Source organism: Thalassophryne amazonica, chromosome 3 (assembly GCF_902500255.1).
Source record: "Thalassophryne amazonica chromosome 3, fThaAma1.1, whole genome shotgun sequence".
Classification (NCBI taxonomy): Eukaryota; Metazoa; Chordata; class Actinopteri; order Batrachoidiformes; family Batrachoididae; genus Thalassophryne; species Thalassophryne amazonica.
This window is the reverse complement of record NC_047105.1, coordinates 42,336,022-42,457,917: the sequence shown is the minus strand read 5'-3', so window position 1 is coordinate 42,457,917 and position 121,896 is coordinate 42,336,022. Positions and strand designations below refer to the sequence as shown.

General features: G+C 41.2%; 1 long non-coding RNA gene across 1 annotated transcript; it reads right to left on the bottom strand.

Annotated features, from left to right (window-relative positions):
• Nucleotides 1–3,083: 3,083 nt before the first annotated feature.
• LOC117506596 lies at nt 3,084–115,864 on the bottom strand. The gene is made up of 2 exons (XR_004559511.1): nt 115,686–115,864; nt 3,084–3,471 (listed from the first exon to the last, which is right to left on the bottom strand). It is a non-coding gene; the product is annotated as an uncharacterized LOC117506596 (long non-coding RNA).
• Between the last annotated feature and the right edge of the window lie 6,032 nt (nt 115,865–121,896).

Genomic DNA, 121,896 nt, shown 5'->3' with positions numbered 1-121,896 from the left:
TTTAAGAGAACTTCCAAGCTGAGCTTTTCAAATTAAGAGCAAATCTACAGAAAAGCAACTTTTCCTTTTTATATAATTTTCAACGCTCTTAAATTTTTACTTTTTTCTAAATTCACAAAGACTTTAATTTGACTCTAACAACTTTTTTTAAAAGCTACCAGTCAGCATTTTCAACAAACACCTTCTACCTCTGGGTTCCTGCAAGCTGACAACGGAGCTGAAACCAGCAGTTAACCGTCAGCAAAGCCAGCCGATTCAAGCCTTGGGATCATTCAGGGAGCTCACGCTGCCCGGAGCATGGACATCCATGACGGACAGATCGGACCGTCCAAACAACTCTTCAACAGCAGCTAAGTGACCCAGTCGACAGTTTCAGAAAAAGGGTTTGTGTCTATGGATACAAAGTGGCTAATTTTAATCCTTTGGTCCCTTTTTAAACATATTCATGCTTGTTTAATATTTTTCTTCATAATTGGCTTCAAAATTCATAACTAAATTCCAATCAGATTTATTACTTAAAGTTTTAAACTTTATCTCTTTCTTCCAATGTCTCATGAGTGAGCAAGAAAATTGTTTCCATGAATGAACTTATTTTTCATCACTTTCCATAAATGCCAGTAAAATGTTCATTTGTGTATAAACTGTAAATAAATTGTAAATATTTCTGCTGTGGCTTATTTTGTGTACAGAAGGAAACTCTTGGTCAACTGCATCGCAGAATTCAGACTTCAGATCAGAGTGATTAAATTAAATCGAGACGGATTAATTCATTTGAGACTAATAAATTAATGTTTAAATTATAGTACCTATGCTATAAAAATAATAGATGGTGCCCGAGTAATAATTAAATCATAAGTATTAAACCCTAAATTAATTATTTGGTGACCCATTATATTGGGCCTAGTCCAATCTAATTCAATATGGGAGTTCAATTACTTATTCACTATAAACTGCTACATATTAATGGTTCCCTGTTTGTGGGCGATTCAGTAATAAATTATTTTATTCAATAAATGTTACATGTTATGGTTCCCCGTTGCGAGGCCTGAATATCTGTAAAGCAAAGTGTCTCCAATAAATAAATAAATGATACATCTAATGGTGCTCCCATTTGGAGGCATAAAGATATAAATAAAAAAAACCATTACATCCATTATGGTGATGGTACAGTTTATGTGCCAGGAAGGGAAATTCATCAAGTTGAGACTGTGACTTGTTTCTGCAAACGTGTCCATAAAAATCATAGGTAGATATGCTTTGCAAACTTAATACACATTACTACACTGGATGACGCTGAAATTGCGGATGGCCCGTTGGCTGTTCCAGCAATATCAATTACTTTGTGTCTGCTGCAACCCGCATGGAATGTCTCAAACCAAAACCTACTTCCATCTATATATGGTACTCTGGAACCACCCCTAATTCCAAACAGTCCAACTGTCAGCCCCACTGAGGTTCTTATTCTGGGTCTCATTAACATAAGATCACTTTCCTCAAAATCATTGTAGATTAATGATCTAATTATGGTTCATCACTTGGATAGGATTGGGTTATGTGAAACCTGGCTTAAACCTACAGCTATCCTCCCCTTAAATGAGGCCTGCCCACCGGCATACACATTTAGTCACGTCCGTCATATTGCCAAGCAAGGCAGGGGTGTTGCTCTTATTTATAAATCTAGGTTTAGTTTATTAGCTGTTGGGGGTCACAAATATAACTGGTTTGAACATCTAATTCTCCGCTTTACCCATGATGCTACATATTGCCAAGGTCCGAAGAATAAAAATCAGCCATATTACTTTGTCACTGTATAGGCCTCCTGGCCCATACCCTCAATTCTGAGATGAATTTGGTGTGTTCATCTGTAACTTGTCAACTAGTGCAGAAAACATTTCTGATTATTGGTGACTTTAACATTCAGATAAGTAAGCCTTCTGATCCCCTCTGCAAATCATTTATGCAAATTGTGGATACATTAGGATTTCAGCAATGCATTTAGGACTCGACACACATTAGTGGAAATACCCTGGATTTGGTTCTCGCACATGCATTTGCTGTCACAAATATTGACATCATGCTTCTTGAGTGGTCTCTGATCACTCAATTATTAGGTTTACAGTTTTGCTGCCGTGTTTAGTGGAACAACAACCTTATTTACCACTGCGGCAACGCATCAACTCCTCAACTACAACTGAACTTGAAGCTAGGCTGCCTGATATCTTAGCTTCACATCTGGAAAATGCCCAATCAGTATGTCCCCAAGTGTATGTCTGCTGTAACAAAAGTTTTTTGTTTTGTTTTTTTTCAAATTATTCAGCTCTTCTCAAAAACAAATGTAAATACAGGTCAAATACCAAGTACTCAGAGTGAATGCATGTCCATGCTAGTGTATGGTTATGCAATATTAATATATAAATAAAATGGGAGGAACAAAATTTCCAAATGTTAACATGTGGCTGCTTTGCTATCTTTGTATCTTTTGTATAATTACAGCCCTGTTATTGAAATAAGCTAATCTAACCAGAAGCTGAAGTTGAGTCAAATCAGACTCCATATCTAAAAGATACTAGCTTGTTATCTGTTCTGCATCACTGACACCGATCACGCTACAACAGCATCATGGGACTTCTTCTGCTGCCTGCAAAACAATTATCTTCAAACACAGGAGCTCCATCAGGAGAAATTTTAATTACCAGACTGGCAGAGTCTCATTTCAGCATGACGAGTTCCAATGATAAAACAGTCTCCAAGCAGAACAAATTCTGTCAGAATGGAGTGTGTTCCACTGTCAGTTTAAGTGTGCCAGTAAAGTTAATTGTTTTACTGACCATGGCATTTTTATATCTACCTCAAGTACTGAGGTGATGCTGATGTGAGCATAATTATTCAAAGGTGGTGTCACTGACTTTTGAGCTGGATGTGACTGAGTTTATAAGTGTAACCCAGAGGTTCTCCGACAATAAAATTTAGCGTACTTGTACATGAAGTTGTCATTCGTGTTACACACCTATAAATGTGTTGTTCTGTTGTCTAACTTGTGCATATAAATGCTTTTTATTGCAAATACCTTCATCTGGATCATTCCTGGTTGAAGCCTCCAGAAGGGCCACGCTGGCAGAAAATGAAACATGCTTCTTGTGCTCTGAATGTTGGAGGTTTATAAAACGTCCTTTCTTATCGGCCTTTCTCTTTTTGTTCTGCATCTCCTTCTCATATACCGCCCATCTCTTCAACTGCTGTGTACGGCGCTTCTGAGCTGCCCGCAGCCTCTCCAGACTGGGCACCTTGTCCAGCTGCTGCAGCTCCTGCATTAATTCCAGGTGGTTGGCCATGGCACCAGTCGGCGGGGAGGTCAACAGAGATGGCGGAGGAGTAAAACTGAGGAAGATGGGAATCTAGCAAGGACTGCACCTCCTACCATGGCCTCCTCCCAACATTTTTGTTGTCATCCTGTCAGCAGGAGTAAACTTCCTGTGAGGACAGAGAGGGAGAAACTTACCGACTGTTCATAAACATATCAGCCAAACACCTTTATAAGCTGTAAGCTTAATAAATAAACTAGTAAGTCAAATGTGGAAGCAGTTTTATGCAGCATCAGTAAATCTTTCACTTCAAATCAGTCGCACTTTAAAATGCACTGACTTTTTAAAATGAACACGAGTGCCATGTACGACTGCAACGTGTACACTGATAAACAATCACAGGGCAGTGAGCAGAAGCTCAGTCTATTATGTAAGCAAGTACATTTGTGCAAGATCATTGGAGATGCAAATGAATCCCAAAACGGAAATAGTTGACAATATTTATTACAGGTTAGGATGCAACAATCATGGTCAGACAGATTGGGACAGAACAGAATTTGAAAAAATGTTCAGAAATAAATGCAAATAAACCAATTTGTATAATCACAATATTCTTTGTTGATGTTTATTAACATTGGTCAAACACATTTTCACATCCTGAAATAAAAAAATACAATTTTTCAGAAAGGAATCCATATTTTCTGGAATATACGAGGTCTATTAGAAAAGTATCCGACCTTATTATTTTTTTCAAAAACCATATGGATTTGAATCACGTGTGATTACATCAGACATGCTAGAACCCTCGTGGGCATGCAAGAGTTTTTTCACGCCTGTCGGTTACGTCATTCGCCTGTGGACAGTCTTTGAGTGAGGAGTGGCCCACCCTCTCGTCGTTTTTTTCATTGTTTAGGAATGGCTCAGAGACTGCTGCTTTGTTTGATAAAAATTTTTTCAAAAACTGTAAGGCACAACTGAGTGGACACCATTCGATAAATTCAGCTGGTTATCCTTGACAATTTTAACGGCTGATGAGAGATTTTGGTCTGTTAGTGTCGCTTTAAGGACGGCCCATGGCGCCTGACAGCGAGCTGTGATCCGAGGCGGCGGCGTCTCGCTGTTTCAAGCTGAAAACTTCCACATTTCAGGCTCTGATCATTCAGGTCGTCGTCAGAGAACAGAGAAGTTTCAGAAGAGGTCGGCATGAGGAGTTTATGCGGACATTCCACTGTTAAAGGATTTTTAATGAAAGAACGTGCAGGCAGATTCGCATGTCGGGCCGGACCTGACCGCGGGGGTCGCGACAGGAAAAACACCTAAATTGGAAACCTTAACGGACAAGTTGGAACATGCCCAGCTGTTAAACAATTTCTCAGATACTCACTTGTTGAAAGCCATCAAAAGCCACATGAATTTTACAAATGGTTTTCAACATGGAGGTGTTTTTCCTGTCGCGGCGCAGACGGATTTGCGGCGGCGTCACGGAACCGACTTGGCGAATTTGCCCGCACGTTCTTTCATTACAAAATCTCAACTTTTTTGAAACGTGGTGCACGCATCTATTTAAAAATGAGCAAATATTTGCACAAAAACAATAAAGTCTATCAGTTTGAACATTAAATATTTTGTCTTGTGGTGTATTCAATTGAATATAGGTTGAAGAGGACTTGCAAATCTTTATATTCTGTTTTAATTTACATTTTATACAACATCCCAACTTCATTGGAATTGGGGTTGTATTTGTATATGTGGATTACTTGGGATGATGGATGGGATGGATGGATGGATGGATGGATGGATGGATGGATGGATGGATGGATGGATGGATGGATGATGAGATTTATTGTCATTGTCATTACACGAGTGCAACAACGAGATTACGTCCGCACTCAAATTACCACAGACAAGATACAGCAATTAATCCATAATTATTACTTGTTACCATAATAATGGCACATATCATAATTAAGACAACACATATACATATGACATTGTTTATGTGCTCTAAATTGAAACAGTCCGTTTTCCGAATTGAGGCAATGTGAGTGTGGGGGAGCAGCAGCAACATGTAGTCGCGCCGCCGCCATCTTGGGGGGGGATGGGGGGCCGACAGCAGCTAAAACTGTGCAGCACCCCGGAGGGGGAAGGGAGTGGTGTGAGCGGGGCCGGGATGGGTGTGGGATGAGGACAGGAGGCGGTAAGCGGAAGGTGGGAGTATGCTTTCGGTCTCTGTCCATGTGTGAATCAAATGAGTCAGTTTCTGTCTGTGTGCTGGAGTTGGAGAAGAAGAAAGCAGCCGAATGTTCACCAAGGCCATAGAAATTCTTCTGGAGGAAAACAACGGGGCATTTTGTCCTTCAGAGGCTGATAAGCCTGCCATGTTTATGGTTGAGCAGTGAAAAACACCTTTACAGCTCACTTGAACAACCAGATCCAATTATGAATATCCCCTGGTCTCCAACATCTTCCTTTGCACGGCATGCATTTGCTCCGAAATGTTATCCAATTTGCGACTGAGTTCAAGGGTTAACGCGGTCTGAGAATGGATCGCTTTGCCAAACTCATTAATCATGACAAGTGAGGGAGTCAAGAACATAGCACGCAGGGTAGGTTCCATCTGGGCACGCAGGGTCCCCAGGCCCTGATTTCCTTGTTGAAAAAATGGTGTCAATAGCATTCAGAGACCAGCTGATAAATTCCATGCTTAATTCAATATACGTAGCTTGAAGAATTCACAGTCTGGTGAAGTAGGGGACTTGAAAGTTGGAGCAGAGGTAGAGGAGAGAGGAGGAGATGCGACCGCCCTCGCCGGAGACCCGCACCGAGATACGACGAAAATTACATGTCAATACACCTTCAGAAATTATTTACTGCGAAAAATGGTAACATGTATACTCAACAAAAAAATAAACGCAACACTTTTGGTTTTGCTCCCATTTGTATGAGATGAACTCAAAGATCTAAAACTTTTTCCACATACACAATATCACCATTTCCCTCAAATATTGTTCACAAACCAGTCTAAATCTGTGATAGTGAGCACTTCTCCTTTGCTGAGATAATCCATCCCACCTCACAGGTGTGCCATATCAAGATGCTGATTAGACACCATGATTAGTGCACAGGTGTGCCTTAGACTGCCCACAATAAAAGGCCACTCTGAAAGGTGCAGTTTTGTTTTATTGGGGGGGGATACCAGTCAGTATCTGGTGTGACCATCATTTGCCTCATGCAGTGCAACACATCTCCTTCGCATCATCCGTGAAGAGAACACCTCTCCAATGTGCCAAACGCCAGTGAATGTGAGCATTTGCCCACTCAAGTCGGTTACGACAACGAACTGGAGTCAGGTCGAGACCCCGATGAGGACGACGAGCATGCAGATGAGCTTCCCTGGGATGGTTTCTGACAGTTTGTGCAGAAATTCTTTGGTTATGCAAACCGATTGTTTCAGCAGCTGTCCGAGTGGCTGGTCTCAGACGATCTTGGAGGTGAACATGCTGGATGTGGAGGTTCTGGGCTGGTGTGGTTACACATGGTCTGCGGTTGTGAGGCTGGTTGGATGTACTGCCAAATTCTCTGAAACGACTTTGGAGACGGCTTATGGTAGAGACATGAACATTCAATACACGAGCAACAGCTCTGGTTGACATTCCTGCTGTCAGCATGCCAATTGCACGCTCCCTCAAATCTTGCGACATCTGTGGCATTGTGCTGTGTGATAAAACTGCACCTTTCAGAGTGGCCTTTTATGTGGCAGTCTAAGGCACACCTGTGCACTAATCATGGTGTCTAATCAGCATCTTGGTATGGCACACCTGTGAGGTGGGATGGATTATCTCAGCAAAGGAGAAGTGCTCACTATCACAGATTTAGACTGGTTTGTGAACAATATTTGAGAGAAATGGTGATATTGTGTATGTGGAAAAAGATTTAGATCTTTGAGTTCATCTCATACAAAATGGGAGCAAAACCAAAAGTGTTGCGTTTATATTTTTGTTGAGTGTACAATACTTATTTTACCTGGTGTATAACTTGTACCTTTTTTCTATATTACCAACTGCTCGATTTGCAATTTTTGTGAAATGCTGTCATATGCGTTTATTATTTGCACTTATTTTTCTATTCTTAGAGCTTAATTTGTTTAGTACTTTGAATCTGGGGATACATTATTATTATTATTAACGAATGCTGATTTTTTTTTTTTAGACATATCAGCTGCACCAAACTTTAAATGGGAGGACCTCCAAACTAGTAAAAAAGCCATGACTGACACTCTAGATTATACAGTACGTGATGGTTACTGGCACATTTTATTGGATTTACAGTAAATCAATCAATCAATCAATTTTTTTATATAGCGCCAAATCACAACAAACAGTTGCCCCAAGGCGCTTTATATTGTAAGGCAAGGCCATACAATAATTATGTAAAACCCCAACGGTCAAAACGACCCCCCCTGTGAGCAAGCACTCCCTTTTAACAGGAAGAAACCTCCAGCAGAACCAGGCTCAGGGAGGGGCAGTCTTCTGCTGGGACTGGTTGGGGCTGAGGGAGAGAACCAGGAAAAAGACATGCTGGGGAGGGGAGCAAAGATCGATCATTAATGATTAAATGCAGAGTGGTGCATACAGAGCAAAAAGAGAAAGAAACAGTGCATCATGGGAACCCCCCAGCAGTCTACATCTATAGCAGCATAACTAAGGGATGGTTCAGGGTCACCTGATCCAGCCCTAACTATAAGCTTTAGCAAAAAGGAAAGTTTTAAGCCTAATCTTAAAAGTAGAGAGGGTGTCTGTCTCCCTGATCTGAATCGGGAGCTGGTTCCACAGGAGAGGAGCCTGAAAGCTGAAGGCTCTGCCTCCCATTCTACTCTTACAACCCTAGGAACTACAAGTAAGCCTGCAGTCTGAGAGCGAAGCGCTCTATTGGGGTGATATGGTACTACGAGGTCCCTAAGATAAGATGGGACCTGATTATTCAAACCTTATAAGTAAGAAGGAAGAATTTTAAATTCTATTCTAGAATTAACAGGAAGCCAATGAAGAGAGGCCAATATGGGGTGAGATATGCTCTCTCATTCTAGTCCCCGTCAGTACTCTAGCTGCAGCATTTTGAATTAACTGAAGGCTTTTTAGAGAACTTTTAGGACAAACCTGATAATAATGAATTACAATAGTCCAGCCTAGAGGAAATAAATGCATGAATTAGTTTTTCAGCATCACTCTGAGACAAGACCTTTCTGATTTTAGAGATATTGCGTAAATGCAAAAAGCAGTCCTACATATTTGGTTTAATATGCGCTTTGAATGACATAACCTGATTCAAAAATGACTCCAAGATTTCTCACAGTATTACTAGAGGTCAGGGTAATGCCATCCAGAGTTAAGGATCTGGTTAGACACCATGTTTCTAAGATTTGTGGGGCCAAGTACAATAACTTCAGTTTATCTGAGTTTAAAAGCAGGAAATTAGAGGTCATCCATGTCTTTATGTCTGTAAGACAATCCTGCAGTTAGCTAATTGGTGTGTGTCCTCTTGGCTTCATGGATAGATAAGCTGGGTATCATCTGCGTAACAATGAAAATTTAAGCAATACCGTCTAATAATACTGCCTAAGGGAAGCATGTATAAAGTGAATAAAATTGGTCCTAGCACAGAACCTTGTGGAACTCCATAATTAACTTTAGTCTGTGAAGAAGATTCCCCATTTACATGAACAAATTGTAATCTATTAGACAAATATGATTCAAACCACCGCAGCGCAGTGCCTTTAATACCTATGGCATGCTCTAATCTCTGTAATAAAAGTTTATGGTCAACAGTATCAAAAGCAGCACTGAGGTCTAACAGAACAAGCACAGAGATGAGTCCACTGTCCGAGGCCATAAGAAGATCATTTGTAACCTTCACTATGCTGTTTCTGTACTATGATGAATTCTAAAACCTGACTGAAACTCTTCAAATAGACCATTCCTCTGCAGATGATCAGTTAGCTGTTTTACAACTACCCTTTCAAGAATTTTTGAGAGAAAAGGAAGGTTGGAGATTGGCCTATAATTAGCTAAGATAGCTGGGTCAAGTGATGGCTTTTTAAGTAATGGTTTAATTACTGCCACCTTAAAAGCCTGTGGTACATAGCCAACTAACAAAGATAGATTGATCATATTTAAGATCGAAGCATTAAATAATGGTAGGGGCTTCCTTGAGCAGCCTGGTAGGAATGGGGTCTAATAAACATGTTGATGGTTTGGATGAAGTAACTAATGAAAATAACTCAGACAGAACAATCGGAGAGAAAGAGTCTAACCAAATACCGGCATCACTGAAGCAGCCAAAGATAACGATACGTCTTTGGGATGGTATGAGTAATTTTTTCTCTAATAGTTAAAATTTTGTTAGCAAAGAAAGTCATGAAGTCATTACTAGTTAAAGTTAATGGAATACTCAGCTCAATAGAGCTCTGACTCTTTGTCAGCCTGGCTACAGTGCTGAAAAGAAACCTGGGGTTGTTCTTATTTTCTTCAATTAGTGATGAGTAGAAAGATGTCCTAGCTTACGGAGGGCTTTTTTATAGAGCAACAGACTCTTTTTCCAGGCTAAGTGAAGATCTTCTAAATTAGTGAGACGCCATTTCCTCTCCAACTTACGGGTTATCTGCTTTAAGCTACGAGTTTGTGAGTTATACCACAGAGTCAGGACACTTCTGATTTAAAGCTCTCTTTTTCAGAGGAGCTACAGCATCCAAAGTTGTCTTCAATGAGGATGTAAAACTATTGACGAGATACTCTATCTCCCTTACAGAGTTTAGGTAGCTACTCTGCACTGTGTTGGTATATGCATTAGAGAACATAAAGAAGGAATCATATCCGTAAACCTAGTTACAGCGCTTTCTGAAAGACTTCTAGTGTAATGAAACTTATTCCCCACTGCTGGGTAGTCCATCAGAGTAAATGTAAATGTTATTAAGAAATGATCAGACAGAAGGGAGTTTTCAGGGAATACTGTTAATTCTTCTATTTCCATACCATAAGTCAGAACAAGATCTAACATATGATTAAAGTGGTGGGTGGACTCATTTACTTTTTGAGCAAAGCCAATAGAGTCTAATAATAGATTAAATGCAGTGTTGAGGCTGTCATTCTCAGCATCTGTGTGGATGTTAAAATCGCCCCTATAATTATCTTATCTGAGCTAAGCACTAAGTCAGACAAAAGGTCTGAAAATTCACAGAGAAACTCACAGTAACGACCAGGTGGACGATAGATAATAACAAATAAAACTGGTTTTTGGGACTTCCAATTTGGATGGACAAGACTAAGAGACAAGCTTTCAAATGAATTAAAGCTCTGTCTGGGTTTTTGATTAATTAATAAGCTGGAATGGAGATTGCTGCTAATCCTCCGCCCCGGCCCGTGCTACGAGCATTCTGACAGTTAGTGTGACTCGGGGGTGTTGACTCATTTAAACTAACATATTCATCCTGCTGTAACCAGGTTTCTGTAAGGAAGAATAAATCAATATGTTGATCAATTATTATATCATTTACTAACAGGGACTTAGAAGAGAGAGACCTAATGTTTAACAGACCACATTTAACTGTTTTAGTCTGTGGTGCAGTTGAAGGTGCTATATTATTTTTTCTTTTTGAATTTTATGCTTAAATAGATTTTTGCTGGTTATTGGTAGTCTGGGAGCAGGCACCGTCTCTACGGGGATGGGGTAATGAGGGGATGGCAGGGGGAGAGAAGCTGCAGAGAGGTGTGTAAGACTACAACTCTGCTTCCTGGTCCCAACCCTGGATAGTCACGGTTTGGAGGATTTAAGAAAATTGGCCAGATTTCTAGAAATGAGAGCTGCTCCATCCAAAGTGGGATGGATGCCGTCTCTCCTAACAAGACCAGGTTTTCCCCAGAAGCTTTGCCAATTATCTATGAAGTCCACCTCATTTTTTGGACACCACTCAGACAGACAGCAATTCAAGGAGAACATGCGGCTAAACATGTCACTCCCGGTCCGATTGGGGAGGGGCCCAGAGAAAACTACAGAGTCCGACATTGTTTTTGCAAAGTTACACACCGATTTAATGTTAATTTTAGTGACCTCCGATTGGCGTAACCGGGTGTCATTAAATGTGTAAATATCATGTTGATATTAATCATTAAGAAATACAAACAGTATGGTACTGCATGGTAAATCTGTATGGACGAGGCCATTCTCAAAAGCTGAGTGATCATGCAAGGAGACTAGTGAGGGAAGCCAAAAGATAACTGGACTACTCCGAAGGAATCATCGGTATCTGTGGCTGTGATCGACATGTATACCTGGAACTGCATCAGTAAGGGCATCTGGAATAAAACATGTTCCAAATTAACATGTGGATCCATGCAGGATCCACCATGGTGACTTTTGGCAGAACAATGAGTAGCCAAAAGAATTGCACTTTAAATGATTTGGTGCCACTAAGGAGGCTGGAATGCGATCGCTGGCCAGTGCAGCGCATCTGGATGGCTGTATTGTCTAGCCAGAACAGCTGACCACTGCAACTCAGCTGGAGGACATATTCAACAACACAAACAACACTACACGCAATGCACATATGTAGGGGGGCTCTCATGCTCTTGTCAGTTCCAGCTGACAGAGGCTCAGTGCACGATGTTTTAAATTAAAAACACAGAGAACAGGGCAATTAAATACATACTACAATAGCTGGTGTCCACACCAGCCACTGTTGTTAGGATCTGTGGGCTCGCGAGTCACAGCTGGCGAACACATACCGTTCCATGAAGGATTTGACCTGACAACACTCCACCATGAGGCACATGCATGGGCATGCTGTCCTTACGTGGAAATGTATAAAAACACATGCTCACTGACACGAACTAACAGCAGGTAGGCCACTCCATTGCAATGGGCAGAAGTGACTGCGTCAGCGTGCACAACATTAGGCTGTCCCATCCATCCATCCATCCATTTTGTTCCGCTTATTCTACGTCGGGTCACGGGGGCAGCAGCTCAAGCAAAGCCCCCCAGACCTCCCGATCCACACACACCTCCCCCAGCTCCTCCGGGGGAACCCCGAGGTGTTCCCAAGCCAGCTGAGAGACGTAGTCCCTCCAGCGTGATCTGGGTCTTCCCCGGGGCCTCCTCCCGATAGGACGCGCCCGGAACACCTCTTCAGCGTGGCGTCCAGGGGGCATCCGGAAAAGATGCCCGAGCCACCTCAGCTGGCTCCTTTCGACGTAGAGGAGCAGCGGCTCGACTCCGAGCTCCTCCCGAGTGACAGAGCTCCTCACCCTATCTCTAAGGAAGTGCCCAGCCACCCTGCGAAGGAAACTCATCTCGGCCGCTTGTACTCGTGATATTGGCTGTCCCATGTAAAACAAACTGTTGATCATGTGTATACTCAGCTGGCGATCTGACGGTCACGTCACCCATGTCAGCTATGGTACACATGACATTGTGTCCTTCGGCGCGCCGCTCGCTGGATACACGACACCAGTAGATGTGGACATAAGAGTACACTGCTTCATTCATGTCATTTCACGACTGTATGTCTATGACCATGGGTCATATACAGAGGAACAGAAGGATCATACTTGTATTGTCTGCTCAATAAGAGGGATTCAATATTAGAAATTGCAGTGTGTGTGTGTGTGTGTGGGTGGTCAAGTGTGCACAAAACAGTCGCCACAGTATCCTACCATGTGTCCCTCCTGACAACAGGTGGAATGTGGGGTTGGTAAGGTTAGACCTTACTTGTCTGAAGCACCTTGAGGCAACTTTGTTGTGATCTGGCGCTATATAAATGAAAATAAATTGAAAATGTTTCACATTCGCCATTTCGTTTTTGTTTGCGGTTTTTCGGCCGGTTCCTGCTTCGTACAATCAACTTCGTGTTATGTGTGAAGGGGCAATAAGAAAAGGGCATTGTTGTTTTGTTTTTGTTTTCTTAATGGCACAAACATCATCAATATGACACCTTTCATGTTTAAGTGGAAAGAGTATAAACTGTGTGACCACAGGCTACAACCCCTGGCAAAAATTATGGAATCACCAGCCTCGGAGGATGTTCATTCAGTTGTTTAATTTTGTAGGAAAAAGCAGATCACAGACATGACACAAAACTAAAGTCATTTCAAATGGCAACTTTCTGGCTTTAAGAAACACTAAAAGAAATCAAGAAAAAAAGATTGTGGCAGTCAGTAACGGTTACTTTTTTAGACCAAGCAGAGGAAAAAAATATGGACTCACTCAATTCTGAGGAAAAAATTATGGTATCACCCTGTAAATTTTCATCCTAACACCTGCATCATATCAGATCTGCTCGTTAGTCTGCATCTAAAAAGGAGTGATCACACCTTGGAGAGCTGTTGCACCAAGTGGACTGACATGAATCATGGCGCCAACACGAGAGATGTCAATTGAAAGAAAGGAGAGGATTATCAAACTCTTAAAAGAGGGTAAATCAACACGCAATGTTGCAAAAGATGTTGGTTGTTCACAGTCAGCTGTGTCTAAACTCTGGACCAAATACAAACAACATGGGAAGGTTGTTAAAGGCAAACATACTGGTAGACCAAGGAAGACATCAAAGCGTCAAGACAGAAAATTTAAAGCAATATGTCTCAAAAATCCAAAAATGCACAACAAAACAAATGAGGAACGAATGGGAGGAAACTGGAGTCGTCTGTGACCGAACTGTAAGAAACCGCCTAAAGGAAATGGGATTTACATACAGAAAAGCTAAACAAAAGCCATCATTAACACCTAAACAGAAAACAACAAGGTTACAATGGGCTAAGGAAAAGCAATCGTGGACTGTGAATGACTGGATGAAAGTCATATTCAGTGATGAATCTCGAATCTGCATTGGGCAAGGTGATGATGCTGGAACTTTTGTTTGGTGCAGTTCCAATGAGATTTATAAAGATGACTGCCTGAAGAGAACATGTAAATTTCCACAGTCATTGATGATATGGGGCTGCATGTCAGGTAAAGGCACTGGGGAGATGGCTGTCATTACATCATCAATAAATGCACAAGTTTACGTTGATATTTTGGACAATTGAAAGGATGTTTGGGGATGATTAAATCATTTTTCAAGATGATAATGCATCTTGCCATAGAGCAAAAACTGTGAAAACATTCCTTGCAAAAAGACACATAGGGTCAATGTCAACGAGCAGAGCAAAAACTGTGAAAACATTCCTTGCAAAAAGACACATAGGGTCAATGTCATGGCATAGGGTCAATGTCAACAAGCAGATCTGATTTGATGCAGGTGTTAGTTTGGGGGATGAAAATTTACAGGGTGATTCCATAATTTATTCCTCAGAATTGAGTGATTCCATATTTTTTTCCTCTGCTTGGTCTAAAAAAGTAACCGTTACTGACTGTCACAATCTTTTTTTTCTTGATTTCTTATAGTGTTTCTTAAAGCCAGAAAGTTGCCATTTGAAATGACTTTAGCTTTGTGTCATGTCTGTGATCTGCTTTTTTTTCTACAAAATTAAACAACTGAATGAACATCATCCGAGGCCAGTGATTCCATAATTTTTGCCAGGGGTTGTAGTTAATTTGATCTAAAATAAGTGTGTACGGGGGTCTTTCCATTCATCTCACAAGTTGTTACAGGCATCTTTCAACAATTCTCCATCAAGGCTAACCACTTCCTGAACACTGCAGGTAGATACAAAGATGAGAACTGATGATTAGCAAAAACTACCAGCCGACTGAGGTGAAGGTTTTTTGTTTAATAACATGTGGCTCTTAACATGAAGTCTTTAAAAAAAAAATAATAATAGATAAAAAAATATATATAAACAAGCCCTGATTGTCAACATACTTGAGGGATATTTCACTTGGTAAAAGATGTAAAAAGCATCACAGCTTGACTGAATTTCTAATTATCTTCCAGTATCCTTTAATAGGGTTAAAGCACAAGCTTCAGTTAATAAGTCAGGTTGTCAGCTGAACACTTATAAATGTAGTCATGAATGATAAAACTCAAACCACTCAGTGTACAAACATTTTACAGGCAGACCGACAGCTGTCATACTTGGTCCCCAGGAGCAATTACCCTGTGGGTACAATAAAGTATATTTGATTTGATAGTCTCATGGCCATGTCCAGCCCTTTCCATTTACTTTAAATACATACAGACCGTAACTTTTCAAGAACAAACTACACTTTGTATAACTTCTGACAATAATCCTGAACAAGTTTTATGAATGAAACACATTCCAACTTACACTTTTACATGAATATTTCCTCGTGTTGTGGGTGTTGCAGCATTCCTCGTAATTTCGTAATACAATATACAATTAGCTCTGTCTGAAATCACTGTGCTACAGTGTGTTCCTCTGTACAAGTACACGAACTAACTGCAGAGAACATGGACAGGAAATAAGCAGTAAAATCACTTCCTATAGCAACACTCTGAGTTGATCCGGTGTGGGTGTCTGGTTTGTGTGAGTGAAAAAGTCATCTGCTGTGTTCCTTCTAATTATTTGAGCAGTGTAGATAGATTCTGCTCAAAATAATTAGAGAAACCCTGTGTTCTCCAAATTATTTTCAGCTGTGTGCGTATTAGGACTGGGCGATATGACTAAAATTCATATCGCGGTATAAACTGAATCCCTTCTCAGTAACGGTATAAATAGTGATATAAACTTAAGTGTAAAAGTTATAATGGAAGTATTTCTGAATGGGTTATACAGTCCCTTAGTAAAGCTAAATTGATAAAAATAAAAAACAAAAAAAAAACAACCAAATGACAAAAAGGGATACATTTATTGTGCAGATCTCAAAACTACAGCTACAATTTGCCAGAAGGTACATCTAAGATGCAAGCCTAGATTTGATGTTTCGGTGAAAGAATCAAATAAATTTATTTATTGTTGGGTCAGTGGCTGAAGTTTCATCTCTTGAATGCTAGATGGCACACCTGCTCTGAATACATGAACAGTTTTCAGGACAGAGGCATTTCTTCATTTCCAAAGCGCAACAAGAAACCCCCAAAAAATAAATTAAAAAATAAGTGCTTAATTTACTCATATTTGAAGTCAGTCTGGGTAACCCATCGTTCCCTGGCTGACTTTGTCTTTATGAACCTGGTTAAAAAAAAATCCTTGCATTATTTAATGTGGAGCTTTCTCAAATGTTTCATTCAGGTCGAGACGAGGCATCGCCTCCACCCGGAGCATCCACTGAACTAAATAAACAACAGCTTTGTGGTGTTCAGCGGACATATCCGCAAAAGCACTCCTGTTTAGCTGACTGCTAAGTGCAGAAGACACTGCTTGAAACACTCCTTGTCTCAGTGAAAGACACACCTCAGCTCAGAACACCCCCCTTTCCCTTCCTTTCACTCTGTCTGCAGAAAAGGAGCACAGACGTTTCACAGAGTTTTCGTGGATCGTAAAACCCACGTTAACGCAATTGGTTGGTGGAGTCAAAATCTGTACCCTAGGCCAATTGTAAAGCATTTCTATCGTGTACCGCCTATACTGCACAGTATTTATTTATTTATATATATCCTGACTAGTCTCCCACTTCCTGCCACTGAAAAACATCCCCCCAGCATGATGCTGCCACCATCATGCTTCACTGTAGGGGCGGTGACTGGTTTCCTCCAAACATGATGCCTGGCATTCACAGCAAAGAGTTCAATCTTTCTCATCAGTCCAGAGAATTTTGATTCTCACAGTCTGAGAGTCCTTCAGGTGCCTTTTTCACAAACTGCAGGTAGGCTGCTATGTGTCTTTTACAAAGGAGTGGCTTCCGTTTGGCCACTCTACCATACAGGCCTGATTGGTGGATTGCTGCACAGATGGCTGTCCTTCTGGAAGGTCCTCCTCTCTCCACAGAGGAATGCTGGAAATCTGAATGAGTGACCTTCAGGTTCTTGGTCACCTCCCTGACTAAGGCCCTTCTCCCCCAATCGCTCAGTTGGTACTTGATACATCCTTGTTATAGGTTGGTAATACAGTGGGGCAAAAAAGTATTTAGTCAGCCCCTGATTGTACAAGTTCTCCAACTTAGAAAGATGAGAGAGGTCTGTAATTTTCATCATAGGTATACTTCAACTGAGACAAAATGAGAAAAAAAAAATCCAGGAAATCATATTATAGGATTTTTAAAATAATTTATTTGTAAATTATGGTGGAAAATAAGTATCTGGTCAAAAAAAGAACAAAAACTCAATACTTTATAACATAACCTTTGTTGGCAATGACAGAGGTCAAACATTTCCTGTAAGTCTTCACCAGGTTTGCACACAATGTAGCTGGTATTTTGGCCCATTCTTCCATGCAGATCTCCTCTAGAGCAATGATGTTTTGGGGCTGTCGCTGGGCAACAGGGACTTTCAACTCCCTCCACAAATTTTCTATGGGGTTGACATCTGGAGACTGGCTAGGCCACTCCAGGACGTTGAAATGCTTTTTACGGAGCCACGCCTTCATTGCTCGAGCGGTGCATTTGAGATCATTATCATGCTGGAAAACCCAGCCACGTTGCATCTTCAATGCTCTCACTGATGGAAGGAGGTTTTGGCTTAAAATCTCACAATACATGGCCCTGTTCATTCTTTCCTTAACACGGATCAGTCGTCCTGTCCCCTTTGCAGAAAAACAGCCCCAAGCGTGATGTTTCCACCCCCATGCTTCACATGGTGTTCTTGGGATGCAACTCAGCATTCTTCTTCCTCCAAACATAACGAGTTGAGTTTTTACTAAAAAGTTCTATTTTGGTTTCATCTGACCACATGATACTCTCCCAATCCTCTTCTGGATCATCCATATGCTCTCTGGCAAATGTCAGAACAGCCTGGACACGTACTGGCTTAATCAGGGGACACGCCTGGCACAGCAGGATTTGAGTCCCTCTCAAAGTAGTGTGTTACTGATTGTAGCCTTTGTTACTTTGGTCCCAGCTCTCTGCAGGACATTCATCAGGTCCCTCCATGTAGTTCTGGGATTTCTGTTCACCGTTCTCATGATCATTTTGACCCCACGGGATGAGATCTTGCATGGAGCCCCAGATCGAGAGAGATTATCAATGGTCTTGTATGTCTTCCATTTTCTTACAATTGCTCCCACAGTTGATTTATTCACACTAACCTGCTTATCTATTGTAGATTCACTCGTCCCAGCCTGGTGCAGGTCTACAATTGTCTTCCTGGTGTCCTTCGACAGCTCTTTGGTCTTGGCCATGGTTGAGTTTGGAGTCTGTTTCAGGCTGTGGACAGGTGTCTTTTATACAGATAACGAGTTCAAACAGGTGCCATTAATGCAGGTAATGAGTGGAGGACAGAAGAGCTTCTTAAAGAAGAAGTTACAGGTCTGTGAGAGCCAGAAATCTTGCTTGTTTGTGGGTGACCAAATACTTATTTTCCACCATAATTTACAAATAAATTCTTTAAAAATCCTACAAAGTGATTTCCTGGATTTTTTTTCTAATTTTGTCTCTCATAGTTGAAGTGTACCTATGATGAAAATTACAGACCTCTCTCATCTTTCTAAGTAGGAGAACTTGCACAATCAGGGACTGACCAAATAGGGCCATAACTCTGGTAAAATGGGCCCAACTCGAACAATATGACGGTATGCATACAGTGGGGCAAAAAGATTGATTAAGAAGATGATTAAGAAAGCTATTGAATACATTTAATCAAAGAGAAAGAAGGATTTTATCCATGTTTGTGACCACTAAGACTGAGAGAAAGTGACTCCTGTCACAATCTTAACCCTCTGGTGCCGACACCGTCGTATACGATGGCTAAGACCAAGCTTTACTAAATTATAAATAACTTTTTAATGATATGAGATAGAAACTTACTTTTTTTTGCTGAAAAGTTAACTCCGTGGACGTTCGAGCCAGCCATCGGCCATCTTTGTACTCCTCATAAAAGCTGTGCGATGATGTGTACAATGTGAGTGAGGAATTGGTTCACCGTCACATGGTTTTCCAAAGTCCAATCGTAGGGCAGATTTACCTCATTTTCAGAAGTGATATGTTACTAATTGGCCCATTTGAATAGCCCACTGGGTGCTCCAATGAGTACATACTATTGGTCTCCATGCGCCCTGCGCCATTACGCACAGCGATCAGTGAAGCAGATGGACAGCCTCTGATGACAATCTCACGTGCTCAAACAAAGAGTGTGTAACTATCAGGATTGCTCCACTAGTTTACATGTGAATGTTACTGGATAACTCTGTTGCTTTCTCGACGTAAAGCACTGTTTACCATATCAATGGACAAGAAAACACATAGACCATTTTGTATATATTGTTCAAAATGTGCATTTGTGTTTATTGTTTGAACCTTTTTGGTGTACAGTCTTTCACACAAGACCTCAAATTACCTTTATAAAGTGTCAAAACAGTTGTTTATTATAGCTTGCTGTGTGTTTTGAATAAATGTGTGTGGAAAATTATTTTTCACTTTATTTTTTCCTTGCCTATTTTTGATTGAAAACCTTTATTACACTTATAAAACACTACTATGGCATATATATTCTGAAAGCACAGGTTGTCCTAAAAAAAAAGAGAAATAAAATTTGATTGCGGGATGTAGGGAGAGCTGTTAACAGCAATAATAAAACATTTATGCCAGGCGAATGAACTGTCCAAAAAATGCCCTTGGACCCCAGAGGGTTAAAGAGAGAGCTGTGATGTGGGCACCGGACCAGCCCCTATCTGCTTAACGGTGTTTCTTTACTGTGGACCATCGGCAATTGGATCTTTACTGACAGTCATATCGTCATGTACTTTGGAGGTTTTGAAAGGCATTAACGACTATGCTTACAGATACAGATTCGCATACAGATTCGTCTGGAACCAGAGCAGGAGCAATTCTACATGGTTCCTTGTGGAAACACAGGAGAAGAACTCAGCAGGATGCATCTCTCAGGATATTAGGGTAACTGGATGCAGGCAAATGACTTTCAGACAGGTAAAAATCTGTTCCAAACGTTGATGATTAAGGTGCGTTTACACATAAGTAAGACGCGTTACGAATGTCATTTTTCTGTCATTCGTGACACATTCCTGACATTCTTAATGTGACAACGCATCTGAATAGGTTTCTTAATAGTGCGTTTTGGTGCGTGATATTCTTGATATTCGTGGAGCATGTTTTTGCCTGTCAAAAAATCATCCACGAATGTCACACACCACCCTCATTTCGTCTCACGTCGTGGAGGTCGCAACTGAGCGTATTGATCCGTCTTGATGAGTATTGATCCTTAATAGAACATGACAATGTTCGTAGTGGGTCCTGTGATGGTTATTGGAGCCCAAACTGTCACGCGTTATTACGAAGTGACACGGAAACTGTCAAGTTTTGACACGACTTGTAACGCGGCGTCACATTTCACTGCGCGCCACGGCGAATCAGTTTTCTGTCACATGCGCACAATTAAACTCGGCTCCAAATGTAGTTCCACAGTTCCTGCAGAAGCTCCTCAGGATGCTCCTGCAGGTGTTCCACCTGCTGTTGTAACCGATGAGCGGGTGAACGAGTCTAAGCCAGAGGAACCAGAGGAGACTCGCGTGCAGCCAGACATCTCTGCACCTCCTCCAGTCCGGCGGAGGAAGAAGCGCGTGCACAATTAAACCCTGCTGTACCGCATTCAGTTTGATTGCTGACACCAGGTCGGCTAAAAGTCAAATTTCAGTGCTCTTCAGCGCGCTCCTGCAGGTGTTCCACCTGCTGCATGTGCCTGATGTTTGGGAAAATGCACGAGACGAGAGCCGCATGAAGCCACACATCTGGCGCTGTCCTCCTCCTCCTCTCTGCGCCACTCCATGGCACAGAGCCCAACTACGCATGCAGTCACAAAGTTCTTCTGAAAAACTGGAGCGATCTGAATTCGGTTGGATGAATATGTGTGTGTGTGGAGACAATTCACCTCGTTCACAACGTGACAGAACTTAACGATGCGCTGTTACGCGCAATAGCTCGCGATAGCGCGTAACAACGCGGAACATTATTCTTGACCATGCATAATGGTTCCTGATAATTCTCCGGCAACATGTGCCATTAATCGTAACGTGTGGTAACAGGTTGCAGCAGTTCCTGAGGACACCTGACGCCTCTGCCCCGAATCATCACATTCGTGATCAGCGGCCAAGAATGTGTACTTCGTGGCATTCGTGACTTGTCGTCGTTATGTGTAAACGCAGCATTACGGATCAAAATGGCTGTGATTCTGTCTTGTATTTTTGGATGCACTTTAGCTTATTTTACCTTTTATCAGCTAGATCAGGGCCCGCACAAGTAAAAAAATTGGAAGAAATTATTTAAAATCTTGTATATAAGTTTTTAAAAGATGGTGTTGACTAGAGTGAGATACAGTATGCCCTTTAAAAGTACAATATGACACTTTATCATGTAAAAATTTATACTGGATTATCATGGCCAGTTTTATATGGCACACCCCTATCTTTAAGCTTTGCACAAAACAGTGTTTTAGTGTACTTAACAACCCCCCTAACATTTGTTCAGCCTGGACAGCGAGTGGATTTTAAAGCCTTACTACCTGCTATTCAGTCGCAGTATATGTCTTCACAAGACAACAAAAGTTATTTTAACTGCGGTACACTACCTATTCTCTAGGGGTGTCGGAAAAAAAAAAAATCGATTCACGTCCGAATCGCGATTCTTATTTATTACGATTCTGAATCGATCCAAAATGTCCAAGATTCGATTTTTAAAAAGCAGTTTTTTAACATTTTCTTGCTTACTCGTCGCGTGTACTGTTTATCAGGCAACGGCTTCCGTACTACAGCGTCCCCGTGAGGGGAGGGTCCGGCGTGCTTCAAACATTCGTGATCTGCACCTTAGCATGGCGGACGAAGAGCTAATTCAGCCAGCACTATCTTTGCTGAAGGCAAATGTTTAGGCACATTTTGGATTTTATTATTTGCTGCGTAAGAAGGAGCTTGACATGACTTATGCAGTGTGCAAAATCTGCAAAATGAAAGTCAAGTACTTCGGAAACACTTTAAGTCCGCAAGCCCACATGCTACGCCATCACCCAGAGCTAAAAGAGGGTATCTACCGACTACTGACCAGCGCTTCGCTAAACTGCCAGCCAACTCTGAATGAGCAAAGCAGATGAGTAAATTTAAATGTAGAATCACTTGATTAACCTTGTAAAGCTGCATTTTCTTAAACATAAACATTTTTAAGTAATATAATTATTTCTCAGAGCTCTTTGAATCGAAAATCGATTCTGAATTGAATCGTCACCCCAAGAATCGGAATCGAATTGAATCGTGAGCTGTTGTACGATTCACATCCCTACTATTCTCTCTCTCAGCTGACAGAAACAGAGAAAGCAGACTGCTCACTTCTCAAAGAGCAGTGGCAATGTATATATACATTATTAACAGCAGATGCTTTCAAGGGCCACAATGCTTGACATTAAAAACCAGCAGAGGAGAAACATTGACAACCAAACAAAAACACTGTAAAACTGAGAACAGGGGCGGAATGGTTGCCAAAAACACCTGCACCATCTTGCTACTCCCTTAATCTGTAATAGAAACCAAACTTTATATCAAGATATGATAAATCATGTAAAAATCTATACCGGTATGTATGATGTAACACACACACAGTTCCATATGTAAATAACAATGACCATATTTACTTCCTGCAATCAATGAAAGTTTAAATTAATATCCAAGGAACAGTATTTTGGAGCTGGTGCAAGAAAAGACAAACCTGCGTAAAAGAAAAATCATTAGCGCAACTGCTAAGATGTATTAAAACACAAGTTACTAGGGTGCTCTTGTTTTACGATGCATTTACTACCTTAAAGTTTCTTGTGACTCACCATAAATGAGTTCAGACACAGTGTACCTGTCTGTCTCTTTTCACGGTCATGAGTGCAGTCGAGCAAATTAAAGTCACATAGAACGTGTGACAACCAGACGCCGTCCGCTGTTTACCTTAGTCTTTGATGCTTAACTGGATTAGTGCTGGCAATATAAAACACAGGAGCTTATGTTAATTCAATCAGTGCAGAAATAATAATGATGTTACACAAACATACAAAAGGTGCTGGCTGACACACAAAATATACAGATTATATATACAACCATGGCAATAATTATGGAATCACCAGCCTCTGAGGATGTTCATTCAGTTGTTTAATTTTGTAGAAAAAAAAAGAAGATCACAGACATGACACAAAACTAAAGCCATTTCAAATGGCAACTTTCTGGCTTTAAGAAACACTAAGAAATCAGGAAAAAAAAATTGTGGCAGTCAGTAACGGTTACTTTTTTAGACCAAGCAGAGGGAAAAAAATATGGACTCACTCAATTCTGAGGAATAAATAATGGAATCACCCTGTAAATTTTCATCCCCAAAACTAACACATGCATCAAATCAGATCTGCTCATTAGTCTGCATCTAAAAAGGAGTGATCACACCTTGGAGAGCTGTTGCACCAAGTGGACTGACATGAATCATGGCTCCAACACGAGAGATGTCAATTGAAACAAAGGAGAGGATTAGGATTAGGATTATTAGGTCTCTCTCTTCTAAGTCCCTGTTGGTAAATGATATAATAATTGATCAACATATTGATTTATTCTGCCTAACAGAAACCTGGTTACAGCAGGATGAATATGTTAGTTTAAATGAGTCAACACCCCCGAGTCACACTAACTGTCAGAATGCTCGTAGCACGGGCCGGGGTGGAGGATTAGCAGCAATCTTCCATTCCAGCTTATTAATTAATCCAAAACCCAGACAGAGCTTTAATTCATTTGAAAGCTTGTCTCTTAGTCTTGTCCATCCAAATTGGAAGTCCCAAAAACCAGTTTTATTTGTTATTATCTATCGTCCACCTGGTCGTTACTGTGAGTTTCTCTGTGAATTTTCAGACCTTTTGTCTGACTTAGTGCTTAGCTCAGATAAGATAATTATAGTGGGCGATTTTAACATCCACACAGATGCTGAGAATGACAGCCTCAACACTGCATTTAATCTATTATTAGACTCTATTGGCTTTGCTCAAAAAGTAAATGAGTCCACCCACCACTTTAATCATATCTTAGATCTTGTTCTGACTTATGGTATGGAAATAGAAGACTTAACAGTATTCCCTGATAACTCCCTTCTGTCTGATCATTTCTTAATAACATTTACATTTACTCTGATGGACTACCCAGCAGTGGGGAATAAGTTTCATTACACTAGAAGTCTTTCAGAAAGCGCTGTAACTAGGTTTAAGGATATGATTCCTTCTTTATGTTCTCTAATGCCATATACCAACACAGTGCAGAGTAGCTACCTAAACTCTGTAAGGGAGATAGAGTATCTCGTCAATAGTTTTACATCCTCATTGAAGACAACTTTGGATGCTGTAGCTCCTCTGAAAAAGAGAGCTTTAAATCAGAAGTGTCTGACTCCGTGGTATAACTCACAAACTCGTAGCTTAAAGCAGATAACCCGTAAGTTGGAGAGGAAATGGCGTCTCACTAATTTAGAAGATCTTCACTTAGCCTGGAAAAAGAGTCTGTTGCTCTATAAAAAAGCCCTTCGTAAAGCTAGGACATCTTTCTACTCATCACTAATTGAAGAAAATAAGAACAACCCCAGGTTTCTTTTCAGCACTGTAGCCAGGCTGACAAAGAGTCAGAGCTCTATTGAGCTGAGTATTCCATTAACTTTAACTAGTAATGACTTCATGACTTTCTTTGCTAACAAAATTTTAACTATTAGAGAAAAAATTACTCATAACCATCCCAAAGACGTATCGTTATCTTTGGCTGCTTTCAGTGATGCCGGTATTTGGTTAGACTCTTTCTCTCCGATTGTTCTGTCTGAGTTATTCTCATTAGTTACTTCATCCAAACCATCAACATGTTTATTAGACCCCATTCCTACCAGGCTGCTCAAGGAAGCCCTACCATTATTTAATGCTTCGATCTTAAATATGATCAATCTATCTTTGTTAGTTGGCTATGTACCACAGGCTTTTAAGGTGGCAGTAATTAAACCATTACTTAAAAAGCCATCACTTGACCCAGCTATCTTAGCTAATTATAGGCCAATCTCCAACCTTCCTTTTCTCTCAAAAATTCTTGAAAGGGTAGTTGTAAAACAGCTAACTGATCATCTGCAGAGGAATGGTCTATTTGAAGAGTTTCAGTCAGGTTTTAGAATTCATCATAGTACAGAAACAGCATTAGTGAAGGTTACAAATGATCTTCTTATGGCCTCGGACAGTGGACTCATCTCTGTGCTTGTTCTGTTAGATCTCAGTGCTGCTTTTGATACTGTTGACCATAAAATTTTATTACAGAGATTAGAGCATGCCATAGGTATTAAAGGCACTGCGCTGCGGTGGTTTGAATCATATTTGTCTAATAGATTACAATTTGTTCATGTAAATGGGGAATCTTCTTCACAGACTAAAGTTAATTATGGAGTTCCACAAGGTTCTGTGCTAGGACCAATTTTATTCACTTTATACATGCTTCCCTTAGGCAGTATTATTAGACGGTATTGCTTAAATTTTCATTGTTACGCAGATGATACCCAGCTTTATCTATCCATGAAGCCAGAGGACACACACCAATTAGCTAAACTGCAGGATTGTCTTACAGACATAAAGACATGGATGACCTCTAATTTCCTGCTTTTAAACTCAGATAAAACTGAAGTTATTGTACTTGGCCCCACAAATCTTAGAAACATGGTGTCTAACCAGATCCTTACTCTGGATGGCATTACCCTGACCTCTAGTAATACTGTGAGAAATCTTGGAGTCATTTTTGATCAGGATATGTCATTCAAAGTGCATATTAAACAAATATGTAGGACTGCTTTTTTGCATTTACGCAATATCTCTAAAATCAGAAAGGTCTTGTCTCAGAGTGATGCTGAAAAACTAATTCATGCATTTATTTCCTCTAGGCTGGACTATTGTAATTCATTATTATCAGGTTGTCCTAAAAGTTCCCTAAAAAGCCTTCAGTTAATTCAAAATGCTGCAGCTAGAGTACTGACGGGGACTAGAAGGAGAGAGCATATCTCACCCATATTGGCCTCTCTTCATTGGCTTCCTGTTAATTCTAGAATAGAATTTAAAATTCTTCTTCTTACTTATAAGGTTTTGAATAATCAGGTCCCATCTTATCTTAGGGACCTCGTAGTACCATATTACCCCAATAGAGCGCTTCGCTCTCAGACTGCAGGCTTACTTGTAGTTCCTAGGGTTTGTAAGAGTAGAATGGGAGGCAGAGCCTTCAGCTTTCAGGCTCCTCTCCTGTGGAACCAGCTCCCAATTCAGATCAGGGAGACAGACACCCTCTCTACTTTTAAGATTAGGCTTAAAACTTCCTTTTGCTAAAGCTTATAGTTAGGGCTGGATCAGGTGACCCTGAACCATCCCTTAGTTATGCTGCTATAGACGTAGACTGCTGGGGGGTTCCCATGATGCACTGTTTCTTTTTCTTTTTGCTCTGTATGCACCACTCTGCATTTAATCATTAGTGATCGATCTCTGCTCCCCTCCACAGCATGTCTTTTTCCTGGTTCTCTCCCTCAGCCCCAACCAGTCCCAGCAGAAGACTGCCCCTCCCTGAGCCTGGTTCTGCTGGAGGTTTCTTCCTGTTAAAAGGGAGTTTTTCCTTCCCACTGTAGCCAAGTGCTTGCTCACAGGGGGTCGTTTTGACCGTTGGGGTTTTACATAATTATTGTATGGCCTTGCCTTACAATATAAAGCGCCTTGGGGCAACTGTTTGTTGTGATTTGGCGCTATATAAAAAAAATTGATTGATTGATTGATTGATTATCAAACTCTTAAAAGAGGGTAAATCATCACGTAATGTTGCAAAAGATGTTGGTTGTTCACAGTCAGCTGTGTCTAAACTCTGGACCAAATACAAACAACATGGGAAGGTTGTTAAAGGCAAACATACTGGTAGACCAAGGAAGACATCAAAGCGTCAAGACAGAAAACTTAAAGCAATATGTCTCAAAAATCGAAAATGCACAACAAAACAAATGAGGAACAAATGGGAGGAAACTGGAGTCAACGTCTGTGACCGAACTGTAAGAAACCGCCTAAAGGAAATGGGATTTACATACAGAAAAGCTAAACGAAAGCTATCATTAACACCTAAACGAAAAAAAACAAGGTTACAATGGGCTAAGGAAAAGCAATCGTGGACTGTGGATGACTGGATGAAAGTCATATTCAGTGATGAATCTCGAATCTGCATTGGGCAAGGTGATGATGCTGGAACTTTTGTTTGGTGCAGTTCCAATGAGATTTATATAGATGACTGCCTGAAGAGAACATGTAAATTTCCACAGTCATTGATGATATGGGGCTGCATGTCAGGTAAAGGCACTGGGGAGATGGCTGTCATTACATCATCAATAAATGCACACGTTTACGTTGATATTTTGGACACTTTTCTTATCCCATCAATTGAAAGGATGTTTGGGGATGATGAAATCATTTTTCTAGATGATAATGCATCTTGCCATAGAGCAAAAACTGTGAAAACATTCCTTGCAAAACGACACATAGGGTCAATGTCATGGCCTGCAAATAGTCCGGATCTTAATTCAATTGAAAATCTTTGGTGGAAGTTGAAGAACATGGTCCATGACAAGACTCCAACCTGCAAAGCTGATCAGGCAACAGCAATAAGAGAAAGCTGGAGCCAGATTGATGAAGAGTACTGTTTGTCACTCATTAAGTCCATGCCTCAGAGACTGCAAGCTGTTATAAAAGCCAGAGGTGGTGCAACAAAATACTAGTGATGTGTTGGAGCGTTCTTTTGTTTTTATATACTCAACAAAAATATAAACGCAACACTTTTGGTTTTGCTCCCATTTTGTATGAGATGAACTCAAAGATCTAAAACTTTTTCCACATACACAATATCACCATTTCCCTCAAATATTGTTCACAAACCAGTCGAAATCTGTGATAGTGAGCACTTCTCCTTTGCTGAGATAATCCATCCCACCTCACAGGTGTGCCATATCAAGATGCTGATTAGACACCATGATTAGTGCACAGGTGTGCCTTAGACTGCCCGCAATAAAAGGCCACTCTGAAAGGTGCAGTTTTGTTTTATTGGGGGGGATACCAGTCAGTATCTGGTGTGACCACCATTTGCCTCATGCAGTGCAACACATCTCCTTCGCATCATCCGTGAAGAGAACATCTCTCCAACGTGCCGAATGCCAGCGAATGTGAGCATTTTCCCACTCAAGTCGGTTACGACGACAAACTGGAGTCAGGTCGAGACCCCGATGAGGATGACGAGCATGCAGATGAGCTTCCCTGAGACGGTTTCAGACAGTTTGTGCAGAAATTCTTTGGTTATGCAAACCGATTGTTCCAGCAGCTGTCCGAGTGGCTGGTCTCAGACGATCTTGGAGGTGAACATGCTGGATGTGGAGGTCCTGGGCTGGTGTGGTTACACGTGGTCTGCGGTTGTGAGGCTGGTTGGATGTACTGCCAAATTCTCTGAAATGACTTTGGAGACGGCTTATGGTAGAGACATGAACATTGAATACACAAGCAACAGCTCTAGTTGACATTCCTGCTGTCAGCATGCCAATTGCACACTCCCTCAAATCTTGCGACATCTGTGGCATTGTGCTGTGTGATAAAACTGCACCTTTCAGAGTGGCCTTTTATTGCGGGCAGTCTAAGGCACACCTGTGCACTAATCATGGTGTCTAATCAGTATCTTGATATGGCACACCTGTGAGGTGGGATGGATTATCTCAGCAAAGGAGAAGTGCTCACTATTACAGATTTAGACTGGTTTGTGAACAATATTTGAGAGAAATGGTGATATTGTGTATGTGGAAAAAGTTTTAGATCTTTGAGTTCATCTCATACAAAATGGGAGCAAAACCAAAAGTGTTGCGTTTATATTTTTGTTGAGTGTATATATATATATATATATATATATATATATATATATATATATATATATATATATATATATATATATATCATCACCACCCCCTCCACAGAGGGTGGTCCTCAAGCTTGGGCCATTTACCAGAGAACTGGGAGTTTGACGGTTCAGCGCAGTATCTTAGCTGTTCCTAGGACTACACTCTTCTGGAGAGAGACCTCTGATGTTGTTCCTGGAATCTGCTGGAGCCACTCTTCCAATCTGGGAGTTACAGCTCTTAGAGCTCCTATTTGATTGGGACCACTTTCGACTTTACCTTCCACCATCTGCTCCAGTTTCTCCTTCAGCCCTTGGTACTTCTCTATCTTCTCATGCTCCTTCTTTCTGATGTTGCCATCAGTTGGGATTTGCCACATCAACCACAGCTGCAGTTTTCTTTCCCTTGTCAACCACCACTATATCTGGTTGGTTGGCCAGCAGCTGCTTGTCTGTCTGGAATTAAATGATCCACAGGATCTTAGCCCTGTCGTTCTCAACCACCAGTGGTGGCATCTCCCATCGAGACTTGGGGAGGGGACATGTAATCCGTATGTGGCACAGATATTCCAGTACATAATTCCTGACACTTGGTTGTGTCTCTCAGGGTACGCTGTCCCAGCTTGCATCCTGCATCCTGCTACTATATGCTGGACTGTCTCTGGGGCACATTTGCACAACCTGCAACTTGGGCCCTGTCGCCTGTGGTAGCCTCCTGCCTCCACACCACATGAAAAATGTGGTGGTGGTGGACCCATAATGATCTTGACATTTACATTGACTTCTGTTTACTGCAGACTGTATAAAACAAACATATTTCATGCTTTGTGTGGTCAGCTTTATTTTATTTGTTATATATATATATATATATATATATATATATATATATATATATATATATATATGCTCCCAGACCACCAATAACCAGCAAAAATCTAAGCATAAAAATTCAAAAAGAAAAAATAATATAGCACCTTCAACTGCACCACAGACTAAAACAGTTAAATGTGGTCTGTTAAACATTAGGTCTCTCTCTTCTAAGTCCCTGTTAGTAAATGGTATAATAATTGATCAACATATTGATTTCTTCTGCCTTACAGAAACCTGGTTACAGCAGGATGAATATGTTAGTTTAAATGAGTCAACACCCCCGAGTCACACTAACTGTCAAAATGCTCGAAGCACGGGTCGAGGAGGAGGAGTAGCAGCAATCTTCCACTCCAGCTTATTAATTAATCAAAGAACCAGAGAAGAGCTTTAATTCATTTGAAAGCTTGACTCTTAGTCTTGTCCATCCAAATTGGAAGTCTCAAAAGCCAGTTTTATTTGTTATTATGTATCGTCCACTTGGTCGTTACTGTGAGTTTGTGATTTTTCAGACCATTTGTCTGACTTAGTGCTTAGCTCAGATAATTATACGAGGTCTGTTAGAAAAGTATCCGACCTTTTTATTTTTTTCAAAAACCATATGGATTTGAATCACGTGTGATTGCATCAGCCAAGCTTGAACCTTCGTGCGCATGCGTGAGTTTTTTCACGCCTGTCGGTTGCATTATTCGCCTGTGAGCAGGCTTTGTGTGAGCAATGGTCCACCCCTCTCGTCAGATTTTTATTGCGAATAAATGTCTGAACAATTTGGAGCTTTGCTGCATCAAATCTTTCCAGAAACTGTGAGAGACCTCCAGGTGGACACCATAAGGAAAATTCAGATGGCTTTCAGGGACGATTTTATGGGGATTACACAGATTAAGGAGTGCTCCAGCTGGTTTAAAGACCGCCCACAGCTGCTGAGAGCGCGCCGCGCTATGAGCGCCAATCGACAGGCTGAATCAACCAGATCATTTCCAACGTGAAGGCTTTGTTGATCCGGGACGTCGTCTGACTTACACAAAAATGGCAGGAGACGTGGACATCAGTACTTTTTCGGCACATTCCACTGTTACAGGAGTTTTTTTCATGGAAAGAGAAGCGGAGGGATGCACCACGGAGCCGTTCATGGCGCGGCACAAAACCACCTCCGTATTGGTCTCACAGGGTGGCTTTCAGATGGCTTTCAGACGGCTTTCGGTGGTTTTTCAGTCATGTGACTATCCGAGAAATTGTGGATGAGCCTGGACATGCCAGAACATGTCCTGTGAGGCTTCATCACGGTGCTTTGCGCCATGCGGCACCGCGATGTGCGGAATTCCCCCGCTCCTCTTTCCATGACAAAAACTCCTGTAACAGTGGAATGTGCCGTTCATTTCCAAACTGGACGCTGTGTTTTATCCGGGACGTCGTCTGACTAGCACAGGAATTGCGGAAGACGTGGACATCAGCACTTTTTCGGCACATTGAGACAGACATGCGGAGGAATTCCGCGCGTCGCGATGGAGCCGCATGGCGCAAAGCAACGCCGTGATGAAGCCTCACAGGACATGTTCTGGCATGTCCAGCTCATGCACAATTTCTTGGATAGTCACACAACTGAAAAGCCACCGAAAGCCGTCTGAAAGCCACCTGAAAGCCGTCCTGTGAGACCAACACGGAGGTGCTTTTGTCCGCGCCATTCGCGGCTCCGTGGCGCATCCCTCCGTTTCTCTTTCCATGAAAAAAACTCCTGTAACAGTGGAATGTGCCGAAAAAGTCTTGATGTCCACGTCTTCTGCCATTTTTGTGGAAGTCAGACGACGTCCCGGATCAACAAAGCCTTCACGTTGGAAATGATCTGGTTGTTTCAGCGGGGTTTCAGCCTGTCGATCGGCGCTCAGAGTGCGCCGCGCTCTCAGACACTGTGGGCGGTCTTTAAACCGGCTGGAGCACTCCTTAATCTGTGTAATCCCCATAAAATCATCCCTGAAAGCCATCTGAATTTTCCGAATGGTGTCCACCTGGAGGTCTTTCACAGTTTCTGGAAAATTTGATGCAGCAAAGCTCCAAATCGTTCAGACATTTATTCGCAATAAAAATCTGACGAGAGGGGTGGACCACTGCTCACACAAAGCCTGCTCACAGGCGAATGACGCAACCGACAGGCGTGAAAAAACTCACGCATGCACACGATGGTTCAAGCTTGGCTGATGAATCACACATGATTCAAATCCATATGTTTTTTTGCAAAAAATAAAAAGGTCGGATACTTTTCTAACAGACCTCGTATATATATATATATATATATATATATATATATTCCTACATTTAAGGCCTGCAGCATTTTCAAACAAAAAAAAGTTTGGGATAGGGCGTTTATTATTCTAAATGTAAGAATTAATTAGACATACGTCAAAAATTACTGGTCCGTGACCTCGCACCAGTGGATTTCTCTATCCCTGCCGATATCCTCACTGTAGATCCTGATGAGGTGGATCAGTGAGTCACTCACTCTTGGCATACACCTTGATGTCATCCATGTACAGGAGGTAGCTGATGGTTACTCTACTCCTGAATCGATATCCATAGCCGCTCTCTATGCCAACTTACCTGAGGGGGTTGAGGCCTATGCAGAACAGCAACAGGGACAGTGCATCACCTTGGTATATTCCGCACTTGATGGTGACTTGTGCGACTGACTGAGTTGGTCACCAGTTATGTCTTCACTAGTCAGTCAGTCACAACTCAGGGCCTCAGTTATGGACATCTTGTACATGTTAGGTATCCAGGACCTGTCTCTCATGATGCGCTTATGTACCTCTGTTAGTTGGCTAACATCTTTCTGGATTTGGGCTTCCAATCTTCTTTTCCATGGAGGACTCTCATTTTGGGCGGTATTCTTGATCTTATAAGCAAGTGTGCCAAGGATTACTGTAGTATTGGTGCATATGTGCTCATTGGTTTCTGGTTTCCTTGCTGTCATGGTTTAAAACCCTGCAGGGCACGTAAGGCCGCCCTGTTCAAGCCAGCACATGTCCAGGCCCATTAAAAGTTCACCAGTGACCATCTGGATGATCCAGAGGAGGCATGGGAGAAGGACATGTGGTCAGAGCCACGGGTGTGTCAATTCCACTCGCCATGTTTGGAGGATGAGAACAACCCCAAAAGTACTGTCCCAACCATGAAGCATTGGGGTGGAAACATCATTTTGGGAAGTGCTTTTCCGCAAAGGGGACAGGACAACTGCAGTGTATTAAAGGGAGGAAGGATGGGGCTGTGTATTGCGAGATTTTGGCAAACAACCTCCTTCCCTCAGTAAGAGCACTGAAGATGGGTCATGGCTGGGTCTTCCAGCATGACAATGACCCCAAACACACAGCCAGGGCAACTAAGAAGGGGCTCTGTAAGAAGCATTTCAAAGTCCTGGAGTGCCCTAGCCAGTCTCCAGACCTGAACGCAATAGAAAATCTTTGGAGGAAGCTGAAACCTGTAAGATCTGTATTGAGGAGTGGACCAAAATCCCCGCTGCCATGTGCAAACTTGGTCAAGAACTACAGGAAAGGTCTGACCTCTGTAATTGCAAACAAAGGTTTCCGTACCAAATATTAAGGTGTTTTTCTATTGTATCAAATACTTGATTTGCATTTTATTGCATGATATAATTATGTAAAAATGTGATTATGTGATTATCTGATTTTTTTTTTAATTCTGTTTCTCATAGTTGAAGTGCACCTATGATAAAAATTAGTCTTCATTGTTTGCATGTGGAAAACTTGAAAAATCGACAGTGTATCAAATACTTATTTGCCTCACTCTGTGTGTGTGTGTGTGTATATATATATGTATATATATATATACACACACACACACACACACACACACACACACACACACACACACACACACACACACACACACCAGCTCAAAACCAGAGTCACTGAATCAGTGAAGAAAATACATAACCAAAATCCATTAACTTTAACTAGTAATGACTTCATGACTTTCTTTGCTAACAAAATTTTAACTATTAGAGAAAAAATTACTCATAACCATCCCAAAGACGTATCGTTATCTTTGGCTGCTTTCAGTGATGCCGGTATTTGGTTAGACTCTTTCTCTCCGATTGTTCTGTCTGAGTTATTTTCATTAGTTACTTCATCCAAACCATCAACGTGTTTATTAGACCCCATTCCTACCAGGCTGCTCAAGGAAGCCCTACCATTATTTAATGCTTCGATCTTAAATATGATCAATCTATCTTTGTTAGTTGGCTATGTACCACAGGCTTTTAAGGTGGCATTAATTAAACCATTACTTAAAAAGCCATCACTTGACCCAGCTATCTTAGCTAATTATAGGCCAATCTCCAACCTTCCTTTTCTCTCAAAAATTCTTGAAAGGGTAGTTGTAAAACAGCTAACTGATCATCTGCAGAGGAATGGTCTATTTGAAGAGTTTCAGTCAGGTTTTAGAATTCATCATAGTACAGAAACAGCATTAGTGAAGGTTACAAATGATCTTCTTATGGCCTCGGACAGTGGACTCATCTCTGTGCTTGTTGTGTTAGACCTCAGTGCTGCTTTTGATACTGTTGACCATAAAGTTAATTATGGAGTTCCACAAGGTTCTGTGCTAGGACCAATTTTATTCACTTTATACATGCTTCCCTTAGGCAGTATTATTAGACGGTATTGCTTAAATTTTCATTGTTACGCAGATGATACCCAGGTTTATCTATCCATGAAGCCAGAGGACACACACCAATTAGCTAAACTGCAGGATTGTCTTACAGACATAAAGACATGGATGACCTCTAATTTCCTGCTTTTAAACTCAGATAAAACTGAAGTTATTGTACTTGGCCCCACAAATCTTAGAAACATGGTGTCTAACCAGATCCTTACTGTGGATGGCATTACCCTGACCTCTAGTAATACTGTGAGAAATCTTGGAGTCATTTTTGATCAGGATATGTCATTCAAAGCGCATATTAAACAAATATGTAGGACTGCTTTTTTGCATTTACACAATATCTCTAAAATCAGAAAGGTCTTCATGCATTTATTTCCTCTAGGCTGGACTATTGTAATTCATTATTATCAGGTTGTCCTAAAAGTTCCCTAAAAAGCCTTCAGTTAATTCAAAATGCTGCAGCTAGAGTACTGACGGGGACTAGAAGGAGAGAGCATATCTCACCCATATTGGCCTCTCTTCATTGGCTTCCTGTTAATTCTAGAATAGAATTTAAAATTCTTCTTCTTACTTATAAGGTTTTGAATAATCAGGTCCCATCTTATCTTAGGGACCTCGTAGTACCATATCACCCCAATAGAGCGCTTCGCTCTCAGACTGCAGGCTTACTTGTAGTTCCTAGGGTTTGTAAGAGTAGAATGGGAAGCAGAGCCTTCAGCTTTCAGGCTCCTCTCCTGTGGAACCAGCTCCCAATTCAGATCAGGGAGACAGACACCCTCTCTACTTTTAAGATTAGGCTTAAAACTTTCCTTTTTGCTAAAGCTTATAGTTAGGGCTGGATCAGGTGACCCTGAACCATCCCTTAGTTATGCTGCTATAGACGTAGACTGCTGGGGGGTTCCCATGATGCACTGTTTCTTTCTCTTTTTGCTCTGTATGCACCACTCTGCATTTAATCATTAGTGATCGATCTCTGCTCCCCTCCACAGCATGTCTTTTTCCTGGTTCTCTCCCTCAGCCCCAACCAGTCCCAGCAGAAGACTGCCCCTCCCTGAGCCTGGTTCTGCTGGAGGTTTCTTCCTGTTAAAAGGGAGTTTTTCCTTCCCACTGTAGCCAAGTGCTTGCTCACAGGGGGTCGTTTTGACCGTTGGGGTTTTACATAATTATTGTATGGCCTTGCCTTACAATATAAAGCGCCTTGGGGCAACTGTTTGTTGTGATTTGGCGCTATATAAAAAAATTGATTGATTGATTGATAAGAGTTTTAGAATTACTTTGCTCAATGTAATCCTGAATATCCCATTGATGGCAAATTTCACTTTTTATTTGTGAGATACTAGCAAGCCAAAATGAGGCAGGTGGTAGGGGGCTAAGAAAGCAGTGTTTGCCGGAAGCACAGCCGTGCAGGCTGGCGTGGCCCTGCCACAGCTCGTGGCTTGCAAGGCGCCACTGGGGCACAGCAGGCTCTGTCAGATGACACCTGGGTGAGATGGGGCATCTCTGTCTCGTGTCTGAGCTTTGGTGGACAATGTAGGACCAGGAAGGGCGTAAGTCCCTTTTTTCTTGTTTATAAATCAATAAAAATGACAAGGATCTATTGTAGGCGTTATATAAAACAAATAATTAATGTTTTTTTCATTCCTGCAATGGAAAGAATATTTCATGAGGTGGCATATTCTTACCACTGCACTGATGAACATTCAATTTTTGTATATTAGTGTTTCAGGATTATGAAGTCTGTGTTTTTCTAATAGAAACAGGCAAAAGTCTTTTGTAGTGCAAGCTACAGCTAAAAATTTACCATAATTGCAGGGCAGAGGGGGCTAAAGCTGAAATATAAATTTCTAAGGTGTGTTGTGGGCTGGATAATGTTATTGTGGAGTGGCTGTGGACTTGTAAATATGACTGGTATAAAGCAGAGTAGTTACAGTAAAAGAAGGAAGGAAGTCCTATGCAGACCCTGAGACCCGGTGGATATACTAATATTCTATAGCGGGAAGTGGATGATGACAGACAGGTTGTGTAACCAGAAATTGAGCCCAGGTCTAATATTGACTTAAGTCCTGGTCCCACCAAATAATGAAAGATGAATGAGTAGGGATGGGTATGGAGAACCAGTTCTTTTCGGGTATCGTTAAGAAATTATTCGATCCACCAACATCAATAGCCTTTTTGCTTAACGATTCCTTTATTGGTCCTTCAGAGTGGACGTTGTTTTTGAGGGTGTTTGCTGTGAAAATGATCATTTCTCTACATTGATTACAGACCCTGCAGCGGGTCTGTCATCAACCGTTTCTGCAGCACGGCTTTGCTTTGAACCTTGAACCAATGAAGCAATGCTTCAATTTGCTGCTTCGTTGGTTCTTTGTTTTATTTCGCTTTATCTTAATTTTTCCCCGCTAAAACCCTAAAGAAGATATGTCTGTGAGTAATATTTAACTTTTTATGTGAAACTGACCTATTATGGTCTTCTGAAACAGTTGATAGATGTATTTTATAACTTAAAAATGAGGCCGATGTAACGCATTAGCATGTCTATGGCGTTTTCAATTTTAAAGTTGGCATTAAGGTGTTCACATCTCAGCACAGAGTCAAATGTATTAAAATTTTAACTTTTTTTAATTTATTTTTTATTTATATCCATCTATCCATCCATCCATTTTCTTCTGCTTTATCTGGAGTCGGTCGCGGGGGCAGCAGCTCAAGCAAAGCCACCAAGACCTCCCGATCCACACACACCTCCCCCAGCTCCTCCGGGGGAACCCCGAGGCGTTCCAGACGTAGTCTCTCCAGCGTGTACTTGGACTTCCCTGGGGCCTCCTCCCGATGGGACGTGCCCGGAACACCTATATACATATATTAATAATAATAGTATCTACAGCAATAACATTAATAATAACTAATAATGCTAAAATACAATTTTAGAGAAAGAGACAAAAAGAACCTGATAAAACAAAACACAACAAAAGATAAAACCAACTAACAATGAACAGAAATAAAAAAATATAGAAATAAATAACTGTTTCCTGTGAACACCTAGTGACTCTTACACCTCCACTTCATCCCCGTTTTATTTAAGTTTAATGACAATTTGTTTTGGTCAAACCATATTTTCAATTTGTTAATTTCTTCAGTGATTTCCTCCAGTGATTTCCTCCAGAACTATCTGCCAAGCTAGAAAACTGCTGCATCCTAGTAAGCTTTGTGCTTAACGATTCTGTTATCGGTCCTTCAGAGTGGCCGTTGTTTTGGGGGGTGTTTGTCAGGAAAATGATCATTTCTCTACATTGATTACAGACCCTGCAGCGGGTCCGTAATCAACTTTTCTGCAGCGCGGCTTTGCTTTGAACCTTGAACCAATCGAAGCCGTGGTTCGCAGATTGAAGCAATGCTTCAATCTATTGCTTCGTTTATTTTTTTATTTCGCTTAATTTTCCCCCGCTAAAACCCTAAAGAGCATACGTCTGTGAGTATTATTTACCTTTTCTATGTTAAACCGACCTGTTATGGTCTTCTGAAACAGTTGATAGATGTATTTTATAACTTAAAAACAGGAGCGATGCTAACACGTTAGCATGTCTACGGCATTTTCAATGTTAAAAGTTAGCATTAAGCAGTTGCAGCTGTCAATCACGTTCGGGTGCATTTGTTTTCAAATTATATTTCTTAAATTTATTTTTTAATCTAATGATTATTATATACAATATATACTTATTATATACAATTTTAGAGAAAGAGACAAAAAGAACCTGAACAGAAACACAACAGAAAATATAAAACCAACTAACAATGAACATACATAAATAAATACATACAGAAAAAAATAAGTGTTTCCTGTGAACACCTAGTGACTCTTACACCTCCACTTCATCCCTGTCTTATTTAAGTTTAATGACAGTTTGTTTCGGTCAAACCATATTTTCAATGTGTTAATTTCTTCAGTGATTTCCTCCAGAACTGTCTGCCAAGCTAGAAAACTGCTGCGTCCTAGTAATTGCAGAATACTACTGGAATGAATCTGAAAAAGGAAAGTTGGGTTTTGTCTCGCCAAAATAGATGCTGCACTCACTGCAGTTTATTGTCTGGAATAGTCCCAGATTGCATTTCAGAGCTTCTAGAATTCAAACATTTTCATGCAGGTGGTACTGGGGAGTAATTTTGGGTTACAGTTTTTTTTTTTTTTTGTTTTTCACCACTTTCATCCCTGAATATGTCAATCGTAAGTCACTTTCGTGCGAATTAAAGTTACTAACTGGGACTCCTGTCTTGCTGCGAGAAAGAAACGAGAATCGTCCTCCATTCTGTTCACACAGCTCCAAACACTGCACGGCTCTCTGCCGAGTCAAGTTAGAACAATAGAATCCAATCGGAATTAATAACTTCGAAGCAAAACGCCGTGTAAATCAAATGACACCTCTTCCAAATGTTGTAATACAAACAAACTGCAATCGATCAAAACGTTTTTTTCCTCCCAAAATGAGACGTCTTGTGCTGACGTGCAGCAGCCAGCTGAGCTCAGCTCAGAGGTACGGAGTCACATTCATGCCAAAATGTCTGAAAGGAAATGGTTTTGACAAAACTACAGATTTTATTTATGTCCAGAGATCAAGAATCCAGTGACCAATTTAAAATGTTGTTGACATAGAAAACCCGTAAAGTTCTACTTTTAGTACACAGAAAATTCACAAGAGGTATCGATAAGGGAATCGATAAGGAATCGGATCGATAAGCAGAATCAATAATGGCATCGATATTGATAAAATCTTATCAGTACCCATCCCTAATAATGAGCCACATAGCATTTTTTTTTTGGTATGAGTCCTGTTATTCAATAATCGTGGGAGAATAGCGGCTCTGAGAGATTCTTAGAGGCAGAATATTCAGCTAATGAGGCTCATCTCTGAGCATGGCGCTAATTTCAAGAAGTTCAAAATTCAGCAACAACAGCATGGGGCAGTTTGTGTACGAGGTACTACGAGGACAAACAAGGATTTTAGAGGGATGTTTGTGGTGAGGATGAAGCTGTTAAAAGCCCATTATCCGAGCACCTGGCAGCTATGAGGACAGGACTGTCTATTTTTAACAAGCTCAGCCCTCTTGTGTAATACACTTGCGCAATACATCTTACTATAATTCAACCTGCTTTATGCACCGGACACTAGATATAAAATAATTATTTTGTAGCAGATTAATCATTTTCTGTCAGAGCTTGACAGTTGAAAACACCTCTGATCACTTCTGGAATCACAGAGGACTGTTTCATCTGGATTTTTTTTTCCCCCCTCTCTCTCATGCACTGAGGTGAATGTATTTGGAACAGCTTAAAAGGTAATTATTTGTAATGTTTTTATTGTAATAGCTTGGTAAAACAGTTGCATGTTCACTCCTTCTATATAAGCACCTGTAAAAGTATGTTTGATAGATTTAACATCTGGTTATGGATCAGTTGAGCTGCACTGTGTGTGCGCACTGATGCAATGACTCGCGCTGAAGACGAGCATTTACGCAGAACGCCAGTTCGCAAAGAGTTATTTTGCAGACAGTAACGGACAAACACAAAGTTCAAAGTTGGATCTCGGTGTCAAAATGACGGTGTTTAAAGCCAGTGAAGCCATGGACGAAATTAAGCCAGCGAGAAGGAGCGCAAAGGTGACTGTCCAGGAACGCAGAACACCAGCACGCAAAACAGCGTTTTTGCAGACATTAACAGACGAACACAATTTTAAAGCTGGATCATGGTGTCAAAATTACTGTATAAGTCGCAGAAGAAATAAAACCAGTGAGAGGAAGTGCAGAGTCGACTGTCCAGGAACCCGTGGTTCAGTTCTAGCTGGTCCTAGCATTTAATGACTCGAACACAGGTGATCAGCAGCCTGGCACATGGTGCACACCAGCTGGGCTTGTGCAGGAGCATGTTTTTTTTTGGACTGCGTTTAAAAAATGTGACATCATCTTGAATTAATGCTGTGAATTGTAAACCCACACTTTAAAAAGGGACCAAGTGTGGGAGGGCTGGAGGTTTTGGACCAAACACATGCCTAAACGTGTACCAACTTCGCGTTACATGGTGCTACATGGATCATATGTGGTTTGACGTGAATCATATGCAGCGACACGAGCCATTCAAGGCTGGGTGGAGCTCATTAGAGGCTGATAACTGGCACATGTGAGGTACTTAGAGGCCCATAGAGGCTTCTTCATAGCAAATACATGATAGATTTATATGTGGATCATTATTCAAATAATCACTGAAATTTCTGACAAATCCATATATGGCTCATTATTCATGGCTTTATTTGGGGGGACAAAGGCTTTAGAAATCACTCAATGAGAAAACGTGTGTTAAATAAGAGACTCCTTTTAAAATTGCATGGCAACCCCCTGAAGAGTCAAGTTGTGACATACCTCGTGATTCCCAGCCCTACATGACAATAATCATCTTTTTGTTCCAGGTCGCAAAAACTGCCAAAACTAGAAAGTATATTGGCCATGAGCCCTGCATCAGGTTTTAAAATGAATTATGTGCCGACCGCCTCGTAACATCCCTCATTAGCATTGTTCTACGCGGTGATGCAGAAGCTATTACAACGAAGTGTTGATTGAATTAACAAATTGACTTTGTGCTCTCTGACAGATGGGACAAAACATTAAGACAGCAGCCCGCATGCAGAGAAACATTGGAAGCCTTCTTTGAATTCACGCCATTGTCAAAAGCAGATGAAGTAAAGGGTATTTGCATTGTTTTTGGAAGTTCTTAAAGACTCGAAAGAAAAGGGGAACGTTCACATTTAGGTTACGTTAACGTGTCGTTGATATGACAGCAGGAGGGGAAGACACGTTGTTTGAAGATGTGCAAAATGCAATGAGCTGCACGAAACTGTAAGTCCTCTGGTGAATTTTACACCCCATCTCCAGGTCCAAGGCAGCAAATCACAGATTGACCTCAATCAGTTCTACAGCTGCAGATGAAAATGTTAGAGTGCAATCACATTTTTTACTGCTCGGTTTTATGGAAAAGGCAGAGCCTCCACATCATGCTTGGAAAAAGTAGGTTGGACAGTTAGACCACATTCTCGCCCACATCAGGCAGCTGCTCTTTGAGTAAACAGCATTCATGTCCGAGCAGCAACAATTATAGTTTTTTTTCTGCCACTCCTGTCTCTGTTTTTATTAATTTTGCTGTGTTGGTGCATTTCTCTCTGCCTACAAACGTATCAAAGAAAGCCGGCTTTGTGATTACACAATAACAAAATGCCGTGTACACGACTGACATATGAATAAAACTGAAGTTTCTCTCATCTCTGGAACGTGTCCTTCTCTGCCTTAAACAACTAGCGCAGCATCCTTCCTTTTCCATTCATCTTCCAGCCTCAAACCATAATTAACTTTCTTATAGAAGTCAGTCATTCTGCCGCTGAACCGCACGGCCATAACACTGATAAAACAAGATGGACTGAGAAATTGAAACACACAACTTTAAAAATGCTATGAAAGGGGAAAAAAATGTGCATTTTGAGATTCATCTCATGACACTAACTGCAAGGAGAAGCTGGAAAACACCTTGCACCATCACAGTCTCTTCACAGCTCAGAGCAAAGGTCCCTCAGGTTATCGTGACCAGTCCTCTTCCTTATTGACAATTCCAGTGCGACTCTATGCAACTTAATGTGTTTCTGCAGTAAGCAGTAGTGCTTGCAAGGATAGATTGAAACTCAAACTGAAGATGTTTCATTAAAATGACATGGTGTTAATGAGGTTCATGTTATGAAATGAATGCAGTTTGAGCACTGAGTAGGGTTGCTATCAGCGTTAATTCAATCTTGCATCTCTTCAAACCGTCGGGATTCATGTAATTCTGGGCCTGCCGTGGTGATCATCATTATGATGGGGGTTAGTAACACCGACGCACGGATGATGGCACTGCACAGCACGTAACAGGCCAAATTTGACCCAAACATCTACTAAAACGCTTCCTCAACTCGGGACGCAATATTAACTCTAACATTAAACTGAGAATGATAATAGGCCAGCACAGTCTCATTTGAACCCTGCGGGATTTGACCACTTATGGGGACATTTTGTACAATATATACACGGTATAACTTCACACACTGGTGTACTGTTTTGTTTTCGGCTGCAATCACCGAAGCAGTCGTGAAGTGTTTTTTGTTTGTTTTGTTTTTTTTTGGGGGGGGGGGGGGGGGTCACAGTAAAGGGAACATGAGGCAAATGGGAGACGTCGTGTCGGTAAGTGTTATCCTACACAGCTAACCAGAGTAGCTACGTTCTCTTGCCTGCAAAACTGCCTCGACGTTTGCGATCCGGGTCATAAACAAACCATAACACATATCCACTTTCCCACTGCATCATCATTTTTTTATTTGCATTTTCACTTTGTTTTTGTGTAATTTGTCCAAAAACTCATACAAAATGCTGTGTTTTTGTCCCCGGAAGTAGAGAAATTGAGTCATATTTTACCCCTTTAGCGCCCACCCTCAAGCGAGACTGTGCTCTCCAATTTAACAACATTGCAGGAGGATTACAATTTGAGATTCACAATCAAACTTGGCAGCTATTAGCTAATTACAGTATTAATGACCCACAACCATGTCTCAGAGGTTTCACTAAGAAAGTCAAAGTTGGAATGAACAAAAGTTACAGTTGCACACTTTCCTGCACTTCTGGGGACTAATTTGGGAGGGGATGTCCCCCTCCCCCCAGGTTGGGTTCGGTGGGCAAACCCTGACAAAGTTTTGAATTTCTATTGCCTTGTCCACACAAATGGAGCTTTTCCTGTACAATCTTTTTGTCCTTTTCAAAAAGTGTTCTGTAAACACACCACCGTTTCAAGATATATCTGCGTGCACACAAAGCCACTGAAAATGCTGTAGTGTGTGTATACCAGGCCTGTATGTGGGGCTGTAACACTACCGCAAAAAAATGGAGAAGACAAGCACAGAAGATGACCAAGAAGATGGCGAACACAAATGCTAAAGCAATAGCAAAAGCTGAGATGTTGGTGTGGACCAACGACGAACGCAAACTTCTGCGTGGAGTCCCACTAGTCTATAAATCGACTAAACTACAAGAGAATGTTGACAATAAGCTCAGCAGCTTCTGTAGCATAAACACAAGTCTGAAGTACACCGTTGTTGTTGTTACGTGACTATATCACAAACATTATATGTTCACTGTACACATGAAAAGGCAAAAGCGGTGTTCTGTCAAGATGCGTGGGTTTGTCGATTTATGCATCCCCACCACTGATCTCTATATAACACTCGATAGCTCACTCGGCAATATTTTTGAAGCAAACCGGCCGCCATATTACCACTCCCATGTTCCACTCTTGAACGCTCTTTTCTATTGATCTTTAATGAGGTGCACGCAACTTTCTTCTTTGTAATTTTGTTAAAAAATACCTTCATGTGCAGCTTCAACCTGCGCAAACTGCCAGATCAAAGGCTACGGACAAACATTTCATCTGTGAATATGACTGAAATGGGAAGTAATGAACAATAATTTGAAGAGTTCTCTCCCTTATTCCAGCATATAGGCAGAGATAATAATAATATGCTGATGATTCCACAAAACTTGTATAAACTTTGATTAAGGAATGATAATTTTTAGAATTGAGTATTTGTTGTTGTGTGTTGGGGGGGTTTGACTGGACATTTTGGTGTTCTTTTCTTTTCTTTGCTCTCCAGGTGGTATGCAAACTGGTTTTTGTCTGTGGATAAGGTGCTGGCAGAAGAGTCCTTCACCCTCATCAGCATGATTTGCAGCACCTGTGGATGATGCTCACGTGCAAACTTAAAGACTTTCAGCTGAAGCAGATAATGAGATGGCGTTCTGCATTTAAGCCATGAGTGATTCAAGCAGAATTGCTGGGAACTCGACCTTGTGACGTTCGTTTGTGAGACGCTGAGGACCGCGCCTGGGTATGACACATCGTGCCTGTGAAGGAGGACGGGTGAGGGACACATGCTGTCAGCACACATCAGAGGTGATTGATTGTCTGAATAAGTGTTAATAGTAATTTGGTATTTTGTTACGCAGTATATTTGAACATTGATGAGAATTGTGCAGCTCGCTTCTCACGGCCGTGGCGTGCGGACTGATGATCCTCCACCTGTTGTGAGAAGCTGCTCATTTACATAAAGCTTAAATTCAGACCTGAATGTGTTGCTGATAGTGTGTGCCTTTGAAGTATATTAGTTGTAGCTGTTGACTTACCTCACCTCTTCTATCCTTCACAGAGTTAGTTTGTCGTGTCCACCTGGGGGGTGTCTGGCGGTGAATGTGAGTCCAGAAGCGCCGGGCTTCGATCCCTTTGGGCGCTGGAGAGCGCGCCGTCCTTCACTCCGCCAGACAAACGCACTTTTACGTTGTACACTGAGTATTGCACAAGAGGGGGAAAATAAAGTTGTTTTGTTTTTTGGAACTGCTTTCTGGTCATTCAGCGCTGGGTTCAGTCAGACGCAGGTCCGCTCCTCAACCCGCGTCGGCCCATAACATTTGTCCCAGTGAGATAGGAGTAATTGAGAATAGAAGGGAAGAAAGTTTCAAAGTAATAAAAGAAAGAAAGAAAATAAATCAAATAGCTAATCATGGCAGGCATAGATTAGGAGGGATCAATCTTACATTATCTGAAGAACAAAAATAAGTAAATCAGAGAATCAGCTCAGTTATTACTCAAAATTGTTGACGTTATAATAAGTTGTCTACGTGCGGTCCGCATAAGTTGGGAGTGGTAAGATGGCCAGAACTTTGCTTCAGCAGATTGTACGGAGTGGGTGGGCCATTGACCTATCCAGTAATATATATAGATCAATGGGTGAGAATCTGGGTTAAGAGAACTGCATGTGCGCAGTTGCGCGGGGGGCTGGCTTCTCGACAGGAGTGACATATCATAGGGACACCGGCATTTTAAGATTTATCCAGAGTCATTTTCAAAAAGTGGCATTTTTGGTTCCGATGTGATATAAAACTTGTGACATCAAACCAAAGATCTTTGACAGTAAAGAGAAATGGGGTAACACACATGGGAGTTATGAAACAGTCTGAATGATTATTACTGTTTTGAATTTCTGTTTTGTTTCTTCAGCTTGGTAAAGACTTTGTAAAAACCTTGTAACTGTTAGAATGGCCTAAGCAGTGGGTCACCCCTCTGAGTCTGGTCTACCTGAGGTTTCTTCGTCAATATCATCAGAGGGCGTTTTTCCTCACCACTGTTGCCTGTGTGCTTGCTCTAGGGGTAGGCAAGGTTAGACCTTGCTTGTGTGAATCGCCTTGAGGCAGCTTTGCTGTGATTTGGAGCTATAGTAATTCAATAAACTGAAATTGATTTATGATTTTCATGCTTAAGATTGTATATATACTGAACAAAGTCTATGTGATGCCACTCATAGGCTTTCTATAGAGATCCGAAACACCCGATCTGAAGCCTGAACATGACGCTGTCTTTGAGTGTAAACCGCCTAAGCTAACGGTCTGACCTCAGTTCGTGTGTTTATTAAATCATATTTTTGGGGACTGCACGGCCTGCAGTGGGCATTAAAAGTAATGAGCCTCTGATTTTGCATTAACGGGGCTTAATGGATCAGGCTACCAACAGCTGCTAAAAGTGCTAACAACATTAGTATAAAACATTAAATTAGCGGTGCAGCCTATCCAATCCAGTATCAGTACTGGTTTCTGATACCAACGTAATTCAAGTATCGGAAAATACTGACATAACCTGCGGTGTTTTCCAATACCGGAGAGAACCCACGTCTGCAAAACGTCTCAACTGCTGCATGCTCTCTGCTGTTTACTGCTCAGTGTGAGGCGGTGAGAGGGGAGGGGAAGGTTTCTGAGCTGAAGCCAAGCTGTTTCTTCCACACACCGCAGCCGAGGGTTTTAAGCCACGGGTAGCGGCAAATTTCAGCTCTCGGGTTCAAATTGCCTGTGCTATCGAGGACAGATTTTCCGAAAAAATAACTAGAAAAGTGTGCTGAAAAAAATCAACCACTTTGGCATCCTGAGGCTGTGAAACACTACAAACAGCAGCTCAGAGCAGAGCACAAGAGTGGTGTTGAGCAGAGTTTGTTTCTGTGCGCTGAATGGGAAAAAAACTCCATCAGAATTCTTCAGTATTAATCCAAAGTCCCTCGTGTGAGCGCGCTGACGATACATTTAGAAATTTTGGTTTATTTTATAGTTTAAAGGCTTTGTGTTTCCAAAAAGTTTCAAGTTTGCTCTTTGCAGGAAAACAGCGAGTGAGGGAGAGAGCGTGCACGAGAGACAGAGAGTGTGCGTGAAAGACAGAGAGAGAGAGAGAGACAGAGAGAGAAAGTGAGCACAAGAGAGGGTGAGGTAGGGCTGTACAATATGACCTAAAATTCTTATCTTGGTATAAATTGAATCCCTTCACGGTATATATCGTGATATAAACCTAAGTGTAAAAATTATGTGTTTCTGAATGGGTCCCTTAGCAAAGGTAAATTGATCCAAATAAATAAATAAAAAGAAAATTTATCAAAATAAATAAATAAAAAGAAAAACAGATATAATGTAATTTTGAAAACATTTATTGTGCAGATCTCAAAATTACAGGTACAATTCTTTCACCAAAACATCAAATCGAAGCTTGCATCTTAGATGTACCTTATGACAAATTGCAGCTGAACTTTCAGGTCTCCTTTTTAAGAAAATCCTCCTCTAAACACTTAATCATAAAGCTGTATAACTGGGGACACAAAATGTCCTCATAAAATCAACAATAATGATAATAATATTAAAGCAAACAGAGTTCTGGTATCGGAATAGCCTCGGTATCGGCAGATATCCAAATTCAGGTATCAGGATGGGAAGTGAAAAAATGTGGATAGGTGTATCCCTACATTAAATATGTTGAGAGTTCCATTCAGTGCAAATACTGCACCAGGGAAGTCTTAGAATATCTGTTACGACATTTCACCACACAACAAGCCATATTATTCCAGGTGTTTGTTATAAAATACTCCAAATGGCACACAGCCCCCACAACAGCAAGCAGCTGCACCAAGTGGACTATGAGCGAAAGATGCTATCACTCAATGCAACCACGCCCCTATTTTACAGAACTTTATGGTTTAAAACATTTTAAACTATGAAGTTAGAAAAAAATGCCCCCCCCCCCCGTAAAGTTGCCATGGAAGAAGAAACTACCTACAGAGATGAAAAACTGTTTTTTGTACCAGGCTGTAAACTAAGATGAACTCCAGTGGGAATGTGCTGTTTTAGAGTCAGCCATCGAGGTTTACCGCTTGAGTGGAACACAAGCCAGCAGTGAGGCTGTGTGCTTTTAACAGGCTGCATTCATGTAAACGTGCAGGCTACATTTCCCCGTCCATGCTCCATAATGAGTAGGGGGGGGGGGGGGGGGTTAGAATGTGATTGCAGGAGATTCTACGTATATATACAAGCTCTACAAGATCTACGTTAACCAACGAGTAATATTTATGGAACTCCACCATAGCCCAAGATTCATATTCAAACATTTCATTAGCCCAAGTGGGAAACTTGACTCACAATCAAAGCACAAGACACAAAGCAACATATACTCAACAAAAATATAAACGCAACACTTTTGGTTTTGCTCCCATTGTGTATGAGATGAACTCAAAGATCTAAAACTTTTTCCACATACACAATATCACCATTTCCCTCAAATATTGTTCACAAACCAGTCTAAATCTGTGATAGTGAGCACTTCTCCTTTGCTGAGATAATCCATCCCACCTCACAGGTGTGCCATATCCAGATGCTGATTAGACACCATGATTAGTGCACAGGTGTGCCTTAGACTGCCCACAATAAAAGGCCACTCTGAAAGGTGCAGTTTTATCACACAGCACAATGCCACAGATGTCGCAAGATTTGAGGGAGCGTGCAATTGGCATGCTGACAGCAGGAATGTCAACCAGAGCTGTTGCTCGTGTATTGAATGTTCATGTCTCTACCATAAGCCGTCTCCAAAGGCGTTTCAGAGAATTTGGCAGTACATCCAACCAGCCTCACAATCGCAGACCACGTGTAACCACACCAGCCCAGGACCTCCACATCCAGCATGTTCACCTCCAAGATCGTCTGAGACCAGCCACTCGGACAGCTGCTAAAACAATCGGTTTGCATAACCAAAGAATTTCTGCACAAACTGTCAGAAACCGTCTCAGGGAAGCTCATCTGCATGCTCGTCGTCCTCATCGGGGTCTCGACCTGACTCCAGTTCGTCGTCGTAACCGACTTGAGTGGGCAAATGCTCACATTCGCTGGCGTTTGGCACGTTGGAGAGGTGTTCTCTTCACGGATGATGCAAAGGAGATGTGTTGCACTGCATGAGGCAAATGGTGGTCACACCAGATACTGACTGGTATCCCCCCCCATGAAACAAAACTGCACCTTTCAGAGTGGCCTTTTATTGTGGACAGTCTAAGGCACACCTGTGCACTAATCATGATGTCTAATTAGCATCTTGGTATGGCACACCTGTGAGGTGGGATGGATTATCTCAGCAAAGGAGAAGTGCTCACTATCACAGATTTAGACTGGTTTGTGAACAATATTTGAGGGAAATGGTGATATTGTGTATGTGGAAAATGTTTTAGATCTTTGAGTTCATCTCATACAAAATGGGAGCAAAACCAAAAGTGTTGCGTTTATATTTTTGTTGAGTGTATAATATGAGCACCGCACTCATAGAGCGCAAAATTCTGCCAAGACTAGTTTCAAATTCCACAAAATTTTGACCTTGAAAAAAATTTTCAAGATCAAAGTCCTGTTAGAAGCGATGCCTGTTAGATGGCAGATTAAATATACAAATTTAAAAGGATTACTGCACAAAAGGCAAAGGATATTTTAGTCATGGTATGAATTGATATTCCATTTACATGTTTTCGTTCTGCACAAAATAAAATAAATGAAAATCATAGCTTCTAAAAACTTCCCATTCACTCACTTGCATTCCATTTTGAATGCCTGACATTTTTAAAAATGTCTCCAGACTGCATTAGATAAGTTAAAAAAAAAAACACTGTTCCAACTGTAAATTTCTAAAAGCTACTCTGGATAAACCATGCAGTCGACCACAACATACAGTGTGCATGCACTGTCTGATTTTATATGTCTAAATGTATTGATTTGACAGTACCTTGAGGCAAGATGCTGTGCCGAACATCGATTCCAGCTGTGTAATGAGATCAGAGCTAATGTGGCATAAAAATCAGTGGTTGTGTGGTACTGCTGGTGAATTGGTACTTAACAGTCACCTCTTCTCCTCCCAGTACCTTACACATGGTTACAAGAACACACAATAACAGTGTTATCAGGCGTTGCATGGTACAGGCAGATGTCAGGATTAAAGTGTTGCACAGGCTCAGAAACACAGCTGAGTAGCAGAAACACATCTGGCAAAAGTGCACTTGAAAATTTTTCTGCACAAACATCAGAAATGCCTGAAGAATCCTGCAAACAGAAGAAAAAGTAGCCTAATATACATTCAAACATGCTGAATTGCTTTGAAGGCATTTTTTAAAAAGGCAAGAGCAAGTGTCTGTACTCCTCTCCGATTTTTAAATTTCCATAACCTTTTGCCTCCACTTCACAATTTACAGTGCATGTTAATCTATCATGATCTGCAGTAAGTACAGAGGCAAAAAGCTGACCTGCCACAGCATAAAGTTTATGGGAAAGAGTAGTGGAAGCTAGGCTTAGAAAAGAGGTGAAGAGGGTTTCATGCTGAGAAAGAGCGCTACAGATGCAATGTTTGCTCTAAGAGTGCTGATGGAGAAGTGTAGAGAATGCCAGAAGGAAATGCATTGTATGTTTGAGGATTTAGAGAAAGCTTATGACAGGGTGCCAAAAGAAGAGCTGTGGAAGATGAGGAAGTCTGGAGTGACCAAGATGTAAGAGGGGTGGTTGAGAGGTTTTGAACCTGACCTAGAAAAAGTAGGGCATGGTTCTTCATCTTTTGCATTCTGAGAAACCAATATTTCTCAACATTGCACCCAGTGAGTCAAAACGTCACACATTCTTGATAAATGTTGGTTTCTCAGAATGGAAAAAAAAAATTGAAAAAGTGTTTCTGGGTCAGGCTTAAAACTTCTCAATCGCCCCTCGTACGTGAGGGTGGGGCAGGATATGCACAAGGGTAGTGTAACAGCAGTGAGAGGTGCAGTAGGAATGACAACTGGATTCAAGATGGCAGTGGGATTACATCAAGGATCAGCTGTGAGTCCTTTCTTGTTTGTAGTGGTGATGGACATTGCAATGTGGAACTGTCAGAGAAACACCGATAAGAGGAGTTGACACATACAACTGTGATGGACTAAACATTTCTAAATTCCCATCCCGAACAAATTTTGTTTTTGTAATATCATGAGCTAAGTCCAAATAAATCCATTTTTAAACAGATGGATGTATTTCAAACATGGTTTTAAAGAAAAGAAAGTGAGCAGGAAGATATATTTATGAAGTCCTCCCTGTTTCATTAAATGCAAAAGGTAATCTTTGTAATATACTATTATTTTGTCAAAATTTTAAGAAGTTAAGAATAGTCAAAAGAGATGTTTAGTTGTTTTTGTTTTTTTTGCCACTCTTGGTTATAAGGTATTTCGTGTAAAGCTTTAATTATTTTTGTAGCATCTTTGTTTTATGATTTTATTGTTTGTTTGTTTTTTATCCTGCCAAAGATTTTTCTTGTGCATCACTGCATAATAGCTTAACTTTTCTTTCATTAAAGTTTCATGAAAATTTGCTCATTACTTTTCAGGATTGCTGCTATTTTCAACAAAACAACAAACAGGTGAAAACATCCTCGCCAGAGACAACAATGTCAGAAATGGTGCATGTTGTGTAGCAACAAGGAGGCATGTGCTGTGTCAGGAATTTTCACACAAACACACAATGGCAGCAGTGTCGAACACAATAGTCCGAGTGTGTGCGAGACAGTGTGGCTGCAGAATGGACTGACGTGTTATGTATCCGTGTTGGGAGAACGTACGTGTGCAGTGGGTGGCGATCACTGTCACCACAATCCCAGATGTGTCTCACTTCAGCCTGGTCCACCTCACACCCTGAGACCTCGTGTCCCAGGCCGCCGCATACTCCACCAAGTCCTGCTAATTCATTTAATCACCTACTAATGCCAGAAGCGGGCCAAGCTGATTAAAAAGCCCAATGAAACCATCAGCCTGATGGCAGGAGTCAACAGCTGTCGCACAACTGACAGTGCAGATACACCGACTGAATTCATACACAAAGTTTATATACAGTTCTGAGGACTTAATCAGTGGATTAACACAGGTTCAGGGTCATGAAGCATATGAGAGAAAAGTCCAACTATTAATTACAATTTTTAATGTAATAACTGAAACAGGATTGTTTTTTCCTTCCCAAGATGTGAAATACAAGTTCAAATGTAGCGATGTTGCTACTCTTTCAACATGCAGCAACTTTACACAGACTTTTGAAAATTATGAGCGGATTAGAGTGTGATAATTTACAGTCATTTATAACAGCAAAGCTCAATCCAATTTCATGTTTAAACTGCCTCGTGAAATGAAGTGGCATCTTCTCATTTCACGATTTAACTCGACCATACAGGCTGCTGCAAAGCGGAATTCACACACTGAGCCTTAAGAATATATTAAAGGCAACAGAGGAGCAATGAAATTGGTAACACGAGGCTGGGTCCAGTCCAGACAGTTTCATTCACTGGCCATGAAATCTATCCATGGTATCATCCATCATAACAGGCCCACATTTCTACTTAAGTGAAACCACTGCAGTGTTAAAATATCTTTTTTCGGGTGCTCCCGGTAGGCGTCGCTACAACAGATGAATAGAAACTTTGTCATTGCACATATATACGTAATTTGTCCTCTGCATTTAACCCATCCTAATAACAGTTAGACACAATCTAACCACTAGGAGCAGTGGGCTGCCACAGTCGGCGCCCGGGGACCAACACCAGATGCAGACGCTGCCTTGGTCAGGGGCAGAGAAAGGAGTAGACCCTAAATAAGCATGTTTTTGATTGTGGGAGGAAACTGGAGTGCCAGAGGAAACCCACATAGACACAGGGAGAACATGCAAACTCCACACAGAAAGGCCAGGAATCGATCCCACGACCTTCTTGCTGTGAGGTACCAGTGATAACCACTAAGTCACAGTGCTGCTCCAATCATTTCCATCTCACCCTGTCACACCAACCACCTGCATGTCCTCCTTCAGCACATCGATAAACCTCTTCTTTGTCCTCCTTCTTCTCCTCCTTCCTGGTGGCTCCATCCTCAGCATCCTTCTCCCTATATACTCTGGGTCCCTCCTCTGCACATGTCCAACCCATCTCAATCTCCCATCTCTGAATTATCCCCAAACCGTCTAACCTGCGCTGTCCCTCTGATATGTTCATTCTTAATCCTGTCAGTTCTTGTCACTCCCAACAAGAAACACAACATCTTCATCTCTGCCACCTCCAGCTCTGCCTCCTGTCTTTTTGTTAGTGCCACTGCCTCTGAACCGTACGACACAGCTGGTCTAACTACTGTCTTCTACTGTCTTGCACCACATCTGCGGTATTTTTCCAGTTGTCCAAAATTGTTTCCCCTCCATCCAGTGCCTCTCTCACCTGCTCACTGAATTTCACACAACAGTCGTCCTCCTTCAACTTCCACCTTCTGATCCTTTGGTGAGGTCTCACTCTCTTCTTCTTTTTCAATGTTAAAATATAATAAATTCAATAATGATTTCAACTTTTTCTCATTGAAAGCTAGTTAGTAACACCACCGGAGGCATACGCTCATGTAATCACCTTAGTCTCTATGTACTGGTATCGATCCATGTATGTAGGGCTACAGCTTTCAAGTATTTTTGGAATTGACCATTCTATTGATTATTTTGATTAATTAAGCAAATGGATAAAAAGTATGTTTTTAAATAGTGCCCTGGCACTATTGATGGCCATAAACAGTGACAGGGCTCTCCCTAAGCAATGGCACAATGTCACTGCTCCATAATGCAGATTTTCAAATTTAGGGTGTTCCCTCACGGTTTCCCCAGGTAATAGAGCCTGACTGATATATCGGCCAGCCGATATTATCGGCCGATATAAGCCCTTTTCAAAGTACTCACTATCGGCCGAAATTTTGCCGATAGAACGCCAATAATTTCTCATAAACAGAACAGTTACTGAAATAATGTTTGTGTCGGCAATGTAAAATGTCCTTGCACCGTTTGTCCAGTAGATGGAGCTCTGACTCCATTCAACTGAGAGCTGCTTACACCCCTGCTTAAATGTGTTCATCACCGGCCCCCCCATGGTTCGCTGTCACACTGCACTGATCACACACATGGTTTTCCAAAATCAAATCGTAGGGCAGATTTACCTCACGTGATATGGCAAAGATCGTTTTCAGGAGTGATATCTTACTAGTTGGCCATTTGAATAGCCCCCTAACTGCTCCAATTGCATTTTTTGAACTTGAAAATTCTTCTCTGTTATAAAGTTAAACAATATGAGGACAAAGCTTCAGCTTTTAGCTCATACCTTTTTTGTTTAGGGTCCAAAAAAGAACATTTGATTCATTTAAAAAAATAATAATAATAATATCGGCTGATTTATCGGCTATCGGCAAATCAGCCGATTTATCGATTATCTGCTTTTTTTTCATCCAAATATCGTTATCGGCATCGGCCTCAAAAAATCCATATCGGTCGGGCTCTACCAGGTAATTCTTTTTTTTTTTTTTAAACACTGTTTTGAGTGTTGGAGTTTTCCTGGACCGCAAGTGCAGGCAGTTGGCAAAATCCTCAGTCAGTGAGGGAGCTGCATGTGCGAGTGAACACAGCCTGTCTAAAACTGGGCTCTGGAGTGCAGCTTTTCCACAAAAGACCTGTTGATAAATTTGCTGTGCACCCTGTTGATGAAAACTCTGATGGAATCCAAATACAGGCATTTTATTTATTTATTTTTTGAATACTTAAACTTGATTCACTTAAAGTGCGCTTGTCCTGTACCTTCATCTGTGAGGTGGGGAGCAGCCAGTGGACAAACACAGCGGCGTGGGTTTTTTTTTTAAATACATTAACACTCTTCTTTAAATACACAATAAGTCTATTTCAGATGATCAGCGTGGAATTATTTTACTCAGTGTGCTGCTTTGGAAAGTTGTAGTTTCTACTGCTACACTGATTAGCTCCTTCCCTCTGGTTAAGCGCATGCTCATGTCTTCTCCGTTTTATGTGGGACCATTACAACACCAAATACAGGCCTAGGATATATACTAGTGTTTTTAGTGCCATGCTTAATGAACACTTTGGTGACAGGAATTTTAAATGAAGCCTTGAGGCAAATAATTTGCCTCAAGCATTTTTTATAATTAAATTATTTGAGTTACTCGAGTAATCGTTTCATCTATACATGTATATAGGGGTTTTGATCAAACTCTACAGATATTCAGGCTCCTCTCCTGTGGAACCAGCTCCCAATTCAGATCAGGGAGACAGACACCCTCTCTACTTTTAAGATTAGGCTTAAAACTTTCCTTTTTGCTAAAGCTTATAGTTAGGGCTGGATCAGGTGACCCTGAACCATCCCTTAGTTATGCTGCTATAGACGTAGACTGCTGGGGGGTTCCCATGATGCACTGTTTCTTTCTCTTTTTGCTCTGTATGCACCACTCTGCATTTAATCATTAGTGATCGATCTCTGCTCCCCTCCACAGCATGTCTTTTTCCTGGTGCTCTCCCTCAGCCCCAACCAGTCCCAGCAGAAGACTGCCCCTCCCTGAGCCTGGTTCTGCTGGAGGTTTCTTCCTGTTAAAAGGGAGTTTTTCCTTCCCACTGTAGCCAAGTGCTTGCTCACAGGGGGTCGTTTTGACCGTTGGGGTTTTACATAATTATTGTATGGCCTTGCCTTACAATATAAAGCGCCTTGGGGCAACTGTTTGTTGTGATTTGGCGCTATATAAAAAAATTGATTGATTGATTGATTGATAGTTTGGACCTATGAATATATTAATTTATTATTTGTTCGGATCAGTCAGCAATCAAGCTCACGGGTCAAAATGGCTGAGACAATATACATGACACTTGGATGCCGATTAGATACACAGGGGAAGCCGGGGCACAGCGGATCAGAAATGTTGTTTTGTGGCAGCATAAACACATTATGCATAGGTTGAGGTCATTCTATTGTGGATTTAATAGAGCAAGATATTGTTTATACGGCTGAGTTATTTATGTCTCCCCAAGTGTAATTTACAGGTGCTTAAAAACGATTTTAAAAATTTTGATTCACTGTGCCCCAGACACTAATTCACGGGCACAGTGAATCAACTTAGAATATAATGAAAAAACATGTAATTATAAAGATTTCTTCAAAATTATTAAATATATGCTAATGCATAAACAAACTATAATCCAGCAAACCAGCTATGTAATGTGTGAGTGTCTTATATAGTGATATAAGTCCTTTACAAACTATTATAAATACAATTGTCATAATTTCGGTTCAAACGTAAAAACAGTTGTTTATATAAATAAATTATACGAGGTCTGTGATAAAACTAACGTACCTTTTTATTTTTTTCAAAAACTATATGGATTTGAATCACGTGCGATTACATCAGACAACCTTGAACCCTCGTGGGCATGCGAGAGTTTTTTCACGCCTGTCGGTTACGTCATTCGCCTGTGGGCTGGCTTTGAGTGAGGAGTGGTCCACCCCTCCCATCGGAATCTCTTTGTCTGAGAACTTCCTGAGAGACTGATGCTTTGCTTGATCAAAATTTTTTCCAAAACTGTGAGGCACATCGAAGTGGACATCATTCGAGAAATTCAGCTGGTTTTCTGTGAAAATTTTAATGGCTGATGAGAGATTATGGACTGTTGCTGTCGCTTTCAGGACTGCCCACGGTGCGGGACGTCGCAACGCGCCCTGAGCCGCCGCTGTCTGCCTGTTTCGAGCTGAAAGCTTCCAAATTTAAGCCTCTGTTGACCCAGGATGTCGTGAGAGAACAGAGAACTTTCAGAAGAGGTCGGGATCAGCAGTTTATCTGGACATTCCACTGTTAAAGGAGATTTTATTAATGAAAGACGTGCGGACGCAGCCGGCGTGGTGCGGCGGCACAGGAAAAATAAAAAGGTCTGATACTTTTCTAACAGACCTCGTAGAAATAATTCATGGAAAAATAAATGTATAAGCTTCAACAAGTAATATTTGTCATCCACTTGATACTGGGGCTCAGTAAATCACTTACTAGACTGATTCACTGTGCCCCGATTCACTGTGCCCCGGGTGCATGTGATACACGAGTCATGTTATCAAATAGCTGATAATCTGGAGAAGACATAACACATGCTCATCAGTTGGACAGGGTAGTCTTCTAACTAATAATTTTTTGGGACACCTTTCCTCTGTTGTGAGAAATAAATACAAAGACACTGACATCCACAAAGACTACTTCTGATAGGAAAAAACTGACTAGGTTTACCCTTAATGTATCCAAAAACAAAACACAAATTTATAAGGGGGATATCTTTATGCATAAAAATGTGGTATAACTGCTACAAATATATATGTAGTTTTGCAGATATAGCTACTGATGCACTGTGCCCCGTGATTCACCGTGCCCCAGTTTCCCCATCACCATTTTTTTTAGAAGTGCTATTCTACAAGTACTCTAATTTAACATTACAGCATATTAGAATTTTTCATTGCATCCACATATTAGCTTTAAAAGTTGAATGTGCTGCATGTGATATGTAAATGTGGTAGAGCCCGACCGATATGGATTTTTTGAGGCCGATGCCGATAACGATAAAAAAATGCTGAAGAAAAAAATGCCGATAATCGATAAATCGGCTGATTTGCCGATAGCCGATAAATCAGCAAATATTATTATTATTTTTCTATTCAAACGGGCCAACTAGTAAGATGTCACTCCTGAAAATGATCTTTGCCATATCATGTGAGATAAATCTGCCCTAAGAATGGATTTTGGAAAACCATGTGACAGAGAACCCATTCTGATTGGACACTCACATTGCGCACATCATCACACATCTTATATGAGGAGTACCAAGATGGCCGACGGTGGATCAAAAGTCTGTGGAGTTAACTTTTTAGCAAAAAAAAAAAAAAAGTAAGTTTCTATCTCATATCATTAAAAAGTTATTTACAATTTAATAAAGCTTGGTCCCAGCCATCATATACGACGCCGTCGGCCTCAGAGGTTTAATGGCGAATGGCAGTAATTCCCAGAACCCTTCCGGACGACCAGTGAATCTGAAGGTTTCAACCTCTTAGCAGTAAACGAAAGCTTTTCATGCTAGAAATAACACAATGTGTGCTTAATAAAAAAGTGACCAACGCAATGAAGCACATTTGACACATTACTACATAAACTGAGTTAATCAAACTGACTTGAACTGAAATGGGATAAATGTGGGGTGAATGTAATCGCAAAGTTATTACAAACAACATCCTTATAAACGTACTTGTCAGCCGATCAGTGCAGTGTGACGGCCAACTATGGGGGCTGGCGATGAACACATTTAAGCAGGGGTGTAAGCAGCTCTTAGTTGAATGGAGTCAGAGCTCCATCTACTGGACAAAAGGTGCAAGGACATTTTACATTGGCGACACACACATTATTTCAGTAACTGTTCTGTTTATGAGAAATTATCGGCATTCTATCAGCAAAATTTCAGCCAATAGTGAGTACTTTGAAAAGGGCTTATATCGGCCGATAATATCGGCCGGCCGATATATCGGTCGGGCTCTAAAATGTGGACAAACCAGGCTGTACAGTGCGAGCGTTTTGCTTGCATATTGCGCCTAAAATTTGATTGTGCGAGGAAAAAAATAAAACGGGCGCACGTGTGCGAGAATGTATTTCAACCCTTTCGCATTTTGCTCCTAAAATAAATACAGTGGTCCCTCGCTAACGCGGTTCACCTTTCGCGGCCTATCGAGCCGTCCTGCCATCATTTGAACGTTCAAACTTGGATAAGACGGCTGATTAAAACGGTGGCCGTCTTGTTCAAAGCCGTCTAAAATGCGCAGTTTACCAGAGGAGCTGTGTGTGTGTGTGTGTGTGTGTGTGTGTGTGTGTGTGTGTGTGTGTGTGTGTGTGTGTGTGTGTGTGTGTGTGTGTGTGTGTGTGTGTGTGTAGTAGTGTGTGTGTGTAGTCTGCCTCCGTTCGCTGCAGACTGCGAACGGAGGCACGAGACGTTACATTCTGCTGAGAACCATCAGTGCACGTGACACAGCGAGTGCGGCGCAGAGAGAGGATTTTAACCCGAGAGAACATAAAAAAACAAAACAACAACAAAAAACTACTTTTCTTTACTTTTCTTTTCTCTGCTCTTTCTCTACCGGTGTTTTTCTGACAGCACCGTCCTGTTCACACCATGTGCGCGTCGTATACTGAATTTATGAGATCATGAGATAAACGGTCAAATATCCTTAAAAACATCCTTTAAAAAATGAGAATATATGAATGAACTGAGGAAAAATTACGCAAACACTGGATAAAAAATAAAACCCTGCTGCAGTGATGTTCAGAGGCACAGATCACAAAAAGCAGGTGAGAACTCTGAACTTTAACAGCTGCTATTTTCCAAAGGTATTTATTTGTTCAATCTTAAGCGATGAGGAGAAATAAATGACTTCATCACACTAAATGAACTGCAGTCAGAATAAAAATACAAGCTGCTGATTTTTGTTATTTTCCAAAGTTATTATAAGCTGCAGCTATATGTTTTATTAATTTCAAAGTGAGTTACCTCTTATTTTATTCTGATTTATTTATACAAAAAATATGGGGAGTCAAATCAGCCTGCATTGTTCTGTTCAATTTATATATCAGTTTTCCTGCACATGTCCAGGTATTTTTTCCTCTTTATAAGAGTTTGGTGTGTTGTGTGGGCCGCCAGAAGAGGAGGTACTGCTGGCCCACCACCAGAGGGCGCCCTGCCTGAAGTGCGGGCTTCAGGCACGAGAGGGCGCTGCCGCCACGGACACAGCCAGGGGTGACAGCTGTCACTCATTATCTCATGACAGCTGTCACCCATCTACACTTCATCATACTACTCCATAAAACCCGGACGTCATCTCCACCTCGTTGCCAAGATATCATCGACCTGTGAAGGTTAACTCTCAGCCGTTCTGTTCGGTACCAAACGCACTTGTATTTGTGCTCTGAGTGTTTGCAGGAGTTTCTGTAGCTACTTTCAGCTGGGTGCTGGGTTTTGTGGACTGTGTAGGAGTGACGCTCTTCACCCCTCACGCCAAAACAGATAAGTAGCTCTCAGGCTCTGCACAACTGTGTTACTGTGTTTGAAGTGGAGGTGGAATCTCCACCATTGTTGTTACTGGGTGTACACACACCCACATCTTATTGTTTCTGCTCCTCGCCAGCAGTACCAGATCCGACATTCGGAGACGGTGGCCACCTGGGGACTCGGGACTTGGCGGCTCCAGTATTTTCCAGGTTCGGTGGCGGAGGAAATCGTGTGGTTCCGGTTCTTCTCAGGACAGACGTCTTCTATCCTCGAGCCTGTCCACACGTCACCTTTGTGGATTGACTGTTTGCAAAATTCTGTATTCCTCTGTATTGTGGTTGTGCTCATTCACAACAGTAAAGTGTTCATATTCGACTCTTTCATTGTCCGTTCATTTACGCCCCCTGTTGTGGGTCCGTGTCACTACACTTTCCCAACAGGATATCTCGGCCACCGTGACATGGATCCGAGGGGCGTCACCCATCTGTTGAACAGCCAATGGAAGAGCAGGGTACACAGGCATCTGCAGGAGGCGTGATTGGTGAGTTGCAGCAAATCCTCACCGCCTTTACCGCTCGGTTGGATCTGATGACCGAGCAAAAAGTCATCCTTAATCGCAGGATGGAGGCTCTCACCGCACAGGTGGAAGTGCACGCTCAGGGCGCTGCTGCAGCTCCTCCTCCTGCCAACCCAGTGCAGAATATAGATGTTCCACTGGTCGTTCAACGACCCCCCCCCCCCCCCCCACCATCCCCTGAAGCATACATAAGTCCCCCAGAGCCGTACAGAGGTTGTGTGGAGATGTGCGCGGACTTTCTTATGCAGTGCTCGCTCTTTGCACAACGTCCCGTAATGTACGCGTCTGGCGCCAGTAAGGTGGCTTATGTAATTAACTTGCTTCGTGGTGAGGCACGTGCTTGGGCTACAGCACTTTGGGAGCAAAATTCACGGCTCCTTACCACTTATACTGGGTTTGTGAGGGAGTTCAGAACGGTTTTTGATAACCCTAACAGAGGAGAGACTGCTTCAACAGTGCTGCTGTCAATGAGACAGGGGCGCCGGAGCGCAGCCGAATATGCAGTCGACTTCCGCATCGCGGCTGCGAGGTCCGGCTGGAATAACGTTGCGCTCCGCGCCACCTTCATAAACGGACTGTCGTCGGTCCTGAAGGAGCACCTGGTGGCCAAGGAGGAACCGCGGGATTTGGATGGACTTATCGATCTAGTCATATGATTAGACAATAGATTAGAAGAACGCCGTCGGGAGCGAGACGAAGGACATGGCCGAGTACGCGCCGTCCCTCTCTCTTCCGGGTCCGAAAAGGTTCCGCCCTCCCCACGCTCCACAGCCTCGGCGCTCCGTGTGGCAACAGCTCCCCCTGCTGACGATGCTATGGACATGAGCAGGGCCAAATTAAGATCATCTAACAGACAGAGGAGGCTGGCCCATGGGGAGTGCTTTGTCTGCGGCTCGAGTGAGCATCTGCAGAGAGATTGCCCCAAGCGGTTAAAACACTAACGCCCGCCCTTAGAAACTGGGCTTAGGGTGGGCTAAGACATTCACGTGGGACACACACATATTTCCACACGACTCCCAGTTACAATCCTGAGCGGGGATTTAACCCTTCAAGCCCCAGCACTGGTGGACACGGGGTCAGAAGGGAATCTGCTAGACAGCAGATGGGCTAGGGAGGAAGGGCTCCCTCTGGTAGCGCTCCCTTCGCCATTGCAGGTGCAGGCACTAGATGGCACCCTTCTCCCTTTAATCACGCACAAGACACAACCTGTAACTCTGGTGGTGTCTGGAAATCATCGGGAGGAGATCGGGTTTTTGTGACTTCTTCTACCTCCCGAGTGATTTTGGGCTTCCCGTGGATGTTGAAACACAATCCCCGGATTGATTGGCTGTCTGGGGTGGTGGTTCAGTGGAGCGAAACCTGTCATCGGAAGTGTTTAGGTTCCTCGGTTCCTCCCGGTTTACAGACTAAAGAGGAGGTCAAAGTCCCTCCCAATCTGACGGCGGTGCCGGTTGAGTACCATGATCTTGCTGACGTCTTCAGCAAGGATCTGGCACTCACCCTTCCCCCGCACCGTCCGTACGATTGTGCCACTGATTTGATTCCAGGCGTGGAGTTCCCATCCAGCAGGCTGTACAACCTCTCACAACCTGAGCGCGAATCAATGGAGACCTACATCAGGGACTCATTAGCTGCCGGGCTGATCCGGAATTCCACCTCCCCGATGGGTGCAGGTTTCTTTTTTGTGGGCAAGAAAGATGGCGGACTCCGTCCATGCATTGATTACAGAGGGCTGAATGAAATCACGGTTTGCAATCGATACCCGTTGCCCTTGTTAGATTCCGTGTTCACCCCCCTGCATGGAGCTAAAATCTTTACAAAGTTGGATCTTAGGAATGCGTATCACCTGGTTCGGGTCCGGAAGGGAAACGAGTGGAAGATGGCATTTAACACCCCATTAGGTCATTCTGAGTACCTGGTCATGCCGTTCGGCCTCACTAACGCCCCCGCGACGTTCCAAGCTTTGGTTAATGACGTCTTGCGGGACTTCCTGCACCGATTCATCTTTGTATATCTGGACGATATACTCATCTTTTCTCCGGACCCTGAGACTCATGTCCAGCATGTACGTCAGGTCCTGCAGCGGTTGTTGGCGAACCGGCTGTTTGTGAAGGGCGAGAAGTGCGAGTTCCACCGCACTTCTTTGTCCTTCCTGGGGTTTATCATCTCCTCCAACTCCGTCACCGCTGATCCGGCCAAGGTTGCGGCGGTGAGAGATTGGCCCCAACCAACAAGTCGTAGGAAGCTGCAACAGTTCCTCGGCTTTGCAAATTTCTACAGGAGGTTCATTAAGGGCTACAGTCAGGTAGTTAGCCCCCTGACAGCCCTGACCTCCACAAAAGTCCCCTTAACCTGGTCGGATCGGTGCGAAGCCGCGTTCAAGGAGTTGAAACGACGGTTCTCGACTGCACCAGTTCTGGTGCAGCCCGACCCTAGCCGCCAGTTTGTGGTTGAAGTGGACGCCTCTGACTCAGGGATAGGAGCCGTGCTATCCCAGAGCGGAGAGACTGATAAGGTTCTTCACCCGTGTGCCTACTTTTCTCGCAGGTTGACCCCGGCTGAACAGAACTATGACGTTGGCAACCGAGAGCTCCTTGCGGTGAAAGAGGCTCTTGAGGAGTGGAGACACCTGTTGGAGGGAGCGTCTGTGCCGTTCACGATTTTCACTGACCATCGGAACCTGGAGTATATCAGGACCGCCAAGCGACTGAACCCCAGGCAAGCCCGCTGGTCACTGTTCTTCGGACGTTTTGACTTCCGGATCACCTATCGCCCCGGGACCAAGAACCAGAGATCGGATGCCTTGTCCCGGGTACATGAAGACGAAGTCAAAACTGAGCTGTCGGATCCACCGGAGCCCATCATTCCGGAGTCCACTGTCGTGGCCACCCTCATCTGGGACGTGGAGAAGACCATCCGGGAGGCCCTGGCACGGAGCACGGATCCCGGAACTGGGCCGAAGAACCGACTCTACGTCCCACCAGAGGCCAGAGCTGCAGTATTGGATTTCTGTCACGGTTCCAAGCTCTCCTGTCATCCAGGGGTGCAAAGGACCATGGCAGTTGTCTGGCAGCGCTTCTGGTGGGCATCTATGGAGGCCGACGTCCGGGAGTATATCCAGGCCTGCACCACCTGTGCCAGGGGCAAGGCAGACCACAAAAGGTCCCAAGGACTTCTCCAGCCGCTTCCTGTGCCTCATCGCCCCTGGTCCCATATCGGCCTGGATTTTGTCACGGGCCTCCCGCCGTCCCAGGGCAACACCACCATCCTCACGATAGTGGACCGATTCTCCAAGGCGGCCCACTTTGTGGCCCTCCCGAAGCTCCCAACGGCCCAGGAGACAGCAGACCTCCTGGTCCACCACGTCGTCCGTCTGCATGGGATACCAACTGACGTAGTCTCGGATCGTGGTCCCCAGTTTTCCTCTCAAGTCTGGAGGAGTTTCTGCAGAGAACTGGGGGCCACCGTGAGCCTCTCGTCCAGGTACCACCCACAGACGAACGGACAGGCAGAACGGGCCAACCAAGAGTTGGAACAGACCCTCCGCTGTGTGACATCCGCGCACCCGACGGCCTGGAGTAACCATTTGGCCTGGATCGAGTATGTACATAACAGCCAGGTGTCTTCTGCCACCGGCCTCTCCCCATTTGAGGTGTGTCTAGGGTACCAGCCCCCATTGTTTCCCGTGGTGGAGGGAGAGGTCGGTGTGCCCTCAGTCCAGGCCCACCTGCGGAGGTGCCGTCGGGTGTGGCACACTGCCCGTTCTGCCTTGTTAAAGGCCCGGACGAGGGCTAAGGCCCATGCAGACTGCCAGCGGTCGCCGGCCCCTGCATACCAGCCCGGTCAGGAGGTGTGGTTGTCAACGAAGGACATCTCCCTCCAGGTGGACTCCCCTAAGTTGAAGGACAGGTACATCGGACCATTCAAAATCCTCAAGATCCTCAGCCCTGCCGCAGTGAAGCGCAAACTCCCAGCTTCACTGCGGATCCATCCTGTTTTCCATGTGTCCAGACTGAAACCACACCACACCTCACCCCTCTGTGCTCCCGGTCCGGCACCGCCTCCTGCCCAGATCACTGACGGGGAGCCGGCTTGGACAGTGCGCCGGCTCCTGGACGTCCGTCGAATGGGCCGGGGGTTCCAGTATTTGGTGGACTGGGAGGGGTATGGACCCGAAGAACGCTCCTGAGTGAAGAGGAGCTTCATCCTGGACCCGGCCCTCCTGGCCGATTTCTACCGCCGACACCCAGATAAACCTGGTCGGGCGCCAGGAGGCGCCCGTTGAGGGGGGGGTCCTGTTGTGTGGGCCGCCAGAAGAGGAGGCACTGCTGGCCCACCACCAGAGGGCGCCCTGCCTGAAGTGCGGGCTTCAGGCACGAGAGGGCGCTGCCGCCACGGACACAGCCGGGGGTGACAGCTGTCACTCATTATCTCATGACAGCTGTCACCCATCTACACTTCATCATACTACTCCATAAAACCTGGACATCATCTCCACCTCGTTGCCGAGATATCATCGACCTGTGAAGGTAAACTCTCAGCCGTTCTGTTCGGTACCAAACGCACTTGTATTTGTGCTATGAGTGTTTGCAGGAGTTTCTGTAGCTAGTTTCAGCTGGGTGCTGGGTTTTGTGGACTGTGTAGGAGTGACGCTCTTCACCCCTCATGCCAAAATGGATAATTAGCTCTCAGGCTCTGCACAACTGTGTTACTGTGTTTGTAGTGGAGGTGGAATCTCCACCATTGTTGTTACTGGGTGTACACACACCCACATATTATTGGTTCTGCTCCTCGCCAGCAGTACCAGATCCGACATTCGGAGACGGTGGCCACCTGGGGACTCAGGACTTGGCGGCTCCAGTATTCTCCAGGTTCAGTGGCGGAGGAAATCGTGTGTTTCCGGTTCTTCTCAGGACAGACGTCTTCTATTCTCGAGCCTGCCCACACGTCACCTTTGTGGATTGACTGTTTGCAAAATTCTGTATTCCTCTGTATTGTGGTTGTGCTCATTCACAACAGTAAAGTATTCATATTCGACTCTTTCATTGTCCGTTCATTTACGCCCCCTGTTGTGGGTCCGTGTCACTACACTTTCCCAACATTGGTGTTTGCATTTGCGCCACAAAGTTTTAAAACACAATAAAATGTTCACACTTTTCTTTAAAGCAGTTCTGTAATTTCAGAAATGCCACAGAAACAACCACAAATCAGAAAAAGTTGGGACTATAAGTAAAATGAAGATAAAAATAAAAATGTTGCAGAGTTGTGTCTTGGTGGCTTCCCTCACTTGTCTCCTTCCAGCATGGACATTTAGTTTTTGAGAACTGCCTACCTGACAAAGATTTACTATAAAGTACCACACTGTTTGTATTTCTGAATGATTGATGTAAATTAAGTCTAAGAAACAGTCACTGATTTGGAAATGTTCATGTTTTCATCTCGACGTTTCTCTGAAAATGCTGCAAACCTTAATTTAGGAAATTCTGTATGATCCGACTAGTCGACTAATCGCAAAAATAATCATTGACTAGTCGACTATCTAAATAGTTGTTTGTGGCAGCCCTATTGAAAAAACATAGATCGACTCTGTCACGTAAAATTGTTTTGTTACAGTAAATTAATTGAGATCCTACCGGTATATTTTTCATTTATAAGTCGCACCGGAGTATAGGTCGCACCCCCGGCCAAAACATGTAAAAAAGTGCGACTTATAGTCCGGAAAATACGGTACTCTTGTATTTCCACTATACCTGACTTTAAAATAATGGCAGAAGTGATGGGTGACTGATACCTGGAAGCAACAGTGATATCTGCACAGTGATGTCTGCAAGAGCAGAGGTTGTAGTGATCCGGTGAATGTGAGGGAAATTTAAGAACAATTTAAATCCTTTTAATGGATCAGTACGAAGGGCAGGTAATCAAAATAGTATCTTAAAATAAAATACCACTATAAACAGCTATGTCAATTTTATTGCATAGCTCTATTCTGGATAGTGTTTTTACAACTGTAAAAAAACAAAAAACAAAAAGTGGTATTCTCTAATATCCCACTTAGTCTTTTACACACACAACATGCAGCATGTCACAAAATGGAGAAAACGTATCCCTTTGTGACACGCCATTGACTAGGTCCAAAACTTTATGGCAGACCCACAAAACATGTAATTCGCAGCATGTGTGCTTTGTTCCCTCTTGATAATGTCAAGCAGCTCGCACGTCTTGATAGTTCTGTTTTTGTTTGGTTCCCAACAGGATCCAACACTTGATGAAATTCCTCCAAACTTTTCCAAAGTGCTGTGCAAGCAAGAAACTATTTGACATTTATCCCAAGCTAATAACGGCTTAAAACAAGCAGCATACAAAATTAACTCTGTTCAATATATTTCACTTGGGGGTGGGGGAAACAAATACCAAATAAGAGTCCTATTTAAATTTAATGCTTGCTACCATTCAGGCTATGGACCAGAAACTATAAACACTGCTTTTAATTTAATGACCAGCACTAGCAGCTCTTAAACTTGTCTCGCTGCACACCCAAATTTTAGAGCTTCACTTTTACTCCTGAGTCATGATTGCAGTCAGGCCTCAGCCAGTGTTTAACCAACCCTACACAAAAGGTACATCACCATTAAAACAGAGAGCATCTGGTTTTGAGAGTTGCACTACGATGCGACCTCTGACTTGTATGATGACCTCAACAATTAACCGGAACACAACCCACATCCCTGTCCAACTGAAGGCGCTTAAGTCAAACTGGCACCATGCAGGTTTGTCTGCAGACACAGACCATTTGTAAATTACACCTTAAACAGAACCACAGCCAAAGTGAGTGTCACCAACTGGAAGTACTGCTGCAGGATTTGCTAAGTACCTCGCCTCAGTCAATTAAATACACCATTTTGTAATATTTTTATGCTGTTTTATACAGCCCCTGTCTTTCCTATTTTTAGTTCCTTTTAAATATATACATTAACATACACCATACTTTGCATGTGCTGTGCAATTGAAAATACACTGCATCATTAATCATGTTATTATTTAAGCATATAGGGTGTAAAATAAGTATTGAACAATCATAATTCTTTCAGAAAATATATTTCTAAAGGTGCTATTGATCTGAAATTTTCATCAGATATTGGTAATAATCCAAGTAATCCATGCATATGAAGAAATCAAACCATAAATGTCCATAAATTAAGTTATTTGTAATAATGTGAAATAACACCAGAAAAAAGAAGAAAGGGATGCGCAAAGACATAGAAAGCCATGACACCAGCTGAAATCTATCAGGAATTAGAAAGCAGCCTTGCTCCTTGTCAGTGCAAATTAATATCAGCTGGTTGAGTCCCAAATGTTGGTCTATAAAAAGGTGTGTCATTACCAAGGTGTCACACAAGAAACATCTCATGATGGGTAAAAGCAAAGAGCTCTCTTAAGATCTTCACAACCTTATTATTGCAAAATATACTGATGGCATTGGTTACAGAAGTATTTCTAAACTTCTGAATGTTCCAGTGAGAACTGTTGGAGCCATAATCTGGAATCGGAAAGAACATCATTTCAACATAACCCAGCTACGACCAGGTGCTCCTCAAAAGATTTATGACAGAGGACTGAAAAAAGAAGAAGAACTGTTGTCCAAGAGCCAAGGACCACTTCAGAAATACCTGGAATTAGCAGGTACAAAGTGTTTCAAAGAAAATAATAAACAATGCACTCAACCACCATGGCCTGTATGCACATTCAACATACAAGACACCACTGCTGAAGAAAAAGCATGTTAAACTTTGCTGCACAACATTTACTCACAGGTGTGTGCCCTTCCAATTCATGTCCAAACAACTGAATTTACCCCAGGTGGACTTCAATTAAGCTGTAGAAACATCTCAAGGATGACCAGTGGAAACAGGATGCACTTGAGCTCAATTTTGAGGTTCATGGCAAAGGCTGTGAATACTTACAGTGAGGAAAATAAGTATTTGAACACCCTGTGATTTTGCAAGTTCTCCCACTTAGAAATCATGGAGGGGTCTGAAATTTTCATCTTAGGTGCATGTCCACTGTGAGAGACGATCTAAAAAAAATAAAAAAAAATCCGGAAATCACAATGTATGATTTTTTTAATAATTTATTTGTATGTTACTGCTGAAAATAAGTATTTCAACACCTGGAAAATCAATGTTAATATTTGGTACAGTAGCCTTTGTTTGCAATTACAGAGTTCAAACGTTTCCTGTAGTTTTTCACCAGGTTTGCACACTGCAGCAGGGATTTTCCATACAGATCTTCTCCAAATCTTTCAGGTTTGGAGTTTCAGCTCCCTCCAAACATTTTCTATTGAGTTCAGGTCTGGAGACTGGCCAGGCCACTCCAGGACCTTGAAATGCTTCTTACAGAGCCCCTTCTTAGTTGCCCTGGCTGTGTGTTTGGCGTCATTGTCATGTTGAAGACCCAGCCATGACCCATCTTCAATGCTCTGACTGAGGGAAGGAGGTTGTTTGCCAAAATCTCGCAATACATGACCCCATCCATCCTCCCTTCAATACAGTGCAGTCGTCCTGTCCCCTTTGCAGAAGAGCACCCCCAGAGTATGATGTTTCCACCCCCATGCTTCGGGTTGTTCTCATCCTCTAAACATGGTAAGTGGAGTTGATTCCAAAAAGCTCTATTCTGGTCTCATCTGACCACATGACCTTCTCCCATGCCTCCTCTGGATCATCCAGATGGTCAATGGTGAACTTCAAACGGGCATGGACATGTGCTGGCTTGAGCAGGGGGACCTTGCTGCCCTGCAGGATTTTAAACCATGACAGCATCGTGTGTTACTAATGTAATCTTTGTGACTGTGGTCCCAGCTCTCTTCAGGTCACTGACCAGGTCCTCCTGTGTAGTTCTGAGCTTTCTCAGAATCATCCTTACCCCACAAAGTGAGATCTTGCATGGAATCCCAGACCAAGGGAGACTGACAGTTATCTTGTGTTTCTTCCACTTTCTAATAAATAATCATAACAGTTGTTGTCTTCTACCAAGCTGCTTGCCTGTTGTCCTGTAGTCCATCCCAGCCTTGTGCAGGTCTACAGTTTTGTCCCCGGTGTCCTTAGACAGCTCTTTGGTCTTGGCTATGGTGGACAGGTTGGAGTGTGATTGACTGAGTGTGTGAACAGGTGTCTTTAATACAGGTAACAAGTTCAAACAGGTGCAATTAATACAGGTAAAGAGTGCAGAATAAGAGGGCTTCTTAAAGAAAAATTAACAGGTCTGTGAGAGCCAGAATTCTTGCTGGTTGGTAGGGGGTCAAATACTTATTTGCAGCAGTAACATACAAATAAATTATTTTAAAAAATCATACATTGTGATTTCCGGATTTTTTTTTTTTTTAGATTATGTCTCTCACAGTGGACATGCACCTAAGATGAAAATTTCAGACCTCCCCATGATTTCTAAGTGGGAGAACTTGCAAAATCACAGAGTGTTCAAATCCTTATTTTCCTCACTGTATGTACATGTGATTCCTTATTATTTTTCATAAATTTGTAAAAACCTAAAAAATAAATAAATAAAACTTTTTCACATTATCATTATGGAGTATTGTGTGTAGAATTTTGAGGGAAAAAAAATTTCATCCATTTTGGAATAAGGCACATAACAAAAATGTGGAAAAAGTGGAGGGTATAAAAAGTTTTGCTCTGTCTGATTGGCTGCATAAAGGCACTAGAGACAGCAAAAGTGAAAAGTGAGAGATTTTCACTTTAAAGAGCTTGGAACAACCACACAAAAAGACAGAGTTCTTGGCAAAAAAAGCGCTATATGAACACGGGACTGTTCGATTGAGAAAAACTGTGCGAGGCTTACCACCAACACTGGCATCAATTTAACTGCGATCTGGTTTAGAGATTATATAATCACCCAGCCCTATGTCAGGATACATCGTGAGCCACATAACGTGAATAAGTGGATTTAATTGGTGCAAAGCAGGGGTATGGTTGCATAAATATAGGTGAAAGTGGACAAGCAGATACAATATGCAGTAATTAGGCAGGGGTCAAATTAGTACGTGCATGTGCTAGTTTGTCCACGTATTATTCGAGCAGTGCACATAATTTTATACTGCACTAGCACTGGTGCAAGTAACTTTATCCAAGTTTTATCAACTATAAGCACCAGTAGAATGAACCAATAAAGGAATAAATAAGAAAAAAAACTATTTCCACTGTGTCGTCTTCGTCTTCCCTGCGTTTTATGACTCTCACACACGGAGCAAGTTGCTGTGCTCTATTTGTTGTGGAAAGGTGACAAACGTCGCCAGCGGCGCTGTCCCTGGGTTCACAACATCCTCATGAGATGTTCCAAATTCGGGGAGTTTCAGTATTTGCTGCAGGAGCTAGGGCTGCCATGACTACGTCGACTATTAAACCGTCGACAACTAATTTATTAGTCGACGAGTCATTTATTTTATTTAAGTCTTTGTTTTTCTCTCGATTCATAGTTTTAGGCAGTGAGCCCTCCTGCTGTCATTTCGACGTTCAAATTTTGGGAAAGATGGCCGATTAAAACAGTAGCCGTCTTGTTCAAAGCCACCTAAAATGCAGTTTACCGACAGAGCTGTGTATGTGCGTGTGTGCACATGCGCGGAGTCAACTGGCTGCAGACTGCGAGCGAGGGAGGGAAATTCCTGAACGGAGGCACGAGACGTTATTCTGCTGAGAACCATCAGTGCACTTGAGACAGTGAGCGCGGAGCAGAGAGAAAGGATTTTAACCTGAGAGAACATGTTAGAAAAAAAACACACACACACACACAACAAAACAAAATCGTGGAGCTGCCTTTACTTCTCTTTCCACTTTCTCTACCCACGTGGTTCTGATGGCACCGACCTGTTTGCACCATGTGCGTGTCATATACTGAATTTATGAGATCATGAGAAGAAATAAACAGTCAAATATCCTTAAAACATCCTTAAAAAATGAGAATATATTTAAATGAACTGAGCAAAAATTACGCAAACACGGGTTAAAAAAAACCCTGATGTGGAGAAGCTGTTCAGTGATGTTCAGAGGCACAGATCACAAAAAGCAGGTGAGAACTCTGAACTTTAACAGCTGTTATTTTCCAAAGGTATGGATTTATTCAATCTTAAGTTTAATGCAGTGTTGAAGTACAAAACGTGACTGATGAGGAGAAAGAAAAATGACTTTTAAAAATGACTTCATCACACTAAAATGAACTGGAGTCAGAATAAAAATACAAGCTGCTGATTTTTATTATTTTTCAAAGTTATTATAAGCTGCAGCTATATGTTTTATTCATTTCAAAGTGAGTTACCTCTTATTTTATTCTGATTTATTTATACAAAAAATACGGGGAGCCAAATCAGCCTGCATTGTTCTGTTCAGTTTATATCAAAGTTTTCCTGCCTGAAAGCTGAAGGCTCTGCCTCCCATTCTACTCTTACAAACCCTAGGAACTACAAGTAAGCCTGCAGTCTGAGAGCGAAGCGCTCTATTGGGGTGATATGGTACTACGAGGTCCCTAAGATAAGATGGGACCTGATTATTCAAAACCTTATAAGTAAGAAGAAGAATTTTAAATTCTATTTTAGAATTAACAGGAAGCCAATGAAGAGAGGCCAATATGGGTGAGATATGCTCTCTCCTTCTAGTCCCAGTCAGTACTCTAGCTGCAGCATTTTGAATTAACTGAAGGCTTTTTAGGGAACTTTTAGGACAACCTGATAATAATGAATTACAATAGTCCAGCCTAGAGGAAATAAATGCATGAATTAGTTTTTCAGCATCACTCTGAGACAAGACCTTTCTGATTTTAGAGATATTGCGTAAATGCAAAAAAGCAGTCCTACATATTTGTTTAATATGCGCTTTGAATGACATATCCTGATCAAAAATGACTCCAAGATTTCTCACAGTATTACTAGAGGTCAGGGTAATGCCATCCACAGTAAGGATCTGGTTAGACACCATGTTTCTAAGATTTGTGGGGCCAAGTACAATAACTTCAGTTTTATCTGAGTTTAAAAGCAGGAAATTAGAGGTCATCCATGTCTTTATGTCTGTAAGACAATCCTGCAGTTTAGCTAATTGGTGTGTGTCCTCTGGCTTCATGGATAGATAAAGCTGGGTATCATCTGCGTAACAATGAAAATTTACGCAATACCGTCTAATAATACTGCCTAAGGGAAGCATGTATAAAGTGAATAAAATTGGTCCTAGCACAGAACCTTGTGGAACCCCATAATTAACTTTAGTCTGTGAAGAAGATTCCCCATTTACATGAACAAATTGTAATCTATTAGACAAATATGATTCAAACCACCGCAGCGCAGTGCCTTTAATACCTATGGCATGCTCTAATCTCTAATAAAATTTTATGGTCAACAGTATCAAAAGCAGCACTGAGGTCTAACAGAACAAGCACAGAGATGAGTCCACTGTCCGAGGCCATAAGAAGATCATTTGTAACCTTCACTAATGCTGTTTCTGTACTATGATGAATTCTAAAACCTGACTGAAACTCTTCAAATAGACCATTCCTCTGCAGATGATCAGTTAGCTGTTTTACAACTACCCTTTCAAGAATTTTTGAGAGAAAAGGAAGGTTGGAGATTGGCCTATAATTAGCTAAGATAGCTGGGTCAAGTGATGGCTTTTTAAGTAATGGTTTAATTACTGCCACCTTAAAAGCCTGTGGTACATAGCCAACTAACAAAGATAGATTGATCATATTTAAGATCAAAGCATTAAATAATGGTAGGGCTTCCTTGAGCAGCCTGGTAGGAATGGGGTCTAATAAACATGTTGATGGTTTGGATGAAGTAACTAATGAAAATAACTCAGACAGAACAATCGGAGAGAAAGAGTCTAACCAAATACCGGCATCACTGAAAGCAGCCAAAGATAACGATACGTCTTTGGGATGGTTATGAGTAATTTTTTCTCTAATAGTTAAAATTTTGTTAGCAAAGAAAGTCATGAAGTCATTACTAGTTAAAGTTAATGGAATACTCAGCTCAATAGAGCGCTGACTCTTTTTCAGCCTGGCTACAGTGCTGAAAAGAAACCTGGGGTTGTTCTTATTTTCTTCAATTAGTGATGAGTAGAAAGATGTCCTAGCTTTACGGAGGGCTTTTTTATAGAGCAACAGACTCTTTTTCCAGGCTAAGTGAAGATCTTCTAAGTTAGTGAGACGCCATTTCCTCTCCAACTTACGGGTTATCTGCTTTAAGCTACGAGTTTGTGAGTTATACCACGGAGTCAGGCACTTCTGATTTAAAGCTCTCTTTTTTTAGAGGAGCTACAGCATCCAAAGTTGTCTTCAATGAGGATGTAAAACTATTGACGAGATACTCTATCTCACTTACAGAGTTTAGGTAGCTACTCTGCACTGTGTTGGTATATGGCATTAGAGAACATAAAGAAGGAATCATATCCTTAAACCTAGTTACAGCGCTTTCTGAAAGACTTCTAGTGTAATGAAACTTATTCCCCACTGCTGGGTAGTCCATCAGAGTAAATGTAAATGTTATTAAGAAATGATCAGACAGAAGGGAGTTTTCAGGGAATACTGTTAAGTCTTCTATTTCCATACCATAAGTCAGAACAAGATCTAAGATATGATTAAAGTGGTGGGTGGACTCATTTACTTTTTGAGCAAAGCCAATAGAGTCTAATAATAGATTAAATGCAGTGTTGAGGCTGTCATTCTCAGCATCTGTGTGGATGTTAAAATCGCCCACTATAATTATCTTATCTGAGCTAAGCACTAAGTCAGACAAAAGGTCTGAAAATTCACAGAGAAACTCACAGTAACGACCAGGTGGACGATAGATAATAACAAATAAAACTGGTTTTTGGGACTTCCAATTTGGATGGACAAGACTAAGAGTCAAGCTTTCAAATGAATTAAAGCTATGTCTGGGTTTTTGATTAATTAATAAGCTGGAATGGAAGATTGCTGCTAATCCTCCGCCCGTGCTACGAGCATTCTGACTATAAAGTACCACACTGTTTGTATTTCTGAATGATTCATGTAAATAAAGTCTAAGAAATAGTCAATGATTTGGAAATGTTCATGTTTTCAACAGAAATTGGGGCCAAAAATCTGCAAAGGGAGACCAACTTTACATCTCTAGCATCCTTCAGCATCTTTGAGATCACCAGCCATCCCTGCAATCAATATAAAATATTACACTAGCCCTTGCAGAAAATGGTGAGACATGGCATCAATTAATTCACTATTGTAATTCCTGTGCTATGATTTTATCTCACCTAACCGTTTTCATAAACCCACTGACATTAAAAGATCATTTTAGATCATGAAAACATAACTGTTACTTTTCCTGAAACAGGCATTTCGTATTAAGCCAATAAAATACTCACTCCTCTATCCCTGGCTCCCTTGGCGTCCTCTAAGAGGACATTTTTATTCTGTCTGGATTACTTGTCCTTGTTGTCACTGGGTGTGCTGGTGGGGAGAGAATTTCTTTCCTCCAGTGGAGCCTTGATTCAAAGCACTCAGGTCATCTTAATTCTGGGTCACTGTTTCCACTGTCATAATGAACCAGAGTGCTGGCAGACAGCAGTAGTACACTTAAAAAAGTAGGGTGTTGAGGTACACAACTGGACAGCTGCATTCACACCTCAGGCAGACGGAAGCATAAATACCTCTGCGGTAGTTCTGGCTTTATCTCCTCCACTGAAGAAAGTCAACACTCCACAGCAAAAAACATCAAGCAATAAGATGAACTCCACTCGTAAACACTCGAGTTACATTAGTTTATGCAAACGGCAAGCCACTTATCTTGCAGCAAGACATGTTTTTCTGTGCCAGGACCTACTGACCAACCTGAGATTAATCAAGATATTAATCTGTGCTGGTCCTGCAGTCACGCAATGTGGACATTACCATTCCCGCTAACCTCTTTCACTGCTGTACATTGTACTGCACCAGACAGGCAGGTCAAGACTTCACGAGGTCCAACAATCCCACCATTGTTACTGGGATCAAGACAAAATTCAAATGAGATGATGATTCAGCCAGCAAAACCTGGATTTACCCCATCACCATGTAAGAAACAAGATGAGGCCTCAGTTAGTAGGTCATGACTTTTTTAAAGTGAATAGACCAGAGGTGAAACAATTCACGAAAGTAAATAGGAAAATAATTCTAAGCAATGCCTTATGACAGGCTAGCGTCCTGTCCAGGCTGTACCCCACCTCACGCCTTCTGACTTTGGATAGGCTCACAGACTGGTCACGGGAATGTTAACTTTGTGAGGTAAAAACAAAATCAACATGTATGATAGTGGCAGTAGGCTAGAAGTTCAAACATACAGTAAAGTTCAAACAGACAAATGCACCCATTTGATCCTCACATTCACTTCACAATTTGTTGATACCATGACACCAGGTCAGAAGGGGAAAGCAATGCTATGCTATTTATATTCTGCTAAAAACACCTGGCTTCTTCTTCTGGTTGTCTTCTTTGCTGCAGTTGTTGTCTGTGTGCGACACTGCCCCTAGTAGTAAACAAAAGGCAAGATCAACAAGCTGCAGCACAGCAGAAAAAAAGAACCTGGATAAGGTCCCTAGATTTCCATTCAAATATATATCTGGAGGTAACCAATACCAGTTTTGGTTTATTCTAATTTATCATGTCTACAGTAAAGAAAGAATTGTATCACATGTCATCTTAATCAAATAGTTCCATAATAAAATGTTTTGTCCCTGAATTGTATCATTGCCCCAAAATACTATTTCAGACATTTTGGCACTGTATTATCATCAAGTCCAATAAACCTGATTGTTTGACAGTCTCAAACACATGTAGATGTCAACAGTCTTTACTTGAACAGGTAACCAATTAATACTGGCACTAAAACAACACCTGATTCCTTCATGTAGGAGATTTTATTGCTGTTTAAGGTATACTTTTAAAAAACTACACAGCGTCTATATAGCAACTAAAGGAGTTCATATTTTTAAATAAAGAACACAATGCTAAAGTACCCTTGTCCGTAAGAGCATAAAAATAGGAAACGCAACATATATTTTCACTTGGCCAACTCATGCAGTAGGACCAATATACTGCCATGGTGGACAAACCCTAACATAAAATTTGACCTGTTGGTCCTGAAAGTAGGACAAGATCAGCTACTTCAATGTCCTGCAAGTTCAATATCCCGAGATCACGCCCTGTAAATGTAATGTGACAACAGAGAGAATGGATGTAATGAATAAAAGAGTGTGTAGAAAGAATGTAACCTTTTGACCACTTAAAATAGGTCAAGGTGAGCCATCTTTGAACTTGTCCAAGGTCTGTGTTCCAAGAATGTTCCCTGTGAATTTGAGAGACCCTAGCAGTAACAGGACTGGACTTATGCTGAGCACAGACAGACGGATGGACAGACAGACACAAAGTCTTCACAATACCTCTAAAATCAGAAAGGTCTTGTCTCAGAGTGATGCTGAAAAACTAATTCATGCATTTATTTCCTCTAGGCTGGACTATTGTAATTCATTATTATCAGGTTGTCCTAAAAGTTCCCTAAAAAGCCTTCAGTTGGTTCAGAATGCTGCAGCTAGAGTACTGACGGGGACTAGCAGGAGAGAGCATACCTCACCCGTGTTGGCCTCTCTTCATTGGCTTCCTGTTAATTCTAGAATAGAATTTAAAATTCTTCTTCTTACTTATAAGGTTTTGAATAATCAGGTCCCATCTTATCTTAGGGACCTCGTAGTACCATATTACCCCATTAGAGCGCTTCGCTCTCACACTGCGGGCTTACTTGTGGTTCCTAGGGTTTGTAAGAGTAGAATGGGAGGCAGAGCCTTCAGCTTTCAGGCTCCTCTCCTGTGGAACCAGCTCCCAATTCAGATCAGGGAGACAGATACCCTCTCTACTTTTAAGATTAGGCTTAAAACTTTCCTTTTCGCTAAGGCTTATAGTTAGGGCTGGATCGGGTGACCCTGGACCATCCCTTGGTTATGTTGCTTTAGACGTAGACTGTGGGGGGGTTCCCATGATGCACTGTTTCTTTCTCTTTTTGCTCCGTATGCATCACTCTGCATTTAATCATTAGTGATTGATCTCTGCCCCCCTTCTCGGCATGTCTTTTTCCTGGTTCTTTCCCTCAGCCCCAACCAGTCTCAGCAGAAGACTGCCCCTCCCTGAGCCTGGTTCTGCTGGAGGTTTCTTCCTGTTAAAAGGGAGTTTTTCCTTCCCACTGTGGCCAAGTGCTTGCTCATAGGGGGTCGTTTTGACCGTTGGGGTTTTTCATAATTATTGTATGGCCTTGCCTTACAATGTGGAGCGCCTTGGGGCAACTGTTTGTTGTGATTTATTAATAATTAATGAATTATTTCAAGTCAACTCACAATCAGCTCAATTTCCTGAAGTGGTAATGAGACATCAGAACAACTATAAACAAGCAGATGAATTATTCCAAGCCACAGATTAAATAGAAACCCAATTACAGCATTGTTACCGCTGGTAACATAGTTCCAGGTTTTGCCTCCAACTGTCTGTGTGCAAGATTACTTAAAAATTAATACAACCAAGAAACTGATTATTATGAAACAAGCAACAGCGCCCTTAGTGGCACCAGGACCCTGCAAGTAAAAGCAAAGCTTCACAAGCACCTTGACAGCCCTGTCTTTATTTTCTGCTATGTCACTGTGCATGTTAAAAGACAACAACATGGCCCAAAGAGGAGGTTCATTCATCCTCAGCTGTCTATCACAACCTAAAGTTTCACAGCTAAATATATGTTGTGGTTTTTATGGAGATACTTAAAGAAAACTTGCAGACACACTCAATTACTCACTCACTGAACAATTGACTCTCCTCATCATATGCTTTCCATTCTTCCATTCCATTCTTTCCACTCCAGAGCTGTGCAATATGACGATACGCGTTATACGACAACAGAAGTCTGTCATTTTAGCGCACCTGCACTATCTGCCACTCCTGAAAAGCCTTTCTGCAATATTGGTTCCAGTAGGTTCTGCCCCTTGTGTGAGATGTAATAATCATATTTAAATAGTGCACAAACACCTCTGTCTATCTTCTATTCTGTTCTGACATGCTGCATAATCTCACATCATTCACTTGGCAAATTTTTTTCTTGTGTTTTGTTCTGAATTTAAGTATTACTTGTATATATCGGATATTCAATTTGGTAGCTATTGGAAATATATAGTATAACCACACAATGGTGGCATTTGAAAAATCTGCAGTCAAACAAGACTTCTTCACATATGTTTGATTCACAAATGCTTTTATTTACTGAATGAATTTTATTCTTACAAGGCTACAATAAATATAACTAAAATATTCTTTAAAAAACTGAAACATATGCACATTTAAATGAAATATATCCTCATGCATATTAATATACTGAATACAATGTTAACACCAAAATCTGGCCTTGCAGTCCAGCATGATAAAAAAAACACAGCAGGAAGTGGAGAAATTATTACAATATCATCTCCAATAATTATATATGGTCTGGCAGTTTATCAACTTCTTAAAGAGACTCTGAATGTTTTCAGTTTGTGCCTCAGTGCTTTCGTGTCCCTTTTGCTCATTTATGGATTCCTTTGGAAGGAAATCCTGTACTGGATTGGTGTTCCTTATTCTCTCTTAAGGGGGAGGAGTTGTGGGGGTCAGAGGTCACCTGAGACAGATACACTCGCTGTAGCCGCATACACGGCTGTGGACAGTCCATAGTCCTGGTTCAACCCTAACCCTGAGTCAGGCTTGGGATTGATGATGTCCTGAAAGAAAAACAAATGAGAACCTTCCTGACTGTGGTCAGGTACAGAAGGACACCCATACACAGCTAGATCTAGGTTAAAAAAACAAACAAAATTAAAACAGGAATGAAACCGCTCTAACCAGGACCATGCAGGTCCATTGAAATGGAAACTTTCCTTAGATACCAGGTGGCAGCTCTGGCTGATTCACTTACAAGTCCTGATGCAGTCTTCAGAGCTTTCAGGTCCTACAATTGACTCGGTCTATCACATCCACGTCCAGTTGTTTGATCAGAGTCCTGTAACAGATAATAGTGATGCCCTCATAGCTACACATTCAATATCAAGAAATTCAGTTTTAGTTACGGGGTACTACTCTGTGGAATAGTTACTGGCAAAAGTCATTCACTCAATTAATGTTCACAATTATTGTAGTGCTGTAAATGTTTATTAAATGTTTTTATTTCATCACAATGATGCATGGAACCTGATGCGTGATTTTATGCACTCATAATATGCTCTTTGAGTTCAGTTCTGACAAATATCCCTGCTGTACTGTCACACTGGGCCAGCTACACTGAGCAACTGTACAAGGTCGATCCTCGTCTTAGGATCTTTGACATTTCTGATGCCAAGGTTCTTGTGGCTGATTCTGCAGCTCTGAGCCACCAAATGGTGAGATCACAAATGCTGTGAAACAGCTGAGGGCAGAGGAAACTCCAGGGCTCTGTGGTATGGGGCTGAGCTCTTCCACATGAGTGGAGATGCTGTTCTCCTGACATTGCAAGCAATCTGTTTCAATCAGGGAGAAAGGTGTCTCCGCAACAGTCTGCAAGAAAGGACTTGTTATCTCAATCTGGAAAGGAAAGAGTGATCACATCATCTGCAACAACTACAGGTGTATTACACTGTACCAGGGAAGGTGCTTGCAAGAATTATTCTTAATAGGATTCAGTTCCAGCTACCTGCTGATATATTTGCAGGACAACAAAGGTGCAAGTCTTTAGGATCGTGGTGCTACTTGTCTTACTGTATGGTCGTAAGAGTTGGATGCTAACCAGTGACCTAAGGCAACAACTGGATGTCTTTGCTACTAGGTTTCCATAGAGGATCCTTGAGTATAGAATGACTGTGTCAAATGAGCTGGTACTGAGGAAAACTAAGATGAGGAGTATTATTTGCACTGTGATGGAGAGTCAGCTTTGACATTTTGGCCAAGTGGTGTATTTCTCTGTGCATGCTCTAGCACATACAATAGGTGGCTCAGTGTTGAGGACCCTAGTCTTCAGACCTATGGGACATCTACACGTCACCTGACTGCAGCAGATGGGATGGGACAGTTGTCTGCCTGGGTGGCTGTCATTTTGGTCCCAAGGCAGTAATATTGCAGATGCACCAGTTCTGGTTCGCACAAGATTAATTATGAATTATAATAGTTATGTCATGGTTCAGAATAGATATTTGTCAAAAATATGTAAACATTAGAAAATACTAATGCAACAGTCAGATTATAATACATTCCCTGGTTTGTTCAGGATCCCATGGAATAATACTACAACATGACTATTGTAGGCTAATACATCTGTTGCTGACTATCCTTAATATTTATCCTGATCTGCGGACACAAATTGCTGTATTTATTGATAGCAGCTAGGAATTTAGACACTTTGGTTATTATAGTGTCTTTCTAACTGTGGAACTTTTAGCTCTGTGCTGTTATCAGATTTCTTTTTTAAAAAGGCACCAAAAAATTGTTTTTGGATTATTCATTAAGTTAATATCTTAACCAGGACTGAAACAACTTTGTCATGAACAAATCACTTCTTGCACTAAGTTATGACAACACAATTAGCAATTTTTCTGAATTGCACGCTGTCACACACTAATGATATATGTGATTATATCTACTTAGACTGTGTTCTGACATGGTTCATAATTGTTTTTAATTTGTGCAAATTTACTTACTTTTATGGACTTCATTTGCTGTGACAGTAGCCATCTTCACACCCTATGACTGCTGGGATAGGCTCCAATCCCCAGTAAACCTTAATTGGCTGTGTGCTTAGGGTCAGTGTCCTGCTGAAAGATGAACGTCACCCCAGTCTGAGGTCAAGAGCACTCTGGAAAAGGTTTTCATCCAGAACAATCCTGTCTCTGAGGTCTACGGAAAATATCTTTGACTTCATGCTTGGTTTGTGCTCTGACATGCGCTGTCAATGGCACCTTATATGTAGATAGGTGTGCCTTTCCAATTCAGGTCCAGTCAATTGAATTTACCCCAGGTGAACTCCAACTAAGCTGTAGAAACATCTCAAGGATGATCAGTGGAAACAGGATGCAATTCTTCCCAGATTTTGAAACATAAAATCGAAGACTTACCGGAGTGTCAGCTTTCTGTATAAAAGATGATTTTAAAAAGTCTCATCACCATTCTGGTCCTTTACAACCCCTGGCAATAATTATGGAATCACCGGCCTCGGAGGATGTTCATTCAGTTGTTTAATTTTGTAGAAAAAAAGCAGATCACAGACATGACACAAAACTAAAGTCATTTCAAATGGCAACTTTCTGGCTTTAAGAAACACTATAAGAAATCAGGGAAAAAAAATTGTGGCAGTCAGTAACGGTTACTTTTTTTAGACCAAGCAGAGGGAAAAAAAATATGGAATCACTCAATTCTGAGGAATAAATTATGGAATCGCCCTTTACATTTTCATCCCCAAAACTAACACCTGCATCAAATCAGATCTGCTCGTTAGTCTGCATCTAAAAAGGAGTGATCACACCTTGGAGAGCTGTTGCATCAAGTGGACTGACATGAATCATGGCTCCAACACAAGAGATGTCAATTGAAACAAAGGAGAGGATTATCAAACTTTTAAAAGAGGGTAAATCATCACGCAATGTTGCAAAAGATGTGGGTTGTTCACAGTCAGCTGGGTCTAAACTCTGGACCAAATACAAACAACATGGGAAGGTTGTTAAAGGGGAACATACTGGTAGACCAAGGAAGACATCAAAGCGTCAAGACAGAAAACGTAAAGCAATATGTCTCAAAAATCGAAAATGCACAACAAAACAAATGAGGAACGAATGGGAGGAAACTGGAGTCAACGTCTGTGACCGAACTGTAAGAAACCGCCTAAAGGAAATGGGATTTACATACAGAAAAGCTAAACGAAAGCCATCATTAACACCTAAACAGAAAAAAACAAGGTTACAATGGGCTAAGGAAAAGCAATCATGGACTGTGGATGACTGGATGAAAGTCATATTCAGTGATGAATCTCGAATCTGCATTGGGCAAGGTGATGATGCTGGAACTTCTGTTTGGTGCCGTTCCAATGAGATTTATAAAGATGACTGCCTGAAGAGAACATGTAAATTTCCACAGTCATTGATAATATGGGGCTGCATGTCAAGTAAAGGCACTGGGGAGATGGCTGTCATTACATCATCAATAAATGCACAAGTTTACGTTGATATTTTGGACACTTTTCTTATCCCATCAATTGAAAGGATGTTTGGGGATGATGAAATCATTTTTCAAGATGATAATGCATCTTGCCATAGAGCAAAAACTGTGAAAACATTCCTTGCAAAAAGACACATAGGGTCAATGTCATGGCCTGCAAATAGTCCGGATCTTAATCCAACTGAAAATCTTTGGTGGAAGTTGAAGAAAATGGTCCATGACAAGGCTTCAACCTGCAAAGCTGATCTGGCAACAGCAATCAGAGCAAGTTGGAGCCAGATTGATGAAGAGTACTGTTTGTCACTCATTAAGTCCATGCCTCAGAGACTGCAAGCTGTTATAAAAGCCAGAGGTGGTGCAACAAAATACTAGTGATGTGTTGGAGCGTTCTTTTGTTTTTCATGATTCCATAATTTTTTCCTCAGAATTGAGTGATTCCATATTTTTTTCCCTCTGCTTGGTCTAAAAAAGTAACCATTACTGACTGCCACAATTTTTTTTCCTGATTTCTTATAGTGTTTCTTAAAGCCAGAAAGTTGCCATTTGAAATGACTTTAGTTTTGTGTCATGTCTGTGATCTGCTTTTTTCTACAAAATTAAACAACTGAATGAACATCCTCCGAGGCCGGTGATTCCATAATTATTGCCAGGGGTTGTACTCAAACCAGCCTCATTTTCTGATAAACATGAAATCATTTTATGCAGCAGAACAACATTTCATCACTTTGTTTTCTGATTTCAGCGTGGCACACAGTTCATGGACAAATCTGTATGGCGTCTCTCATTGGCTACTGTGTGGACATGCGGCGGCATGAAACATTAATCCTTCAGTTTCGAATCAGGACGTGAAAACTTCAGACATAATATCCACTGTGGCTTCTCATCAGAAACATTTCCAAACAATTTTACAAATACAACCTTTGTGAAAACAGACCACAGACTTCATCCGATGCAAGCCAGGAAAACAAAAATAACCCTCCTTCTTCTTTGGAGTTTATTGGTGCTTACAAGCCAACAGGGTGCATTACCGCCACCAACTGTTTGGGAGTGGAGCAGTATGCTATCAAAAATAACCAAAAAACATTCACCACGTAAATTTTCCATGTTATGTTACAGCCTTATTCCAAAATGGATGAAATTGATCTTTTTCCCTCAAAATTTTACACACAATACCCCATAATGACAATGTGAAAAAGTTTTTTTTTGTTGTTGTTTTGTTTTTTGCAAATAGGAATGGACAAAACTGCCCAAAGATAGGTGCACCAAGCTTGTGGCATTATATTCAAGAAGACCTGAGGCTGTAATTGCTCCAAAAGGTGCATCAAAAAAGTATTGAGCAAAGGGTGTGATTACTCACGTCCATGTGATTTTTTTTTTTTTTTTAGTTTTTATTTTTAATAAATTTGCAAAATTAAAAAAAAAAAAAAAAAAAAAAAACTTTCATGTTGTCATTGTAGGGTGTTTTCTTTTTTTTTTCAGGAAAAAATGAATTTACCCCATTTTGGAAAAAGGGTGCAATATGCACTGTGAATGCACTTTATACACACACACACACACACACAAAGAACTTGCTTGTCAGTAATATGTAATTTCTATTTTTCACCTCATACATTACTTGTCTGCATGCTATAATAACAGAGCTGTTATCAAGCAAACCTGAGTGATAAAATGTCTCACTGATTTATGAACAGAAAAAAAATGTTGCCACATAATTTTTTTTTATTCCAACAGTGGAAGAGGGGAGGTACTCATTTTTCATTTCATGGCAGGCTGAAAAAACTAATAATTCAAACATGACATTGTAGAAATTGAATTTTTGACAAAAACAGGAATTGAGACACTCAAGGGATCACCAGCATCAGGATTAGACACTGATACACTTAAAAGACTCATAAGGATTTTTAAAAGGAAGCCTTCAGACACAGTGCTGTCCATTCATGAATATTTAAACAGATATAGCAGTTTAAAAGTCTTTTGCACTCAAATGAATCAGTACTGAAGAGCTTTGATTACTGCTATTGTATAAAGTGTAAAATCCCTATGATGATGAAAATTACTAGTTTGAGATTACATTTGGTATTTTTAATCAAAAACTCACTGTTTGTTCTCTTTAAGAAGATGTAATACTATTTTTCACAAAGCTGCTGTGAATTATTTAAATTCTATCAAATGTGATTTGATGATCAGTTATTTACACACACACACACACACACACACACGCATACGAGGTCTGTCAATAAAGTATAGGTCCTTTTTATTTTTTTCAAAAACTATATGGATTTCATTCATATGTTTTTACGTCAGGCATGCTTGAACCATCGTGCGCATGCGTGAGTTTTTCCACGCCTGTCGGTGACGTCATTCACCTGTAAGCACTCCTTGTGGGAGGAGTCGTCCAGCCCCTCGTCGGATTTCCTTTGTCTGAGAAGTTGCTGAGAGACTGGCGCTTTGTTTGATCAAAATTTTTTCTAAACCTGTGAGGCACATCGAAGTGGACACGGTTCGAAAAATTAAGCTGGTTTTCGGTGAAAATTTTAACGGCTGATGAGAGATTTTGAGGTGATACTGTCGCTTTAAGGACTTCCCACGGTGCGGGACGTCGCGCAGCGCTCCCAGGCGCCGTCGTCAGCCTGTTTCAAGCTGAAAACCTCCACATTTCAGGCTCTATTGATCCAGGACATCGTGAGAGAACAGAGAAGTTTCAGAAGAAGTCGGTTTGAGCATTTTATCCGGATATTCCACTGTTAAAGGAGATTTTTTTTAATGAAAGACGTGCGGGCGGATTGCAGCGTCGGCTCGCAGCCACTGCGACGCTCCGCCACAGGAAAAACACCTCCGTTGGAAGCCTTAAGGACAAGTTGGAACATGTCCAGCTGTTAAACAATTTCTCATATACTCACTCCACTGAAAGCCATCAAAAGCCGCCTGGATTTTACAAATGGTTATCAACACGGAGGTGTTTTTCCTGTGCCGCCGTACCGCGCGGACCGCGCGGACCCGTCCGCACGTCTTTCATTAAAAAAATCTCCTTTAACAGTGGAATATCTGGATAAAATGCTGAAACCGACTTCTTCTGAAACTTCTCTGTTCTCTCACGACGTCCTGGATCAATAAAGCCTGAAATGTGGAGGTTTTAAGCTTGAAACAGGCTGATGACGCCGCCTGAGAGCGCTGCACGACGTCTCGCACCGTGAAAAGTCCTTAAAGCGACAGTATCACCTCAAAATCTCTCATCAGCTGTTAAAATTTTCACTGAAAACCAGCTTAATTTTTCGAACCATGTCCACTTCGATGTGTCTCACAGGTTTAGAAAAATTTTGATCAAACAAAGCGCCAGTCTCTCAGCAACTTCTCAGACAAAGGAATTCCGACGAGGGGCTGGACGACTCCTCCCACAAGGAGTGCTCACAGGCGAATGACGTCACCGACAGGCGTGGAAAAACTCACGCATGCGCACGAGGGTTCAAGCATGTCTGACGTAAAAACATATGAATCAATCATCAATCAATCAACTTTTTTCTTGTATAGCGCCAAATCACAACAAACAGTTGCCCCAAGGCGCTCCACATTGCAAGGCAAGGCCATACAATAATTATGAAACACAGTCTACGTCTAAAGCAACATAACCAAGGGATGGTCCAGGGTCACCCGATCCAGCCCTAACTATAAGCCTTAGCGAAAAGGAAAGTTTTAAGCCTAATCTTAAAAGTAGAGAGGGTATCTGTCTCCCTGATCTGAATTGGGAGCTGGTTCCACAGGAGAGGAGCCTGAAAGCTGAAGGCTCTGCCTCCCATTCTACTCTTACAAACCCTAGGAACTACAAGTAAGCCCGCAGTCTGAGAGCGAAGCGCTCTAATGGGGTAATATGGTACTACGAGGTCCCTAAGATAAGATGGGACCTGATTATTCAAAACCTTATAAGTAAGAAGAAGAATTTTAAATTCTATTCTAGCATTAACAGGAAGCCAATGAAGGGAGGCCAACACGGGTGAGATATGCTCTCTCCTGCTAGTCCCCGTCAGTACTCTAGCTGCAGCATTCTGAACCAACTGAAGGCTTTTTAGGGAACTTTTAGGACAACCTGATAATAATGAATTACAATAGTCCAGCCTAGAGGAAACAAATGCATGAATTAGTTTTTCAGCATCACTCTGAGACAAGACCTTTCTGATTTTAGAGATATTGCGTAAATGCAAAAAGGCAGTCCTACATATTTGTTTAATATGCGCTTTGAATGACATATCCTGATCAAAAATAACTCCAAGATTTCTCACAGTATTACTAGAGATCAGGGAAATGCCATCCAGAGTAACGATCTGGTTAGACACCATGCTTCTAAGATTTGTGGGGCCAAGTACAATAACTTCAGTTTTATCTGAGTTTAAAAGCAGGAAATTAGAGGTCATCCATGTCTTTATGTCTGTAAGACAATCCTGCAGTTTAGCTAATTGGTGCGTATCCTCTGGCTTCATGGATAGATAAAGCTGGGTATCATCTGCGTAACAATGAAAATTTAAGCAATACCGTCTAATAATACTGCCCAAGGGAAGCATGTATAAAGTGAATAAAATTGGTCCTAGCACAGAACCTTGTGGAACTCCATAATTAACTTTAGTCTGTGAAGAAGATTCCCCATTTACATGAACAAACTGTAATCTATTAGACAAATATGATTCAAACCACCGCAGCGCAATGCCTTTAATACCTATGACATGCTCTAATCTCTGTAATAAAATTTTATGGTCAACAGTATCAAAAGCAGCACTGAGGTCCAACAGAACAAGCACAGAGATAAGTCCACTGTCCGAAGCCATAAGAAGATCATTTGTAACCTTCACTAATGCTGTTTCTGTACTATGATGAATTCTAAAACCTGACTGAAACTCTTCAAATAGACCATTCCTCTGCAGGTGATCAGTTAGCTGTTTTACAACTACCCTCTCAAGAATCTTTGAGAGAAAAGGAAGGTTGGAGATTGGCCTATAATTAGCTAAGATAGCTGGGTCAAGTGATGGCTTTTTAAGTAATGGTTTAATTACTGCCACCTTAAAGGCCTGTGGTACATAACCAACTAACAAAGATAGATTGATCATATTTAAGATTGAAGCATTAAATAATGGTAGGACTTCCTTGAGCAGCCTGGCAGGAATGGGGTCTAATAAGCATGTTGATGGTTTGGATGAAGTAACTAATGAAAATAACTCAGACAGAACAATCGGAGAGAAAGAGTCTAACCAAATACCGGCATCACTGAAAGCAGCCAAAGATAACGATACATCTTTGGGATGGTTATGAGTAATTTTTTCTCTAATAGTCAAAATTTTGTTAGCAAAGAAAGTCATGAAGTCATTACTAGTTAAAGTTAATGGAATACTCAGCTCAATAGAGCTCTGACTCTTTGTCAGCCTGGCTACAGTGCTGAAAAGAAACCTGGGGTTGTTCTTATTTTCTTCAATTAGTGATGAGTAGAAAGATGTCCTAGCTTCACGAAGGGCTTTCTTATAGAGCAACAAACTCTTTTTCCAGGCTAAGTGAAGATCTTCTAAATTAGTGAGACGCCATTTCCTCTCCAACTTACGGGTTATCTGCTTTAAGCTACAAGTTTGTGAGTTATACCACGGAGTCAGACACTTCTGATTTAAAGCTCTCTTTTTCAGAGGAGCTACAGCATCCAAAGTTGTCTTCAATGAGGATGTAAAACTATTGACAAGATACTCTAACTCCCTTACAGAGTTTAGGTAGCTACTCTGCTCTGTGTTGGTATATGACATTAGAGAACATAAAGAAGGAATCATATCCTTAAACCTAGTTACAGCGCTTTCTGAAAGACTTCTAGTGTAATGAAACTTATTCCCCACTGCAGGGTAGTCCATCAGGGTAAATGTAAATGTTATTAAAAAATGATCAGACAAAAGGGAGTTTTCAGGGAATACTGTTAAGTCTTCTATTTCCATACCATAAGTCAGAACAAGATCTAAAATATGATTAAAGTGGTGGGTGGACTCATTTACTTTTTGAGCAAAGCCGATAGAGTCTAATAATAGATTAAATGCAGTGTTGAGGCTGTCATTCTCAGCATCTGTGTGGATGTTAAAATCGCCCACTATAATTATCTTATCTGAGCTAAGCACTAAGTCAGACAAAAGGTCTGAAAATTCACAGAGAAACTCACAGTAACGACCAGGTGGACGATAGATAATAACAAATAAAACTGGTTTTTGGGACTTCCAATTTGGATGGACAAGACTAAGAGACAAGCTTTCAAATGAATTAAAGCTCTGTCTAGGTTTTTGATTAATTAATAAGCAGGAATGGAAGATTGCTGCTAATCCTCCGCCCCGGCCCGTGCTACGAGCATTCTGACAGTTAGTGTGACTCGGGGGTGTTGACTCATTTAAACTAACATATTCATCCTGCTGTAACCAAGTTTCTGTTAGGCAGAATAAATCAATACGTTGATCAATTATTATATCATTTACCAACAGGGACTTAGAAGAAAGAGACCTAATGTTTAATAGACCACATTTAACTGTTTTAGTCTGTGGTGCAATTGAAGGTGCTATATTATTTTTTCTTTTTGAATTTTTATGCTTAAATAGATTTTTGCTAGTTATTGGTGGTCTGGGAGCAGGCACCGTCTCTACGGGGATGGGGTAATAGGGGGATGGCAGGGGGAGAGAAGCTGCAGAGAGGTGTATAAGACCACAGCTCTGCCTCCTGGTCCCAACGCTAGACAGTCACAGTTTGGAGGATCCCAAAAAATTGGCCAGATTTCTAGAAATGAGAGCTGCTCCCTCTAAAGTGGGATGGATGCCGTCTCTCCTAACAAGACCAGGTTTTCCCCAGAAGCTTTGCCAATTATCAATGAAGCCCACCTCATTTTTTGGACACCACTCAGACAGCCAGCAATTCAAGGAGAACATGCGGCTAAACATGTCACTCCCGGTCTGATTGGGGAGGGGCCCAGAGAAAACAACAGAGTCCGACATTGTTTTTGCAAAGTTACACACCGATTCAATGTTAATTTTAGTGACCTCCGATTGGCGTAACCGAGTGTCATTACTGCCGACGTGAATTACAATCTTACCAAATTTACGCTTAGCCTTAGCCAGCAATTTCAAATGTCCTTCGATGTCGCCTGCTCTGGCCCCCGGAAGACAATTGACAATGGTTGCTGGTGTCGCTAACTTCACATTTCTCAAAACAGAGTCGCCAATAACCAGAGTTTGATCCTCGGCGAGTGTATCGTCGAGTGGGGAAAAACGGTTAGAGATGTGAACGGGTTGACGGTGTACACGGGGCTTCTGTTTAGGGCTACGCTTCCTCCTCACAGTCACCCAGTCAGCCTGCCTTCCCGACTGCACGGGGTCTGCCAGGGGGCAGACCCCGTGCAGCATTCACTATATGAATGAAATCCATATAGTTTTAGAAAAAAATAAAAAGGACCTATACTTTACGGACAGCCCTCGTAGATATATATATATATATATATATATATATATATATATATATATATATATATATATATATATATATATATATACACACACACACAGTGAGGAAAATAAGTATTTGAACACCCTGCAATTTTGCAAGTTCTCCCACTTAGAAGTCATGGAGGGGTCTGAAATTTTCATCTTAGGTGCATGTCCACTGTGAGAGACATAATCTAAAAAAAAAAAAAAAAAAAAAAAAACAATCCGGAAATCACAATGTATGATTTTTTAATTATTTATTTGTATGTTACTGCTGCAAATAAGTATTTGAACACCTACCAACCAGCAAGAATTCTGGTTCACACAGACCTGTTAATTTTTCTTTAAGAAGCTCTCTTATTCTGCACTCTTTACCTGTATTAACTGCACTTGTTTGAACTTGTTACCTGTATTAAAGACACCTGTTCACATACACAATCAATCACACTTCAACCTGTCCACCATAGCCAAGACCAAAGAGCTGTGTAAGGACAACAGGAACAAAACTGTAGACCTGCACAAGGCTGGGGTGGACTACAGTACAACAGGCAAGCAGCTTGGTAGAAGACAACAACTGTTATGATTATTTATTAGAAAGTGAAGAAACACAAGATGACTGTCAATCTCCCTCGGTCTGGGATTCCATGCAAGATCTCACTTTGTGGGGTAAGGATGATTCTGAGAAAGCTCAGAATTACACAGGAGGACCTGGTCAATGACCTGAAGAGAGCTGGGACCACAGTCACAAAGATTACATTAGTAACACATGATACTGTCATGGTTTAAAATCCTGCAAGGCAGCAAGGTCCCCCTGCTCAGGCCAGCACATGTCCAGGCCCGTTTGAAGTTCACCAGTGACCATCTGGATGATCCAGAGGAGGCATGGGAGAAGGTCATGTAGTCAGATGAGACCAGAATAGAGCTTTTTGGAATCAACTCCACTTACCATCTTTAGAGGATGAGAACAACCCCAAGAAAACCATCCCAACCGTGAAGCATGGGGGTGGAAACATCATACTCTGGGGGTGCTCTTCTGCAAAGGGGACAGGACGACTGCACAGTATTGAAGGGAGGATGGATGGGGTCATGTATTGCGAGATTCTGGCAAACAACCTCCTTCCCTCAGTAAGAGCATTGAAGATGGGTCATGGCTGGGTCTTCCAGCATGACAATGACCCCAAACACACAGCCAGGGCAACTAAGGAGGGGCTCCGTAAGAAGCATCTCAAGGTCCTGGAGTGGCCTGGCCAGTTTCTGGACCTGAACTCAATAGAAAATCTTTGGAGGGAGCTGAAACTCTAAACCTGAAAGATCTAGAGAAGATCTGTATGGAGGAGTGGACCAAAATCCCTGCTGCAGTGTGTGCAAACCTGGTGAAAAACTACAGGAAACGTTTGACCTCTGTAATTGCAAACAAAAGCTACTGTACCAAATATTAACATTGATTTTGACAGGTGTTGAATTACTTATTTGCAGAAGTAACATACAAATAAATTATTTTAAAAAATCATACATTGTGATTTCCGGATTTTTTTTTTTTTTAGATTATATCTCTCACAGTGGACATGCACCTAATATGAAAATTTCAGGCCCCTCCTTGATTTCTAAGTGGGAGAACTTGCAAAATCGCAGGGTGTTGAAGTACTTATTTTCCTCACTATATATATATATATATATATACACACACAAATACATATATATATGCAGGGGCACTCTTATCGTGTCCCTCCTGTCCTGCGCACCGGCAACATTTCCTGCAAAATGTTTTGTAATTTGTGTTGGTAACATGGCCCAAGCACAAGGTCACCCCTTTGAATCTGGTCTGCTTGAGGTTTCTTCCTCAGAGGGAGTTTTTCCTTACCACTGTCGCCTGTGTGGTTGCTCTGGGGGTTGACCTTTTTCAAGTAAGTTAGACCTTACTTGTGTGAAGTGTCTTGAAGCAACTTTGCTATGATTTGGCACTATATGAATGAAAACAAATTGAAATATATATATATATATATATATATATATATATATATATATATATATATATATATATATATATATATATATATATGAGTGGAGTTCTCCACTCAGATTGCAACAGCCAATCACAGATTAGCCTTTCTGTCCATCATTTACCTGTATTTTGGCATGCTTGGCGTCAGAAAGTTATGTTGGATCCAAAGGAATCCAAAGACGCTAGGACCAAAAGTTATATTGGATTGGTTCCCACTCACCAATAGCGTTAGAGCTTACTGCCAACAGCTAGCCAATCAGAGCGCGGCATACGAAGGTCAGGAACTAGCTGACAGACGCTGGTTGGAAAAATGGCAACAAACATGTAAACAACAGCAGAAAATTGTCTGCCAGCAAGGTTTGTTGACTTCACAGAGGAGGAACTGGTGGAAATATTGAACTCCAAGGATGCCAAAAACACTAAGAAGGTAGACAAGCACGCTACTGACGTTTTAGAAGCATTCATCGCATCAGAATCAATCATATGCTGTTCACAACAAAATAAAGTGATCTAATTTACTTGACTCTTTGTTGTTTGTTGTTGTTTAATTTGGGAGGGGGGTAGAGAACATAACAACTGATGGATGGCAAGTCGTCCAACATAGAGAAATATTGGATGAAGAAATGTTATACTGGACGATATTATTTGTATTATATATATATATATATACACATACATACATACATACATATAGTGAGACTTGCCTAAACAGTCACTGTATAAACCAGATATTCACAATCACTGGACAAAAGCAAAAGCCTCAGTGCCTTTGTATGTTGCACAGCCGACTCAATCAGTGCTGTCTGCCGCGGGAAGAATGATGCTGTAGCCTCTGTGACAGTGAACAGGGAGTCTTTTATGAAGAAAACAGCAGGACGGAATTTGAAATTATTAAGGTACTGAGACACACTGAGATTTTGGGGCTGGATAGCGGCATGCATTATTTCCATTCTTCTATGTTTTAAATGATGTCACACTGAAATCAGAACATTTCCAAATGTTTACCACATCGCTTCTTAGAGGAAAACATCTCAGCGCACACTTAAATGCTGCTAAGGTTAAAAACGGAACCACAGATGAATTACAAAGTTTACATAACTGTGATGTAGTGTGATGATGACTCGTTTTTAAGTGATAATTGTTCATTTTGATGCAGTCATGGTAAAAAGAACCGCTTTCCACTGTGTAAAAACTTGCGCGAGTGTGGTGCGCGCTGCTCCGTTACAGAACAATCTCATGTCAAGACAGACACTCAAAGTAAAATAAATAAAAAAAACTAAAATAAAATAAAATGAAATAAATAAAAATAAATCCTACCAGCTCTACTGAGAAGAAGAAGAAGAAGAAAAAAAAAATCCCTGAACAGTCATCCACTTGTGATTTCCAAAGTCCGCTCAACCAAAAAACAGCGTCCATATGCACACTCACAGCAGGGCTAAAATAGTGTCCTGCGACACAAACAGCAGCATCACCCTCACATTAGAATCTAAAATCTGACAGACTGAAAGTTTTGGGGTAAAGTGTGTCGCCACCTGTCTCTCTGTAAATCCGAACCTTTACTTTCGAATAAAAGCTCAGAAGTTTCAATGATGGACGAAGCATTGATAGCAATGTCTGTTTTTATATTTCAGTAAAACATAGGCCTCATGTTTTATATGCAAGGGCAGTGTATTCTTACATCCTTTCCTGCTCCAACTGTATTTCACTGCGTGTTCCTGCATGGACCCTAGTGCCAGTATGCAGACATCTGTAGAAGTCGATGTACTGGTCAGAGGCATTGAATCATTGTGCACAGGACGCAAGCTCAGAACGCGTGATCTAATCTCTGTGTTCAGGAAGGCATTTGGTCTAGGTATTGTGAAGGTTTTTTTCCCTCACATTGTTGTAGAAAAGCACAGTGAGCCTCTCTGGTCTGCAGTCATTTCAGCACATAGTTACTCATATGGACATGAAGGTCTTGGGTTTTAGAGCACCTGTTGTTCATACAGCCTGTAGTAAACAATCTTATAAATGCTTACTGTCAAAAAGAGGCACTCATCAACGATGCACTCCCAGTGAGAAAAATACTGCTTCAATTAGACAAACACAGCTGCTGAACTTGGGAAATTCTGCATGTGTTGAAGCACTGGCCATGTAAGTATTCATGTGCGTGCTTTCTGGAGGTTGTCTTCACAAATTTGCCCTCTGGTGTTGCAGAGGGGGCCTTTAATGTCTGCTCTGCTCCGTATGGCTGCACTCTGGACCCACTTTTCAGGCCCATTTAGAATGAAATCTGGTCAAAAATCCGCATGTTTCAGCGATGTTCCTGGGGCTGCTGAGACTTTTTTTGGGGGGGGGATTGATTGATTCTGGATAAATGAAATTTGATTCTCTAAATCCACGAGGCTTTCTCCTCTCACTTCATCTCATATGAGCAGTGTCATTGGAGTGAGCAGGCACGAAGCTCTGTGGCTGCGTTTAGGACAGAGCACAGTACACACTGCATTTTTTTAAAGCACTAACACACTGCTCCACATTAAATATGCAACAGCTCTATTTTATTCACACACATGATCAACAGTGCATGAAAATTAACTAAGATATGTCTTCTATAATACAGTGAGGAAAATAAGTATTTGAACACCCTGCGGCTTTGCAAGTTCTCTCACTTAGAAATCATGGAGGGGTCTGAAATTTTCATCTGTGAGAAACATAATCTAAAAAAAACGGAAATCACAATGTATGATTTTTTTTTAAATAATTTATTTGTGTGTTATTGCTGCAAATAAGTATTTGAACACCTACCAACCAGCAAGAATTCTGGCTCTCACAGACCTGTTAGTTTTTCTTTAAGAAGCCCTCTTATTCTGCACTCTTTACCTGTATTACAGTAATTGCACCTGTTTGAACTTGCTACCTGTATAAAAGACACCTGTTCACACACTCAATCAATCACACTCCAACCTGTCCACCATAGCCAAGATCTCACTTTGTGGGGTAAGGATGATTCTGAGAAAGCTCAGAACTACACAGGAGGACCTGGTCAATGACCTGAAGAGAGCTGGGACCACAGTCACAAAGATTACATTAGTAACACATGATGCTGTCATGGTTTAACATCCTGCAGGGTAGCAAGGTCTCCCTGCTCAAGCCAACAAATGTCCAGGCCCGTTTGAAGTTCACCAGTGACCATCAGGATGATCCAGAGGAGGCATGGGAGAAGGTCATGTGGTCAGATGAGACCAGAATAGAGCTTTTTGGAATCAACTCCATTTACCATGTTTAGAGGATGAGAACAACCCCAAGAAAACCATCCCAACTGTGAAGCATGGGGGTGGAAACATCATACTCTGGGGGTACTCTTCCGCAAAGGGGACAGGACGACTGCACTGTATTGAAGGGAGGATGGATGGGGTCATGTATTGCGAGATTTTGGCAAACAACCTCCTTCCCTCAGTAAAAGCAATGAAGATGGGTCATGGCTGGGTCTTCCAGCATGACAATGACCCCAAACACACAGCCAGGGCAACTAAGGAGGGGCTCCGTAAGAAGCAGTTCAAGGTCCTGGAGTGGCCTGGCCAGTCTCCAGACCTGAACTCAATACAAAATCTTTGGAGGGAGCTGAAACTCCAAACCCTGAAAAATCTAGAAAAGATCAGTATGGAGGAGTGGACCAAAATCCCAGCTGCAGTGTGTGCATACCTGGTGAAAAACTACAGGAAACGTTTGAACTCTGTAATTGCAAACAAAGGCTACTGTACCAAATATTAACACTGATTGTCACAGGTGTTCAAATACTTATTTGCAGCAGTAACATACAAATAAATTATTAAAAAAATCATACATTGTGATTTCCAGATTTTTTTTTTTTTAAGATTATGTCTCTCACAGTGGACAAGCACCTAAGATGAAAATTTCAGACCCCTCCATGATTTCTAAGTGGGAGAACTTGCAAAATCACAGGGTGTTGAAATACTTATTTTCCTCACTGTACATATGTCTGAACCTATTTTACACTCGCGAATGCATTTTGAACTTTTGTTAATTTTTAAAAGGCATTATCTCAGCTAAAAATGCAGATATAAAGCTCAAATTTGGAATATACCCTATTTGGGCACCACAGATACAGTAGTAAATTTCAAAAATGGGATACAGAGCTAATTTTCCATTCTGAAGCATCACAAAAATGGCAGTTTGTCCATTCTCGCAAAAAATTACAATTTTTTAAGAGCTGTACTAAAGAAAGGATTCAATGGATAATCTTCATATTGTAGAATACACATATCTGGGGTACTAGTTATATGTGTGTAAAACATTGTGGTCATAACTTGAAGGGTTTTTGAATTATTGACTCTTGAAAAGCGAACATGACCGTAGTATGTCAAAAATAGGTCTCCAGTCTCTTTATGATTTGACCATGTGGGCAAGTGCTCAGGCACTTCATAATTTTTTTGTGGAGAGCATATTAATATAACAACTTTATGTCAAAATTATGCAGCTCTTATGCATAAATATATTTTACTTAGACAAAGTAAATTCTGAAATATCAAAATGATCTCTCAATTTACTTTCGGAGTACAGCTCTTCAAAACTTTGTATCAAAATTGCGTTGATGACTGAATTGCTAATTTTATGATGCCATGAAAGAAAAAATAAGCTCTAATCTGTCTTTGTTTAGTTGATCCATTATTTTGGGGTGCCAAATATTGTAAACACCAAATTTGAGCTTTATGCATCCAGTAAGAGCTGATATACAGTAGTGTTCATAATAATAGTAGTGCTATGTGACTAAAAAGATTAATCCAGGTTTTGAGTATATTTCTTATTGTTACATGGGAAACAAGGTACCAGTAGATTCAGTAGATTCTCACAAATCCAACAAGACCAAGCATTCATGATATGCACACTCTTAAGGCTATAAAATTGTGCTATTAGTAAAAAAAAGTAGAAAAGGGGGTGTTCACAATAATAGTAGCATCTGCTGTTGATGCTACAAACTCAAAACTATTATGTTCAAACTGCTTTTTTAGCAATCCCAAACTAGGATTTAGGTGTATAACCACAGTTTTTCATGATTTCTTCACATCTGCGAGGCATTAATTTTGCTGATTTGGAACCGAGATTTTGCTGGTTTACTAGTGTGCTTGGGGTCATTGTCTTGTTGAAACACCCATTTCAAGGGCATGTCCTCTTCAGCATAAGGCAACATGACCTCTTCAAGTATTTTGACATATCCAAACTGATCCATGATACCTGGTATGCGATATATAGGCCCAACACCATAGTAGGAGAAACATGCCCATATCATGATGCTTGCACCACCATGCTTCACTGTCTTCACTGTGAACTGTGGCTTGAATTCAGACTTTGGGGGTCGTCTCACAAATTGTCTGCGGCCCTTGGACCCAAAAAGAACAATTTTACTCTCATCAGTCCACAAAATATTCCTCCATTTCTCTTTAGGCCAGTTGATGTGTTCTTTGGAAAATTGTAACCTCTTCTGCACGTCTTTAATTTAACAGAGGGACTTTGAGGGGGATTCTTGCAAATAAATTAGCTTCACACAGGCATCTTCTGTCACAGCACTTACAGGTAACTCCAGACTGTCTTTGATCATCCTGGAGCTGATCAATGGGTGAGCCTTTGCCATTCTGGTTATTCTTCTATCCATTTTGAAGGTTGTTTTCCGTTTTCTTCCACGCATCTGTTTTGTTTTTGTTTTTTTTGTCCATTTTAAAACATTGGAGATCATTGTAGATGAACAGCCTATAATTTTTTGCACCTGCGTATAAGTTTTCCCCTCTCCAATCAACTTTTTAATCAAACTACACTGTTCTTCTGAACAATGTCTTGAACGTCCCATTTTCCTCAGGCTTTCAAAGAGAAAAGCATGTTCAACAGGTGGTGGCTTCATCCTTACATAGGGGACACCTGATTCACATCTGTTTGTTCCACAAAATTGACGAACTCACTGACAGAATGCCACATTACTATTATTGTGAACACCCCCTTTTCTACTTTTTTTTACTAATAGCCCAATTTCATAGCCTTAAGAGTGTGCATATCATGAATGCTTGGTCTTGTTGGATTTGTGAGAATCTACTGAATCTACTGGTACCTTGTTTCCCATGTAACAATAAGAAATATACTCAAAACCTGGATTAATCTTTTTAGTCACATAGTACAACTATTATTCTGAACACTACTGTATTCCTTTCTGAATATGCAAATGCAGGTTAAAAATTGGTTCGCGCCATGTAACGGTACCCTAATTTGCAAATTTTTTTCACTATGAAGGCATTTGAGCTAGATAAAAATAAATCTGACATAAAATTGGTATATCAATATGCTCTCCACAAAATTTTTTTTTAAAAAAGTAGGAAGTGGCTGAGCACTTGGCCACATGGTCAAATCATAGAGACTGGGGGCCTATTTTGACATTCTACAATCATGTTTGATTTTCAATAATTCAAAAACCCTTCAAGTTATGACCACAATGTTTTACACACATATAACTAGTACCCCAGATATGTGTATTCTGCAATATGAAGATTATCCATTGAATCCCTTCTTTACTACAGCTCTTTGAAATTTTGTAATTTTTTATGAGAATGGACAAACTGCCATTTTTGTGAAGCTACAGAATGAAAAATTAGCTCTGCATCCCATTTTTGAAATTTACCACTGTATCTGGGGTGCCCAAATATGGTGTATTCCAAATTTGAGCTTTATATCTGCATTTTGTACTTGAGATAATGCCTTCTAAAAATAAACAAAAGCTCAAAATGCATTTGCGAGTGTAAAATAGGATTGTGGGTACTCTTGATTAAAAAAAATTATATCTATAAACACTACTTGGAATTAAGCAGAAATATTTGGAGAATCTGATTATTTCACACGAAATGACCCATTTTAACCACATTGCTAGCCGTAAATTGCCTCCTGTCCCAATATTTTTTGAATGTCTTATGTCATACAATTCATGGATGTACATCAGTCAAAAGCTACTGTATTTTAACAAAATACAATACAAATAGTATTAATTTGTTGGCATGCTTGCATTTCAACACATTTTCACTGTTCCACTTGTTGGATTTCCACACTGTAACAATAAAACCCCTGTCACACATAAGTTGAATTGCATCAGAATGACACATCCAGCCACAGTCGGAAAGTACTGAGGTGTGGTCTGAAGACGGACGGACATTAGTCTCTGAGCAGTCTACATAGTTGGTCCCATTCGCTCGGCTGTCCCAAGTGTGTTGCACAGTTCACTCTTAGCGCCATTGAGATGGGACGCACATCTGACGGCGGTCTATGTCCAGTTTCTGCATCATCTGATCGCAATCTACATAATCTGATGGCATCATAACAGCATTTGAAATGATTTGATTGAGCTCTGAGATTTAACGGTCACAGCAAAGCCTGCCGGCATATTGTGCCATGTATGTCCACCTCCACTGGACCCCGACCAGGGATGGCAAAGATAATGTTGATAGCAGAGTTGTAGTCTTACACACCTCTCTGCAGCTTCTCTCCCCCTGCCATCCCCTCATTACCCCATCCCCATAGAGACGGTGCCTGCTCCCAGACCACCAATAACCAGCAAAAATCTATTTAAGCATAAAAATTCAAAAAGAAAAAATAATATAGCACCTTCAACTGCACCACAGACTAAAACAGTTAAATGTGGTCTATTAAACATTAGGTCTCTCTCTTCTAAGTCCCTGTTGGTAAATGATATAATAATTGATCAACATATTGATTTATTCTGCCTTACAGAAACCTGGTTACAGCAGGATGAATATGTTAGTTTAAATGAGTCAACACCCCCGAGTCACACTAACTGTCAGAATGCTCGTAGCACGGGCCGGGGCGGAGGATTAGCAGCAATCTTCCACTCCACCTTATTAATTAATCAAAAACCCAGACAGAGCTTTAATTCATTTGAAAGCTTGACTCTTAGTCTTGTCCATCCAAATTGGAAGTCCCAAAAAACAGTTTTATTTGTTATTATCTATCGTCCACCTGGTCGTTACTGTGAGTTTCTCTGTGAATTTTCAGACCTTTTGTCTGACTTAGTGCTTAGCTCAGATAATTATAGTGGGCGATTTTAACATCCACTCAGATGCTGAGAATGACAGCCTCAACACTGCATTTAATCTATTATTAGACTCTATTGGCTTTGCTCAAAAAGTAAATGAGTCCACCCACCACTTTAATCATATCTTAGATCTTGTTCTGACTTATGGTATGGAAATAGAAGACTTAACAGTATTCCCTGAAAACTCCCTTCTGTCTGATCATTTCTTAATAACATTTACATTTACTCTGATGGACTACCCAGCAGTGGGGAATAAGTTTCATTACACTAGAAGTCTTTCAGAAAGCGCTGTAACTAGGTTTAAGGATATGATTCCTTCTTTATGTTCTCTAATGCCATATACCAACACAGTGCAGAGTAGCTACCTAAACTCTGTAAGGGAGATAGAGTATCTCGTCAATAGTTTTACATCCTCATTGAAGACAACTTTGGATGCTGTAGCTCCTCTGAAAAAGAGAGCTTTAAATCAGAAGTGTCTGACTCCATGGTATAACTCACAAACTCGTAGCTTAAAGCAGATAACCCGTAAGTTGGAGAGGAAATGGCGTCTCACTAATTTAGAAGATCTTCACTTAGCCTGGAAAAAGAGTCTGTTGCTCTATAAAAAAGCCCTCCGTAAAGCTAGGACATCTTTCTACTCATCACTAATTGAAGAAAATAAGAACAACCCCAGGTTTCTTTTCAGCACTGTAGCCAGGCTGACAAAGAGTCAGAGCTCTATTGAGCTGAATATTCCATTAACTTTAACTAGTAATGACTTCATGACTTTCTTTGCTAACAAAATTTTAACTATTAGAGAAAAAATTACTCATAACCATCCCAAAGACGTATCATTATCTTTGGCTGCTTTCAGTGATGCCGGTATTTGGTTAGACTCTTTCTCTCCGATTGTTCTGTCTGAGTTATTTTCATTAGTTACTTCATCCAAACTATCAACATGTTTATTAGACCCCATTCCTACCAGGCTGCTCAAGGAAGACCTACCATTATTTAATGCTTCGATCTTAAATATGATCAATCTATCTTTGTTAGTTGGCTATGTACCACAGGCTTTTAAGGTGGCAGTAATTAAACCATTACTTAAAAAGCCATCACTTGACCCAGCTATCTTAGCTAATTATAGGCCAATCTCCAACCTTCCTTTTCTCTCAAAAATTCTTGAAAGGGTAGTTGTAAAACAGCTAACTGATCATCTGCAGAGGAATGGTCTATTTGAAGAGTTTCAGTCAGGTTTTAGAATTCATCATAGTACAGAAACAGCATTAGTGAAGGTTACAAATGATCTTCTTATGGCCTCGGACAGTGGACTCATCTCTGTGCTTGTTCTGTTAGACCTCAGTGCTGCTTTTGATACTGTTGACCATAAAATTTTATTACAGAGATTAGAGCATGCCATAGGTATTAAAGGCACTGCGCTGCGGTGGTTTGAATCATATTTGTTTAATAGATTACAATTTGTTCATGTAAATGGGGAATCTTCTTCACAGACTAAAGTTAATTATGGAGTTCCACAAGGTTCTGTGCTAGGACCAATTTTATTCACTTTATACATGCTTCCCTTAGGCAGTATTATTAGACGGTATTGCTTAAATTTTCATTGTTACGCAGATGATACCCAGCTTTATCTATCCATGAAGCCAGAGGACACACACCAATTAGCTAAACTGCAGGATTGTCTTACAGACATAAAGACATGGATGACCTCTAATTTCCTGCTTTTAAACTCAGATAAATCTGAAGTTATTGTACTTGGCCCCACAAATCTTAGAAACATGGTGTCTAACCAGATCCTTACTCTGGATGGCATTACCCTGACCTCTAGTAATACTGTGAGAAATCTTGGAGTCATTTTTGATCAGGATATGTCATTCACAGCGCATATTAAACAAATATGTAGGACTGCTTTTTTGCATTTACGCAATATCTCTAAAATCAGAAAGGTCTTGTCTCAGAGTGATGCTGAAAAACTAATTCATGCATTTATTTCCTCTAGGCTGGACTATTGTAATTCATTATTATCAGGTTGTCCTAAAAGTTCCCTAAAAAGCCTTCAGTTAATTCAAAATGCTGCAGCTAGAGTACTGACGGGGACTAGAAGGAGAGAGCATATCTCACCCATATTGGCCTCTCTTCATTGGCTTCCTGTTAATTCTAGAATAGAATTTAAAATTCTTCTTCTTACTTATAAGGTTTTGAATAATCAGGTCCCATCTTATCTTAGGGACCTCGTAGTACCATATCACCCCAATAGAGCGCTTCGCTCTCAGACTGCAGGCTTACTTGTAGTTCCTAGGGTTTGTAAGAGTAGAATGGGAGGCAGAGCCTTCAGCTTTCAGGCTCCTCTCCTGTGGAACCAGCTCCCAATTCAGATCAGGGAGACAGACACCCTCTCTACTTTTAAGATTAGGCTTAAAACTTTCCTTTTTGCTAAAGCTTATAGTTAGGGCTGGATCGGGTGACCCTAAACCATCCCTTAGTTATGCTGCTATAGACGTAGACTGCTGGGGGGTTCCCATGATGCACTGTTTCTTTCTCTTTTTGCTCTGTATGCACCACTCTGCATTTAATCATTAGTGATCGATCTCTGCTCCCCTCCACAGCATGTCTTTTTCCTGGTTCTCTCCCTCAGCCCCAGCCAGTCCCAGCAGAAGACTGCCCCTCCCTGAGCCTGGTTCTGCTGGAGGTTTCTTCCTGTTAAAAGGGAGTTTTTCCTTCCCACTGTAGCCAAGTGCTTGCTCACAGGGGGTCGTTTTGACCGTTGGGGTTTTACATAATTGTTGTATGGCCTTGCCTTGCAATATGGAGCGCCTTGGGGCAGCTGTTTGTTGTGATTTGGCACTATATAAAAAAAAATTGATTGATTGATTGATTGATTGATTGATGTAATAACATGTATGTGGCACTCTGACGTGCATCATTGCACGCATCAGAGGCTCGGTGTAACACTCTGCAACGCAGCTGAACGAGATGTCACCACTATAATACACCTACTATTACATGTTCACCTCCCAACTCTGTAGTAGGTATGACGTGGAACTGTTTCCCTAGCCCATGACAACATAAATAAACATGCAACTCACCTCCGGTACCCCAGAAGCATTCCACAGCGCAGAAAGCAGCCAAGGATTGCAGCATGTGGTGAAGTCCCTTTCACCCGGCTGTGCTGTGTGTTGGCAACATCAATCGGCTTACAAATGCATCATCCACCTAAATAAATCTCAAGCGCCGTCCCGCATCAATAATCCAACTGGAGTTGTGTAAGATTCGTAAAAAGAGTTACAAAAAAAAAAAAAGAGAGAGAAAAAAGTTTGCTGACTGCATCTGAAGAATGTTGTGCGCATGGGGAAAGTTGGTGCAATGCCAGCACAGTTCAGCAGTTATAGAGTCCAGCCGGATGAATAAAATCTAGCAATGCTCTGTGATTGGAGCATTATACTGATCGAACACCTAAAGGGTTTTTTTTGCCGGACTGTACAACAGCAGGCGATCACTGATAGTTGTCAGCCTTTTTATGTGCGCACATCCCGGGCTCGCGCCTGCATGTGCGCCCCATGTGTGCAAGCGAAGTGGCTCGTTCAGCCATTATGAACACACCCATGCAGCTGAGCGAACATTTGCTTGGATCACCTGTTCTATGTAAGCACACGCGTGCACTCCGTCATGTGAGAGACACACACTCCTGCCAGTGCACGCTCCTCCTGATGAGAGGTCAGCGAGCGCTGGGAATGTGAGGACGAGCGTAGATGTGATTGTGTGGGTGAGTCAGTGAGTGACAGCTCCAATGTCAGTGGTGTCTTACAGCCGTCTGTGTCGTCTGACTGTTGTTTATAATATGTTTGGGCTGCATTGTGCAGGTGTGCACAAGGCAGCCTGGCTGTGTTCTGACACGGCTAACCACGCCTCTATTCCTCCCGATTGCGTCCGGATTATGACCATTTTTGCCATGTCAGCCTGGTTCCTGCACATTCTTGCTATGTGTGAGGGGGGCATAAATACTGACTTCTTTTAAACACTGAAATATTTCACTGCGTAAACAATTTTCGACCAATTTGCCTAAAATTTTCAGGCCAGGCAGCTATAATTATGTGTATAATAATGCAAGTTTCACACACACATGCATGGGAGCATTTTTAAAGTATATCTGTAATGTTCCTCAATTCAGCTTGCAACCGTGATTGTAGCTGAGGCCAATACATGTGGGCATGCACAGAATGTTGGCTGTACTGAGATGGCGTTATGATTACAGAAGATTTACCTGGTTTTATCTACTCAGCAAGTGGTTGTAGAAGGTACGGATACATCAGCATCCGAACAGAAGGGGATCCAACCTCATCATGTCCACTGATCACTTAAAGTATTTACACAGCCAGTAATGACCACAGCAATCTGAAGGATACTACAATTTACTTTTCACTGCTGTCATATTTGGTATAATAATCACTCATGAGGCACAATAATTCTCTTGTGACACAGCACATATTGTAAACCTTAGCATGAGCAGTGACTTCCAACTCTGTGAAGTCAGAACCATGAATACACAAACAGCAAAGAGAAAAACAGCAGCATATTTCTGCCTTCTGTATACACCACACAACTGAAAAATGTATGAGGCCAAAATTATCTCACAAACATTCCTTCTTCGGAAACAGCTTCCAAATACACTAAAAGAGTTTAAAGGTTGGTATACAGAGCCTCGATAGCTGCCCTGTGATTTTCTTGTCTCACCATTAAGACCTCAGATTAGCAGGCAATGACAGGTTGCTCGTACCAATCAGAACACTGATCTAGTATAATCGCTTTCCAATTGTAAGAGAACACACTGGAGGCACAGCTCAGAGAAGACGTCTTAAGCAGCAGGAGGTCAAGAAACAAGAGTTTGAATCCAAGTATAAAAAGCCCTCCCTGTGGTGACTAAAAAAGGAAATAATTTTAAAATAAAAACATTATCAACTTGTTTGAAACTTGTGAGTCTTTGATGGCTTTGCCTGTGCCAACCCCACGACATATTTGCACCTCATGGACTGGATTTACACACACACACACACACACACATTCTTAAAAGCATGTCAAATTAGCACACCCCCCCCCCCCCCCCCATCCAAAAAAAACATCAGTCAGGCTACAAAACTACAGACATACTGTGGAGGCGTCTCATCACTGAAGTGCAAGTACTAAAGAAGAGGCTGAGGCTCCTCAGACATCACAGGAGTCTCACTCACTCAGACACTCAAGAATCTAATTTTGTAATTACACTGTGTACAGGCTTGATTTATCTTCTAAAACACCACACAAAGGAGCAACAGGTTGTAATGTAAAGGTGAGCCATGTCTGAATTATAACAGTGAAAAAAAAAAAACACATGTTGACAGTTTCATTTGACTTTTGATTTACACAAAGCCATCAGTCAAGATTAAAGCCTGATTAGTACAATATTTTAGTAATTAACCTTTTCTAACTTACAAGAAAATCGTGAATGGTTGAAAAGAGGTGAATTCTGAAAAAACATAAATGATAAGTGACAGGTGACGTATACCTGCTTCTAACTACGTTTGTGAACATTGCCCTCCTGTTTGTAACCAGTCATAATACCAGTAATATCAATAAATCCTGCTAAATTTTAAGTAGAGGCACCCAGTGTATCTTACAACACAAGCCACATGCTGAAAGCCATACTTTAATTTTGTTGACAGCAAGGCATTTCCTCCTACATACACAGACCTGGAACCTTGGGACTTTGAGGACGCTTATCATGAAATCCCAACTACATTTAGCCACAAATAAAAAAGAGATTAAAACAGATTTTCCACAACAAGACCTGAAAGTAAAGCTAACTAATATATTTTTGGCAAATACTATCGGCTGAAGTGAGCCCTTCGCGAACATATCCTATCAGTAATTATTTACTGATATGAAATCTTTTAGTTGACCAAATAAACAAAGCAAAAAACAAAACAAAACAAAAAAACACTGGGACTGTTGGAAATTGACATTTCATAGTCTGCATTTTTTTTACAATGTTGCCAAGCATGGCTAGCACCCCCTTCATAACATTAGCTATAAGAGACAGAGAGAGGCAAAGTGACCAGGTGCCATTCGTTTTCAATCAGAGTGGGTGTTTTACAGTGACAGGAGACAAACTGGTACCTATGCTATTTATATATATACGAGGTCTGTCAATAAAGTATAGGTCCTTTTTATTTTTTTTCAAAAACTATATGGATTTCATTCATATGTTTTTACGTCAGACATGCTTGAACCCTCGTGCGCATGCGTGAGTTTTTCCACGCCTGTCGGTGACGTCATTCGCCTGTAAGCACTCCTTGTGGGAGGAGTCGTCCAGCCCTTCGTCGGAATTCCTTTGTCTGAGAAGTTGCTGAGAGACTGGCGCTTTGTTTGATCAAAATTTTCTAAACCTGTGAGACACATCGAAGTGGACACGGTTCGAAAAATTAAGCTGGTTTTCGGTGAAAATTTTAACGGCTGATGAGAGATTTTGAGGTGATACTGTCGCTTTAAGGACTTCCCACGGAGCAAGACGTCGTGCAGCACTCCCAGGCACCGTCGTCAGCCTGTTTCAAGCTGAAAACCTCCACATTTCAGGCTCTATTGATCCAGGACGTCGTGAGAGAACAGAGAAGTTTCAGAAGAAGTCGGTTTCAGCATTTTATCCGGATATTCCACTGTTAAAGGAGATTTTTTTAATGAAAGACGTGCGGGCGGATTGCAGCGTCGGCTCGCAGCCGCCGGGACGCTCCGCCACAGGGAAAAAAACCTCCGTTGGAAGCCTTAAGGACAAGTTGGAACATGTCCAGCTGTTAAACAATTTCTCATATACTTTACTCCACTGAAAGCCATCAAAAGCCGCCTGGATTTTACAAATGGTTATCAACACGGAGGTGTTTTTCCTGTGCCGCCGCACCGCGCCGGCTGCGTCCCGACGCTGCAATCCGTCCGCACGTCTTTCATTAAAAAAATCTCCTTTAACAGTGGAATATCCGGATAAAATGCTGAAACTGACTTCTTCTGAAACTTCTCTGTTCTCTCACGACGTCCTGGATCAATAGAGCCTGAAATGTGGAGGTTTTCAGCTTGAAACAGGCTGACGACGGCGCCTGGGACCGCTGCGCGACGTCTCGCACTGTGGGAAGTCCTTAAAGCGACAGTATCACCTCAAAATCTCTCATCAGCCATTAAAATTTTCACCGAAAACCAGTTTAATTTTTCGAACCGTGTCCACTTCGATGTGTCTCACAGGTTTAGAAAAAATTTTGATCAAACAAAGCGCCAGTCTCTCAGCAACTTCTCACACAAAGGAATTCCGACGAGGGGCTGGACGACTCCTCCCACAAGGAGTGCTCACAGGCTCAGAATGACGTCACCGAAAGGCGTGGAAAAACTCACGCATGCGCACGAGGGTTCAAGCATGTCTGATGCAAAAACATATGAATGAAATCCATATAGTTTTTGAAAAAATAAAAAGGACCTATACTTTATTGACAGCCCTCGTATATATCTAGTAAGGAAAATAAGTATTTGAACACCCTGCGATTTTGCAAGTTCTCCCACTTAGAAATCATGGAGGAGTCTGAAATTTTCATTTTAGGTGCATATCCACTGTGAGAAACATAATCTAAAAAAAAAAATAAAAATACAGAAATCACAATGTATGATTTTTTTTAATAATTTATTTGTATGTTACTGCTGCAAATAAGTATTTCAACACCTGTGAAAATCAATGTTAATATTTGGTACAGTAGCCTTTGTTTGCAATTACAGAGGTCAAACATTTCCTGTAGTTTTACACCAGGTTTTCACAGACTGCAGCAGGAATTTTGGTCCAGTCATCCATACAGATCTTCTCCAAATTTTTCAGGTTTGGAGTTTCAGCTCCCTCCAAAGATTTTCTATTGAGTTCAGGTTTGGAGACTGGCCAGGCCACTCCAGGACCTCTAAATGCTTCTCACGGCGCCCTTCCTTAGCTGCCCTGGCTGTGTGTTTGGGGTCACTGTCATGCTGGAAGATCCAGCCATGACCCATCAGGGGTCGAAATACATTTTTGAACCTACTTGCACTGGTGCTAGTAACAAAAAAAAATTACTTGCATCAAAAAAAAAAAAAAAGTTACTTGCACAACCAAAAGTCACTTTAGTCACTTTCACACTGGGCCCACTTCGAGTTGCTTCTGAAATGGGATGATATTGTCTTTCGTATCTCTTCAAGAGACACTGAAACAAGAATTGTACTGAATACCTTACTGTTAGCAAAATATTTTATAGATACATGTAAATGTAAGAAAGTAAAGCCCATTTTCATAGTTTTTAAAAAAACAAATGCAAGATAACTATGTTAAATCCCTGAAACAGATGACATGTAAAAATGCACTCTCTGATGGAAGCCATAGAAGATGTACAACTTTTTGCTGACCTCTAATGTTTGTATATGGATGCATCTTTTTGTGTGTGTGTGTGTGTGTGTGTGTGTGTGTGTGTGTGTGTGTGTGTGTGTGTGTGTGTGTGTGTGTGTGTGTGTGTGTGTGTGTGTGTGAAGGATGGATCCCCCCCCCATTTTTCCTCTCTCTCTCTCTCTCTCTCTCTCTCTCTCTTACTTCTTTTGTTAAGTTACCAGTGCCTTGTAAACCACACTACAATGTCTCAAATTGTTAAATGCCATGATGTTTTGTACATTTACTTCACTTAAAAAAAAAAAAAAAAAGAGTTGCTTCTTCATGTGACGCAGGAATGTCTGTGTCAGGTGCACGCAGCAGGGGGCAGAGAGGAGGTGAGAACGCAGCCTGCACGTTCTCTGCACAGAGAAATCAGAGTGCACAGGTTGGCTGCAGTCAGACTGTGGACTCTGATTTCTCTTAAAGTTTATATCTGTTCTTGTGCCGAGCTGTATGTCTGCACTCTCAGTTCTGTTATAGTTTATCTTTCCTCCTGTGACCGCGACATGCGCACGCACGTGTGCGAACGAACCGTCCATGAGTAAATGTGGAGATGTCTGGAGTTATACTTCATGTGAACATGTCCTGTCTCTGGCAATCAGTCTGTGAGCAGGACTTATGTCCTTTTTTAAACACAGTGATGAGAGAGTTTGAGCAGAGAGCAAGGAACTAACAGCCTGCAGCCAGACAGCTTTTTTTTTTCACGTGCGCGCGCAAACGAATGGTCACAGCAACTCGCTCCATGTGTGAGAGTCATAAACACAGGGAAGACGAAGGTAACACACTTGAAATTGTTTGTTTTTTTTCCTTATTTATTCCTTTACTGGTGCTTATAGTTGATAAAACTTGGATAAAGTTACTTGCACCAGTGCTAGTGAAGTATAAAATTACATGCACCGCTCGAATAATACGTGCACAAACTAGCACATGCACGTACTATTTCGAGCCCTGCCCATCTTCAATGCTCTTACTGAGGGAATGAGGTTGTTTGCCAAAATCTTGCAATACATGACCCATCCATCCTCCCTTCAATACAGTGCAGTCGACCTGTCCCCTTTGCAGAAGAGCACCCCCAGAGTATGATGTTTCCACCCCAATCCTTCACAGTTGGGATGGTTTTCTTGGGGTTGTTCTCATCCTCTAAACATGGTAAGTGGAGTTGATTCCAAAAAGCTATTCTGGTCTCATCTGACCACGTGACCTTCTCCCATGCCTCCTCTGGATCATCCAGATGGTCACTGGTGAACTTCAAATGGGCTTGGACATGTGCTGGCTTGAGCAGGGGGACCTTGCTGCCCTGCAGGATTTTAAACCATGACAGCATCATGTGTTACTAATGTAATCTTTGTGACTGTGGTCCCAGCTCTCTTCAGGTCACTGACCAGGTCCTCCTGTGTAATTCTGAGCTTTCTCAGAATCATCCTTACCCCACAAAGTGAGATCTTGCATGGAATCCCAGACTGAGGGAGATTGACAGTCATCTTATGTTTCTTCCACTTTCTAATAAATAATCATAACAGCTGTTGTCTTCTACCAAGCTGCTTGCCTGTTGTCCTGTAGTCCATCCCAGCCTTGTGCAGGTCTACAGTTTTGTCCCTGGTGTCCTTAGACAGCTCTTTGGTCTTGGCTATGGTGGACAGGTTGGAGTGTGATTGATTGAGTGTGTGAACAGGTGTCTTTTATACAGGTAACAAGTTCAAACAGGTGCAATTAATACAGGTAAAGAATGCAGAATAAGAGGGCTTCTAAAAGAAAAATTAACAGGTCTGTGAGAGCCAGAATTCTTGCTGGTTGGTAGGTGTTCAAATACTTATTTGCAGCAATAACACACAAATAAATTATTTTAAAAAAATCATACATTGTGATTTCCGTTTTTTTTTTTTGTTTTGTTTTTTTTAGATTATGTTTCTCACAGATGAAAATTTCAGACCCCTCCATGATTTCTAAGTGAGAGAACTTGCAAAGCCGCAGGGTGTTTAAATACTTATTTTCCCCACTATATACGAGGTCTGTCCGTAAAGTATAGGTCCTTTTTATTTTTTTCAAAAACTATATGGATTTCATTCATATGTTTTTACGTCAGACATGCTTGAACCCTCGTGCGCATGCGTGAGTTTTTCCACGCCTGTCGGTGACGTCATTCGCCTGTGAGCACTCCTTGTGGGAGGAGTCGTCCAGCCCCTTGTCGGAATTCCTTTGTCTGAGAAGTTGCTGAGAGACTGGCGCGCTGTTTGATCAAAATTTTTTCTAAACCTGTGAGACACATCGAAGTGGACATGGTTCGAAAAATTAAGCTGGTCTTCAGTGAAAATTTTAACAGCTGATGAGAGATTTTGAGGTGATTCTGTCGCTTTAAGGACTTTTCACGGTGCGAGACGTCGCGCAGCGCTCTCAGGCGGCGTCATCAGCCTGTTTCAAGCTTAAAACCTCCACATTTCAGGCTCTGTTGATCCAGGACGTCGTGAGAGAACAGAGAAGTTTCAGAAGAAGTCGGTTTCAGCATTTTATCCGGATATTCCACTGTTAAAGGAGATTTTTTTAATGAAAGACGTGCGGGCGGATTGCAGCGTCGGCTCGCAGCCGCCGCGACGCTCCGCCACAGGAAAAACACCTCTGTTGGAAGCCTTGAGGACAAGTTGGAACATCTCCAGCTGATAAACAATTTCTCATATACTCACTCCACTGAAAGCCATCAAAAGCCAACTGGATTTTAACAAATGGTTATCAACACGGAGGTGTTTTTCCTGTGCCGCCGCGCCGCGTCGGCTGCGTCCCGACGCGCGGACCCGTCCGCACGTCTTTCATTAAAAAAATCTCCTTTAACAGTGGAATATCCGGATAAAATGCTGAAACCGACTTCTTCTGAAACTTCTCTGTTCTCTCACGACGTCCTGGATCAATAGAGCCTGAAATGTGGAGGTTTTAAGCTTGAAACAGGCTGATGACGGCGCCTGAGAGCGCTGCGCGACGTCTCGCACCGTGGGAAATCCTTAAAGCGACAGTATCACCTCAAAATCTCTCATCAGCTGTTAAAATTTTCACTGAAAACCAGCTTAATTTTTCGAACCATGTCCACTTCGATGTGTCTCACAGGTTTAGAAAAAATTTTGATCAAACAAAGCGCCAGTCTCTCAGCAACTTCTCAGACAAAGGAATTCCGACGAGGGGCTGGACGACTCCTCCCACAAGGAGTGCTCACAGGCGAATGACGTCACCGACAGGCGTGGAAAAACTCACGCATGCGCACGAGGGTGCAAGCATGTCTGACGTAAAAACATATGAATGAAATCCATATAGTTTTTGAAAAAATAAAAAGGACCTATACTTTACGGACAGCCCTCGTATATATATATATATATATATATATATATATATATATATATATATATATATATATATATATATATATATAGCAAATATGTAGGTGTAGGTGCAAAAAGACTTCTAAAAGCCCTTTTCTAGAATCAGATGTCATCTTGTGCAGATGCTCAGAGGGGAACCAGGACAAAGCACTGAGAACTTCTCCCCACATCAAACATTTACAGGCCAACAGGGATACCAGCGTCCTTAACAAAGTGAGACAAATGCAGACACCCAAGACTTCCTTCTTTTATATGCATGTGCATGGACATTATGTGCATTAAGGCAAGACAAAAGAAACAAGCACAGCAAGAGACAGCAGCTCTCATGGCACTTTTCCGCCCTCCCATCCTTTTATTTTCACATATATTCTTTTTTCATGCATCCATTCATTTTAACAAGCTTCTGTAAAACAAATTTCTCTATTTAAAATAATAAAGTTATTTAACATTCTTGCTTACAACGTCATAAAGATGTGATGCTCTGCTCTGTTGGTTGCAGTTTATTTAGACCTCCTAGTCAGAAAAATAAAAATGTACAGTTAGAATTTCATCTAGAGATCTCAGGAAAATTGTGTCAAGCCCAAGTATGTGTTATGACATCACAATCAACATGGCTACATATACATACGAGCTCTTAGGTTTTAGATTGTTCTAGGCTATGGAAGACTATAAGCATGTATCCTGCATTATATAACCTAAATAGATCCTTGTCATTTGATTGGTGGCTTGTATGCCACATGATATGGATTATTCGTATCATTTGCCATTGTGCTTCATTTACCATGCAATTATGGTTCTATTTAGCGTGCAATTTTGGTTATATACCTTTTGTGCTATTGCACGCCATGACCACAGCATGCACACACTAGCCATGATTGCTCTTTGCTTAAAAACAAACATGGCAGGGTTTGAACTATATGACTGGTTTTTGCAAGTTGCCTGCGAATAATTCTGGATCGGACTAGACTGCTATTTAAAGTTCATGTTGTACTGTTTGGAACCTGTTGGCATCAAAGCACCAGTGGAACACCAAAATGTAAGACCCTTTTCTCTTGTTTACAAATTAATAAAATGTCAAATGACAAGGATTTATTTTAGGCGATATATAAAACAAACAATGAAATGTTTTTTTCATTTGAGCAATGGAAAGAATTGCACTCATAAACATTCATTATTTGTATAATATGCAGGTCCACCCCAGCCCAAGGTTATCATGTTGTACATCTCCAAATTAATAGGAATATAACAAGGAGGAATGAAGTATTTAAATTTTGGTGAATTTTGATGCAAGCAATCAACCCAAAATGCAACTTTGTTTTGCTTATGTAATATATCATGTATATAAGTGTCTGCCACCCACTGGACATATGTGGGGCTTGTTATGTGTAATAATCTTATCATCACATGCATGATGGAAATTAGGAGCTGGTGTGGTTGGAGATATATGTATCATGAAAATTGTTTGTCAGCTTCCTTATTTTTCAAAGCCTCAGTCTGATAGCCACCAAGGCTACCCCTGCTTATCTGCTTGATCACTGAAAAGTAAGTAGTTTTACTGATTGCTAACTTCATAGGGGCTGGACGACTCCTCCCACAAGGAGTGCTCACAGGTGGATGACGTCACCGACAGGCGTGGAAAAACTCATGCATGCGCACGAGGGTTCAAGCATGTCTGACGTAAAAACATATGAATGAAATCCATATAGTTTTTGAAAAAAATAAAAAGGACCTATACTTTATTGACAGACCTCGTACGTTACAATCAATTGTAACAAACAAAATCTAAGTAGTTTTTATTTCAGGAACATCAGTTGAGTATAATCATCACATGTAAAGAATGACATGGCCACAATGAACTAATTATAAGCAACAGAGTGGTTTTCTACGTCAACAGCACATATACGACACACGCGTTACTTGAAATTTTCAAACGCTCCATCCATATGGGTTTTGGAACCAAATGACCCAAAATTTATCCTGCTATGGTTTATTCCGTGTACATTTCCATATTCCATGCAAACATTTATAGATTTCCAAATTTTTTGAAATAACACCCCTTCCTATCTATAGAAGGGTGCAGACTTTACCCAAGCGCCCTCTCCCGTCAGACACCAGCATGTGCGTTTCTCCAGGGAACACTGGAGTTGCATCAGGAAGGGCATTCGGTGTAAAACTTGTGCCAAATACCAATGCAGATCTGGTTGTTTCCGCTGTGGTGACCCCAACCCAAAAAAACGAGAGCAACCGAAATGGCAACACACACACACAGATAGAGTGTGTTTTCAGCAGACGGCCAGCGGCAGAAGTGCAAATTCTCGCCTTCGAACTCGCCGAAAGTGCTGTGTACTCACGCCCTTCTATGTCTCAGTTTCATATATTTTGAGAATCTAATCCATTCCTGAACAGGACTTTGGACCATACTAGAATTTGAACAAAACTTCTAGAAGTGCCCAAAGCTGTGGTCCAGAAGAGGAAGTATTGTTGAAATATGAAAATATTTTATGTATTTTAGAAAAATTATACCCTAACCCTAAACCACTTAAGAAAGAATAATTTGCAAAGTTGCTATTTTGCTTAAGGAGTTAAAACAACTCTCGAAGCACTTCCAGAACTTACAGTCAAATCTGGAAGTTTAAAAAAAAAATCCCTCTCCATGGCAGGTTTGTAAATAGTTTGGAACACATACATCTATGTATGAGAAACTTTATCAGAAACAAAAAATGACATCTCCAAATTATTTGTTTTCACTAATCATTACTGACACAAACTAATAATTTCACAATTAAAAGCATGCAGCCATGGAACTTTTTCATTCTGATCGATAACTTAGTTATCAAAACGTTTGAGATTTTTGTAGACTGATACCACACAGTCTATGACTGACACTCTAAGTCATAAGTATAGTTGATACATTGTATTTACATGCGACAAGCTCATATTTATCATTCAAAAGTTCTGACACATCCTTTTTGGCAGTGCTCCAACTGCAAAACATCTACAGCTTTAACGACTTTTTCAGAACATTTGTGCCTTGAACCATTTTTCCAGCAGCCCCAACTTCACAAAGTATCGTAAAAATGCGGGTTTTTGGTAGAAATCCATGTGAACGCTGTAAGGACGCAGCGGCAACACACCGGGAGGATGTTCACTCACAAACCGTGTCCACGGCACCAGAAACCGCCGTTTTCACCGCTATTCATAGGATGTTTTGCGACAGTCTGACACGTTACAGTGGGCGAACCAAAAACTGCTGAAAGCAAAACAGGAGTTGGACATGTCTCTCCTCCTGCTGCCGTGAGAAAAATGACCCCCTTTCCCCCAAACCGGGTTTGAAATGAGCTCCCGCAAAACTGGCAACATTTTTTCAAAATTTGTCCACTCACCACAACCGGAGTCGAGACGGTCACACACGCGTGAAAGCAAAGAGTCCAGACATTATCCTCCAGGAGGTTCGAAGTTGTCCCGAGAGTTAAGACACAGCAGAGAGATGTAAAAAGAAAAAGAAAACCTTTACTGACCGACTGTGCGCCTGCGGAGCCTCAACATCTAGTCAGTCCCTAAGGGGGCGGAGCTGTTCGGGGAGGGCGGAGCCTGGAGCGCAGACGCAGCCCTGGTTTGTAACAGGGGCGCTCACAGGAGGAACCGAGCCCAAAGCCTCCCCCAACATCCCTACCCCCAGTTCTCCAGGATGGGGCATGTGTGGATCCAGCTATACTAAAATATACAATGGTGTGAAATGGAGCCCAATAATCACGAAATGGGGGTAAAAAGTAACGAAATGGAGCAGACTGACCCAGACTGATTCCAAATATGATTCAATTAATTACTTTAATTCTCTTTAAGAGAAATGGAGTGAAATGGGGAGTAATAATAACGAAACGGGGGTAAAACGTAGCAAAATGGAGCAGACTGACTCCAAATATGATTCAATTAATTGCTTTTATTTAATTATTTTTAAGCGAAATGGAGCCCAATAATCACAAAATGGGGGTAAAAAGTAACGAAATGGAGCAGACTGACTCAGACTGATTCCAAATATGATTCAATTAATTGCTTTTATTTAATTATTTTTAAGGGAAATGGAGTGAAATGGGGAGTGATAATAATGAAACGGGGGTAAAACGTAGCAAAATGGAGCAGACTGACTCCAAATATGATTCAATTAATTGCTTTTATTTAATTATTTTTCAGCGAAATGGAACGAAATGGGGTGTGATAACAAAACGGGGGTAAAACGTAGCAAAATGGAGCAGACTGACTCCAAATATGATTCAATTAAGTGCTTTTATTAATTTTTTTTCGCGAAATGGGGACTGATAATGACAAAATGGTGGTAAAATGGAACAAAATGGAACATACTGACCCATTGACTGGTTTCATCTCTTGAACGCCAAATGGCGCACCTGCTACACTTACTACATGTACTGAGCGCAGTTCACAAAATAAACAAAAGCTAAACAATTAAATAAAAGCAATTATTTGGAGTCAGTCTGGTTCACTCTGCTCCATTTCATTACATTTTACCCCTATTTCGTGATTATTAGTCTCCATTTTGCCCCATTTCGCTCCATTTGTTCTATTTCGTATTTTAGTATGACCCTGTGGATCAGTACGTCAAGGAGGCGTGTGTGTGTGTGTGTGTGTGTGTGTGTGTGTGTGTGTGTGTGTGTGTGTGTGTGTGTGTGTGTGTGTGTGTCGCTGCTTTATAGGATAATCCTGCATGTAGCTGGATACAGCTGGGTCAACAGATATCATGGGGCTCATGAGATTTTATCTGCTCTAAGGTTGCCAAAATTAGAAGTGCACGTTATATAAAATTATAATAACTCATCCACTGAATAATCAATTGTAATTAAAAGGTAAGTGGTTTTCTTTGGATGAACAAAACAGAAAAGCGAGAAAACTATATTTAAAGTCATATATGTGTTAATTTGTGAAAATGCAAACAAACCAGGCAATATTTGAGCAAATCATTCTTTTAAGGTCCCTGCATGCAGGCAAGGAAAAAAGAATGGGAATCACTGGAACAATTTTGTTCGCATGGAACTCCAACACTTCTTTGTTCAATGTAGACATTTATTTCCCGTTAGAAATTACAATAAAACAAAAGTGTTGTTTCTTACCTTCAAAGATATATTTCATAAAAATCCAGGGAATCCCAAGTATTTTTGTTACTTTATGGCAGGGGGCCACACTTACTTTGAAAAAGTAATCCAATTACTGATTCCTCCTTGAAAAAGTAACTTAGTTACTTTACTGATTACTCAGTTTTAAAATTAACTAAGTTAGATTACTAGTTACTTTATTAGTTATTTTCACCAGCTGCTGACAACAACCCCATGCTACCTCAACGTGAAAATGATGATTCGCCAATACTCACGTTTATGTCACCCTTTCTTGACTTCAATGAACATAAATACTTGTTTTACAAAAAAATAAAGATTTCTTTCTTGACCTCATATTTAACTGTTGACAGCACTGTAATGGTAAAACTTACCATTTCTAACCTACATTGTTTGTAAATGTAACTATTAAACTCTGTAACATTTTTGTAACATTTAAATTCTTTCTAAACATTTTAGTTGTTTAAATTATTATTATTATTATTATTATTATTATTATTATTATTATTATTATAAGTAGTATTAGTAATAGTAATATGAAAAAATGTCTTCAGAAGTGGACCTTTAATCTAGGGCTGTTGTGGAGAGCCACGCCCCACCCACCCCCGCTCATGCTCAGTACCCGCATGGATTCGACATTGGCTTGCTGTTTGAAAAGAAGAATGGATAACATTTACAGTATTTATGGAGAAAACACGACCAGACTGACAGGTAAGAACGTTTTTATCAGTGTTTTACAGCAGCAGCAGCGCAGCAGCTCTCTGAAAATGGGCAGTTCTGACCTACACCTGCATCTCATCAGGACACCTGTTTTAAAGCTGTGATCAACCCACAATACAAAAACAATAGTAACGCACAGTGACTCAGACAAGTGACTTTTAATCTGATTACTGATTTGGAAAGAGTAACGCATTAGATTACTTGTTACTGAAAAAACGGTCAGATTAGAGTAAAGCGTTACCGGCATCACTGGCAGGGGGAAAATGGAAGATGAAATATCACCATAGACCTCAGCAGGTTGTGGCTGGAAAAAGTGTTTAATACCCATTGGCTTTGTCTTGAGAGTTCTTGGTCGTATTATCACATCATCTCATGGGGTGATTTGTCATGCTACAGCCATACTTAATTAGATTTCTGCAGAGCTAACAAACAGCTAGACTTTTATTCAACTTTGCATTCTTATTATAAAATCCAAATCTGTTCCAATTTTTTTTTTGGTTTTAGATGTGACGCTGTGACCAGTTTTGTGTGAGTCTTATGCTGACCTTTGAAATTTTATGAGAGTTTGAAGATGCAGAAGTAGCAGCAAAGCGGCTTCACTCAACTGGTTCAAAACTAAGATGTTCAGAGTACATCCCCTCATTACCTCATCCCCGTAGAGACGGTGTCTGCTCCCAGACCACCAATAACCAGCAAAAATCTATTTAAGCATAAAAATTCAAAAAGAAAAAATAATATAGCACCTTCAACTGCACCACAGACTAAAACAGTTAAATGTGGTCTATTAAACATTAGATCTCTCTCTTCTAAGTCCCTGTTAGTAAATGATATAATAATTGATCAACATATTGATTTATTCTGCCTAACAGAAACCTGGTTACAGCAGGATGAATATGTTAGTTTAAATGAGTCAACACCCCCGAGTCACACTAACTGCCAGAACGCTCGTAGCACGGGCCGAGGCGGAGGATTAGCAGCAATCTTCCATTCCAGCTTATTAATTAACCAAAAACCCAGACAGAGCTTTAATTAATTTGAAAGCTTGTCTCTTAGTCTTGTCCATCCAAATTGGAAGTCCCAAAAACCAGTTTTATTTGTTGTTATCTATCGTCCTCCTGGTCATTACTGTGAGTTTCTCTGTGAATTTTCGGACCTTTTGTCTGACTTAGTGCTTAGCTCAGATAAGATAATTATAGTGGGCGATTTTAACATCCACACAGATGCTGAGAATGACAGTCTCAACACTGCATTTAATCTATTGTTAGACTTGATTGGCTTTGCTCAAAATGTAAATGAGTCCACCCACCACTTTAATCATACCTTAGATCTTGTTCTGACTTATGGTATGGAAATTGAAGACTTAACAGTATTCCCTGAAAACCCCCTTCTGTCTGATCATTTCTTAATAACATTTACATTTACTCTGATGGACTACCCAGCAGTGGGGAATAACTTTCATTACAGTAGAAGTCTTTCAGAAAGCGCTGTAACTAGGTTTAAGGATATGATTCCTTCTTTATGTTCTCCAATGCCATATACCAACACAGGGCAGAGTAGCTACCTAAACTCTGTGAGTGAGATAACAGTCAACAGTTTTATATCCTCATTGAGGACAACTTTGGATGCTGTAGCCCCTCTGAAAAAGAGAGCCTTAAATCAGAAGTGCGTGACTCCGTGGTATAACTCACAAACTCGCAGCTTAAAGCAGATAACCCGTAAGTTGGAGAGGAAATGGCGTCTCACTAATTTAGAAGATCTTCACTTAGCCTGGAAAAAGAGTCTGTTGCTCTATAAAAAAGCCCTCCGTAAAGCTAGGACATCTTACTACTCATCAGTAATTGAAGAAAATAAGAACAACCCCAGGTTTCTTTTCAGCACTGTAGCCAGGCTGACAAAGAGTCAGAGCTCAATTGAGCCGAGTATTCCTTTAACTTTAACTAGTAATGACTTCATGACTTTCTTTGCTAATAAAATTTTAACTATTAGAGAAAAAATTACTCATAACCATCCCAAAGACATATCGTTCTCTTTGGCTGCTTTCAGTGATGCCGGTATTTGATTAGACTCTTTCTCTCCGATTGTTCTGTCTGAGTTATTTTCATTAGTTACTTCCTCCAAACCATCAACATGTCTATTAGACCCCATTCCTACCAGGCTGCTCAAGGAAGCCCTACCATTAATTAATGCTTCGATCTTAAATATGATCAATCTGTCTTTATTAGTTGGCTATGTACCACAGGCTTTTAAGGTGGCAGTAATTAAACCATTACTTAAAAAGCCATCACTTGATCCAGCTATCTTAGCTAATTATAGGCCAATCTCCAACCTTCCTTTTCTCTCAAAAATTCTTGAAAGGGTAGTTGTAAAACAGCTAACTGATCATCTGCAGAGGAATGGTCTATTTGAAGAGTTTCAGTCAGGGTTTAGAATTCATCATAGTACAGAAACAGCATTAGTGAAGGTTACAAATGATCTTCCTATGGCCTCAGACAGTGGACTCATCTCTGTGCTTGTTCTGTTAGACCTCAGTGCTGCTTTTGATACTGTTGACCATAAAATTTTATTACAGAGATTAGAGCATGCCATAGGTATTAAAGGCACTGCACTGCGGTGGCTTGAATCATATTTATCTAATAGATTACAATTTGTTCATGTAAATGGGGAATCTTCTTCACAGACTAAGGTTAATTATGGAGTTCCACAAGGTTCTGTGCTAGGACCAATTTTATTCACTTTATACATGCTTCCCTTAGGCAGTATTATTAGACAGCATTGCTTAAATTTTCATTGTTACGCAGATGATACCCAGCTTTATCTATCCATGAAGCCAGAAGACACACACCAATTAGCTAAACTGCAGGATTGTCTTACAGACATAAAGACATGGATGACCTCTAATTTCCTGCTTTTAAACTCAGATAAAACTGAAGTTATTGTACTTGGCCCCACAAATCTTAGAAACATGGTGTCTAACCAGATCCTTACTCTGGATGGCATTACCCTGACCTCTAGTAATACTGTGAGAAATCTTGGAGTCATTTTTGATCAGGATATGTCATTCAATGCGCATATTAAACAAAATATGTAGGACTGCTTTTTTGCATTTGCGCAATATCTCTAAAATGAGAAAGGTCTTGTCTCAGAGTGATGCTGAAAAACTAATTCATGCATTTATTTCCTCTAGGCTGGACTATTGTAATTCATTATTATCAGGTTGTCGTAAAAGTTCCCTGAAAAGCCTTCAGTTAATTCAAAATGCTGCAGCTAGAGTACTGACAGGGACTAGAAGGAGAGAGCATATCTCACCCATATTGGCCTCTCTTCATTGGCTTCCTGTTAATTCTAGAATAGAATTTAAAATTCTTCTTCTTACTTATAAGGTTTTGAATAATCAGGTCCCATCTTATCTTAGGGACCTCATAGTACCATATCACCCCAATAGAGCGCTTCGCTCTCAGACTGCAGGCTTACTTGTAGTTCCTAGGGTTTGTAAGAGTAGAATGGGAGGCAGAGCCTTCAGCTTTCAGGCTCCTCTCCTGTGGAACCAGCTCCCCATTCGGATCAGGGAGACAGACACCCTCTCTACTTTTAAGATTAGGCTTAAAACTTTCCTTTTTGCTAAAGCTTATAGTTAAGGCTGGATCAGGTGACCCTGAACCATCCCTTAGTTATGCTGCTATAGACTTAGACTGCTGGGGGGTTCCCATGATGCACTGAGTGTTTCTTTCTCTTTTTGCTCTGTATGCACCAC